Genomic DNA, 142,688 nt, shown 5'->3' with positions numbered 1-142,688 from the left:
CATCTACTGCAACTAACCCACCCATTGGGCAAAGCCGGGTGGAGCCGATCACACGTACCAAGGATGAAAAATAAACTCCATCTCCACAGGAAGCAAATCCCAGTGGGGAGAGCACATCTCTGAGCTGCCCAGCCACCTCTCCTGGTCCAGGGTCCTTTCCCATCACCACCCTCTCCATCCCTTGGTGACTGAGCCAACACTGAGCTAAAAGATATTAAACCTCCCAACAGCCGTTGCAGCTGTATTGTCCAGGGCAGTGGCATCCCTGGTGTCTTCTGTATTCCTCAGATCAGCCTTCTCCTCTTTAATATGATATATTTTGAAGGCCAGATAATAAGGCCATTAATTCTTTGGCTCATGCTGTGAACTATTTAATGGAACATGACACAAAAACAGTGTTTCTTTCCTGGGAGTAATTATTGCTTGACTTTAAGTCTTTACCTACGGCAATAGCTGTGAGGAGAATAGTCCCATTAAAGGCAGGTGGAGACTCTAAATCCTTGGAAATGAGGACTGTTTCTTAACCTGAAAGACATCATAAATGACCATAACCAGGCAAGTTAATTTATACCTAATTTCAGAACATTTAATGGCTCTTGTTTTCATCGCTGAACCAGGCACTTGGAGACACTAATAGTGGGATGTTTTCCCACACTGCACTTCTTCCAGCACCTGGAGCCAACACCAACATGGGGCTGAACAAGCAGGAGACAAATTCATTCCTCCTTACAGGGATGTTTCGGAGAGCTGCTCAGTTTCTCTTTCCAAGAATCAGTCTTTTCTAACAGCAGAGACAACACATTTCAAGATTAAATACTTTCCCAAGGTCCAAGTAACTGCCCCTTTCCTCAGCCATGGTGGTGGGATGCATCCTGCCCTCAAGCCAGTGCTCAAGAATATGCTTATATTTCAAGCACATGTGAAAGCACCATCCAGACAAGATGCAAGTAGCCAAGGCCTGATTCAGAGCCTGCTGCAATCCCTGGAGAGGCTCACGCTGCTGTTTGGCACCATGTGGACCTGGCTCCCAACTTGGTCCAGCCACGTCCAGCAGCTCTGACCGACATCAGCTGGGCTCTGGGGACACTGCATGGCCAGAGGGAGGCTGGAGAGCTCCACGTCACAATCTGCAAGGCCAGTGAATGACACTCAGTAAGAGGGATTTCAGAAAAAAAAAAAAGAAAAAAAAAAAAAGCTTGAATAGAGAGGAATGTATGGGGGGAGAATAGAAAAGGGGGGAAAAGAAGGATGGAGGAGGTGTGAGGGCAGAAGGCAGACACAGACCCTGACCTTGAGGCTGCTTCAGACAAGTACTTCACCTCTGCTTTCCCTCCTCACCATCACAGACCCTGACATTGCCTGCTGGAAAATGCTCATCAAACACTATGAAATTCTATGGGTTTGCTGTGTAGGGCTATGAGAGCTTCTCCCCCTGGTTTATTGTTGTAGGGCTGCTCTGATTGCTAGGCTACGGAGTGTTGCTCTTGGCGCAGAGGGATGTTGGCTGTGTCAGAGCCCACATGTGCAGTGGTAGGTGACTCATGAGATCTGGAGCAAGCATTTCAGGCTGCCCTTCACATTTCCCAAGAAGAACATTCCCTTCTGCTGAGGCATGGTCCCGGCCACCAACCCTAATGGCTCCCCAGCAGCCCACACTGGCAGCCCAGGAAGGAGGGACGCGATGGACCCTGCAGCCCCAGGGCAACCCTGCTCCTCACCCAAACCCTGTCCCCTGGCTGCAAGCTCTCATCACAGCCCCGTGTCCAAGGGATGCTCAAAAAGTGGCTGATTTCCCTTTTCAGATCAAGTCACCAGGGGATCTCTTACTAATTAATATTTCTCTCTAGACAGACCCCATGAATCAGTAGCTCCCTGCACAGCCCAGACACCATACTGCCATTTTTGTTGATTTCTTGCATGTTGCTTCCTCCAGCTCTTGGCACCTGCAGGGGCATGATCTGAGCTCCTGCTTTGAACTAGCAAATGCCAAAAGTGATGGAGACTCTACGGATGAAGAAGCCACCCCTGACAAGCCACATCTCCCAGCGCCCTGGGAGCCCTGGAGGTGACAGCTCTCCCCACAGCCCGGGCCAGCAGGGCTGGGCTGCAGCTTTGGGAAGTGTGTAGGAGTTCAGGAGTTCAGCCACGGCTGACGTGAAACGTCTCCAGTCTGCAAAACTGGCCTGGAGAAATCTGTGTCCCAGCCATTGGCTTCTCTTTAAAGTCAAAATCCCAGGAGTGGATAAGAAATTCGGAGCTGACCAGCCCCTCTCCAGACAGGGAGCTCAGCTCACAGCCAGCCTCCCACCCCTTCACTTTCGCCGTATTTTACTCCAGAAATCAAAGAGCTACAGAGCTCACCAGCAGCTTTGCATATTTACTGGCGAACACACACCTAAAGCCCAGACCTCTGTTTCTCTCTTCCTCACCTTATTCCCTGAATTTCCCCTGCTCCCCAGCCTGCAGCTCCCAGTGGCCTTCGGAGACACCGAGCGGCTACGCGCGACGTTACAGGCGAACAAAAGCCTGACAACCTCAATTGTCCTGCTAGAGAATGGCCTTGCCTCTTGTCCCTGTCCTTAAAAAGTCCTGGCATGTCTCTAATAAATCCCTCATGTGCCTGCTGGATCCCTGGATAGTAAGAAATCTGGGATTCCGGCTTGCACAGATAAAAGAAGAAAGGAAAAACTGCTCCTCAAAAGTGAGGCTTTAATAGCAACCCTTTCTGGGACAGAAGCTTCATTTTGGTCCTGGTTTGGGTGGCTCTGTGCCAAAGGTGCCATGCTCTAGAAGTAGGTGCTACAGAGCAAATGGGGTTCCTGAGGACAGCTGGGTGGCTCTGGCAGGGGCTCTATTTTGGGGTGCATTGTCCTCTGCTCTGGGGATGTGGGGTCCCGCTCCAATCCCACCCCCAAGGTGTGGATATTTCCAATTGATGTTGGGCAGCTTAGAAGTGATGGGGGTTGCACTGGTGAGCAGAGGCAGCATCTGCATGAAGGGGCAGAGGGATCCCAGGGCAGGACTAAAATAATCTCTGTTTCTAGTTTTCAGCCTGTATTTCTGCAAACAGTGTTCAGGCCATCACCTTCCCTGCACAGCTGCCAACCCTCCTCTCAAACCTCCTTGCCAACTTCTGCCAAATTTGGCAGGGGTCCAGAGGCCCGAGGGGAAGAGTTTTGAAGAAGTTTCATGTGAACGTGCAGCTGGATAAAGCTGGAAGGATCCTGCACCCGCCCCATCTCAGCCGGAGAGCCAGCCAGCAGGGCCAGCACAACCCTATGAGCCATCAGTGATCCCACACCACCCTGCTGTGGGTCGGGCTGGCAGCCAGGTGCTCAGCCATGGCCTCAACCTGCCACCTCGTGTTTTTCTCCCAGCTCCAGCTGCCAGAGCCTGCAGCAGGCACGAAAGCACAGCCCCTGGTTCCATTTAGCTTTGAGGCAGGAGGAGACACAGCAACTCCTCCAACAGGACCCGGAGGGGAAGGAGGGTGCTGCACAGCTCCCAGCACCACAGGCTGATGCAACACCCTGGGCTAGACCCTATAAATCATCAGTGTTAGTGCCAGCAGGCAGTGGTCCCCTCCTGGCTGCCACTGAGGATGCTCTGTGCCTTTCCCAGGCAGCTGCCAGGGATGGGATCTGCTTCCAGCTCCTCCCAGTCTCTCTCACACCAGGACTGGGTCCTTGCTATGTGCCTCTGACAGCTGCAGTGGGACCCACATCCACCATGCCCCTCCTTGCTGGGCTAATCACAGAATCGCCAAGGCTGAAAAAGTCCTTTGAGGTCATCAAGTGCAGCCTATGACCCAACACCACCACATCAGCCAGATCATTTACCCTCGACGTTTAACCACAGACCTACAATAGTAGACCCTTGCCCTAGACCCTTAACCCTAGACCATTTCACCCAGGCACTTACACCTAGACCCTTTAAACCTTGACCCTTAAGGCTAGAGTCCTAACCCTGGACAGAATCGTCCCAGAAGATCATCTAGTCCAACCATAACCTAAATTCCCCTACCATAACCTAAGGTACCCAATCAGTGCTTAAATCATGCTGCTTAGTGGGTCTGGGCACCAGAGGTTAGAAAACCAGAGCTTGCTGCTGCTCTCATTTGAGAGCTGATCCAATGTTTCTACCACATACACAGCAGGAAAACTCCTAGGAAAGCCTCTGGCACACTTCTCCTGCTGCCAGGGAAAAAGTCCGGGTTCCCAAGCCACTCTGACAGCTTAGGAACTGCGTGTATCAGATGCTTGCCCTTTTCTTTACACTTTGTTCCCAGAAATCTCAGGCACAAATTGCTTATGGTTACAGAATTGTCCAGATAGGATTGTCACATAGCACTGCTGGGCAAGTGCCACACTCCAAGGAAACAGAGCATCCAGCCCAGCCTCTGGCTCAAAACTGTTTATAAACACCAGCAATTTAAAAAATGGAAAGATTAAATTAATCCAAACAAAAAGGCCCACTCTGTCCTCTGCAGATCGAGCTGGGATGATGTCACGTAAACAGGGCAGGGGTGGCCACAGTTGTTGTCAGGAGACAGACAGAGCTGACAAAGAAAATAATCAGGTTATTTCTCCCTTTGAGGATTTTTGGGGTTTGACCCCAAAGCAGATGCAGGAGGACATCCTGGGATGCACCCATCATGTTCTCTCAACAGAGCTCCTGCTGGCATATCCTCTGGGGCCTGGAGAAAGGTGACCTGAGGCACCTGGGGGAGTGGTGCTGCAGCCCATGGAATGGGGTGGGCAGAGCCAGGATGGTGGCACTCCCAGCCCTCCTGTTGGGTCTCAGGGGAAAGCTGTGGCCACCTTCACCCTGTCCCCAGAGGCAGAGTAATGTGCTGGGCTTAAATAGCCTGGGTTAAGGGAATGAAAAAACAAAGCAGCTCTGGGAGAAGGACCTTTCCTCCCTCTGCTTCCATTTGTTAACTTCCAAAACGTAGAGAAGTTTGACATCAGGTGGTAAATTATCCCTGAGCCCCTTAGAATAACAGATTCCTGGTGCCTATAAGCCACAGTGGTTTATTTGTTTTGTAAACCAGGGCCTCTCCTGCTGCTCCAGAGCACACTCCCTCCCCAAGCTGAAACCCAAGCCCTCTACACCAAACAGAAGCACCATTCATTCCCCTGTCCTGGCAGCTCAACCCCCTTGGAGAATCCCCCTCCTGGTCCCCCCGCAGCCCTTGCACACTCAGGGATGGTTTTGGAGGTCATGGATGATGCTGCACAGATCATTTTGGATGTGATGCTTTGCCCCTGCCCTCCATCCTAGAATGAAGGCAGGCTCCACAAATGCTCCACAAAGCAAGCTGGACCCAGGACACATCTCTCTGGCCAATAACTGTGATACAGAGAGGACAGCTCAGCTGAAAAACCATGGGCATGGACAAGGACGTGTATTATTAGCGTGTCCCTTGGGATAACAAGGAGAAGACCTCAGGGAAAGGGGAGGCTGAACACCTAGAGCACCCAGGCAGAGGGAATCCAGCCTGACCAGCTGTTCTCCTGTGTTTTTAAGATGAAGAAAGGGTGCTTCAAGCCAAGTCCACAAGGCCAAGGGTTTTGAATGCCCCACTTCAAGCATGACAGCGAGCCCTGCCTTGCTCCTCCACAGAAAAGGCAGCTGGACAAAGCACCCCTGTCACCACACTCTCCCTGGAGAAACAGATGGCAGGTCATAAAGGAGGAATAACAGCTTGGCAGGAGGTGGAAATCAAAACCAAATGGAAAGCAGCCTCTTGAGAAGTGTTCTCCTCCTGAATGTTGATAGGAAAATGTACAGGCAGGCCCTGATGTGGGCTGTGGGACATGACACAGATCAAGGCAGGACAACCCCGTCATGAAGGCCATGCCCAGGCCAGCAGCCTGGTGAGTGCTGCCACTGTCTCCCCTCTCTTCCTTTGCCTGAGCTCAGGACCTGATGTAGCCAGCTCAAAGAGCATCTATATCTTATGAAGATCACAAGCTTATTTGCCTATCATCTCCAGTTCACTCTTCAGTTTTCCACTGCCTCCATAAAACTGTCCTCCAGGAGCCAGAAGGTTTGATGTATTCCTTTGCCTGGCTCTTCCCACCCATTGCATCATGACCCATGGGCTGTGTCCCAATGTGGTGAAGCCTTCCTGGGTGATGGACTGAGAGCCTGGCTGGCTCAGGATGGAAGGCTGAGCCACACACAATCCCAAATCTCTTCCAGATGACAGTGGAGCAGCCTGAAGCAGCGTGCAGCTCTGCAGGGCTGCTAGAACAACACCTCGTAATGTCTCTTCGGTGGCCTGAAAAGTTTGAATTTGGGGATTATTTGTATTCAGGGACCAAATGCTTTCTGATCATGGGGTCTGCTGGAGACCTCTCTACCAATTTGGTGGTTAATCCTGCTGGTCAGGAAGGGGCAATGAAGCTTCCCAAAGGGTTAGACAGACTCGATTGTATTACACAGATTACAGGAATGACAAGGAGGCCCAGTCATGGACAAGGCTGCAAATTCAGAAGATGTCAAGCTGAAGAGAAAATACCAGTGAAAGCAGTGCCTGTGCCCATGGGGCTCTCCAGGTTTTCCTGATGCTCTGCCAGCCTAGGGCAGGGATTTCTTTCCCCACCTGCCAGCCCATGGAAATGAGCTCAGAGCTGACAACTTGCCAGGACCTAAGCTGCAGCTAAGCAGAACTCAGCTTGGCAATGTCAGCAGAGACAGCAGCTGAAACAGTCCCAGAGTCTGAATTAGCACCGTCTGGGAGACTCCAAAGACACAGCCCCTAAGCCCAGACCTTATCCCTTGGACTCCTGTGTCCTGGTAAGGCTGCCCAGAGCACTCACTCACCCATGACATCCTTATTCCTGCACTAAACAATGTCCACATTTCCCCACTTCTTCACATGCACGTATTTGAGGGCCAGAACTGTGCTGGATGGTGGAGATACCATCCTTGAAGGAATTTGAAAGCCACGTAGATGTGGTGCTGAGGGACATGGTTCAGTAGTGGACTTGGCAGGGCTGGGTTAACTGTTTGATTAGATGATCTGAAAAGTCTTTTTCCAACCAAAACAATTCTATGATACTATGACTCTTGTCTCTTTGCCCCACTGCAGACTTCCTGATGACCTTCTATCAAGTCTCCTGACTTTCCTGTGCCTTTGGTCCCCTGCAGCAAAATATGCTCCCTAGGGAGCACAGGAACCACCATTCCTGCAGAGATTTCCTCTCCCACCATTTCCAAGGAGCGGGTCCTATTTCCAGACTTCTCCCAAAGGCACCCTCTTCCCTGCAAACCCAAACCACCCCAGAAATGGCATTTCCTCCCAGCTTTGCAGCTCCACTTACAGCCATGATGCACCATCCTGATCTCCAGGGCCACGAGCCACAGCTGAATTTGCAATCTGAGCAGGAGCAAGTGGAGAAAAAAGGGGGAGTCTGTAGCCTGTGCAGCTGAGTGAAACCTGCACCTTTCAGCAAAACCACACAAAAATGCAATGATTGCACTGAACACAAAGCCATGCAAAAGCTCATTCCATTCCTATAGTTCATCAGCCAAGCAGCAGAAACATTTCTAATGCTTGTTTCTTCCTTAGAGGTTTTGGTCTATGCAGCATTTTCATACAGTCAAACCCCCCACAAAAAAAAGGGACTGGCTTAAATTAAATGGCTCAACTCACTCTGTCAAACTCAACTGCAAGAAACCATGTGAATCCAGAAAAATCTGCTACCCACACTAAGCAAATACAAATAACCCACAGAGCAGTTGAGAGCAGCTGTCTAGGAAAAAATTGTGCTAATTGTTGCTTTGCTAGAGAATTCAGGTCTCAGCTGTGCAGCTACCAAAGCACAGGAGCTGAGCAAGCTCCCAGAAACATGGGGATCAGCTCTGGTTTGGTTTTCAGGAAGGAAGAGAGGCAGCAAGGCTGGGGGCAAAGCTGGGTGAAGATCCGAACCCTAGATCTGCCAATGCCAAAGTACAAGGAGGCAGAATGAGCCCCTCAAGATACAGGCACAGACAAGAGATATGACCATCACCACCAGACCCAGATGCCACTTTTTGGTGTGATTTGACCCAGTTTATTCCAAGGAGACTTGGAACTACCTGTTCGTGGGCAGATATTGGACAGCTTCAAACACTTTCTCCTGCATTACTCCAGATGCAGACCAGAGACAGCCTCCTCTGCTTTAGTGTAGAGGAGTGCTCAGAGCAGGGGTTGGTGCTTCAGGTCATCTTTAAACAGGATTAAAGGGTAATTAGACATTCTCTCTGCTTCAGAAAAGTATCGACCACAGGGGGCTGGAAGTGCTGCAGCACAGACTGGACTGAGCTCCAGCTGCTCCTGATGAGATCAGATGCAGAGACCAGCAACCCCCCACATCAGCAGGGAGGCTCTGCACAAAGCTGACTGTTCAAAACCCATCTTCAGTTCTTAACACCCAGAAATCTCTGCCCAATTTGCTTCATTATCCTTCATCATGTTTCCTGAAGCAGGAGCTTCAGCGCAGCCCTGGGGTGAAACCCATGCAAAGGAGGAGGTGGAATTGCCCTGGCTTCTTCCATTCTCCAGCTGAGCCAAGAGCTGAAAGCTGGGAAACCTAGGGAGCTACAATCTCTCCACCAGCATTTTCATGTTTAAGTGGAGTCACAGACTCTGTTGGGGTTCACTGGAGCTCAGGAGAGGGAGATACTATGACCTAATGCAAACAGCACGGAGAAGACTGAACTTCATTAAGGCCCTAACGACAAACGTTGGACTGGGCTTTAATCTGCCAAAAAAAATCTCCTTCATAACATCCCCGCAGAGGTATAAAATGCTGAGCAAACCTGGGACAAAAAAGAAGAGAGGGCTTTTCATTTCCTAGACTGATTGATGCTCCACAAACACTATCACATGCTGTCGCTGACAATTTCATGCTGAGTTACTTACGCTGCCTTCCTGACAGAACGATACCTACAGATGGGAAGGAGATTTGTGTGCCTTGAAAAGAAGGGAGGGAGTATTTCTGTTTGACAGCTTGTTTTCTTTGGTCAGTGCATCGAAGGATTTTAGTTCATTATTTCATGTCTAGGCTCAGTTCCCAGCCATCAAAGGGACAGCTGAAGTCATGGGGTTAGATAGAAGCTGAAATACTTCTCCTGATTTTGCCTGAGCAAGTGAGCAAGATGCGCCTGGGGACCTGGAAATGAACTAATGGCTGTAATCTGAGTCCTGAAGTCCTTGAATGAACATTTTAATTGGGTTAAAAAAGGAAATTCAGTGCTTTAAAGCACTTCTCAAGCCAAATGCTCTGGCTACAAGACACCTATGGGTGCTCTGCTGGGACTGCAGCCCTGAGAGACTGTCTGGGGAGGAGATGCTGGGTGGAGGAGGAGGAGAAGGGGAAGGAACAAGCAGCAGTGGGGCTCTGGCTGACAGGGCCCAGCAGTTCCAGCTCCCAGCCCTGCCAGGGCTCCTCCAAATCCTCAGGGAGTTGAACCAGGCATGTTGTGTGGTGCCCTCACCTTCACCCTACCTGCCTAATACCCATTCATGATTTAGGATTAGTCTTGGCTTTAAACAGTGAGGCCAGAGCTGTAACGTGAGCTGATGTAGCAGAGGGTAATAGCCTGTGTAAAGAACAGCAGTAAAGGGATAAGATTTTCTTCATACGGTGATTACAGAAGCAAAGGTGGGTGCTGGGAGAGGGTTTAGGGAGGTTGGGTATCTCCAGTCAACACCCAACTAAAGGCAACTGGTGTGACTCAGGTCCCTCAACACTCTTCAGGACCGTCTGTATGACGTAACAGACCTTTGGACAGGAGAATCCCTTGCAAAGAGGGGCTGGAGGAGGCCCCAGGAGCTGTAAAAGCACTCGAATTCCGATTTGCACTCCTGCCTTCCCCAAAAGATGTGTCAAAAGCCAGTGAAGCCCTTCAGGGTGCTGAGAGCATCGTGGGCAGGGTGGGTACATGTCATGGAAAGGCCCAACCTGCCCCTCTGCAAACGTGTCAGGAAGTGCTACTTGCTGTCACTGCCAAAAAACCTTGTATCAGGTTCAAGATGTCATCCAGTGGACAGTGCTAACAGCTTGAAAAGGTCAGGCTAGTAAAAACACAGACACAGGATGGCTGGGGTGTAAAGGGGCTGCAAGGACCACATGTATAAATGGGGCAATCACTAAGCACAGCCACCATGGAAGCACGAAGCAGCGACTTGTTGTGCTGCAAGAAGGTTTAATCTTGGCCAGTCCCAGCTGCTGTGCTCATCCTGGCCCTCTCTAGATGTTATCACTCCTGGAGCAGGAGGGACCCAAGGACACCACTCACATCCCTCCCTCCGAGAGGCTTTTGTCTGTGCCTTTGCTTAAATCCAACTACAACTGTTAACGCCTCTATATTTGCAGTCCTGATGTATCTGCTTTCCAGGAACATTTGTGTTTTGTTGTTTCCAGGGTGCACGGAAATCAGCTTTTGGCTTTGATAACCCATAAAAAAAAATATCCCTTTCCCACAGCACAAACCTCACCAAAGCTGCTGGAGTGAGAAGAACATTTGGCTTCAGAGAGCTCTTGATGCAAGGCTGGCTGTCATCTGCAACCAGGGCTCATCTGCAGGGCTCAGGGAAAGCAGCTCCAGCCAGGCTGGCCAGCCTTGGACTGTCCTGCTTTGCCATGAGCTGCATGTGCCAGGGGAGAGCTGGGCTCTGCAGAAGTTCATGCTCCATTTCAAGTGGTTGCACTGGAGAAGGATACAGGCACTTGGAAAAAGCCTTGCAGAACTCACTGGGTAAATGATGAAATATAGACCAAATTGTTCAGCCTGAGTCAGGACAGACAAAAAAAGAAGGGAAAATTGGGCTTTGGCATCCCTGGAAAAGCCAATTCTTTCCCTGCCTCCTCTTTACTTGTCTATCTTGAGAAAATGGCAAGAACTTTGAGGTCAAAGATGCTGGAAAGTCAGTGTCCATCCCAAAGGGACTTTAACCTTCCCTTATTGTAATAGCAGAAAACTAAGCCAAGAACATTCATCACTGCAATCACCAGTCTAATTAAGATTTAGCTAGGTGTGAGACAGAGATGCAAAGACGTGACACACGCTGGGATCCAGAGCTGATGATTAAGAAAAATAGGAGGAAAATATGAGAAACCCAAATTGCTTCTTATTCACAGCCAAGGAGAGACTTGCAGATTTTTCTAATACCTCCACTGCCACTGCCTGCCCCAGCACTGGGGGCTCTGGGCAACTGCTTTTGGCACAGGATTTCCCCTCCCTGTTTGCACACACGATTTCTTCCCGTGGGAACCGAGGAGGCTTGTGGGGGGACATGCTTTCATTATTCCCAATCCTATTTTATGACAGTTTAACCCCTGTCTGCTGAAAGCCCAGCTCTCCTGCAGCCTCCTGCTCTTCTCAAATAGAAAGTTCATCTGACAGCAACATCTTCATCCTTTCAAGTAGCTCTGTCCCAGTGCCAGGCTCCACTCAGAGCCACCACATCCAAGCCTCACAAAACCATGGCCCAGGAGCCAGTGTCAAATGGGCAAGGTGAGCTGGAAGTTGCCTGAAAACAGGAATCCTGTTACTAAGCTGGGATCAACTCCTGCTTATGCCATTCAGTAGCTGAGCTCCCAAAAAGTACATAGTCCCTTGTCAGTGCAAAGAAAAAGAGCCCAGGCTGGGATGTGTCGTGGCTGGGATGTGTCTTGGCTGGGAGCAATCCCATCCCAGCTCTGTCTGTGGGGATTTCAGGGCTCATGGCAGAAGGAGACTTGCATGACAGAAGAACAGTTTGTTTGGATAGATACAGGAGGCTTTTCCCCCTTTCCCAAGGGATCAGCAAGGACGACCACAGCTAGGAAAGCAATAAAGAAAAGGCCCATCTGGACGGCGCCCTTCTCTGATTCATAACGTTAAATAAAATGCCAGAATCTGATCTCTCCCTCTTCTAAGCAGCCAGTAAACCCTTCATATTTTCCCACTTACATCATCCAACACGGTTTGAATCTACAGTGACTGGTAAAGCCTCAAAGGCATAATTGCAGTTGTCTTAGGAAAGTGAAATCATATGGTGTTCCCAAGATCCCCTCCCCCTTGCTTTTTGCCTTTTCTTTTTTTTTTTCTTTTTTATCATCTTTTAATGTTTCTCCCTCGGCTTCCAGATGTTTCCTGAGAAAAAAAAGAAAAAGAGCAAGAAGCAAAGCAAGGCAGAGAGGAGGGTGCTGTAGAGGAAAAGGCCACGTGGCAGCTGAAGCTCCCCAGCCAAGGAGGGTGGAAGGTGCAGCCTGGCAGCTCCCCAGCTGCTGGGACACAGTGACCTTGCTGCTCGTTGGACTGACACTGGACCACGATCTCCCATCCCAGTCCCACTGGGAACTGGCTCAGCCTCTCCATCACCCCAAAACCAACTGGGAAGCTTGAAAAGGTCCTGAACTGAGCAAGGGGAGCTGAGCATCAACATATGCCCCAGTCAGCCTCCACATTCAGGAGAGCATTCCTCCCACATTCCCAAAGCCCTGCACAACTTCTTGCAGCCTCACAACTCAGACCAGGCTCCTCCCCTGCCTGTCACCCCCTGCCAACTGGATGACTCCCAACAGACCCTCTTCTAGCCCCTTCCTGAGCTCTGAGCACGTCCAGGACTTTCATAAACCACCGTTTCCCTGGGTTGTCAATACCTTTGAGGAGATAAGCCCACCAGCCACCCCTAGACCCCTGGCTTAGGGGGCGAGTTTCCACCTAAGAAGCCTCACAATGAGGCACTTATACCAGTTTTTTAACTGTGCTTTTAAACAAGTGCTGCAGGCATCCCAGCCCCTCACATACGATGGAGGGTAAGCTTTTCTGGCTCTGTTGGAGCTTCAAATGGGCTGGGAGAAGCAAAGCCCTGCACGCTGACAGAGGAAGCTCCTCTATCCCTGCAAACATCCTCACTGCAAGCAGAAATGCTCACCCCACAATTCAGGCCCCCACAGCCTGGGCATGGTTAAAATTAGGGCTGTAATTTACTGAGCTGGCTTGGAGGAGGGTAATGCAAGCTCCAAAGGAGGTACCTGAAACCCTGTCTTGCTCCCCTTCCTTGGGGAAAGGGAATAAGGAGCCACACCCTGCTATAAATGCCTCCTTCTCCCTACACAACCTCTGCTCTGCTGGAACCCAGAGGATCAGGGATAAACACCCCACGATGACACTGCTTGACCAGTGGGTCCAGCAAAGTTGTTACGGAACGAGCCAGGTACCAGACACTTCACCAAACATGAACCAAGTACTTCCTAGGGATTAGAGAGCCTGCCAAACAAGTAGCATGAGGGAGTGGGAAGGGAGGCAGCTAGCCAGGGATTGTTGAGAGTCTGGGTCAAACTCATCTCTCAATCAACTTAAAGACCTCAAAAATTAAGTCATATTTAATGTCTTCAGAGCACCAAACTCCTAATATTGAGGGCCTCCTGCTGGGAGTGGAAATACAGCTCAACCAAACTCATTCCAGATATTCTGCCCTTGCTAGAGAGGAGGAAGGAACCATAGCTGCAGCCCCCTGGGTCTATTACTGAGTTGTTTTGCAAACAACAGTGAGAGCAATGCATCCCATCTCCCTGCTCAGAAGAGGCAGTAGGCTGAAGGGTTGCTAGTTGTGAAAGACTGTTGGTTTGTGCCTCCCCAGGGCAAGCACAAGGAGATTTAAATGCAACCTGCCTGGGAACACAGCTCTTTTGCACACAGCTGAGGCCTGGGGAAGCTTGTGCTTCATCCCACAGGTGTGTGATGTTCTGGGGCCTTCTCTGCCCTCAGCACACTTCATCATTCCCAGCAGAACAGAAATCTAGCTCCACCCAAGGCAAGAATGAGACCAGGCTGGGGGAGCCAGAGTAAGAAAAGTAAATTTGACCTCTGAAAGATCGTGTTCAGTTTCTAGACAGTCCGTACATTTGCTTCTAGGCCTGCACCCACCAGACCTCACAAGCACAGACCCCTGCCCAGCCCCACACCAGGCATCCCTGCCCACATCCAACAGAGCCACCGTGTCCTTCCCTGGAGGACTCAGCACGTAGGGGCTGACCCTGCAAACTGCCACGACCGCCCCCCAAGCGGCGAACAAGGAGAGAAAAAAGGGCCAAAGCGGGAAGAGAGAGAACGCGCCTGTTCCTCGGGTCTGGGAGCAGCAGAGTCCCGGAGGCAGCGCTGGGGAAGCGCGGGGCCCTGCCCGGCCCTCCCGCCCCAGCCTGACGCGGCTGCCCCCGGCCTCCTGCGCAGGGCGCGCTCTCACGCGTGGCCGCGTCCCCTCGCTGCTGGTCCCTCGTAGCGGAGACCGGAGAGAGCCGGGAAGGGAGAAAAAAGGCAGCGAGCCCGGGGGAGCCCCGGGCGGAGGCTGCGGAGGCAGCGGGCGAGGAAGCGCGGGCAGATAACGAGGAAGCGGCGGCTCCTTCCGGCGCGTTGCCAGGGCGACGCGCGGCGCAGCCAATGGGAGGGCGCGGCGGCGCTGGCCGCGCGGTGCTGGGGCGCCACCTGGCGGGCACCGCGGGAGCGGCAGCTGCGGGGGCTGCGCGGGGGGACGGAGCCGGGGCCCGATCCGGGGGGGGGGCCCGATCCGGGGGGGGGGGGCCCGATCCTCGGCACGACCCGCACCCCGGGCACGGAGCCGAGAGCCCGGGGCTCACCCAGGGCCACACGCTGAGGTTTCCCCACGCAATCCTGGACCCCACCGGTTTGCACGGTGCAGTTTCCTCGGGTTTCACCGTGCGGCGCCGGAGCAGCGCGGGAGAGCTGCGGCAGCTCTTCTGTCGCCTCTCATTTGATAAACCTCAGATACCGACTATAAAAGCTTCGCTCCCTCGCATAAATTTGCCTTCACGTTAGCAAGCCACAGGCTTCCTCTGGTCCCCCTAAAACCGCTTTGCAAGGGGTGCAGGTTCTAACCTGTGCACACCAGGAAACCAAGCTGGTCAAGAGACTTCCCAAGAAACCTCTCCGTGGCCCTGACTTCTTGTTCTGGTTCCTAACACTGGTTTCCATACTCTTATCCACTTCAGATCATGCAAATCATGTAAACGCAACAGGCCCAGGGAGGTTCCCTTCCCTTGTGACACCAAGCTGATGTGCTGGATTTTCCTTTCAGGTTGCATTATTCCCATGGGAAAAAAAAAGAAAAACACTGTTTATGCAGCACTGTCAGGAGTGGAAATTGTCCACACACACACACTCTGGGCATGATAGGTCCTAGAACCAAAGCTCTGTGGGAGAGGAGCTAAACTGTACAGGAGCCATCAGCAAAATGTTGGGCCTTTCAGCAGAGTTGAGAGCAGCAGGGAAGTTCAGAGCTGCTGTAGGGAAAAAAACAAAACAAAACACAACAAAACGCAGCTAAATTTTGAAATCTTACAGGTGGGAGATAACTGGATGTACATCTATGGGAAGGGGAATGGCCAAATTGAAGTTGTGAAGTCTCAGCCAGAAGCCTGCTACACATAATCTGCAACCAGTGTAGGCTGATTGTAAAGGTTTATAAAAGAAAGTGGAATATCCTGAACCGTGGAACTAATAAAGAGACAAGAGGCAGAAGCAGTGCTTAGGAGGGTGATCACACGTGGTGCTTCTGCACAGACTTACGTGGGCACACAGACTAAAATGGGGACTTGCATTTCTGGAAAGAAGATGTGGCCAGAAAGGAGGGTCCTCAAACTGATGAAGTATTTTTCAAGAGAAATAGGGAATCTGGAAAGAAAGGTATTTCCTCTAGGACTGGGTAGGATCCTGGAGCTCAGGGAGATGCTCTGGGAGCTTGTCAGCCCGGGTGAGCAGGATGATGGGAGCACCGGGGGGAGCAAGTGAGTCGGTGTGAGGGAACCGAGTCGGGAAAGGCTGAGGTCTGGCTGACACATAAACCCCAGCACCCTGAGCCTTTGCTCTGTCTTGCCCGTGACAAGGGCACATGGCGTTGCCATACCCCTCGTTTTCTCCTCGGTGCTCAGGATCAGACCTTGTGCTGTTTTCTACCCAGGCAGGGAGACTGACTTTTAAAGCACTTTTGTAAAACTCTATAAATAAATCACATTCTGCGCACTTGAGTCAACATTAGCCTAAAACCCACCTCCTTATAGCTCATGTCAGGCAAAGAAGACAGGCTTGATAACTGGAGGGAGTGATTTATAAAGGCACCATATGGGAGCTTGTCTAAGAATTATAATTGATTACTGAGAGGCAGAAATATTGCTGTGGTACAGAGCGGGGATACCTGGAAGGTTTTGCTCCTTCAAGGGGCCCCCGCACCACGGTGGCTCTGCTGCTCCTTCCAACCCCAACCCCGTGAGACCCCCCTCCACCCTTACCCAGCCAATTCCCTGAGGGGCTTCTCAGCCCTGTCACACGGGAGCAGTGGTGCAGAATCTGGAAGCGCGCCGGGAATTGGAGGCTAAAATTCATCCAAGGATAGCAGAGGTGGGCATGTGAAGTGCAGCCATCCATCCATCTCCCAAATCCTTTTATTTTCTTAGTGCTCCAGGAAGAACTTCTGGCCTGGGATCTGTCTAGACACTGCAGGCAGGTATCAGTCAGCAGTTCTTCTCATGGCAACAGCTCCAGGTGCCGACAGACGGTCCCTGGCAAGCAGGGAGGGGAGGAAAGTCCCGTAGCTTCCCTTTTCACCAGGGATTTGGGGCTCAGGGAAAGGAAACAAGACCCCACAGCACACTGAGCGCTTAGTACGTGCTGGGTTTGTTCCCTGCCATGCTGCAGCTCACGCAGCTTGACAGGGCCATCCTCTGTCTCAGCACGAAGCTGAGGGTCTCCCAGTGCTGTCTACGCATAAAAAGTGCTCCTCAAACCTGTGGCCTGAACTGTCTTGGTAGGCAAGAAGAGAGAAATAAAAGACTCTCTTCAGAGCACGTGACAAAAATTCATATTTCTAGCAGTAGGCAGCATCCAGTGCCCATTAGACAAGAGTTGTTGACTTAATTAGAAATGTATATTTGATACCTAGTCTGAACAGGGCCCTGCACGCTGCTAAGGTTTAATAATTGATTTGTAATTTATTTGCCCATTAATTCTTCCTCTTTCAGAGCGAAGCCAAGAGCTCATGCACACTCGTCCATCATCCTGGCCAGCCCTGCAGCCCCTGCTCCCACAGAGCTGTCGGGGGTGACAGACTGGAGCCTCGTGCAGGCTGTAATTAGTTACTTACTTCAGAAGCTTTTTATAGGAGACTGCATGCCTCTCGAGGAAGATTAACAAAGGGTTTATTTCCTGCGGGCTCGGGCCGCGTGTCAGCAAAACCCAGGCTCCTGAAATTATTGATTCTCTTTCCATAAGGTTTGCATTTTCAAGGTAAGTGATTTGGCTGTTACAGGCATCATTCATCACGGCACAGAAACAGGGCTGACCGGACCACTGGGAGCAGGCTCAGGTTTAAACAGAGGCTGCAACACTTTCTCTCACTGTCACCCTGTATTGCAACAGGAAAAAAAATAGGGTTTTCAGGCTGCCCACTCCCAACTAATTGGAGAGAAAAGGTAACTGGGACCCCCAGGTGACTGCAGGACCCCCGCTCCCCTCTGCTGTCACAAGATCAAGGGATTTACAGGCTCATTCCTAAATGCTCATTCCTTGTATTTGCCATATGTTTTCTGAACCTTCAGGGTTGTAACTGAGTCATAGTTTTCAAACCTTCTAGTGCAAAAGCAAATTAGAAGCCCCCATTGCTTTCCAGAGGAAAAGAGAATTTCCCAGATGACTGGAAACCAGTAGTGGACTAGAGGGCACAGACATCCAGGAGCAGCAGGACAACCAAGCAAAATGGAAAAGGGCCCAAACAACAGCAGCTGGCAAGCAAGGAAATATTTTGAATGGTCAATACAGACATTTTGCAGAGGTGAAGACTTTTTAATAAACATGCAGCTCATTCTCTTCTAGGAAGGAGAGCCCTCTCTTCATGCCCAGTGCTGCAGGGCAGAAGCAACTGTCTCCCCTCCCATCTCAGCAGTCCTCATCCTCTTTCCAGTGGCCTGAAAAACTCTGGCTGTGAGAAAGTGCTCTGAAGATAAATGCAGTAAGGAGAGGAAAAGTGGGTAGGAATGGGGTTAGGAGGGCACCTCCCCAAAGCCCCCCAGGAAGGCTTGGAGGCCCACAGACAATTCTGGCAGGAGCAAGGGCATAGAACAAGCCAATCTTTGTACGTGAAATCTTCCATAGAGCTGCTGCTATAAATAAGGGTGATGGATTGATTGCCATAAATCATAGCCCTGCTGACATCCCAGAGCTCTCGCCAGCAGCAGGGCGGCTCGTGTGGCTGGTTGTTCTCCCTTGGCAGAGGTAGGAGAGGGATTACTCATTTGTTGTGCTTCCTGAAACCACCTCCTCCCTCCCCAACAAGACAATGGCTTGAAGAGAAGGAAGGTCTTGAGAATCCTTGTGAAAAAGGCTGTGATAGATCATAATCATGGAGTTCCCCAGATTTGTAGGATCAAGCCCTCATACTCCAGGGGCAGGTGTTGCTGTCAGCAAGGTGACTGCTTATTTTGAGCAGAAGAAAAAGAGAATCCAAATCATCGTATTTTAGGTTAAAAGTCTCATTTCTGCTGTGTTTACTGGGGTGACATGGAGACTGTATGGTAACCCTGTCCTCTGGAGCAGATCAAAGGGGACATGTCTGCTCCCACCAGAGCTGGGTTTGCCCTTGGCCACAGAGTGACCTGGTCCAACAAACATTACAGAACCATGGCAGGTGGGAGCAGGATGAGCTGTGTGCTCTGCTCACAGGCAGCAGCGGCACCTGCCCGGAGGATGTCCCTTCTCAACAGCACCAAAACCCCACCCAGGGCCCACCATAGTGTGGTTTCATGGTTACAACCTGGGGCTGCCCCAAAGCACCTGGTTCCCTCATCTGTCTGTAGCTTCCCTGACTTCAACAGTGTTGTTCCTGATTTACATCCCTGTGAAGATATGAGTGTGACCCTGGACAGGGTCCCTCAGCAAAGCATCAGGAGCTGAAACTCAACAGCCCCCACGACACTCACAGCCAGCAGCAGCCCTGGGACTGCTCCCCTCCTCTGAGCCCTTTAAAGCCTTTCCTACAAACATACTTTTCTTAAAGTTCAAAACGTTCTGGGCATAAATCCTTCTCCTCCCTTCCATGCTGCTGGAAGCTTGCTACCAGCTGTATATTTTTAGATTTTAAAAATGTCACCCTCAACTGCTCTGAGCACATGTAAGTACTGGAAGAAACAAACCATATAGACTTCCTGTCAGTAACACCAGCCTCAGATGGACTCCATGCAGCCCTGGCAGAGTAAATTATAGCCTTCCCCCCCCCAGTGATGGCTGACTGCTTATTATTTGCTTTCATCTTTATTGCCTCTTAAGGTAAAATGGTTGGAGTGACAACAGCAAATAGCTAGGCACAAATTGTCTCTCCTGTCAGCCTCCCTCCTGCTTGTCAACAGGCTGAGATGCTTGGAGAGCCCCAGCACCCAGCAAGGATGCTGAAATGGGCTGCGTGCATCCTACCAAGACATCCAGGTGCCTTTCCTACATTCCACCCAGCTCTTGTCCTGGCACAGTCCCTGAAGGGACCAAGCAACTGGACACTTGGCCCTATTTCACCCTCTCACTGACATCTCTACAAGTTTCTATTGTGTGAGAGCATCCCGTATTAGACATCAGTGAATCCACAGCTAGCTGGATGGTGCAAATGGCTCTGCACGTGGGGAATGTTTCATCTGGCTCTTGAAGGAACCTCCTGTTAATGAGCCTCTTCCAAGGGGCAAGGCTGAGAGCTTGGGGCAGATAAGGTAGGAATTTCCAGCAGATGGCAGAGACTGTGGTATCCTAAAAAGAAAGAGGAAGATATATCAGCACCTGAAGACCAGATCCTTCTAGGCCCAGGCAGGGGTTAATCCATGGGGTCTGTGGGGACCCACCTCCACCCTCCAGATAGCAGGAAATTGTGCACAGTTCTTTGCCATAAGGAGGGAAATATTTTTGGAGCAGGAACAGGCCAGAGCAAGCTTTTCTCATCCAACCGGAGTCTGACGGGAGGATCCGGTTTCAGAGGATTAGGTAATGTCTTCGGATTGCCCAGGAACCCACGTCCTGATGTGTCTGCTCAGGCAGTGATCTGGGAGGGGAGGCAGATGTTGATGGCCATGGACACACAGGAGCAGCCCTGCTCAGCCTCCTCGCTGGCCTGCAGCACGTGGGCAGGGATGGAACAGGGATGGGGTGGGGATGGAACAGGGATAGGCCTGGCATGGGGCCTGGATGATGGGCTCTAGCTAGTGAGAGATGTGAGCAAGAGCCCCAGAGGGACAGTGCCATCCCTCTATCTGGTGGTCAGAGTCCCTTCAGTTGCCAGCCCAGGGGTGAGGAAGGGCTTTTGCCTTATGCAGATGCGAGCAGCGGATGGTGTAACCTCTCTCCCAGGCTCTACCAGGACATCAGAGACCACCTTCCCTGCCATAGAGACGAAGTCCTCCAGTTCCTCCAGCCCTTCCTGGTGGCACAGTGTCCTTAGGGTCCCACCTATGGTGGTGGCAATGCCATACCCCCGTCTCTTTCCCCCCACACCCCAGGACAAATGGAAAACAACCCTGAGTGGGCAGACAGGGCCAGGGAGCTCCAGGACTGAGATCCAGTCTGCAAAGTTCACAAGCAAAAAGGTGGTGGGAGGCTGGATAGGGCTGGGTGGGAGAACCTTCCCTGCTCTGCTTCTCATTGCCAACCAACCCCGAGCCAGGTGATTCCCATTCCCTGCTCCCCAGTCCCTCCCTGGCTCATTCCAGCTCAGACACAGCTGTTCCTGCCCTGGTGAAGGATGTGTCTGCACTTAGGGCTAGGTAAGGTGTTTTTGTTAGAAATTCAAAGCTCCAGACAAAATGAACACCAAGAGTGTGTCCTCAGGAGTCACAATGACCCAAACACAAGCTTTTTATAAGAAAATAAATTACATTATTGGCTATTTATTCATCGGGCTGTTCTACCTTGAACAGTATCCTAGCAAACACTCATGTCTTCATTTAATTTTCTTCAGCCTAATACTCACCATAAAAGAAATACAGCAGAAAGCCCATCTGATCACTTTAGCAAATTTCCATTTGACCCTCCCCCTGGGTTTTGGGTTGAGCGTTGAGTGAATGAGCTTTAAAAGCATCTTTTCATTTAGTCTTCCACAGCAGAAAATCACCGAGCCAAGAATCATACCTCACTCTGTCAGAAGAAAAACAAGATGTGGGCTTAGTGGAATTGAGTTGCGTTGGAGCACGGCATGGAAAATCTTGCCTATAAAGCCAAACAAGGTCTCACTGCCAGTGTTGTAAGGGAGAGAGATGCAAGATTTTTGTGGCGAGTGTTTCTCGCCTGTGCCTTGGGATCTCGGGCTCTTTGGAAATGAGAGATGCTCATTTTAGGCAACGCTTTAAGCACTTTGTTAACCCCTCGTCGTACTGCAAGGAAAAAGCAGGGGCTTGTGTTCTTTGAAGGAGCAAGGAGCTAAAATACTTCAGCTCCAGCGTTTCAGGCAGTGGGCTGGTGATCTCTGCAACTCGCCACAGCGAGACATTCCGGAGTCAGGGCAGAAAGTTCAGCCAGGGAAGAAATTTCAGAGTCAGGGCAAGGAGGAGAGAAGGGAATGGAGGTGACTTACAGCGCTGGATCTTCCAGGGACAGAAAGCTGCTCAGAGAGGTCCATGGACGGCAGCGGGGAGCGGGAGGGGCAGGCAGAGCTTCCCGGACCTCGCAGCCTTCCAGGGCGCTGCCAGAAACGAAAACACCAGGATTTTTCCAGGGGTTGTTCTGTCCCAGCCCCTGGGCAGCAAAAATAGGGATCCTGAGAGGGGGAGCGGGACCTGGGCAGGGGGAGAGGGAAGCGGGAGGGGAACGGGCGTCTCGGGAAGGGGGAGAGGGAGCAGGGAAGGGGGAGAGGGAGCAGGGAAGGGCAGCCCGGGCAGGGCTGGCTGCGGTCATAGAATCATAGAATCTTAGGGGTTGGAAGGGACCTCGAAAGATCATCTGGTCGGGAGGTGGCAGCAGCTCTTTGCTCTCTGCTCGGACGGGCCCCAGGGGCTGCCCCGGGCTCTGCCCCGCCCCGGCTGGGGGGATTAGCCCCTCTCCTGGGAGCTGCTGGTACCGCAGCCTTCCCTAAATTCCGCCTCTGTGCTTCGGTCTCCTGCTCTGCACGACGTCCGTGGTCACTCCCAGCGCACGAAACACCTCCGGGTCTCCAGCCCGAAGTCCCAACAGGGAAATGGCTGGAACGCGGCTCCCACGCCGCCCTGGGAAGCTGGGGATGAAGAGAGGAGAGCCGGGGCATCCCCACTGCTTGAAACCCCCAGTTACTATTCTTTTTCTTATACCAGGGACTGACCCTGAAACCCAGGTCCTCTGAGCTGGCTGTGCACCCATCTCCCGGAGCTCCCATTAGGCTCCATTTTCACCCACACATGGGTGAGGCAGTGGAGGAAACCCTGGGACAGGCGTTGGGAGTGGGTGTCTGCATGACTCCCTGATGCTTGGGCAGATCTGTGGAAATGTCCCTCGGAAAGCGTGATGCAGAAGGCCAAGGTGCCCTTTGTGGCCCCAGCATGGGGGGAAGGCTGCCCTGTGGGGGCACAGCAGGGTCCCGACCCTGGCCCTGGGGCCAGCTGGGGTGAAAAGGCCACTTGAGGGAGGTCAGGAGGAGAAAACTAACCTGCTTTTCTTTGGCAATTACGAAGTGACAAATCACCAGTGAAAGAGCTCATCTGTCTGTATTTATTTGTAGAGCCCCTCCTTGCTGCAAAACTAAAGTATGGAGGGGACTGGGATCACAGCCCTTCACTTAAGGATTTCAAAACAGTCTGCTGACACCCTACTCCATCTCTGTCAGCACCAGGGATGCACAGAAATTAAGTGGCCAGCCTGGTGCCACCAAGCAAGATGCATTTTCAAGAGCAAGCACTCCAAGCGTGCTCTGCACCCAATGCAGCATCTTCCTTCCTCGTGTACCTGGAGGACCAGGATGGTGTTTTGCAGAGTAACCTGAAGTCCCCTCCTGAGCCTAAAGTTTAAGTAAATCCGGTATTAGGAGGCTCCTGATAAACCAAAGAGCTCTGCTGCCCTTAGCATGTGCCATCCCTGAGCTCCATGTCTCCATGCTGTTCACAGGGCAAGGGCAAACCCGGCACACACCCAGCTCCAAGACACAACACAAGTCCCAAGCCATTACACGTGCGAGATGCTTAGCTGCATTACAACCATTTTCTGTTATCAAGGAATCAGGAAGGGAGTCAAAACAGGCACTTTGATCCTAGCAGTAGCTGGAGAAACAGCAACGAGTTGGCCAGGGTGCAAAACCTCCTCCTCCCTCCCTGGCAGCAGAGGAGGGGGAGCAGGGCCCTTCCCTAGAGCTGGGTTTGGAGGCCTGGGAAAGCCCCTCCTGCCTTCCAGGGGGGGTGGCAGGAAACAGCAGCAATCACCCACAGGAAAAAAATAACATTAAAAAAAAAAAAACACAAAAAAACCCAAAAAAGCAGTGGTCAGCTTGCCTTTGCTTTCTGTTATTAGCATTTTTTTAAATAGAGAAGCAAACCCAATTTTCAGAGCAGACTCACCAGCAGTCACCTGGCCAGCCCAGGGTGTGAAGGAGAGCATCCTGGTGAGTCCTGCCCCATGGATCCCGGCTCACTTCCCTCCTGGAGGGGGTGGGGGGAAAAACTCCTCGGGAAGGGAGGCAAATATTTACTCTCTAAACACAAACTGCTGCCTGGAGGTTAACGAGGCACATGAGCACCCGCTGAACAGGAGCCATCAGATGTGATTGAGGCCAGTCGGGTGCTTCCCGCTCCTGGGGGTCTCCCAAGGTGGGGCAGGGGGCTGGGAGGAGGCAGCAGCCCCACGCTGGGGAGCAGCAGCTTGCTACTGAGGTGAATAATCCCCTGTGCCCTTTCTCCTGCCCTCAGCCAGACACCTCCTGGGGCTTCCCAAATGAAAAAATATCGCGGCCAGGTTAGAACCACACGGATCGTCACTAACTGAATTGAAACTCTTATTTTCCTTCTTGATTTGACCGGCTCTGCAGCCGTTGGGGGAGGATTTATCTCCACTGTAAACCCAAGAGCAAGTTCAATCTTGTTTGTATCTGGCAACAGACCCAGGTGAAGCTCAGGCCAGTGCTAACGGCTCCTGCTGTGCTGGGGCAGCGACGCTCCCGCTCCGAGGCACTGCTGAGACTCCAGGAGGGATGGCAGCTGGAGAACAGCCCAGCCCACTGTCCCCATCCATCTGCTGGAGCTCATGATGGTCCTGTCACCAGGACATGGCCCTGGATCTGATGCTCGGTGGCCCCGTGCTCTCAGGATGTGGCCCTGGGTCTGATGCTCCCTCCGAGAGCTGGGAGGGCTTTGCCCGCTGCTGTGATGGCACTGGGACTGTCCCTGCCAGCAGCCCTGTGAAGTGCCCAGGGTGGCCTCGGTCACCCCACTGCCACCCACACATGGAAAAGCCAGGGAGACCTGTAGGCACCTGGCTGGCACATCCCTCGGGGGGTCTGGCCATGCTGGGCATCCTGGTGGCCACAACAGCCACTTGTCCTATGTTTGGTCCAAGGCAAGGAGGAGGGGATAGGCTGGAGTTGTTGGTGTCCCTAGCAGGGACCTGGAGATGTCAGGGGATCTGAAATGAACTCAAGGGGAAGGAAAACACATCTCCTTTGCTGAGTCTTGGGGACCCCCATGGTTTGGCTGTCGCTCCTCACTTACAACCAAAGCTGGATTTACTCTGACTGGGCCCCACAATGACACTCAGGGGTGATGGGGACCCCCTAGTAGGGCCAGCCCCCTTAAAGAGAGAACTCTGCTGAAGAACAAAAGAGAACTTGGACTGGGTTATATTTTAAAATGCTCATATATTTTTTTTCTTCTTTTTTTCTTTTTTTTCCTCTTTTTTTTTTCTTTTCTTTTTTCTTCCCCTCCCACAATCCTCATACAATTGTTCATCAAAATACTGGCGTTTCCAGCAGCAATTCTTTTTTGTCTCCTTTTCTTTTTTTTTTCTCCTTTTTGTTTTTGTTTTTTTTTTAAAGTGAATAATAATACAGGGTAGTGATTTCACAGTAAAACAGACCTGCGGGAACGCCGGATACACGTGACAAAAGAGACACCCCCCACCCCAACCAAACCCACCCCCTTCTCCTTCCCTCCTTCTCCAAATCCACCCCCCCTCCCCCAAACCCTTCCCGAAAAAAGATTTTGGAAGTGGGGGGGAGGGGGGGGGGAAAAAAAGTTCATTCCAAAAAATTATTTCAAAAGAGATTTCATATAAAGCCTTTAAAACACGGTCAAAAGTTTCTCCCTCTTCTCCAGATCCCTGTCCCAGTGGCTGAACATGTAGAGAGAGAGAGAGAGAGAGAAAGAGAGAAAAATAGAGAGAGTTTATAACAATCTCTGTAGAAGAAACAAAACAATCCAGAAAGAAAATATCCAAGAATACGTATGGGATAAAATTACATTTGTACAAAAATAGATTTTAACTTTATTGATGCTTTAGATATTTTTCCTTATCTTTTTTTTTTTTCTTTTTCTGTTTTTTTTTTTTATGTCATTCTAAATTTTAATGTCTTTATTTTATTTTAGCTATGCATCCCATAGCCAAGGCATCCATCACTAAGTATTGGGAATTGCTAAAGCTATTTTTTTTACTCCAAACCACCTGCTGCTCAAGAGAAAAAGAAACAAAACGACAACAGAACAAAAATAACCAAAACAAAAATGCATCTTAAAATAGATGCATTTTCTTTGTCTCGAGAAATAAAGATCCAGATTTGGCATCTGCCAATTCAGAAAGGGCTTCAGGTACAATGTACTTGCTTACATGAAGCAACAACGACGATGACAAAAAAACAAAAAAGCAAGGAAAAAAAATGGGGAAAAAAGAAGTAAAACAAAACCAAAAAACAAAACCCACAAAAAGTCTGTAATTGCTACGGTTATAATATATGTATATGTGAGTGAGGATATTTATACAGTGTATATATCTACAGTACATACATGTATACACACGCACATATGGATCAACTGAAACCGGATCATGCAGGCTCCGCACTGATGGGGACAGAACCAGCTCTTGAGCCACTGTCCCACCATCCTCAACCCTCGGAAGGAGCCAGAAGGGAACCCAGGTAGGAACCTGTGGGCAGGGGGACAAGCAGGGACGGGGGGGGGGACGCCAGGTCCAAAGTGCAGAGAAGCTGCCGGCGAGCTCAGAGGGTCAGTGTGGGCTCCTTACACTCATGGGTGCTGAGGGGATGAAGCTCCTTTGCCCCTAAATCTACCCCTTGTGTCCCTCCAAGTGGTGCTGGGCCCCTTGGATGCTGATGGATGCTCAGGGAGCTTCAGCCTCCTCCTGGGTGACCCGTGGGAATGCTGGATCCGAGCAGGTTTGGGGCAGGGCTTGGTTGAAACATCCACACGTGAGAAAAGGCAGGGAGGAACATCCAGGGTGGCAGGCGGGTGGCTGAAAAGCTGATGTTTGTGCTATCTTTAGAAAATTAAAGATTGTCCCACCAACAAAAAGGAATTAAAAAAAAATAATATATATATATATATATAATTCAGACATAGATCACCCTAATCAAACCAGATTTTTGCAAGAGTACTAAGATCTGGTTAAATGAATGTCCTACCTCTCTAGTGAATAATGTGCCTTTTTTTTCTCTTTTACCCCCATGTCACCTCTTCCAACAAGCATGTAGTATATTTATAATTATGATGAGGACAAAAAAAAAAAGAAAAAAAAAGCCCAAAGTGAAAAAGAATACAACTTAAAGACTCAAACTCATGCAGAAGCACATTGCTTTAAGGCTGCTGTGGCAGATGTTGCTGGATACAGAAAAGCTTTTCCTTTGGATGGGGAGGGCTGGGCTGGTGATGCTGGAGCAGGAGGCACTGGGGGGGCTGGATTCCGGGCTCTGGGGTTAGTCAGACACATTCCAGACCTGCTGGCAACCCGGAATGCCCATGTGGCTACCAGGGAAATCACAAGAGCTCTAATGAAAACAACACAGTCGTGGTGAGTTACACAATGTGGGGGCTCCCTCATTACCTGTGGAAAACAAGCCCAGGACAAGTCTCAGCATTTCCCAAAACCCTCCTAAGCCACAGGCATGAATCAAGGCCGTGCAGTGCTGCAGCAGGGAAACTGAGGCACGGAGGCACGTGTCCTGAGAGCCCCTGGCCCACAGAGCCTTCCCCTTTGCACCACAGCCGTTTGCTGAGGACACCCCCTTGACTGTGGCATTTTATGTTTATCAGGTCAAATGCTAACTGGGATGGGATGGCATGAGCTCCAATGGGATGAGATGTTATTAGATGGGATGGGATGTGACAGGACAGGAGCCTCACAAGCCACCACAGCTCAGCACCCAGCACCAAACAGCCCCCTCCAAGCCATCCATCAGGAATACAGTGGTTCCACCCAACAGAGAAGGACAGCGGGTTTATTCCAGTGCAATTTCCACCAACTCTTTCACAAAACACCCTCATCCTCTTTCCAACAAGTGAGCTCCAGGCTCCTCTCCACCAGCAAGAGCAGGGCTGGGGGCTGCTGGGGGCTGGTTTGGCTCCAGGCTAAGCTCTGTGCTGGCTGGCTGGGAGCTACCACCCCCCTGCAAGCCCCCCGTGGGGTTGTGCCAGCCCTGCACTGGCAAGGAACAGCCTGCTCATGTTAACTGGCACCCTTTACAGATTTCATTTCTCTTGCCTAGTTTTCTTGGCAAATTCTTGCAGGGTGAAGCTGTTTAATAATATTTTCGGCGGCACGCAGGCTGCTGGAGAAACACAGCCAGAACACTTTCCCTGCCTCTGTGGATTTGCCACTTCAGGCCAGCCTAAGGGAAAGTTATGACCTGAAATCCCGAGTATTTATTTAGCAATGAGCTGGCCTGGTTAACTGCAGGGGATGGAGCCGGGGACTCGAGCTGCCAGGCAGGATGACGACAGGCAGGTGACAACTGTGCCCCCTCAAAAAGAGGTGGGAGCTCCTGGGCATTGTTCCATCCTGCCCTGGGCACAAAGCAGCTGGTTGAAGAGCCAGCTACAGTCCACAGGGAGAAAGAAGAGCAAGAAATACTTTGGGGACCTAATGCTTTGTCTTTTGAAAGCACAGAAGACATGAAAGTGGTGGGGAAGCCCTTGGCTCGAGGCCAACTGCAGGCCCCTCATTCTTGGCTCCAAGCACCCATCCCACAGTGTGTTCAGGACAATCTGTCCTGCCAAGGGGGGAAAAACCCTCCCCAACATCCCTCACTGCTTGCTTTGCTTTTCTCTTTTCTCTCTTTTTTTTTTTTTTTTTTTTTTTTTTTGGTGAGGCTCTAGAGACACCTAATAAAGGTGAAGGGGAAACACTTCCTGGCTGACCTCTCCCCATGCACTCCCTGGGGAATCCCGTCTCGTGGGGTGTGGGCACATTCCTGGGACCGTGTCCCTAATCCCCAAAAATCCATCTCCCTGCTGACACACCAAGATTCAAGGAAAGGACCGTGCAGGGACAGGCCCCAGGATGCTGCTGGGACCTCCCAGCCCCCACATCCCTGCCCGACGGGGAAGATTAAGGGGAGAGGGAGCCCTGTTCTTGTTGCATCTCCAATTAACAGCCACAATTACAAGCCTGGCCAAGCACTCCCACTAATTGTTGCTTTGTAGTGTTTTGCACCACAGCTGCTGAATCAACACCAGCAGCCTCCTGGGTGAGCCGAAACCCTGGCACGAGGTGGGGGCTTGGGTGCTGCTGGCCCAGGGCAACACCTGCTGGTACCCAGGGCTGCTGCTACCCACAATGCAGGCATGGAGGGGGCATCTCACCAAGCCTGCCCCACCAGCTGGAAATGCTCCTCCAAAAGGTCAGGTCCAAAAACACCAAGAAGAAGCCACTCACCAACATGCCAGCCCTTGCTGCTCCAACACAACAGCCCTAGAAATAAAGTGTGGGGACTGGCAGGATGGGCTGGGCTGAGCCTGGAGAGTGGGGCCGTGCCAGGATGCTGGGCACAGGGCTGAGGGCAGGGGTCTGCCCACACCCCCCGAGCTGGGAAGGGTGATGTTGAGTCCCTGGCAGCCTTAAAGCAAGTGCTGCAGCTGGACCCGTGGCTGCGTGGGCAGCTCCGCACCCAGCGCAGAGGGTGCTGAGAAGAGCAGCGATGGCCTCCAGGATGCCAGAAGGGGATTTTCCAGGTGTTGCCGCCTGCAGGATCCTCTGCTCAGAGAAAAAGAGGGCACCCCGGCTCCCCGTGCCACCAGTTGCCTCGTTATTTGAGGGGGGAAGGGATAAAGCTCAATCCCAAATCCTCTGCTTTTAATGGAAAGAAGGCTCCGTGCAGTGCAGGTGACTCATCTGCGGGGCATGGGCTGGGCCACCTCTCCAGCCCGCCTCTCCCTCCATGAAGCAACTACCGAGACTACTAATAATAGATAGAAACCAAAAATAGAATTATTTTTTTTTTCTTTTTTTTTTTTTTTTTCCTCTTGTCTTTTTTAAAAACTCCATCCTCTGAAAATACCCAGCTGCAAATCCGGCGAGTTCAACCACTCCCGTCGGTCTGTCCAAACCCCAGCACCCCGAGGGCTGCGACTGTGTCCGTCCCTGTCCCCACTCCTGCCCCTGTGGCAATCACCACTGGCCGTGGCATGCGTGTGGGGTGACGCCCAGCCTGGCCGGTGGCTCACCCCAAAACTCACAGCGTGGCCAGGGGCCCGGGCAGGGATGTGAGCCGGGTGGGTGGGTGGGTGCCAAGCTCTCTCTCTCCGCTCCCACTTCTCTACACCTAGCGCAGGGAACCAGCGAGCAGGCCTCGAGACGCAGCAGTGACAGCGAACGGACAAGGGTGAAGGTGACGAGGAGGCGAGGACGGCGAGGGGGTCACCCCGGATCAGACGGTGCCTCCAGCGCTGGGGAGAAGAGAGAGGGACGGGCTGGGGCGGCGGCGGAGGAAAGCAGAGGAAGGGGCCCCGTGAGACCCCGGGCCGGGCGAGGGACTGACCCAGCAGCAGTTCCCTAAGTCATTTGATGTGGCGCTTCCAGCATTTCCATCAAGAAGGTGTCGATGGGCGTGTCGCCTATTAGCTTGAAGAAGAAGAGGTGCTCCAGGCATTTCAGGCCGATGGACCGGAGGGCTGGGAGACGGAGCAAGAGCTTTGCAAACCTGCGGGTAGGAGACACGATAACATGGTGAAGACATCCCACCAGCAGCCCCACTTCTGCCCCGACCCCCAGAGCTTCTGTGACCGCTCCTGCTCCAAAGGGCTGGGCGTCGGGCACAACCTCTTTGCCACCAAAGTCATGAGCTGTGTGGACAAATTAATTATTCCCACAGCCACTGTGGGTATTCACACAAATATCGGCTGATAGCTGAGCTGGAAGATTAAGATGAGAAATGAAAGGTCAACCCTGGACTGGGTTCATTCTGGCTTCATGCATCTGCATCACCCATGTGTGTGACCATACAGAAAACACCCCGAGATGCTCGTGGGGTCCCCATGCCACAGCCACAGGGGAGGCACCACAGGACCAGCCTTCTGGTAGGAAGCTGTACAGGCAGCTTCAGCAGCTCCACCTTTGGTCAGGGGAAACAGCAAGCAGCTGAGGAGGGGCTAGGGGAGATGCTGAGTGGGGTTAGCTGGCACTTTGCTCAGCAATGCTCCTTCTCTGCAGGCACCATCACTCGGGCTGCTGCTGGCTGCCCAGCCCTGGGGGATGCTGGCACAGCAGAAACCCAGCTGTGACGGCCAGGCTGGAGGCACCCAGGGGTGACGCCAATGAAAGGAGACAGGGCTTTGACACAAAAGCTGGAAGCAGCCGTGCAAACCAGCCGGGACACGGGATGCTCCCCGTCTCCCTGCCCGGTGTGGGGCTCTACAGAGCCCCAGCTGAACAAAAGCCCTTTCTCCCCAGCCTGCCTGGCGGAGGAGATGCTTGTCAGGCCATGCTGGCAAGAGCCGACAGGCAGGAAGGGTGTGCAGCCAGGCAGGGGAGAGCCAGGGGGGCTGGGGAGAGCCAGGGAGGCGCTGGGGAGAGTTGGCCAGGGCCAAGAAAATGAGCCTGAGGGCTGGCTGTGCTGGGGAAAGGCTGCTGGGTGTTGGGCTCTGAGAGCAGCAGGAGGGAGAAAGCTGCCAGCGCCTGTAAGGGTGCTTGGGAGCACCCCAAGGTGCCACCCAGGGGTGTCCCACCCCTGCCTCCCCATTTCCCAGCTGTGGGATGTCACCTCCCCACTCTCCAAATGGCAAAAAGGCCCTTTAGTGGCCAGGAGTGCAGTTATTTGTTTTTACTGCTGCACAATCTTGAGGGCTTGAACATAAGCAAAGGCCGGAACTAACCCAGGGAGAAAGGGACTTTCTAGAAAACACACACAGAGAGACACACATAAACACAGATATTATACATACATGCACACTTCTCTCTCTATCCCCTTTTTTAAATTTTTTTTTTGCTGAGCTGGCGAGAACGGTGGGAGCAGAGCCAGGAAAAACAAATCAGTCCTACCATCCCATTCAGGAAGTTTCACTTTAAACCAAACCAGATGATGGCTCCAGCCCTTGGATATGTTTAACTGTGAGATAACCAGCCTGCAGCACAACGTGCCAGGGCTGCAGCTGGGAGGGGAGAAAACAGCCCCAATTCCCCAGGGCTCCTGGATGTCACACAGGCACCGTGCCCTCCTCAGAGAGAAGGGGCTGGTGTGGCAGGAGAGCAGCTTGGTTTTTTCCTAGGAATGCCACTCTCGGTCTCGCTGCTGCAGAGATGTTGCCTTTTTGGTGTTTACATGGTGCTGACGAGCCCTGGATGGCTGGGAACTAGGCTGGAGTCACACACCAAAGGGCATCTGCAGTGGTGGGGAAGCCAAGTGCTGGGCACAGTGGGGAGCAGGGGAGGGTGCCTGGCATGGGCTCGACCAGGCATGTGCTCAACCACAGGAAGAACTTGTTTCCAGCCCCAGATGGTGATCACATTGTGCCACGAGACCAGGAGGACAGAGAGCTTCAGAGAGCTTCATTTAGCTCTTGTGCAACTCTGGACTTCGAGCCCATGAGTTAACCCTCCTGAACCACCTGGGCTTAATCCACCATTGCCCTGTGCTGTACCAGAGATCACAGAAATCATGGAATGATTCTGGTTGGAAAAGACCGTTTAACATCTTCTAGTCCAACCAGGTGGCCAGTAATGCCCCATCACCTCTCTCAGGACAGACCTAAACACTCAAAAACCTTTAAGGTCACCAAAGAAAGGTATGAGGATCACACAAGGAGGTCCCCAGACCAAGGTTCATTCAAAACAACTGAGAGATTAAACTCCAGAGCTCCTGGTGCAGCTACCGGACCTAAAACGCTCCCTTACACATCAGTGATCACTGAGGTAGAGCCCCAGATAACTCGTTTTGACCAGTGGCTCAGCAGTTTTGCTCAGTCATGCAGAGTGGCTCGGTGGTGGTTTGGCTGATGAAGACTGGGGCTGTCCCCATGCTAGCCCCCTGCCCAACCCCACCCCAGCCTGCAGCAGCCACGTGCAGCACAGCTCCCCTGCCAACACTGGAAGCCTGTGTGAAGCAAGGAGTCCATCCCACCAGGGGAATTGCCCAGGAGAGCTGCTGGGCAGGATTCCCAAGGTGGCTCTCCTTGTGCCAGGTACTGCTGGCTGCTTGTTGTGAGCCCCCAGGGGAGCAGAGCTCTTCTGAAACACCAGAACAGCCAAGTCCAGGGTCTGGGTCTGGATTTGCTTAGGAACTGTGATTAAGTAAGGCTTTTTGGAAGAGGAGTCAGCTTGAGAGTTGGCCTGGGGTCCCAACAAGCCACCCAGGAGAGGTAACCACCTCTGTGCACTGTGCTCTTTCATGCCTCACTTCCCTTGTTGTAAAACACACCCAACGGTACCTTCATCCTGACTTTCCCTACCACAAGCCAACCAGGAACATCCAAGAAGCCCCTTTACAATGTGTCTTTTTCCATCTGCCAGCACACTGGTACCCAAAGGGGGGGGAAAAATCAGTCCAGTATTACTTCTGAGGGTGTGCTCTGCCCACTCCATTCACTGGGGTAACAGCATCCTTTCTTTTTTGAACCATCCAGACACACAAGACTGGGAATGCAGGTGAGATGCAAATCCCAGTTGCCTGGGCTGCTTCTTCCCAATATTCACGTCTCAGCAGCAATATGCACCAGCAGCAGTTTCCAGTGCTTTGCTTGGTTTCTCAAATGACTGTCAGCAACTTAACTGGCAGTTGCCAGCTTCAGCCTGTAACTGGGAAAACGCGCCCACTCAGCTCCAGAGCAGTCCAGGAAAGCATTCCTAATTCCCCCTCCCATTCCCAGCTGGATTGGGGGAGGCGGGGAGGGGAGAAAAGAGCATCAATTGAGGCTTTCACTTCCCAGCAATGATGCTCATCTGCCACTGAAAATTAACTCCGTGTGCGTCCTATTTTCGCTGTGGTTTGGTCTCCGTGGCTGCCAAAAGGGAAATGATACCCCTGCCCCCATGTGCTCATCCCACTGCTGCGGCCGCAGGAGCTCAGGCTCCTCAGGTCTCAGCATTGCTCTTGCTGCCCAACCTTGTCCTGGCTGTGTTGCATTTGTAGCACGGGCTAAAGATACTTCACAGGGGGATTCTTCTCAGGATGTTCACAGCTGAAGCAGGTTGAAACGAGCGGGTTTCTCTGCAGAGAACTGTCCGTTCCCAGAGGGTGTCAGAACGGAGAGTCCTACATGGAAGGAACTCAGACCCTGCCCCAGGATGCAGCACCCTTTGCACCGGCTGCAGCACCCACTGCACTGACCCCAGCACCCTTTCCACTACCTGCAGCACCCTTTGCAGGGGCTTTTCAGGGCTGGAGGAGGTCAGGGCTCCCCTGGAACTCACCTCCCGGGCTGGTCGGGGTATTTGTGTTTGCAGTAAGCCTCTAGCGACGCGTACACCTTCTCCCGCAAGGCCTCCACTTCAGCTGGGTTGGAGAGCCCTTTTGAGTCTGAAAGGCAATGGAAGGACCATCAGCCAAAACCTCCAGGTTTTCCAGGCAGGCAAGGACTCTCCTGTGCAACCCCCTGGCTTCCTCTATCCCTCCCAGCCCCACCAGACCACGGGACAGCACGGATGTAGGGTCTGAACCCCAGAAATTTGGGCCAGCACCCAACACCTCCTGGGGAGCGCTGAAAGGTTTGCCCTGTGACTCCAACTCCATTTTCCCCCATGCCAACCACTGTGGCTCCTTCCAGTGGTCACAGACCCTCATTTTAAGGGTTTAAGTCCCCCTCAAGCCCTGGGCTTGTGGGATTTCTCCCTGCAGCATGGAGCACTGCAGCAGAGCTGAAGGAAAAGCCCCAGCTCCGGCAGGTCCCCCACGACCCAGCGAGGATCTGTTTTTAGTAGGGTGAAAGGGACAGTCAAGCAATCGATATCCCCAAGCACATGTGCCACGGGAACCTCTCCAGATTCCCCTTCTTTTACCATATATGGCTAATCCCAAATTACAGACAATAAATTACTGACTGAAGGACTGAGGGGGGGGGGGGAGGGGAAAAAAAAAAAGTCAAGCAGAAAAAAAAACCCCAAAGAACAGCAATAAACCCTGCTGAAACACCCTGGCCTGGGTTCAGTGGGAAAGGCCAGAGAAGGAGCTGTGCTTGGGCACAAACCAGGCTCTTGTGAGGGCAGGGAGGGGAAGGGGTGGCCAGGGATGTGGAGGTCTGTCCTTGGCTGCCATCTGGTTGTGCTCTGGACTGACTCACTCTAAAATACAGAACCCCCAAACAGAGCTGCACAGGTATCTGCAGCTGGTCAGCCTATCTCCTGCTTCACCAGGGCTTTGCTTTCCAAATGCCAGAGACAACCCCTGGCACTGAACCTTCATCTTCCCTTGGGTAGCTGGGGCCAAGGGGGAAAAGGAAGCAGCATGAAGCCTCCTGGAGTCTGTAAAACTAAGCAAGCTGCAGACAAAAGAGAAAGTTTTTGTGTATTTTATGAGCATGTTTCATGCTTTCACCCTCAGGCTCTGCAGAAGGCTCTTCCAGAAATGCTGGTAATAAAAAGCCCTTGGATGCCTGATATCAGGAAACAGAGGACAACAAGGTCCACACTTTAACTTTGCTCTAACCCCTACTTTTATCTTAAAGGATATCTAGGTTCATTTTTGCTCCTTTTTGGGGACAACTGCCTCCAGCACTTGAAATTCCTTTTTACAGAGTTGCTGTAAAACTGAAAATAGGAAGATTGTGTATGTTGGTCAAACCAAAGCCCCTCAAGCTTAGCAGAGATTTCAGCCCATCAGTAGAAGCCAGCTCCAAAAGCAACATTCCCAGTCTCCTTGGATGAGTCCTGGCCAAGTCTGGGCCTTGCATGGAGAATATTTGGGATCATGAAACAGTGCTGCCCTCCACAAAGGGGGAAAACACCTCTTGGAAAGAGAAGCCCGGAGAGAAACCTTGGGCATGGATCCAGATCTACCCCTGACCTGCAGAAGACATGCTTGTGAGGTGGCAGATGCACATGCAGCACTTAATCTGACTTTAATTCTCGCCTCTCTTCCTTCTTGCCCTGTCCTCGCGAGTCGGGTGCTCTTGGTTATTTGCAATGGAGCTTTATAGGTAAGAAAGGAGCCAAAAGGACAGAGCATCAACCAGGAGGGGACTGGAGAGAAGGTAAAGTCATGTACCGGGGTTGAAGAGGACAATGGCTCTTAGGCAGCCTAGCTCTGTCTTGTCCATCTGCATGTCTCGCATTTTTGACACGAGTTCTGTCAGTACTCTGCAAAGGACACAGAAATCACAGGTGTCAGCATTAAAAATAAATGAAAAACCCCCCAGGTGTCAGACCCAGAGTGAGGGTCCCCAGTGCATGGTTCACAAAGTCCTGGGATATGAGTTGCACCAGCTGAGGATATGCCCTCCTTTTCCTCCTGTATCAAAAATAGCTCATTAGGAACATCAATAGTTCCTGTGAGATACAACAGGGACCATAAAAACTGGCTTCATACATTCACTGAGAGGCTTTGGCACCTGAGAAAGCTGCCTAAAAATAAAAAATAATCATAAAAACCCCGACCCAACAGGTATCTAAAAGCAATTTCCTCTGCTGGTAATTTTTATTACTCCCTTTGCTCTGACTGCAGGTGCCGGTCTTGAAATATTTTCCACTGATTGCCCAGTTTTTCCTGTTAGATCCAGCAGTGAAGTCATGATCTTGCACTTGTGACCTCACAGGAAAGAAATGATGTCACTCAGGCCTGAAGAACAATTTCCTTGCCAAGAGAAGAAGCAAAAGGGGTTGGGTTCCAACAAAGTCATCTCAAGATGACTCTCAGGCAGAGAAATCAGCCCCTGTTGAAATGGCGTCTGGAGCCACACTGTGGGTCACACACCCTGCAAGTCTGGCTTTAAAACACTTTCCCAAAGCACAAGATTAAAGAGCCCTCGGGACACGCATGTGGAACCTGCTGGGGATTTCTGATGCTTTTTCATTATGAAAATAAAATCACGTCTTGGTCCAATTAAAGATGAAAAGGAATAAAGGAGTGGCCTCCTCGTAACATTAGAAGGCATCTGGACCCCATGAAAGAGGCTTTGATTTGCACTGGGCAGCCTTCTCCACGGCTATTTTGGGATGTTGGTTTCTGCAGGATTAAGAGGAGGGATTTAACATTGCTGCCTGCAGGAAGGACCACGATGTGTCCCTGCAGACTATGGGATGGACAGGCTTCAGTTGGGCTCCTCCAACCACAGAGCCAACACATCTCCATCGACCCCCTCAAGCAGGTTGCAACGTGGGGAATGGAGGCAGACTGGTGTGGAGACAGAGATGTCTACACAAGGTGGCCTGAGGGGTGTTCCCCTCCATCCATCCATCCATCCATCCATCCATCCATCCATCCATCCATCCACCCATCCCTGTGCCCACCTGTCGAAGATGGCCCCGACGCCAGCGCTGTGCGCGCTGTTCCGGTGCACGTGGAGCCCGGTGGCTAAGAGGATCCCATCTTTCACAGCTATGGAGCGGTGGGAGAAGGAGGCAATGAGGAGCTCGTTCCACCCTGGAAAACAACCAAGGCTACAGGTTAGAGCCACCAAGTCCTCAGTAGGTTCAGGAATCAGCAACATCACCTCCCTGGTGCTAAAAGGAGAGGAGGAACCCACTGAAGAACTGCCTCTGCTGGAGTAACATGGGTGGGTGTGGGGAGGGAGAGGAGAGCCAACCCTTTCTTGGATGTCAGGGAAGGAAAAAAAAACACTAAGGAACAAATGTACTAAAAATATAACACTAATAAGGGAAGCAGTTTCCTCTATAAACCTTGCAGGCACCACAGCAAACCACTGTCTGCTCCACTGTGAACTTACCAGTGGGTGTGGAGCCCTGTGCTCCAGTCTGACCTTACACTTCATGCTTCTGAGCAGTTAAAGACCTATTAACGCTTTAGATCAGCTAATTAAGCTCATTTTCAGGCCATAATGGGGCACAAAAGTTCATTCACCCGTTCTCCAACTGTGTGAATGGGGACCATGGAAACTCTTGCTTGCAGGTTTGTTGCTTTTGCCTTATAAAGGCTGGAAGGGGTGACCTCCCTTCTGCTCTACAGGGATGTCCCGTGTCCATCACTGCTCCAGTAACAGCTTTCCATAGCTGCCTGCAAACCAGCTTTTGTCTTACTAGTTACTGGACATGCTACTTCAGGAGACAGGAAAACAGCCTCTGAGCCTGGACACCACAGGAGCAGTGTGGGCTGCAAAGGGGGAAGGGACAGGAGATGAAATGTCCCTCCCTGCCTTCCAGCCCCCCTTCCTAATTTAACAAGTCTTCAAATTCTTAAATCCATCAGTGGATGAGTTCAAGAGTGTTGGAACACACCCCTAACAAGAAGAAATGCTATAAAGTTTGAAGGGTGGAAATTTTGGTGACTTTGAACCAGCAGAAGTGTTGTCAGTGAGACAAGATGGGTCTTCCACAACATGCATCAAGTGGCTGATTTACCTGGCCCGAAAATGTTCAGATGTTCAGAACACAGGGTCCAGAAATGTCAGGATATTTGACTTTACTTTTTTTGTCCCAGGCTGGAAAAGCAATACACCAATATCCTTCTCCTCTCTCAGCAACACGTCTCTTCTCACTGACTGGAATAAATACAAGGTCCACATGTGCTGTATTTACCTACTGTTGCAGAGATGGGTTGTTCCCTTAGAAATGTTGACAAGACATAAAGTTCACTCTTTCCTAAGTGGCCACAGGATGTTTCCACCCCACTCACAGAACATTTGGCTATTGAAAGGCGAGGCCTGGCTCTCACAGAGGGATTGCAACACTCTGAAACCCAAGGAGGATGGAGGAGAAGACACGGGACTGCACCAGCAGCCTGCAGGAACCGTTCCCTGTGGCTGAAGAAGACCTCCTGGAGCTAGATCCATGGAAAGGTGCTGTGGGTGCCTCCCACCAGCTGTCACATGCAGACCCACAGCAACTCCTCACACAGCCCCACTGTGCAGCTCCAACCAAGAGAAACCAGAGCTGGTTCACAACATCCCTCCATGGCACCAGCTTTTACAACTGCTCTGACTCTTGGCCATCACCCAACACCCCTCAGCCACAGCTCTGCACAGCCCCTGTGGTGCCAAATCCTGCCTCTGGCTTGCCAGGAAGATGGGAAAGCAGGGAGGCTGCGGGGTGCTGGCAACATCTGTGCTGGGCTTCTTCCAGCTAAGGAACAATGGATTCATCAGCATCCTTCAGCTGAATTATCCCTATTTAGAGCTAGGATTTCAGCTGAAATGGGGATCCTATTTCTAGCTGGTGGTTTCACCAGAGCATCCCCAAAGAGCTGACAAGACACCGAGGTAAGCAAGAAAAATTAGGCATAACCACAGGCAGCAAATCTGAGTTAGGGAGCAAAAAAAGTCTGCCCAAAGAGTTTTGAACTTCAGCCCAAGTTCTGAAGGCATGACAGGTTTCTTGGACTCCTACGACTCTTTTCTCATCAAACAAGGTGGCTGCAGCCTCCAGGGATGCTTTGGCTCCCCTGGGGTCAGAAAGGCACCTGGCATGACCATCATGTTAATCCATCTCACTACCAAATTTCTCCATCAGACCTATAAAATGAGCTGCAGCTGCAGATGTAAAGCTCAGCAGCCTCTGCCAGGCTGGCCTGGATGCAGAGAAAACATCAGGTTGTTGCCATCTCAGCCACAGCAAGCTTGGAAACAAGAAAATCCAGGGAAAACAGGCTTAAAAAGTTGGGTCCCCTCCTCTTCCAAAAAGCTCAGAGAGGGAAGATTTTTAAATGATTCAGGATTAGAGGAAAGCTACTTGCTGGCCCATCCAGCTCTGCCCCTCCAAAGATGCGTGCTCTACTTAATTCTGCCTCCGAGGATGCATGACTGAACCTGACTGATGCTCTTAGCTAAATTTTAATATTTAAATATTTCATGGGCAGCTGTTCTCAGCAGGCCGCTCTCCCCACTCAATAATAGATGGAGCCACTGGTTAGAAGACCTGGGGAAGGTTATCTGAGGCCTTGACAGAGAAGCTTGGAGCTGGGAGCCCATCGGAGCCACTCCAGGTACTCAGCCCATCTCGTGGCCATGGGGTTAGAGCCACCATGAAAACTGGGATGTGATGGGGTCTGCAGCCCTCTCTCCTGCCTGGAGTGGCTCCTCCAGGATGCTCAGAGTGGTCATAACAAACACCAGAACAAAGGAGAGAACATCACATCAGAAAACCTCCTGTTCAGCTTTCACTAGCCTTCTTCTAAAGTGAAAGAAAAACATTGAACTGTTGTTGTGTTGTGTTTTTTTCTTTCCATTCCACAAAACAAAAAGGCAGCTTTTTGTCTGAATTCCAGTTCTTCCCTGTGATATTTGCAGAAAGCCCTCAAAGATTTCTACAGAGATGCTCCCTCTGCTCAGCTGCTCTCACGCGAGGCTCTGGAGACCCTCTGTAAAAACACATTTTTTGTATTTTCCACAGAGGGAAAAAATTGCCTGAGCCAGCTTTGGCAACACTCACACCCATGAAAAAATCAGAGGAGCACCTTCACCAAAGGGCTAGCAGGAGCCACTCAAGGAGGGCATGGGACTTGGCCACGTCTGCAGCGAGAATAAAACCCCCAAATTCTCCCTTCCCAGCCTACTGCTGTAATTACAAGACGAAATGTGACTATAAAAATCTCCTTTCAGTAATGTAAGAAGACTGGAAAACCTACACCAGTAAATGGTGCAACTTCGAAACCTCTAAGGTCAAGGATTTCCAAGAAGCTGCAAGAGGGACCGGGTGTTCGTACGTAGGGCCAAGGTACCCAGTTACACTGGTTCACAGTCAATTAAAAATTCCTGAAAGTGTTAAGATCCAGGCACTTGGGCTGCAGTCAGTCTTATTAAGAGGAATGACAGCTAGTGGCTCTGTGGTGGGAAGGGGGAAACACCAACCCCATCATCTGCTTATTATGGAGCTCTCGTAGCATCTCCTGAAGCAACCTGAATAGACCTTGGACTGGAGGAGTTCTGGCAGTTCCAACATTTTGTGTTGAATCCTGTGCACTTGGTACTTAAAGCTCTTTCCTGCCCTATTTCACTTCAGAGTCCCTGGCTTACTTGGGCTTGGCTGCCAGACTGGTTCACTCCAGGAAGGTCATCAACTTGCCCTGGCCTGAGGCTGCACCTCTGCTCTGCACTGGACTCCTCCACCATTCCCTTTGGAATTCCCTTGACTACTTTGAGTAGCCAAGGTTGGTTTCCCTCATTGCCAAGCAGAGACCTGGGTGCCCCTGCCAGCTCTCAAGTTCTCCCTCATTTCCTCTCCAAGTCTCATCCTTCACACGGAGTTTGTAATTTGGTGGAAGCAGCTTCATGAGTCCCACCAACAACTTGCCTTCCTCTTTAAGGGAGCAAAACTCTCTGCTCCACCAAACCAAAGCCTTTTTATCTGATGACTGGAGCTATGCAAAGGACTTCTTGCCTAAAATGCACCGTTGTTGAGCTCTGCTCTTGACTTCTTGCCCTCCCAGCTCTTTGTGCATAACCTGCAAGCAGCAGGGGCTTGAATTCACTGGATGGAAGAAGACCCTTTTCACAGCTAACTGCTTTTCACCTCCCAAAGCCTCTGCTCCTGCAGACCTCCTGCTGGGCAAGGAAATTTAAAATAAGCCCAGAAAACTTTATTTTCATCTTGGTGGGTGGGAGAAAGAGGTTGATATCTTTTTCTCCCCTTTCTGGTTTTAATTATGATCAAACACTTTAGTTTGATGAAATTTCATGGGAGTCCCAAGCCCACTTGGTCTTTCAAGTGGCAGCTCAGGAGGAAAGCAGCATGTAGCTCCATTGGTTTAAACCACCCAGAGCACATCTCTGAAGGCCTTGCTCAGCTGAGATGAAGCTGAGCCAGTTTGCAGTTTGATTGGCAGCTGGAGCAACATTTTGGAACGTGTCCCTCGGGGCTTTTAAAATCCTATTCAGCAATTGAATGATCAGAGGCTATTACTTAGAATCAGTTAATGGCTTTCAAGCTGTCAGGACCTAAATCTAAGTGTAAGACTTGTCACTGGTGAGATGTAGCACTCCCACAGTCCCGTGCTGGAGCCCACACAGGGACAGTTCCCACTCACCTGCTCTGAGTAAGATGACTTGGTCGTCCAAGGGCAGCTCGGAGAAGTGGGGGATCCTCTTGGCCCACTCCACCAGGGTGAAAAGCTGTTTGTCTGCTGCCTGGCATATGTTTGTCACCGGGTCGTTGGGCTGCAAAGTAAAGGAGATTGAAGGGCTGGGAGAAGGCAGAGCAAGGACGAGAGGCTGGAGGAGCAGCTGAAGGGTCTTGCTGCCACTCTGCTGCAGGGAAGGATCCCAAAGCCAGCAGCACCCCAGAGGTGGATGTCACCAGTCAGTCACAGGGAAAGGAGCTGACTTGACTTCTCCACCACACGGTTTTAAATGGTTTTTAGCAAGGAGCCTGGAGTTTTAAGACCCAATATCCATCACCCTCACTGGTGAACCCAACCAGCTCCAGCCCAGGGGAGGGCAGGCTCCCACACCCACGCAGCACACACGTGCCCTGTGCCACCTCCCAGCTTGAGGAACCAGCACCAGAGGAGGCATTATAGAAAGAAGAGAAAAAACACTTTCCTTTGAAATATTATCCAGTAACAAAAAACATCTGCTCTCAGGGAGGACAGTCAGCCTAAACACACCAAATCCCTGTTTAAAGGAACTGCTAACAGCTCAAGTGGGCTTGTGATTAGGAACTGGAAGAGCCTGTCTAACCTCAGCAAAGACAGACCTTGCTAGTACAAGTGTGTATACAGGGTTTACCTCACTGGACAGGGATGTAGGAGCTCCTCCACACATCCCACTGTAACTCCTGCTGATATCTACTAGCTTTGATTGTACGATTATTTTTCTTCCATGTCCTTAAAAGAGCAGTTTCCAAACCAGAGAAGGAGTGTTTATTTCATCGCCCTGAATCGCTGGGGGGAGTGTGAACTCAGAGGCAGAGCAGACATAACCTCTCCCTCCAGCAAGTCTTGGTTTCAGCAGGACAAGGCCCCTCCTCACCATGAGCTGGCTGTCCCATGGCAAACCCCTCTCCCAGACTGAGCAGACAAGGACCACACTGCTGAGTGTCCCTCCTGCCCCTGCAGGGACCCCTGCCCGGTCCCCTCCGCTGTCCCCTGGCAGCAAACACAAACTCTGTGCCTCAGTGGCCAATATCTCCCATTCTCCAGGCTTAAAATAACCAGCATCTGGCAAGCTCAGGGGCACCCGCCTTCGAAGTATTTTCACCTGTTGCGTGCAGAGATGGATGGGAATGGGCTCGTGTTCAGCAGCACAGCTGAGGAGCCGGCAGCATCGGCACAGGGATGTTCCCTCCTTGCTCTGCCCGGCTCCAGCAGCTCCCTGAGGGTGCCAGGGCAGGGGAGCCTTGCTCTGAGGGAGCTGAAGCTCTGCCCTGGAGAAGGGGATGTGAGAAGGTACTGGGCCCTTTCCCGACAGAGGGAGATAAGACTGGATTTCCTCCAGCCAACAGGAAAACCCTGAAATGGGTGTGAGGAGGAGCTTTCAGAGGCATTGAGAGAAAGGGTGAGAAGGGACACCCTTGGCTATGCTATAGGAATATCATCAACTGCAAGTCATCTGAGTTTGGTCTGCAAGCTGGAGCAGCCAGGTGGGTAACTCACAGATCCTGGCTCCCACGGGACAGGATTGGATGGGATGGGACAAGATGGGATGGAGCCCTGCATATTGCGGAGCAGGACATGACCTACAGGAGACCTCACACTCCAGCAGAACACGATCCATGGAGAAACAAGTGCCTGCACAGCCCCATGAAAGGGGTATTTTAGGAAAGTTAGATGTTTTTATCAGGGTTTGCTTCTGGGCAAGGTCGTCGCTGTCTCTAGGCTCGCTCTGGTGCAGCAAGCCAGGCATTGGGTCTCCTGGCCCAGCCTGTACCACCGCTGCTCTGCAGGCAGCACAAGCTGTACCAGCCTTGGGTGCTTCAGAGGAAGCCTCATCGAGGAGCCCAGCCTTTAATTACACCTCAGGCAGCAGTTCCTGGAACCACCACGGTGCTTCCTAGCAGAACTTAAATCTTAGCTTGAGAGGCAGCTAAAAGTATCTTCCCTGCAGGCCAGAAGAGCCCTGCCTGGCACCAGCAGGGGATCTGCAGAGTGGTGCTGGAAACCCTCCCCGAGCCCCGTAAGCAAATCCCCTCCGGCAGTAAATAGCAAGGGCACAGTGCCGGAGTGTGACAGAGTGAAAGGACACACAGGCACCTGATCCTTCTGGAAAATCGGAGCTTAGAGACATCTTCCAGAAATTGGTGACTTGAAACCAGCCGCTCAAAGGCCAATTAAGAGCTAATGGGGATAACACCTCTCAGTTACAGGCTTTGCCTTTCGGTGGCCAGGAGCCCATCCCAGGTGGTGCTTACGCTGCAAGAGCCCAGTGCGGCTGCTGGGGACACGGGGCAGGGGCAAACCCACCCGAGAATCATCGAATGCGTTGGGTTGGAAGGGACCTTTAAAGGTCATCTAGTCCAACCCCCCTGCAATGAGCAGGACCCATCAAGCCTGACCTTAAATATCTCCAGGGATGGGACCTCCACCACCTCTCCGGGCAACCTGTTCTAGTGCTTCACCACCTTCATAGTAAAGAACTTCTTCCTAATGTCTAATCTACATCTACCCTGCTCTAGTTTAAAACCACTGCCTTTCCTCCTATCGCTACAAGCCCTTGTCAAAAGCATCTCCCCAGCTTTCCTGAAGCCCCTTCAGGTACCGGAAGGCCACTGTAAGGTCTCCCTGGAGCCTTCTCCTCTCCAGGCTGAACAATCCCAGCTCTCTCAGCCTATCTTCATAGGAGAGGTGCTCCAGCCCTCTCATCATTTTTGTGGCCCTCTCTGGAGACACTCCAACAGGTCCACATCCCTCTTGTGCTGAGAGCTCCAGAGCTGGACACAGTACTCCAGGTGAGGCCTCACCAGAGCAGAATCACCTCCCTTGACCTGCTGGCCGTGCTTCTTTTGATGCAGCCCAGGATGCGATTGGTCCTCTGGGCTGCAAGTGCTCATTGTTTGCTCATGTCCAACATTTTCTCCACCAGAACACCCCAAGTCCCTTTCTGCAGGGCTGCTCTCTATCACATCATCCCCCAGCCGGTGCTGATAACAACGGTTGCCCCTACTCAGGGGCAGGACCTTGCACTTGGCCTTGTTGAACCTCATGAGGTTCACATGGGCCCACTTCTCCAGCTTGTCCAGGTCCCTCTATATGATATCCCATCCCTCTGGCATCTCGACTGCATCAGTAAGCTTGGTATCATGTTGAGCATGAGGGAATAAATCCAAGATTGTGAGTCTACAGCAGGACCTGTGTTGCTGAGTTGTAGTAATGCAGCAGTATTGGCTTCCAGCCTGCAGTTCAGTAAAGCCATGAGGACTTGAAATTGTTCGAGGTAGCTCATGGCGTTTGCTCTTGCCTTTTCACTAGATCAATTGACAATTCCCTGAGGAATGTCTAAGCAGTGGTGCATTACAGAGGAGACTTCTTGTGAGAAAAACCGGGAACTTCATCTTAAGAGTCTGTTTTGTAAAATGCAATCATAGGATCTGCTCCTCATTTTCTAGTCCCAACAGTTACGGTGGATTGTTCAGAAACTCCCACTTCTTTCAGTGCAGCTTGTAGACCTTGGAAAGTATAACACATGAAGACCAAAGTTGGTATTATTTTGTGGTATAACGTTCTATGTCCAGTATTTAATAAGTCCTTTGAATTCCTTTCTATGTCTCGTTCTCTTCCTATGCCTGGTCCAAGTTCATTCTGATCAGGGGGTTTCTGAAATGACAATTGCAAGCCTTTGAATACATCCTCCTTCAGCAAGTCTCCATCAGTAACATCAACTAGATGGCTGTCTTGGCCGTCCATGGGATGATCAGTGGACATCTTGCAGACATCTTGCATGTTCCTGCGCCCGTCGTACTGCCTGAGGACAGGACCATGCTGAGGGTGTTCAGCCAGTGCCCAGCTCCCGAGGGGCAGGGATTACACAAGGGCATCCTGTGACACACAGTGTGGAGGGATCCTGCAGCCATGCTCATTTACAGCTTGTGGGAACCTCCTGAAGGGTTTATCCCCTTTGCTACGGTCAGCAGCCAGACAACTGTCACAATTAGCAGCTCTTTGCAGTGCTGAAGAGCTGTTATCAGGTGCAATTACTTCAAGTGAGTCTTTTAGTGATGGTCATCAAAAGAGTCTTGGCACTCTCCTACCATCCAAGGCAGAAGGAGAGCAGATTCACAGGCCCTCCTTCTTAGCTGCTTTCTGCCTGGCTCAGTGTCCTTCTCCATCCTGTCCATGCCACCCACAGGGATCACACCCCGTGTACTCCCCTTTCTGCATCGTGAGCTTCAAGCCATGAATGTACCCTGTCCTCTCTGGTGTCCATCAAGGTGACAGGAGGACAGAGGTCCCTTCCCTGGTGCTATGCTCAGCCTCAGGGGAGCACACTTCGTCAGCAACATGTTTAGATACCAGGGCAGCAGCCCTCCTGCCCTCCCCTTTTACCAGCTCTGAGCACTGTGCTGAAGCCCCAAGGTTGGGTCCTGTAGTGGCACCTTTAAAAGTAGAGGCACCTCCCTCAATCAGAGTTAGGATTTCTGCTCTCAGAGCAGCCAGGGGACCATGGCACAAGGTGACAGTCACAGACATGAGAGGATCTAGGAGAGGAGGGTGTTAACTCCCACAGCACCCTGCCATCTCCATCCCAAGACGTCGACACATCCTTGCAAGCGCTGGAGCTCTCCAGCTCACTAGCAGTGTTCAGTGCAAGGTGCAGAGATGCAAATAAAAGGACCCAACAGAGCAGGTTAATAGGAAACAGCTCCTGTTTTACCCTGTGTCTATTAAGGACTTAGTATGTCTGCCTTTCCATCAGACGGGCTCCCTGGGGAGGGCTGGGAGGAGGGCAGCTCCTCCGTCATCCGGTGGCCTAGTCACTGGAGCTGCTGATCTCATACATCTGCTAAACCTGCTACAAATGTCACCTCATTGACAGAAGCAGCTCGACAATAACAGGGCATTTCAACAAGCCTCCTGCTTCTATTTAGATGCAACACACATCCTTGTTCACAGTAATGCGTGTTGAATTATGCAGGAACCAGCTTTCAATTTGCTACAAGAGGCTGAGGAGACGCAGTGCCAGATGAAGCCATTTATTTCAGCTCGCTCTCTGGGGTTTGTTTTCAAGTCAGCACAACACTGGCTACAACTCCCCTGAAGTATCTGTAATCCTGATAGCTGACAGAGCCATTCCGAGCCCCACGCTAACCCAGGCTGAGCTGTCTCCTCCAAAAAAGCCCCTTTGCAGCTCCATGGGTGCTCTGGTCTGAGGGCAAGGCTGCCTGCAGGGTGCAAGTGGGCTCACAAACACAGGGAGAACCATGGCCCTGTGTCTGCTGCTGGAGAGCTGGAGTTGGGCATCAGTTCTGCTCACAGCAGGAAGCCTTCTGCATGGAAAAGCCTCACTTCACCAACCAGCCGTCAAGGGTCCTTGTAGGTAAAGACCAAGAAGAGCGTCCCACAGACAGTGATGACTTAAAGACTCTTACAAGGAGCAGCCTGACTCAGATCATCTGTCAAGCCCCGCCAGATGAGATGTTCCCTGCTCAATCCTTCTAGCCTCATATAAAGACAGAGATAAAGCTGTATTGTAGCAGAAAATAAATACTGCAGAGTCCTTCCGCTCCTCAGAAATAGTTCCATTTAATCATCTCAACCTCACAGACAACAAGCACACAGCACCAGGAAATGCAGCGGGACATTTCAGTGTATGAACCTGCTCCCCCAGGTTAGCCAGCCCCAGCTGTACCCCTGTCCCCCCTTGCAGGAATGCCAGGCAGCCAGGAGATGCTCCCCACTCCAGCTTCCCCCTTCCCCAGCAGCAAGCCCAGCAATACCTAGCGGGGTAGTGAGGTAATTTATACCCTCCACAGCCCTGGTGACCCCATGCAGTGGCAGTGCCACCTCCTGCTAACAGAGGATCCATGGGATGGTCTGAGCCTGCCAGACAGGATCTCCGTAAGGTAAAAGAGAACTTAAACATGTGCAGCTGACCCTGGCCCCAAAAGCGCACACACACAACAGGGCACAGCAATTTATTTTACTCCTCTCTTTGCACTTCAGCCACACAGCTCTGTTTACTGGCTTGACTGGACTCTCAGCTCTTCAGAGCATGGAGAGTCTTCCTGCCTTTTAGCACTAAGGGCTGTTCCCTAAAACAAAATCTTCCCTGTGAGCCCTTCTAATCACACTTTCCAGTATCTGTTCCTTGCCTATGGCATTGGCTTGTGACAACAGCCAAGCACCAGTGCTGGTGGCTGCACAGGGGCACAGGGGTTTGCTTTCCTGCTTTCCTCAAGTTTTTGTCTAAGCTCACACACAGTATCTACAGCAGAGCTAAGCAGCTGCATTTCTGAGCTCTAATTATTTCTTTTCCCATCAGCCAACCCCTCTCTGACCCAGGCTCGCTGCTGTACTCCTGCCAGGTCACTCCCAAGGCTCCACAAGCCACCCCATCTGCCCCTGGGATGGGGTCAAGGTGCCTTACCGAGCTCGGCGTCAAGCCCATATTTGCTTCAATGTAGGTCTCTGTCTTTGGCTCCACTGCCAGTTCAGCTTCCAGGATCTTTTCCACGGGCATGTCCTCATTGGCACTACTTGTTGACTCCACCTCGTTCTCGTTGCGGTCTTTCCCCCGCTGCCTCTCCTCCTGGACGGCTGGAAGTGACAGAGAAGGGACAGGGTCAGCTCAGGGCTCCTGGCCACAGGGTCATGGGCTGAGGTGGGACCACAGAGCTACAGGTGTTACTCAGTCCTTGTGACCTTTCCACCAGCATGGTCAGTGGGTCCTGGGCACACACAGTCCAAAGGGGTGTGAGGTTTGGGAAACCACCGAGCGGTCCTGGCCTGGGAGAGCTGCTCTGTGTGTGCTCCCCTGGGAGCACGGCCAGGGATGCTCCTGCTCAGACCTTGCCTCCGCTGGGAAACTCCCCCTTCTGCAGAGGGAGAAGCCCTGGAAGCAAAACGGTTAAAGACACATGATGAACAGCAAAGGAAGCAACACCCTGGAGTCACCACAGGAGAGGGAAAAGGATAGGTGAGCTGACAGCCTAAGGGAACCCTAAAGAAAAATTAGTCAGTTTAAAGCACAAGTCCAGAGTTCAACCATCTTCTGAGCCTGCTAGTTCTGCATTTCCATGGAGGTCATGTCATGCTTCCTGTTCCCTGGTCCAGCAGTGATGCTAAAGGCTGTCACAAGGCTCCGTGGCAGGAGGGTGCTCCCGTGGGACTGGCGCTGGGAGCAGGAGCTCTATGCAAACCACCATCCCCTCCTTGTCTCTGGGCAACTTCTAAACAGACAGGAGAGACCTGTGTGGTAGGATTAACCTTGCCTGAAGCATGTCACACACTGACGAGTTAGTGTCTGAACACTGCATAGATAAAACAAGCTTATTAGATGCTAATAACATTATTATTAATGATCTCCCTTTGAAACCAGCACACAGGCTTTCCCTAAACCTGGAAAGCAGCTTTATGCAGACAGTTACACTGGTAACTATCTCTTTCTCAATCACCCTGTTACATACCCTAAGCCACACTTCTCCACACACCCTCATGTCCCACAGCACATTTTAGCCCAGGCTGGCTGAGAGCAGCTCCAGCAAGAGGAGTTTTCATCTCTGGCCATGAGAGACAATTCCCCAGACTTAGCCAGCTCTTTCTCGAGGACTGAAGGAGGCATTCAGTCACGTAAAAGGCCTGCTGGTTACCTCTCTGCTGAATCTGAAGCTGGTTATGTGAGGTTAAGAGAAAGCAGCAGGGGCACAGGTTTTGTTCCAGGGAAATGAGAGCTGCGTGAAACACAGCAAGGCTCCCCAGGCCAGCGGTGGGACCAGCTCCACGCCAAGTGCAAAAATAAAACCCAGAACACAAAACTTATTTCTTAACAAACAGGAAATTAAGACACATACTAAAAGAGTCCTACATGGACATTGATCCCATTAATCCAGCTCCACACCAGCAGGCAAAGGCCTGGGGCTGATTTCCACTGCTCGCCCTCCCCTCCCGGGGCAGCGCTGCCGTTCGCTGCACGTCAACAGTGCTCGGGCTCCTTCCACGTGAAAGCTGTTATGCAAAAAGCAAGAAGTTATTTTTTGCAAACTGCTCTTAAGTTTATGGGCTGCAGAGGCTCCCGAGGCCCACACAGCGTTTTCTGCTTGGTTGGCCAGAGCCAGGTAGGCTGCTGCTGTCAGAGCTCGGATTCGTGTCGTGGTTTTTGTCCATCTGGCTCTTGTCTGGCACGGATTCTTCTCTTCACTTTTTCAGGCCAACACAAAATCCTGCCTAAATTTCTTCCCCCACCCCTACTCCTGCTTTCTCAATCATCAAAAGGCTAGAAATTTTTGCTTAATGCCAACCATTCTTCAACAGCACAGATGCACCAAAACTCCTTTGGGCACATTAGAAGAGATAAAACACCTACTAAATAACAGAAAAGCCTCAGAGAAAGGCAAATCCCCAACAAATGGGATTTTATAAAATGACTTTAAATGCCAAAGATCTGATGCACAGTCACAGCAGGTCTCAAGGAGAACAGTGCAATGCAGAGTTTCTCACTCTGAGATCAACCACAGAAGGACATGAGCTCCACCAGCAAGGGCTGTTAATCTGGAGAACATCTTGCTCAGCCACCAGTGACTTAGCTGGATGCCAGGATTCATGGGAAAGTGTTACAGAGGTCTGAGGAGACAGTGGCTACTTAAAGCCTCAGACCTGCAAATCTCAGCCTTATCAAAACCAAGAGTCACAATCTTAGGGGTGAAGACTCAGATACAGGGTTCCAGAAGGGTGAATTTACATGTCCCCATGACAGCGTTTGCGAGTGATTAATCTGAACGCAGGTGATACCAACAATAGATGGAAGAGACAGATGAAATGAGATGACACATAGAAGTAGTTATTCCTACTGATCTGTGCTTTGTGCTGCTACACCAGGAGGAGGGTGCTGCTGCTCACTGGGGAGCTGGTCAGCAGAAAGCTGCCTCAGCCCAGCCTGCTCAGCCCCAGGACACCATAAAGACCTAGGACCTTAATTCTGCAGTCCACTCCTCACCCCCTTTGGGGATTAGTCAAGAAACCCACAGTGGAGGTAAAAAAAATTAAATTTCTCATATGGATTTGTTTTGGGAGTTGGGTTCCTTTGTGGCTTTTTAAATCTTTTTTTTTTAAAAAAAAAAAAAAGGGAAATACAAAGGTGGTAGCTGCATGGCAGCTTGTCTGGTAATATTGAAATGGGAATACCTTGTTCTTCTTGGCTTCCCAGAAGTCTTGTGGGCCGGGATGGATGGTGCTCCATCCCTGTAACACAGTAAAATTTAGAAACAAAGTTCATTATATCATTTGGTTCTTGTTGCTTCTGTTGGATTTTTGTTTTCCTTTAATGTAAGTTGCAAGCTCAAAGGGTAAACGTAAAAAAAACTAAGGGGTTCTGCAACTGGCTCCTCCAACCCAAATTCTCCCTTGTGGCACAATGAATATATATTTAAAAAATAAAAATTCTCAGCTTTGGAGAGGCCACAAGATACCTCACACATGATGCTTCAGAGGATTAGCAAGGACACAGTGTGGCAGTTCAGGGGAACAGACTCTGCTGTGGGTTCCCTTCTCTAGCTCATCATCCATGTCACCCTCCAACTGTGCCCTACTGCTTAGCTGGGTGGCTCAGGAGACAACCAGCTTCCCAACTGGACCTTGGGAAGAGGATTAAATGACAGAGTGCCTGTGATAACAAGGCAACGTGACCTACGAGGACCTTTCCAAACCTCAGTTGAGCTGTGTTGCTCTTACTGCAATAAGATGGTGATAATGAAATGAAGGAGAAGACATCCCCGCTGCTGTGGGCAGAGCTGCTGCTCACCAGGAGGGAAGGGCTGGTAGAGGCTCTGCTAGACCAACATGACCCTCCTGTCTTCCATCACACTCAATTAGAGAGTCAGCAGAAAGGCTCATTTGAACAAACTATGGGGATGGATGGATGGATGGATGGATGATGGATGGATGTGGGGAAGCCATGGAGGTAGAAGCCCATGTCCTTGTCCTTCCACCTCACCGCTCAGAAGATCCACTCTGAGGACCGTGCTATTCCAAACTATGCTGATTTTACTGGCCACGAGGGTGACACAGCATTTGATCAGTGGTGTGGGTCTCTTCATCTATCATGCAGGAGGCAAGCCAGGCAGATTGCTTGCTGCAACCCAGAACAGCCTCTCCTGCAAGGCAAAGCAGTCCCAGGCTGTCCTCACACCAGCCCCTTCTGCCGCGCTGTGTTTCCAGAGATGAGTTTCTCCACTCTCTCCTCTGTGGTGATGGCTGTGCCAATGTTTTCATTTTTCTTCAAGGAGACTCGTACAGTTGAGAGGTTTTCTAGTTTGATTTCCTTAACAGAAGGGAAGCATTTAAAGCTTGCAATCCACTTGAGGAGAAAAAAAAGATGTTGTAGCCAAAGAGCTGTGAGAGGCAGCCCCACCTCCTCCAGCTATGTCTCAGCCGAGCCAAGGACAGAAGCCTGTGTTTTCCATGGCACCTGGTGAAGACTCTCTCGTGTCATTCTGCTTGATTTGGCCTGTACGTGCCTAAGGCCACTTGCTGTCATTTTTCATCTCGCACTTCTCCAGCCCATCTGCACATCCCCAGGCCACGGTACAGCAAGATATGGAGCCCCATGTGTCAAGACCACTTCTAGGTGACCTCTCTCTCTTTAAGAATCAAAACGTCTCATCCTGTGGATTTCAGATGAGCCTCAGTTGCCTGGGTGTGAGGGCTGACGTGCAAAAAATGCCAAGATCCACCCTCTGCTGGTGTGCACATCAGCACCGGACACCTTGCCCTTGCTCGTGGTGCAGCATCTGATGGCTACATAAGCAGGCTTGAGCCCATTGCAAAGTGAGCAACCAACCTCACTCAGGTGCCCAAACCAACCAGGGTGGGTAGCTGCAGTTGAGTGGTGAGCTTTGTCACCAAGTCCCTGCTCTTTGAGATGTATGAACGCCCCAGAATCCCAATCCTCTGACAATAGTTCTTTCCTTTTTAAGCCTTGGGCTTGTGGAGAGAAACCTGATGCTGGGATCTGCAGCCTAATTAGATTAAAGGAAAAAAAACAACAACAAAAAAGACAGCCATCAAGTGCACGCTCTGTTTTAAAAGCCTGGTCAGAGATCCAACCTAGGCGCTTGCAACTGGGCCCCCCACTTGGCACAGCCATGCACCACGGGCACTGCCACACTCCGTGGGCACCAGTGTTTGTGCCCAAGGAATGTTAACAAGGGCAGGAAGAGGCACAAGGGGGACAGGATTTTCCACCGAGGCAGAGACTGAGAGCCCCGTGGGCAGGAGCATTGCAGGCTTGTTTGTTTGCTGGGAGAGAGCTGGAGGCTACAGCAGCTCCTAACTACCACTTACCCACTTAGCACACATGAGCGTTTGTTTCTGAGATGAAAATCCATCCTTCCAGCAACAATAGCATGGGTGACTGGCTGCGGTTTGTTTCTCTTCAGGGGGGAGGAGATGGAAGAATAACTCACTCCCACCAAAAATGGACTGAATGGGGTTTTTCTCTGAGGGACAGATCCAGGTCTGGAGCCCTTGGGCATGGGGAGCCCAGCACTGTGGGGGCAGGCACTGATGCTCAGCCCAGGTCTCGGGCAGTGGGAAAGCTGTGGATGAACAGAAGGTGCATTTTTGGCCTTGGCTCTCCTGTTCGTCTTAGCACTCTCTGATCCTCTCCCAGCTTCACCCTCTTTGCTCCTTGCCATTCCTCGGCAGATGCAGGGATCCACAAGGCACACAAGGACTATGATCCTTTCCAGACCACTACAACCTGGAAGCATTTTGAGGATGTGCCCCTGCATCACCAGGGCACACCACCCTCCTTCTGGAGAGCCCAGGGGCTCTGGTGGCCTTCAAGATCCAAACCTGCTCAGTCTCCTCTGAACCTACAAGTGGGTGGCTGCTTCATTTATGAAGTGCTGGGTGGAGGGTTATTGGGGATTTCTGTTTCACCAGCAGTGGAATTTATTAGGCTCTGCTGCCTTTTATGATGCTACATCTTAGCTGTGTATCATCAGCATCTTGAAGTGCTTAATGCCCGAGGTACCTGTTTATACCAAAAATGCCACAAGAGCTGAGGAAACTAATTCAGATGGTGTTTCTTCTGCTTTGCTTTCAAGTGCCTCCTTTTCTTTTCCTTTTTTCCAAAGATGCAGCTTTCTACTACTGCAAACAACCTCAGAGATACAAGAAAGAAATGGTGGCGTGTTCCCTAAGGTGTCAAATGAACACTGCACTTTTTTTAAGACAGGCAAAATACAGCCATGAGGATAGAAAAAACCCTGTAACTTCAGTGAAATGGGTGTGAAAAAGTCAATCCACATGGGGAACAGCTCGGGAAAACAACAGCAAAACTGGCTAGCTCACCTCACCCTCAAAAGCTGGACGTTGCAAAGTATAAGCAGACAAGCAACGTTGCTAAAGCAATGAGAGAGAATTATAAACCAAACCCTTTTTCTCAACCTAAAAGTATCCTTAAAAACAAAGAACAAGCCCAGCATCATTTAACCAGCTGGATTAAGGAGCAGCACTTTAAAAGGATATAAGAAACAAGCTCATTAAGCCGAAAGACATTTTCCATTCCAAAATTATTACTAAAAATACCCGTGCTCTTGAACTCTGCCCCTTCACTGGGGTATGGCCACTTGCCTGCTTTTATATTCACTTGGACAGCAGGTTGGAGACCTGAATTCCTGCTCTTTCTCCCCAGACTCCTCTTGCTCCTGTTGGTCCTGAGAGATGCTCCAGGAGCAGGGGCGGCCCCAGGGGGTGCAGGGGGGCTGCACAGCCATGGTGGGGGATCAGGCACAGCTCCATGATTGCTGTGGTAGTGCAGGAGCTGAGCTCCAAGTCACCCCGGGATAAAACAGGGGGAAACTTTGATCCCTCTGGACTAAGTGATTTATCTGAGCAGCTCCACAGGGACATGTGGAGGTCTCAGAGCTGCAGACGATGCTGCAAGCAAAACCCTCCCAGGTCCAATCCCTCAGCTTGACGGCAGTGCAAGCAAGAGGGGTAAAACCAGCCCTCAAACACAAGGGAAGTGGAAGAGTTATCTCAGGCTGTGAAGTTGAATGAGGCCTTGGAGTCAGGGATCAGGCATGCAACTGGACAGAAGATGTCCAGATCCTCAGAGCACGGCTCTGGATCATGTCATGGAGCCTGATGGAGCCAAGCTGCAGCCACACTGTACCCAGGCCACTGCTGTTAGGGCATCTGCACCTGGATTTACGAACGATCTTGGGGGCCAGTTATGCAGCCTGAGACACAGCTGCTGGGGGAGGACGGCCTTCTGGGCTCCAGATGGGCTCCCAGCTTTCCAGGCAGAGATGCATCAACACCCATCTCACCCGTTCAGCATCAAACGCTCCGCAGCGCCGGGGCTGCCGGCTCCAGCTCCACGAGTGGCAGCCCCCAGTAACAAACTGGGCAGCCCAGCATGTCCAGCAGAGACAACCTGGCTCGGGTGAGGAGCCACTGGTGTCCGGGGGCAGCGCTGGGGGAAGGAGAGAGGCCGGAGATGGAGCGGGGCCGGGCTGTGCTGGTTCCCAACGTCTGCTCCCTGTGAGCCGTCCAAGGGAGCCGCGGGAGCCTGGGAAAGGGCTCCTCGCTGGTATTTCCTGCTCGCTGTGCGATCCGGCAGCGCTGCCAGCAGTGGTGGGGCCGGGACCTCGTCACACAAGATAGAGACGTGCTGCAACACCAGGCCCTGGAGTTTGGAGTCTCCAATGACCCCCTTCACCTCCAAAGTTAACCCCAGCAAACGGCAGCGCAGGCAAGACGCCTTTACCCCAAGCCCCTCATGTTTACTCCCACCTCCTCACAAGACCTTTGACTCTCTTAACTCCAAGGCAGCTTCCACTTTTTCCCCTTTAAAATACACGGCTGCTGATCCACAGGCACCTTAGACCCTAATGAGTACCAGATCAAACAGAGGGAGTTATGCTTCTGGATGCAAACAGCCACCCCCACAATAAAATCCCTGCATTAGTCAAGATCCCTGATGGTAATCTTAATTTTGTTGACTATCCGGTATTTAGTGGGAGACAGTACAAAAAGCAAAGCCTCACACAGCTGGCAGTAAATCATAGGGGGAAAAAATGCTCCCAGTTGCTTATTTATTATAGCTGCAATATCTCAGAGTCCGTGAGGCTCATTCACCTTGGACACAGAGTCAGGATCTATCTTAGATGTTTTTAACAGGAAGCAGCAAGAAGGGATGCACACACCAGAAGGAATCTTCTGCTTCTGCAAGCTCTCCCCCATTTAAGGCAAGATCCCAGATACCTGATTGCAAAAGCAAAGCCTCACAGCCCTGAAGCAAGTCCTTGTGCTTCCAGCAGCAGCCCACAGCCACCCCTGCCTCCCTCCTCCATGGGCCAGGCTCCTCCCCAGAACACATGGTCAAGGTCCATCACTCCAGGTTTACTCTTGGCATGTTCACCTGGAGACTCTTCAAGTGTTAGGATCAAAGCCTTCCACAGCTCCATCAGCTGCCCAAGAGGCACTGTTGATTTTACTCCTTTCAGCCAACTTCTTAGCAACATAAGAGACCCTTTCCTTGTACCCTTCCAGCTCAGGTTTTTGGGCACAAATGTGACCCTCACCTCTTGTCTTCCCAGCATCCCTCTGCAAGCCACAGCCACCACAAAGGATGTCTTTAAAAGCTATTCTCCTACCAGAGCTACAGTACTGAATTTTGAGGGATTCACTCTACTTCTGTGACATACAAATACCTTTGGGCTACAGGAGAGATACTTCCCCAGTAGGAATCTGCTATGTCTTTATGTAGCTATAAACTATGTCTCCAGAGTGAGGTATTTTTTAGGGAAACAAGGCCCATTACACTGGCTCTGTTACTTAAAAGATGCAACAGTTTACACTAGAGGATAAAAAGCCAGCTATGTTCTAAGTGGGTATTTAGGCAAAAGGAAACAGCAATGCAGGACTTAGCCCAAAACTGTTCCTCAAAACAGAAGTGGTGTGGAGGCAGCAGGACTGGCTTAAGAACAAGGCTCTGGTTGGCAAAGGAGATGGGCAGCAGCAGTGAGCTGGGATGGATGCAATGGGAAGGAGAACTTTTTCTGACAGATCAGGTGAGTATCACATGAGAAACTCAAGAGCTGCTCAAAACCAAAGCTTAGTGAGATCCAACTTCTCACTTTCAGGTCTAGGACAATGCCAGGATATCTTCAAACCTGCCGAGTTAGGCTTATAACAAGAGAGAGCTTTAGATGGGCATCAGGGGAGTTATTCCAGCTTTCCCTACATGGGGGTCATACCCCAAACATCTACTGACAGCCAAGGCACCAGCTCTCTGCCTCTCTTTGAAGCTCTCCTCATGCAGTGCCAGCATCAGAAGATCAGCCAGCACTGCCTGAGTGCACTTCTAGAGTTACCACGATCCCATCTGTCACACTTTTAAATAATTGGCTGATCGTTATGAATTCATTTGGTATTCATTGTGATAATGTTAATCAAGATGAATTAATAGAGTCCTCATACTGTACGTGCTCCCTGGGGAATTCTGCCACCATTTAGAAGTTAATTAATGGACCTGTAATTTTAGTGGAGCTGCCCTTGCAATCACCGTTAGCGGTAGGTACGAAGCAGGTACCTGGTCATGGGATGTCAGTGCAGGCTCCAGAGTTAGAGAATTTCTGCTGCTATTGCCTTTTGGCTGAGATGTTCTTGGGGGTCTGAGTCTCCAGTTGCCCATGCAAGGCTCTGGAGGCAATGTCAGGGTCATGATATGCTCCACATCTACCTACACCTGTGTTTCTCCCGAGAAGCACGTGCTGCTGCTAAACACACAGGAGGCTTCTTTCTAGTCACTTGAGTCTGCTGGGGCTGGAGATGAGACTCTCCTCCCTCCATTTCCTCCTCCTGCCCCACATCTCCCATGGGATCCAGCACACTCTGTGGGTCTGCCCACCTGCCAGGCAGCAAGGGCAATGCCAGCCCCTGGAACACACAGCCCCACGCAGGCACTGCACCACTCCTCTTCAGAGGCATTTCCTGAAAGTCTTTATCTCCCCCGTTCAGACTAAAGCTTTCCTCCTTCCCACCAAGCTGGAAATGATGCAAACCGGACAAGAAAGACAGAAGGCAAGGAAAGGTCAGTGCACGAGGAGCTAGGAGACCCTGCAACTGCTCCATGGCCATGGCTCCAAGGTACAGTTTTTAGAAATTAGCCCATGTCCCCTGCACAGCTCCAGTTCTCCAGGATGCAACATTCCATGTTGCATGCAGAAAGAAAGGTCAGACCAACTGGCAGCACTTGTCACCCAAAACACACTCAATCCCAACAGCTCTCACACCTCTGTTTTATGGAACTCTGGAAGGAGTTATCCCAACATTTGGCTGCCAGTGCTGAACAGGGAGTGCAAGCTCGAGGGCAGCAAACCACCTCACGAGCACCGTCTGTTTTCACTGCCCCCCTGCTCCCTGGTGCTGTGCCTGGTGCCTCTGGGCACTGGCTCATTTCCTGATGTGCACCCATCCATCACCCAGGTACCACGCTGGGACTTTGCCCTGTTTTGGAGGCCTTGGCTGTGGCACAAAAGCAAAACTTAAACAAGACACCCAACATTTTTGGCACCCCAGCACAGGCAGCCCTTGGTGAGGCTTATGCTGGCTCTGGTGCTCGCGGTGCTGCCACGTTGCCAACAGGCAGGAGCCTGCTGGAGCCTCCTAATGAAGAAAAGGTGCCTGCAGCACCCGTGGGTGCTCGGGCTGGGCTATCTCTGCCTCACCTTCTCGCTTCATCCCCATGGCAAGACACTTCTGGTAGCGGCAGTACTGGCAGCGGTTGCGCTGGCGCTTGTCGATCAAGCAGTCCTTGTTGTCCCGGCAGGTGTAGGTGAGGTCCTTCCGCACCGTGCGCTTGAAGAAGCCTTTGCAGCCCTCACAGCTGTAAACCCCGTAATGTTTACCTGCAGGGGGGGATGTGACTCGGGTTAAAAGGACTGACGACTGTCCTGGGTGTCCCCAGTTCCCCCACTCTTTGCTCTCCCTCCCCACAAAGACCGTCAGGTCTTCTCAGGGTCTCTCCTGGCTATGTCTGGGGGCGGCAGGTTTCTCGGAGCAAGAGCTGAAGAGCAGTGGCTTTGCCTTGACTGTCTTCCAGGATGCCCTCCATGGGCTACAACCTGCCTTATACCCAGGAAAGGCCCAGGGTGATCCCCTGTGACCCATCAGGACTCTATGCCAGAGACGTGGGACTCAATCTGCTCTGTACCACATGGCCAACCTCCTCTTCCAGGCCTGGAGCCCGATCAGCACAGGAGGTATCCCTATGGACTCCACCAACTAGGCAGTCACAGAGTAAAAAGCTTTTAAAACACCATGAGAATAAAGGGAATTAGCACATCTTTACCCTCCACAAGTGGGGGGACTCTGTGTGAAGCACATCTTTATATCTGGCGCTATGTGACAAGACCCCCGCGGCTCAAAGGATGGGTAGAGAGACAGACACTCATTATTGCCTTGCCTTCTGTGTGGCTGCACTGCCAGTATCAAGGCTGGGGATATAACCCCACCACTCAGCAGAGACCTCGGGTCTCCTGGCTTGGGTCACAGCCTGCCCCAGGCCAGGTGGGCTGGAGATGGATGGTCAAGAAGGAATTTTTCATCGCCTGATGGACAGTCCCAGGCTGTGTTCGCTGTGCTGCGGGAGCTGGGGAGCCACACAAACCCAGGCCACACTCTCCCAGGGGACCCACATGCCACTGTGAGCCCATTCCCAGGGCAGGCACCAGCCTTACCTGAAGATCTGTCCCCACAGATGGCACATATGTGCTTGGTGAAGGAGGCCATCGTTCCTGAGGGATGTGCTGGCACTTTGAGGACTCCATTGAGCCCCAGGGGTGGCTTAATGTCTTCTGAGCTGCTGCTGACGGGGTTCATGGGCGAGTTGAGCTGTCAAGACAGAAGCACAGCACTCACTGGGGAGCCAAGGTGATGCAGGGCTGAGCCAGCTGCGTACCATGGCTCATGTCACTCAGACACGGGGCAGGAGGGCCAGGCAGGGGACAAGCTTCTAATGGGACAACTGCCACTTAAATCACCCACCTAGAGGAGGATTTAAGAACGTGAGCCCGGACACCAAAGGCTCATGTGCTGCCCCAGCCTAAAAGCAGGGGGGGCTCTGGGCTGGCAGCAGGATGCCACCAGGTCTCACTGCTGGCATCAGGGCAGAGGGAGCAGGGACACAACCGATCCCCCTTGCAATACCAGGAGCCACACAGGGCTCACACCACCACCCCATGAAGGATACTCCTGCATGATTGAAGGGGAAGGGGAGTTCCTCCTGCACCCCCAGACCCAGGCCCACAGAACAGCCCCTTGGCCAGGTGCTCACAAGCCACCCTGGCTTCACGTCGCCTCGGGATGTGGAGCAGGGAAGATGATTCACAGCGATGGCTCGTGGGAGAGCCGAGCTGGGAGCGAGTGCCTGCACGGATGATGAAGGCCAGGACACTCATGCTTTAGCTCTGCAATTTATAGATATTCTTTTAGCATTATCTCTCCAAAGGAAAGCTTCATGGCAAATAAATAGAACCCAGATGCTGAGGCCTGGCTTTCAGAGCTGGCTTGGGTGGGACACTCCTCCGCAACTTCCAGCACCCTCTCCACATGCTTCTCCTTGCTTCCCCAGCCAGCTCAGTCCCTAAAAGTCAGTGGAGAAAGAGGAGAATTGGGTGAAATTTGGGTGCTGGCATGGCCCTGTGGCACTGGTATTGAGTGAAAGATTCGTGGGCTGGTGACCACATCACCCTGTGCAGCAGGGCAGGGCTGTTATCCCCCATGCGCAGACAGAAACTAAGGCATCAAGATGTAAGAACAACCCATCTCGATAAGGGAGAAAGAGGCTCACAGCAACCCTGCCCAGCCCAGGGCAGGTTGGAGGATGGGGGTGGACAGAGGAGCCAGGCTGGGACAGCTCAGGATGCAGCACTGGCCAGGAACACAGCGGCTGCCCTCCTGGGGACCAGCCTGCCAGGACTGTTGCACAACCTCTGTCCCTGCCAACTTCTAAATCCAGGTTAGATACACAGGATTTGTGCTTCGGTTTCTTGTGTTTCTCTTCCCTAATAGAGACACTCAGCAATTGCACTCGTCACAAATTAATTCAAGGAAGTCCCAGGGCTTGTGATCTGTCAATTAGAGAAGCACAGCCATTCTTCTGGCTTTAAACTCTCCAGGCTGGTGGGGAATACTTGGCAGGCAGATGACTGATAACCACAGAACAGAGCAAGGTAAACCCACCCTGGAGAAATGTGATGGATCTGTCTCCCTCTCCCGCCCTGCCTGTGCCAGCTGATGAATGAAAGGCAGCCAAGACCTGGTGCCGCCAAGGGAGATGCTCCTGGGATTTAGCTGCTGCTCAGTTCTGCTGTAACAGGGCCAAGGGGAGGGACAAGCAAGTCCCCAGGCAGCAGCATCTCTCTTTGGGACCTGCAGGTCCCCAAAGCAGAGCTTCTCTGTGACACCCTGCGAGCAGAGGCTGCTGGCACTGCAGCCACAAATCCCTCCACAGCTTCAGGGTCACAGGCAATTCCTCCCAGTGCACTTTTTGGGAAATGGAGCCATTTGCCAGGTGCAGGAGGTGGCTACAGCTCGTGCTGTGTGGTGCCATCAGCCACTGCCCCATGGGAGCAAGGGCAGAAGCCATCAGCTGCCTGCTGAAAATGCCTTTTGCCACCACCTTCCCCAGCACTCTGTGGGGTCCCCCAACAGCATCTGGGAGTGATGATGGGCAGACCAAGATGAGGTCATTCTTGCACCAGCCCAGACGGGTGGGGGGTCCCACTGCTCTCCACTGTCCTGTGCATCAGCAGGACACCCCAGGGAGCTGAGTCAGCCCTGGGCTGGGCTGGGGGAAGTCATTGGTTCCTCTCACAGCTCCAGCCCGAAACCTCAGCACAGGCACCACGTGCAGCCTGGGGTTCCCACACCGCCCCGGCGCCCCGCGCCTTCCCCTCCTGAAACCGGCAGCACGTGCAGGCAGGGAGGAGGCAGGCAGGGAGGAGGAAGGCAGGGAGGAGGAAGGCAGGGAGGAGGAAGGCAGGGAGGAGGAAGGCAGGGAGGAGGAAGGCAGGGAGGCAGCAGCCCCCCTGCCTTGACAGCACAACCCCAGCTCAGCAAGTGAGCGGAGAACTGTTGCTCCGTTTCCCCAGTGACACTGGGACTCCTCGGCTCCTCTCCCTTCCCTGTTCAGTTCATTGCACCAGGGACCAAATCCTGTCCCTTCTGGCAAGCAGAGCTTTATTTCTCCTCCCATCCAAAGCAAAAACAACAACCCTTCTCCAGTCCCCCAGACACCCTTACAAAGAGCACTGTGCAAAGGCAGAAAGCAGCTCTGGAAAAGCCTAATCCTGCGTCTGATCTCTCCCCGCTCGGCCCCAGGCGCCCCAGTCTGTTGGCAGTGATGCCCTGGGTGGCTGCTGGCACTGCACAACCCTGCCAGCCATGTGGAAACTCCCTCCCGTTCAGCTCTTACAGAAAATCCTGCTTATTTTCCTTTTTTTTTACCCCAGAATCTTTAGGTAAGAGGGCTTAAATATGTGTTAAACCCCAGTAAGCAGCAGAGCTGCTGGGTCCAGCCTCCTGGTCTGGCTGAGACCTTGCCCAACATCCCTGCTTTCAGCCAGCTCCTGCTCCCCACATCTCACACCCTGCCCAGCTCAGCACCAGCATCCCCTCCTCAAGGGGTCTGAGACCCTGTGACAGGACACCCTGCCTTGTGCTCTGATTTTGGAGCTATGTTTGGAAGAAGCAGTGTGAGGTCCCAGAAAGTGCCCAGTGCCGGAGGGAGGGCACTGGGAGAGCTCTGAACATCCTACAGCACTGGTGCCAAAGGGTTGCTGGCTCTTTGCCTCTGCTGGACCCAACTGGAGAGGGAAAGTGCTCCAGCTTTCAAGAGCCTGCTGGCTCCTTCCCACAGCAGTGCCAGCAGGAGCTGGGGCAGAGGGGACCCACCCCACAGGACCCGCTGCACCTTGCCCGCCCTGTGCCCTTCTGCTCTGCTGGCTTTCCAGAGGCGACGAGGCATGGCCTGATGGCAAGTGGCATCTGCCATCTGATTCAAACCACCTTCCATCAGTGCCATCCCCACCCGGCAACAGGGGCCACACGCCTCATTACCCCCAGTGCTTTGCCGAGCAGTGCAGTGGAGCAGGGGGCTGTGCTGGCCTTCAAGCACCCACCCGGCACCCTCCTCCTTCCCTCTTCCCCTCCTCCTTCTCCCTCTCCTCCATGGGTCCTTCTCCTCCTCCTTCTTCTCCTCCACGGTCCAGGTAGGCACCTCCATCCACTGCAGGGAAGGGGACCTAAAGCACCCAGACAGGGAACAGATGGCAGGAGCCATTAGGCTAAAGACCTCCTAACTGTCACCTCTAGGAAAACCACTTCAGACGAGTCCCTGAGCAAAGGACTGAGATGGCTGGAGCCACGGCGCTGCCTCCTTGCTCCCCAGCACCACCTGACCACACTCTCAATTCCCCTTTCTGCCCGTGGCTCTGCTTTATTTCATTTCCCCTGGCTCGCCAGTCCCCAGAGCAAATCATGCCTTGCAAATGAAGCTGGGGGTGCACGGCCCCTTCCCTCTTTCCTCCCCGGCTTGTGGCTCACCCCTGCGTTGCTTCACATCCCCCTTCCCACTCCTTCCCGACCATGTTGGTGCTCTCACTGCTAATTTTGCTCTGGCTGCCTGTTCCCAGGCACCGTTTCAGTTCCCCTTCCCTCAGCCATGGGATGGGAGAAGACATGTTCACCCTACTCTATTTCCAGGGAGTAGGACCTGGCCAGACAAGCTGCACTGGGCCATGAGGTGCAGGTCCCCACACATCTATGAGGGTCACGAGCCACATCCCTCATGGGAGAAGCCCATCAAAAGGCAAGTGAAGCTGCTGCAACTCAAGCCAGCAGGAGGATGTCCCTGGAGACAGGACTCAGCACAACCCCCTTCCAACCTCGGGTAGAAAGACCTGTTATCTCTGGAAATAAATCAAGCCAATATTTAAAAATAAAGGTGCTGGCAGGTGCTCGACTCCCAGAGAGGGCCTGGAATAAATAAACCTGCAGCGAGTGGCAGGTGGTGGCCAATTCCTTAATCTGCCCTTTTACTAAACATACACCGTGCGAGCAGCCAGCAACAGGTGGCAGGGGCTGCTCAGCGCCTCCATCTTGCTATTTTTAAAAAGAGCTTATCTCGCTGGGTTGGGGGGTATAATCTTCAGGCAGCCAACAGCAGTCCTTCCCCTGCCAGGAGAAAGCAGCCCCGTGGGCGAGGGGCAGGGGACACCTTGGCACACACCATGGGGACTGAAGGGGATGTGCTGGTACCCAGGGAGGGGACAGGACCACTCAGGAGAGAAGCACGGGGTGCAGACAAGACCTCGGGTGGCTCCAGCTCCTGCCAGAGCTGTGCCAGCCCCCAGGTGACCCCAGGGTAGTCCCTGCTCCCTGAAACTTTCACCCTCAGCCTGGGGATGCACAGGGAGGAGACAAGCGATGGGAGATGGTGTGATTTGGTTGTGCTGGTCCCCCATAGCTCACTCAGGACAGCCCCAAAGGTGGCTGCAGACACCCAGCTCTGGCCAGAGGAGCAGGATGCCTCCTGCTTAGCTTCCCACTCGAGCTTCTGCTTTTTTTTGCCAGCCTTTGGCAGCCGCCTGCAATGGGGTTTATCTCCCTGTGCTTGCGGGGCCAGTGCAGCTGCCTGTGAGCCTGGTCTGGACCAGAAAACCATGGAGGTGGCTTCTCCCCAGCTAAAGAGGCAGCAGTGATGTCCCCATCACCTCCCCCTTACCTGAGGGCTGCTGGTGCCGAATCCCAGGCTGGGGGTGGAGGGGACGGACATTGAGTGCGGGCCCATGGGGGAGCTGATGACAGAGAAGGGAGGTCCCATGCCGTTGATGGGCGAGCTCAGGGTGCTGATGGGTGAGTGGAGCTGGCCCGGGGAGCCCAGTGAGGAGCCGATGCCTGGCCCGATGGATGGATGGAGGGATGGGGTGGCCATGGGCCCCCGGCTCGTGGGAGAGTTCAGGGACGTGGAATTGACTTGGTTGGAGAAATCTGTAAGAGAAGAAAGAGAAATGAGGCTGAGTCTTTGGTCTAGGACAGGCTCTGACACATTGCCTCAGCAAGCCCTGAGCAACAGCCCCTGCTCCTTGCCCTGCCAAGGGGCTGCTTTTCAAACAGCCCTCCAAATTCCCAATGCATCCTCCATCTTTCAAAACCACCTTCTGCTGGAGCAGCTACGCAGGCGTTAAGACAGGCATGGAGAGCTTTTCCACCTGAGGGCCAGCTGGCACTGCCCTCACCTGCTGTACCCCAGCTCTAACCTCTGCCACAGAGGCAGCATCGCTGGTCCTGCTGGTCCAGGGTGGAACCCCCCCCCCATGGGAAGGGACAGACACCCTCCATGCTGCTGGGTAATGCAGATTTATGGTGGCATGGCAAGGCCAGGCCCTGCCTGGGGAGCTTGGAGCAGGGTGGTTTGATGGTGGGAGTGTGTTTGTGCATTGCACGCGTGGTTTGTGTGTCCATCCAGAGCACCAGTGTGCGATGGGGAAGTCAACAGGAGGAACACAGGCTGCCTGCTGCCAGGGCGCTGGGGGCAGCTTCTGCAGGCAGCAGGGATAGGGAATGCCTGCCTGCACCCCCTGTCCCGGGAGAGGAGGGGGAGGGAGGTGGGGGCGGGAAGGCAGGGGTTAAAAATAGATTCTCCCAAGAGGAGACCTGGAGCCATTCCTGGCACATTTCCTCCCCATCCTGTCACTCAGCTTGCAAAACAATCCTGCTCGAGGAAGGGGTTGGCTGGGGGCCCCCGGGGGGGCAGCGAGGAGCTGCTGGATGGTGTCAGGGGCTCCCCAGCACCCACAGCGCTGTCAGGGTTCCAGTGCTGCTCCCAGAGTCCAACCACTGCACCCCCTGTGGGGACCCCCAAGGGTTTCCCCACACAGAGGCACTGCCAGCCGTGCTGTCGTGACACCCAGAGCCCCCCACGGCGCGTGTCCCCCTGCAGAGCCCAGCTGTCCCCAGCACTCCCATGTGCCTTCCCCTGCCGCAGGCGTAACAGGATTACACACGTCACGGGAAAGGCTCACTCCCTGCATGGATAATTCCTTAAACTCCCAGACAAGAGCGAGAAACGGGATCCCTGGGGCAGGGGGCAAAGAAGGGGTATGGGCTTGGATGTAAAAACAGGGATTAGGCTCCAGGGCTGGGATATCGCCAGCTCCTTCTGCCAGGCCCTCTGCTCCCCTCCGAGACAGGTAGAGGGGACATGTCCCCAGACCCTGTGCTCCAGCCAGGTGACACTATCAGGGCTGAAAAGAGTCTGAGTGCAGGCCCTGGCAGGCATCTCTGTGGCAGGAACAAGCATCCCTGTCCCTGGGGACATCAGCTCTCACAGGATGTTGATATAAAACAACCGGCGGCCAGTGACATGTGGGCGGCACAACAGGAACCCCGGGAAATTCCTCGAGGCTTCGGGGTCTGCTCCTGGAGTTTAGCAGGACTGTGCTTCCCCGCTCTCTGCTTTTTGCCGACTTTGGCTGGGAGGAGAAGCAGGGCTACGGGGACCCGAGATGTGCCCCTGTCACCATCCATGGTCTGGGGGAAAAGGCAGGAGCTCGTTCTGCAGCAGCGTGTGTCCGGGCATGGGGTCCCAAGGACCCCCAGAGACACCCGCTAGGAAACGAGATGGGTGGACACCATCCAAGGATGCTCTGGATCCCCTGGCCAGGGGAAACAGGCACTTGACCTGCTGGCAAAGGGAAGGCAATGGAGCACAGTCCTTCTTTTTATAAGATCCTGAACAGTTAAGGCAGGAGAGGTCATAGGCAGGTTACTGGCGACCGGCCCATGCCTACTCCAGCATGCCAGAAAGCAAAGCACGTGCAGGGCCAACACCTCTCCCAAAACACCCATCCCTGGGGTACCACAGGAGCTCCCCATTCCCGGGTGTCCTGCACCCCCAAGCTGGCTCCCCTCACCCATCCTGTTTACACACTTCACCCTCCCAGGAGACACGATCCCCGGCACCCAGTGAGGAACTGGGCGTGTGTGGTAGGGCTGGTCTGGAGAAAATAATTCAGGCAACAACAGCAAAAAGGAGACAAGATGAGGACTAACCTCGCATTGAAGAGGCCTGTCGGGGAGAAGCATGTGCAGACAACGGACACATTGGGTGTGTTTTCACCCCAAAACCTTGGCCAAACACTCTGAAATCTGAACCAGATCTGAACTCCTTCAGAATGTCATGCCTCCAAGCCCAGTTCAAAGCAACCCCTTGGACACAGAGAAGTTTCCACTCCTCATCCAAATGCTTCCTCCTCATCAGCCCAAAACAACCGACCAACAAATTTTAAAAAGCGTTTTGGGGTTGCTTTTTTCTTAGCAAAATCAAGAATCCACCTTGGGTAACTCTCTGCAGATGCTGCCAACACAGCTGGAGGGGGAACACTCCCAGTGAGAAGATGCATTTGGGGAAAATAATGACTTGAGGTGAAGAGACGGGGATATGGAGCTGGACATGGGAAGCCCACACTCCTCACTCATCACAAGCATCCCAAAGGACCTTGGATGTTGAAGGAGGACTAGAAAAAAATAAATTTAATAAGGAAAAAAAGCCTAGATTGAGGAAACATCCTTAACAAAAACAAATACACCCCCAAACTGCTGGACACTGCTTGGACTGCAGGAAACGGGAGATATTTTCCCAAATGCCTTCTCAGTTCAAGCAGTGTGAGACTGTTCATTTTTCTTGCGTAATTTTGCCATTTCAAGCCATTGCGTGTGACTATCTCTTGACCAAAATAAACTCTGTGCCTGTTTCTAAATTAAAAAAATAATAATCAAAAAAATAATAATAAAAAAAGTCGTTCTCAAAGCATTTCCCCTCTTGCCGCACCCAAAAATTGCAGCTATTTTCTCTGTGTGTCCTTTGTTTAAACACAACAGCCTCTATATATCTTCGAAGATGCCCCATGGCAGTCGGGAGGTTGGAAACGAGAGCTCTTCAGCAGCTGAAGAATTTGCAATGAAGCTCTTTTTCTTCCTCCAAACTACGAACCCGCGAGCCACAACATTTGGATGGGAATTTTTCCCCAAGAATAAGCCATTTAGGGCAGGGCCACACCATCCACCTCAAGCCACGGAGCTCTGTGCCTGTCCAGAGCCCTGTGCGTGCCTTCAGCTCTCCTCGGCGGCAGAGGAACAGGCTGCAGCTGAAACCACCGTGATCTGGCCTCAAGATAAGGAGCCCAAGTCTTGTTTTTCTGGCACGGTGCTCATTTCTGCCCTTGCCTCCAGCAGATACCTGTCTTGGCAAGATCTCTGTTGGATGCTGTCATCCCTGCTCCACTGGTGGGGAAACTGAGGCACGACAGCAGCTCCACTACCAGACACGGATGGCACAAGTGACCTTCACCAACGTAATGCAGGAAATCAGAGCCAAAGCTGGGAATAGATCCCAGGTATTGCAAGATCCAGGCTAGCATCTCAACTGCTAAATCAACCTTCCCCATATTTTTTTCTCCCTCCTGGCTCTGTGACAGCACTTTTTCACTATTACTCATTTTCATTAAAGGAAGAAAACATTTTTCATAAAACACATTTCCCTCTTCTCACCTGGCTGCATCAGACACTCAGACAAGTACCAAATGTCCCTGGGCAGCTTCACTGCTATTTCCTATCCCCATGGCATTCTTGGGGCCAACTGCAGAAACCTCCAGTTTGGATCAGCAACACCCATGTCAGGCTGTGGCCTGGACAGGCAGGTTATCCCCCCTGGGAGCTGTGGTTGGTGAAAGCATCAAACCACCCCCCAGCCCTCGCAATACCTTCCTGCCACATTTTATCACCCAGTGCACGGGCCTCTCCTCGTAACAGCTTTTGCTGATAATGCAATACCAAAGAGGGCTTTGATTTTAACATCTCGAGACCACAAAACGTCCCAGAGCAGAACCAATTACAACAGCACAGAGGTACTTTTTTTTTTCCTTTTCCCCCGGGATAGCTCATTTGTACCAGAATAAACTGTACCAGCATAAGCTTTCGCCAGAATAATCTTCATTTATGCTTAAGAGGCTTTGCCAGTAAAACTACAGTGACCTAGCTCTGCTGGAAAACCTTTTCTCTCCTATCCAGGGAGTTTACTCAGCAGCTCGGTGGCTCGGCAGTCGGCTTCTGAGAGAGGGGAAGTTTAAAAAAAATAGATCTCAGGGCACAAACAGACTCCTGGAGCCACAATTCTCTGCAGCTGAGGAGGGTTCCAGCCCCAGGGTACAACCAAACAGTCCATCCGAGTGGGACCAGAGAGGTCTGTAGGCACCCCAGAGCTCCAGGGAGCTAGCACAGTGCAAGCACCCCAGGGTACAAGCACCCCAGGGTACAATGCACCCACATCACCAGCACCCCACACACCCAGCCCCGACGCCAGCCAAGATCTGGAAAGCTGCCCACACCCCTCCCCACTTCCGCTTTTCTTTCTTCTCTCTCTCTCTTTTTCTTTTTTTTCTCAGCACCTCTTCCTCCTTAATCAGAAAGCAGATCAATTCTGGGTATGAAACAGCAGGAAATCCTAAATTCAGGTTGCCACTCCCTTCCTTAAGTCAGCCCTCCACGTTAGGGCTGTGGGGCCACGTTTGGAGGGGCTGGGGACCAGCAGCTGAGATCAGGCTTTTGGAAATCTCCTCCTGCTCTGCTATCAAGGGCCACTTTGGTGTTGACCAGATTGAGGCCTCTGACACCCAAATGCACGTGAATCTGCCCAGAAATGCAGGGCACTGAGAGCACTGTTCCTTCTTTCAGTGCCTCTGCATGTGCTGAGTTTTCCAAAATAAACTTGGTAGTGAGAATCACTGTCCATTTGCTGATATTGCTCAAAAGTAGCACAGCAATCTCTTCAGGTGGTTTCCATCCAAGGAATCTCAAAAGATGGAGGTTTCCACCTCTTCACCTTCCCCAGCACAACAATCCAAGCCACCAGTGACAAAGAGCCTGCACTCTCCTACAAAGGGGGATGCTGAGAGCAACAGGCAGGCAGCAAACCCAGGCAGGACATGAGGGTTTGAGCACAGTTTTTATGTGAAAATTGCCATGGGAATATGGTGACCACAAGAGGTCACGTCCTCACTTTTGTCCCCAACCAAAAACTTGAGTGTGTTGACAGCAGATGAACTGCAATTGTCCCTGTCTTACAATCTTGAGTCAGTTTGCTCTCAATTTACACCAGCACAGCTGAGAACTAAAGCAAGGATAGAGCGAGAACCACTTTTTCCCCTTCCAACACCAACTGCTGCCAGGGACCTGACAGTGGGAAAACTCCAGGACAACACTTGCATGGTGCAGCGTGGCTGTTATCCCAGAAAATCAACCACAGATTCAAGGAACAAGCATCATCTTGTGGCTCAAGCACATTAAACTGTATTTATAGGACTCTGCCCAGCGAGGAGAGGCAACCCATCCCCTGAAACCACTCAGGCAGCAGGCACGTGGCAGAGGCATCCCCTGGGAATGGGCACTCTAAGGCATCAGAAGATGCATCAGAAGATACATCCCTTCTGAGTATCACTGTCACAGCTATAGATAGGCAAAAGGGTGTAGGAGCACTGGACCACAGTGCAATCCAAGCATGTTGGTCCTGAGTAGTTGTGATTTCACCCAAAAGTAAACTTAAATTGTTTTTTTCTTTTTCATTTCTGGACTTGGGTACAAAGACAAACCCAAGAACATCCCTCTCAGACCCCTCCAAAGTCTGCGCAGGGGACAGCACAAAGAAATGGGGGTTTTTTGAGGGTGTTTAAAATTCACCACATGCTGCTTCTCTTTAGGAACCAGCTCTGAGGTTTGGGAGAGTTTCTTCAGCCACACTCAGCACTTTCCCCTGAGAACTGCTGGGTGCCACCGCGGCGGTTCGAGCCACTTGGGGACAGTGAGAAACTCAGTTTCAGCTGCCCTCTGCTCCAGGTGGGTTCCTCCTACTGCTAGGTTTCACTTTGACCAAACTAAAACCTCAAAGCCACACAGCTTCTCACCCCCAGCTCCCCAGTCCTGCCTGAGCCAGCCAAAACCTGACAGCAGGACCGCTCAGCACAGCTTCCAAACCCAGTGCCCATCAGAGACACGTTTTGGGGTCCCCTTCCAGGGGGTTTCCTTGGCTGGAGGAAACTCTGCAGCATCCCTCTTCATGCTGCCAGCCCAGCCCCTTGCAGGCAACTGACAGGCATTAGCTGCTGGCTCCTAACAAGATTTCACCCAACAGGGTTGATGGGCCGTGGCATGAGATTACAGTGCCCACAAGCAGCTTTTCCACTGCACTCTGCACGCCAACCCCTCCTTCCCCCAGCCCAAGTCCCCACTGCTGCTATTCAGGCAAACTTCTGCTCATCCCAGAAGGTGAAGGGGAAGGAGAAGTGCAAAAGCATCCCACCACCAGGCTGTGGGCCCAGGCAGATCCTGGCTCTGCAAAGTGGTACCCATTCCAAGACCTCATAGCTGTGCTTCTCAGAGTAGACAGCATCCCTACCCCATGGGGCAGAGCTGGGACATCTCTGTCCCTGCAGCTCCAACACCTGTTCTGCCTCTCTATCCTATTTTCTCCTCTGGATGCAACTTTGCAGGTACCATTAGACCTTCCCAGTGCAAAGAGGAAGGATGACTGTGGCTGCCATCATGGACTTAGGCTGGCAAGTGCTGGGTGGCATCTGGGGGTCTCTCCCCTGGTTTGGCCATTTCTGAGGTAACTCATGTGGGTGGCCATGGGCTCACCAATGTTCCCATTTTCTGGCTTAAAGCACCACGGGGTCCTGTTTGGAAGACCCCTTCCACTAATCCACTCCACGCCTGCTAGAGCCTGGATGCACAGAGGTCTGGTGACGCCCTCACTGCAGGACACACCCCAAAAACCAGGATGCTACTAGTACAGTGGGGGGGAGCAGCCCCACCATGCAGGATAGGCACAGACCCCACCCCAGGGCTAACCAAGCATGCTCAGCTCCAGCATGGGGGCTCATTTTCTCTTTTTTTGCCGTAAGCCCCCATCCCACCTCAGGGGCCCTGTAAAAGCACAGCCCACTCCCACAGCCACTGGCAGAGCCGGAAGCCTGTGGGGACTATTCCCGACTCCAAGGGGGAAGGACTCAAAAACAGGAATTTTCCAGAAGCCACCGTGTCACCAGAGGAAACGCTTGAAACGCCTCTTCCTCCGGCCGCCGTCCCGGCAGAGCTCCAGCCCTCCCAGCTTCCTGCCCCAAGCAGACCCCACCAACAACCATCTTCCCCACCCATGGTGGAACCCCCACCCACGGGTGGTTTTTTTCACTTTGCATCTCCCAAGCACAAAGGGCAGCCTCCGAGATCCCCTGGGTGGAGAAGGCAAAAAGCAGGAAGGGTGAACGTGACACATGGAAAGCGTGAGGGGCTCCTCGGAGAGAAGGGGAAGGGGAAGGCAAAGGTGAGCCCAGGGGAAGGGAACAGGCAGCACAGCTCAGCTCCCCCCCGAGCCTGGCAGCAGTGGGTGGAGGGGGAAGGGTGCACCCAGAAAAAACAAGGATTCTGCTGATAAAGCAAATGTGACTCAATCACACGCTTGTGCAAAGATGTCACAACAGTCCTGAGAAATTACAGGCTCCTATTTCACCCCTCAAGGGCCGGCGCTGTCCTTGCTCATACAATGCGCTCTGTTCTGCTGTCAGCAGCTCAGCCAGTGCCCCTAATTTACTCGCTGGGAACCCGAGCAGGGCCAGGCAATAATAGGTGCAGCGTGGAGCTGCTGCCAGGGCTGCCGGGCTGGCAGCCGGGCCCGGCCGACGGCTGCCGAAGGGCTCGACATGGTGGCTCTTTGGAGCTCCTGCCTCTGCAGTCAGGAGCAGCTCAAAGCAGGGCTCACTCTCCCCTCCAAGTGCTTTCAGGGGCACAGGCCAGAAGGAAAGGGACAGATGCCCCCAGTCTAGCTCTCTGCCCCAAACACCGTGGCATTAGGAGCCTCCAGGAAAACCCCGCTTGGGGTTGTACCTCTCCCATCGTCTGGGGTAGCCCCGTGTAACCCCAGAAGGGAGGTTTGAGGACCCAGACCTCAAAGCACAAGGGCAGAGCCCCCATCACTGCCATTGCCTGCTGCCACTAACCATTCCCAAGCACTGCCAGGAATAAACCAACCATGCCAAGAGAGGATTTGTACCTCCTGGCATCTTTCCAGCCCCCAAGGAAGATCAATGAAGCCAAAACAGCAGCAGAAGAAGCTAACAGAGAGGAAGATGCTCTGCAAAGACAGTGCAGAGGCTGTACCCAGGGTCTCTTCCACCCTCCCTGATGGGCACCAACAACGCACGCACACAGCAGCAGCACCCAGAGGCTTCCCCACGTCTACCCATCCCACCCCAGGAACCAGGGAGCTCTGCTTGGAGCTCCTCATCCTCCCTGGCAAAGGCTGACCTTCACAGCCTGCCTGACTTCATCCCATTCTCTGAAAGGAGCGCAGGGAGAGCAAACACACAGTGATCCCGCAGGTTGCTGAAGCTCATTATGGCCTTTTAATTACATTCAATTGCAGTTTTATGGGCTTATGGGCAAATTGGAAGAGATCTAACTGCCCTTGAGGGGGTGCTACGCTCTGAGCTATGAAAAACCAAGCAGGATCCAGTGAGACACAAGGGGAGCTTGAAAACGTTAGGCTTGCTCTAGCAGATAGAGGAGAAGTTTTGTTTCGTGTCAAAGCTCCCCCAGGACCTCGCAGTAATGAGCTGCACACGTGGCACGTGCTGGAGAACCTGGATCATCCCACCTGCTGCCCCCAATCCCATCCCTGTGCCAGGCTCCAGGCTGGGAGGATGGATGTGGAGAGGAGATGGGTCTCAGACCTGGAGCTGAGCAGGCTCCTCTCCCTCCTCCTGGGGGAAGCTGCTGCCTCAAGCCTTAAAATGCTCCTCTCCAAAGCAGGCAAGGAAAGAAGCTGCCCAAAGGGTGCAATGAAGTGGGGCTGAGAGCTCCTGGCTCCAAAATGGGGCTGCCAGCCCAGGCTGTGAGAGGGGGAGCTCTGCTTCTTGCACCACATGCCTGTGCTTGGGTCACAGCCTGTCACAAGGCCACCAGGCCATTCCAGAATAAACGTCCCCACTGCTTCCCACAGCATGAACTCTTCCAACCGGCCCAGCTCTCCAGATTCTCTCTCCAGGAGACCTGGGATGAGCCAAATCCTAAAAACCACAAGCAGGAGCAGCCTATGGCTCTCCCTGCCCCCAGCTTTGAGCACTGTGGGCTAAAACACAGGTTCCCGCCTCACTGATGGGTCCTAGCAGCCCTGGAAGTGCTTCAGCAACCCTGGTTTTGCTAATTACCAGCCCACATCACCTAAAGGTCCTACACTACTTGTGCAGCACCTATCTGAGGTGACAAGCTCCATCCTCTGAATCTGAGACAGCCGCAGGAGGCCAGAGGGGGAGGATCAGGCTGTGGATTGCAGATCCTCCTGTCCCTGGCTTCCAGGAACAGCAGCCTACAAACCACCGGCCAGACGGATTGTATCCCAGTGCTGTGCACACACACTAATCCAGATTGGAGATAATCACAGTCATTCACTTGGCATAATGGGCTTTAATTGATCCATCATGGCTGGTGCTGGTGCTCGCCGCCAGCGTGCAGCTGGCATCCCCACGCCCTGAAGCTGCTTGCCACCAACCACACCATCACCAGCAAAAGGCAACACTGCTAGTTGGTTTTTCAGAAAACCAGTTATGGTAGATCTCCTTAGGGGATGCTGGACTACAGCAGCTGACTGCAAGGCCACACGGGTCTTCCTATCTCCCAGGTGAGACCCAGCAGGCCTGGCTTGGGCATAAGGTGTCATCTGGTCATGAGCACCCAGGTGGGATGAGTCATCCCTCCAGGGGGTTTTGCTGCGCACAGGAACATAATTTCCCAAACAGCCATCCCTTCCCATCTTAGCTTCTTCTCCACATCTCCACCAATGACTGAAGTGCTCCAGAGCAAGCCAGTTGCCTCGGGGACAAACCACCCACTTTGTGCACCACAGCTGGAGGTCCAGGAGAAGGAGCCTGAGAACTGAGTGCCTACGTGCTGCAGGAAGGCGCCTGACAAGATAGGGAAGGCAGCTGCCAAAGCCAGGTCACCTTTGATAACAGCAAGTGCTTTCTGGAAAGCAGACAGTAACACACCGTTCTTCAGGAGAAAGAAGCTTCCTCCAGTCTTACATGACTCCCCTGGATTCAGGATCGCAGGCTGGGCAGGAGGGAAGGTTTAAACCCCTTCAACACCAGCTGTGTGGTCGGAGGGATGGACAGGCAGGGTCAGTGGGTTGCTCCATCTTCCCAGGGCAGAGAAAAGGCTTGGGATAAGCCATTCCCCCTGGGCAGGCTGCAGCAAAGGACATTCCTCCTGCAAGCTGCCTTTGGGTTTGAGTTTCTGGTTCAAGTCCAAAGCTAATTAGGCTGCACCAAGTCCAATCAGATAGCCTCAGCTAATTGAGCTCGGCATGGCCGGGTCAATGTCCAGCGGGTCTTCACGTTCCAGGCGTTTTGTCAGCCTGCAGACAACTGCCAGGGCCTGGGAAGGACCCTTTAAAAAATACTCTCTTTATGTCCCAAAGCCAGAGCCCTTCCCTGCTGGAGCTGTGTAGGGCCCCTGGTTAACCGCTTGAACACTGCCAGCATCGTCTCCAGGCCTGAGGAACCCCAAGGGATGAAGATGCCCCAACAGCAATGCTGGGGCAGGGCCAAAAGTGAGCAAGTGGAGGATGAAATGGGGCAACTGGCCACCACGCTCTGGTATGCACCTCTCATGGTGTCATCCTTGGAAGAGGCGCTTGGTGAGCCACACCACACGCCATCCCTTCCGTGGGCAGGGAGCTGGACAGAGAGTGGAGAGGAGGAGAAGGGCTTTGAGGAGGGCCCTTCCTCAGGTGGTTATCAGCCCTGCTGCAGGGCCCTGCCACCTCCCAATTTCTACAGCAGATGACAGCAAGGAAAACAACAATGTCCAGCCTCGTAAAACCCCCGTCCTCCCTTTTTTCCCCTAACCCTGCCTTTGCTTTCAGGCCTGAGCATCACCCACCAGGGCAGGAAGATGGCAGCCCCACCTCTGATGACAGCAAGAATGCCAAGAGTGATTCCCCCATCCACCCCCTCCTCCCTCAGCTGCTGGGGAAAGGCTGTTCCTCTTCAGCTGACAAATAGATGAGACGTTTCATTAATAAGCTTCAGCTTCTCCTAACACTTCTGATTACAATCTCTCTGTTTGGATCCATGCTCATATTACACGTTCAGCTCAATTATATATTCCCTTCTCTTTAAATCCCCACTTATCTCCTTTACCATGTAAATCACAGAACTCTGTTGGGGGGTTTTCCCCTGCCTGCCTGCTTAACTTTCCCTGCTCCAACAGCAATTAGAAAACAAACAGTGATTTAAACCACAGAGTGTCTGGGTAGTCTCTGAGCTCATCTTCCAGCAAATCCATCCATGGGGGCTGACATTGGTCCTGCTGAGCCCCCCGCCAGCACTCACCTCCAGTCCCATCGTGTTTGAAAAACACGTTTATTTACTTCAGGCTCAGCCTGGGACAAATTTTTATTCAGGACACCAGTCAGAGCTGAGTATCCCTATGCTGGACTGAGAAATGCCAGCCAGAGCAGCAGCACCAGGACAGCCCAGCCTGGCTCCCCTCCCCTCTCCCCCACATCCCTCTGGCAATTAAGGCAATTTCTTGCATGGAAACCTAATTATATTAGGGGAGTATTTAGTAATTTTTAACTGTTCTGCTGGTGCCTCAGCTCCCTCCACCCCCCTCCTGCATACCAGGAGAGCTGGGCAGAAGTTGCAGTGCTGGATTCCCCTCCTCTTCTGTTGCTGCTTTTAAGAGGAGCAAGAGGGTGTGACAGGGGATACACCCTGGGACTTGGGTGGTAGCCCTGGGTGAGCCAGGGAACCTTGGACTGCCCTCTGACCCTGCAGCAGTTTATCTGCGAGGTTTGTATGGGATGTGCCTTGTGAGAGTGGACACCCAGCCCTGGGATGTGGTGGCCTCTTGATGCCACCATGAGAAAGATGCTCTGTGACCCTCTGCTAGAGCATTTGGCAACCCAGCGCACTGGGTGGGTTGCTCTGGCTCTGGCTGGCATTTCTCAGTCCAGCATAGGGATACTCACACTGGGTGGGTGGTCAGCCTCTGGCATGATGTTCACCTCAACTGCAAACTCAACACTGCAGTACTTACAAGGTTTTAGTGTGCCCTGCACTCCTCCCATGTATCTCCATCCTCCTCTGGTCACTGCACAACAGCCCAGGTGGGGGACAGCATTGGAGAGGCACTGGAATGCAGAGACTAGGAGCTCCTACCAGCACTTAAGGCCCCTTGGAAAAAATACCATCACCAGGAGCACCTTGGTGCTGTTTGTACCGGGACTACGTGCAGCAGAGCAGGAGCCCACCATGGACAGCATTGCTTTGCTCCATGGATTGCGTTGCATGGAGAGCTCTGATTGACGGGAAGTCTTGCAGGAGCCCCCATGCTGGCTCCTCTCCACAGCCACACCCAGCCCCAGCTTACCCAGGGGCTGGCAGGCACACAAGGTCCCCCCAGCCCAGCCCTGACCCCCCGATTCCCATGCCTGGGGCTGGCCCGGCCACCGGCTGCGCCTTTAAGAGGCGAGGAGGGGAGCGGGATGGCCGGTGTTTTCCAAGGAACCATTAATTTGCCAGCGTCACATGCTTCGCAGCTGCAGCCTGGCAGTGATTTATACGCCTCTGAAGTTCATCAGAGGGAAAAGTACTTTCCAGGCGCAGCGTATCCCCCTTCCCCTCTCTCTTCCTCACCAGAGCGAGCTGCCCGCATCCAGAGCCCGGCCGAAAACCCGAGGCCTCATCCATCACCCCTGCGTGTCACCCCCTGCCCTCGCCACCCAGCCCAGGCACTCCCCCTCTCCCCGGCATCTGCAAGCAAAAGAAAACTTCCTCTGGCTTCCTCGCCTCCATGACCCACCGACAAGAAAACCATTAATTAATAAGGGGCAGCTCTGATCCGGCTCCTCGGCTGGCTGGGGGGCTGCCCAGCCCCCTCCTCCCCACCCCTAGGTCCTGTAGCCAAAATAAACGGCAGGCAGAAGGCGGGCGTCCCCTCCTCCTGCCGCCATCCCCTCGCACACTGTCCTCCAGGGAGGTTCAAAAGTTCAAGATTTTCACATTTCCCTAACGTTATTTCAGGAAATTGCTGGAGAAAGGAAAGACGGCGCTGCCGAAAAAGCAACCCGCGTGTGGATGTAATAATACCCAACATCCAGGGGCAGGACTCGCTGTGCGCCAGGCGTGGCTCAGAAGCAGCCCCATCCCCACCCCTCACGGCACCCGCCCATCATGTTTTTGGCTCGGGAGCTTTCCTGCACGCTGCTGACTTTCACAGAGTTATTTCTCAAGCCATGCCCAGAGCAGAGTCTGGGTTCACCCAGCACCGCTCCAAAGGGAAGGGGTACCAGCAGCGGGAGATGCTGCCATGAGGACCATGCGCTGGCCCCAGGAGCCACAACGCTCAGAGCACCAGCACTGACCAAATGACAGCAACTGGTTTGGTGGTGATGCTGCCTGGAAGGCTCAGAGCATCACCAATGGCACTACCCAGTGCAGAGCCTGGCAACACAGGTGTCAAGAGTCCCAGCTCCTGGGGCTCCAAGGAATAAAATCCCCAGATGTATGCAGGGCTCCTTGCAAACACCATCACCAGCTCTGACGTGATTTTGGGTTCCCTTCTTCCTTCCTCTCGAAAGCCCTTGAATTCTGTGTTTGCACAAACCTCAAAAGTTGCTCAAAAGCAACTGAGTGGCACCTGGGTTTTCATCAAACACAGGTTAAGCTATAGCCTTTGCTCAAGGTTCATGGGAAAGGTTCATAAAACTACTGAAACTCTTGGCTAACCTGAATTTGGGGTTACAATGAAATATGAAACTGAATGACTTTCATGTGGTTTGGGGTTTTTGTTGCAAAACATTTTGTGTAGCAGCTCCAGGCAAGAGCACGACAATCAAGTACACGACAGGGTGTCTATAGGAGCGAGGAATTCAGATACACCCCAGCAGCCTTGGGCTGGCAAATGATTAACCCTTCTTTGAAGCCATCTCATCAGTGTGGGGGCTGGATCCGTGCCACCACATGCCTGGGGACGTGGGGCAGAGTCCTGGGTGCTGGCAAGGGCCCAAGGCACAGAGATGGGCTCACACCATGTGGCTCCCATAGTGATGGAGCTGCCGAGACGTGCTGGGGGCTGGCAGCTCCCTGCGGGAGCAGAGGGATCGCACCCATCGCGCTCCCGAGCCCCAGCGTGTCCAGCCAGGGCTCCACACGCCTCTCACTGTGAAGGACACACTCATTCTGGTTGGAAAAGACCTTTAAGATCAATGAGTCCAACCATAACCCAACTCTACCAACCATTAACCAAACTCTACCAAGTCCAGTGCTTAAAACAGATCCCCAAACACCACATCTGTATGTCTCTTAAACACCTCCAGGGATGGAGAGCCAACCACCTCCCTGGGCAGCCTGTTGCTGTGCTTAATTACCTCTTCAGTGAAGAATTTTTTTCTAACATCTAATCAAAACCTCCCCTGGCACAACTTCAGCCCATTTCCTCTTGTTCTGTCACTTGTTACTTGGAAGAAAAGACCAACTAACTCCAACCTCACTCCAACCTCCTTTCAGGTAGTTGCAGAGAGCAGTAACATCTCCTCTCAGCATCCTTTTCTCCAGACTAAATAACACCACTTTCATCAGAACCTTGGCAGAAAACCTTCACACCCAAGCACTGCTTCACTTCTTCCAAGGAGGCAGTGGGAGGGTTACTTTGCTGTGGGTGTTTTGAAGTTTGTGGAGTTCTTGGGGCATCTGGAGCTGGAGTTTCTGCTTTGGGCCCACTTGGGATTGTGCTCTGGCATCACCATCCTCCAGCGTTGTATAGAGAGGTAAGACTCTACCTACACTGTAAGGTCAACTGAGGGGGAAGGAGGAAGGACAAGCCTGTCTGCACCGACACCATCATTTCCAGTTGGAAAGTGGTGATGAAGTGATGAAGACAACCCCTTGAAAATGAGGAGCATAAGTATCCCAGATTATCGATTTCCTCAAAGGAATGTGATTCTCTCTGATGAGCTCTTCCCAGGTATCCATCATCCTCAGCCCCATTAACCCTTTGCACTCGCTCTCTGAAAGCTCACTCTCCTCAGGGTCTGGAGGGTTACTTGCCATGACAGAAAGGAGCTGATGTATCTAAGGAGGATTGTCAAGACAAGAGCAGCACTTGAATTCTCTGTACATGCAAAGGTGACAAATTAGCCAAGGAAACACTAATGGTGGTGAAGGGTCCTCCCGCACTTCCATGACCTGCTGCAGGTAGGAAAAACCACATCAGATCAATATCTGCACTTTCACACCCACCCTTCAGGCTCTTCACAGTGTCTGTGGCCAGGAGGGAGCTGGGATAGTGCAGGGACAGGGAAAGGCTGCTGATGGAGCTCCAGGCACCAGGCGTTGCCTCCAAGAGAAACCACATCCCAAAGGAGAAAGCGAGATACCCAGCCCAGGCACCCAGCGGTCAACCAGAAGCCAGGACTTTTGGGAGGCCAATTAAGGAAGTTTACATTAATTACAGAAATGTGCTAATACCCTGGGAAAGCTACTAACCCTGAAATGTTGTGCAAACACGGTGCTGCTCTTCTTAAACCCTTGCCCCCTTCTGCACAGCAGCACCCAGCTCTCCCAGCATAGCTCAGCCCTGCTCCACCGCAGCCTTCACCATCCTGCCTGCATCACAACTTTGCCAGGTCTCAGCCCCATCACTCTCACCTCCTGCTATTTACATCCCTGAGACACTTTCCTCCCCTCCCTGATACATTTTAAAGCACTGGTGAAAATCCCCAAGACATCCCCAGGAGGTTTATGGTTGCACAGAATCCAGGTGACCCTGGAGCCAGGAAGCAGCACTGGGATGTTGGGTCACTTTCTGAACATGGCTCAGGCTAGGAAAGGATTAAACTCATCCATATCTAAACAATAAATAATAATAATAATGTCATTTTTGCCATGCAGTTCTTTCAACATGGGCTGATTAATGTGTTTGTAACGAGCGATGGTAAAGATTTTCAAGTCATCCAATTAGAAGGCTGTTTCCTTTCCAGACATGCCCCAGTCCCTTTGGAAAAGGAAACGTGGCCTCCAAAGCTACCTCGTGGTAGCTGTGGAAACACTACCCTGTGTCCTGAAGATTAATCAGACACTCAACATCCCCAGGGCAACAACTGCAATCCCCAACCTCCGATATCCCAGTGCCGCCTCCTCGATGCCTCGTGCTGAATCAGCACCCAGCAGCACCGTGCAAGCTCTGCCCCAAAAGTCACCAAAATCCAGGGAAGGTGACAGCATGCAGAGCCATCCTGGCTACCCACGGCAGTGCCAGTGCCAGGGGAGAGTCAAACACAACAGTGAGCCACCTTGCCCATGCCCACACCAGGGATGCACGTGGGGCAGCTCATCCCACTCGCCATGGTGCATCAATCCATGTTGATGTACTTTTCCGTTCGTGTCTGGCGTTCCCAGAAAACACTAACTTCATTATTGATTTGTGCTCATTTGTCATTTTTATAACCTGGCAAGCACTTCTACTGAAGGCCGTGACTAATTCCACTTCCCCAGGCTGGAAGGGGCGAGAGACTTTAACTCTTTCAGGACAGGCTCTGCCAACTCGCTCCTCGCGTGCAGACAAACTCCCCAGGGTTGGGCAGGGGAGCAGGCAGGACTGAGCTGAGGAGCAGGCAGCAGCTCAGTGTGGATCAGTCAGAGCTACGCTGGGTTTTGCAGCACTCTTCTGTCCCTTTCTCAAGCCAAAGCAGCTGGAGCAGAAAGACAGATGATCCAGGAGCTGAGACAGGGCTGAGTGACACTCACTGCTGGCACGGGAGAGCTCGAGAATAAAATGGGCTTTCCACCCATTAGTCTCATTCCAAAACAAGCCATCTCTCACTGTCTAGGGTGTGAGCTGCACCCCTCACAGCCTGCCCAGGGTGCAGATCTAAGAGAAGGGGTGGGCTTTCCCTCCAGCCTCCAACACACACCCATGTGGGTGGCAAACAGAGCCAGGCATGTGCCCATCCACCACGCTGGGGATCACAGGGACGCCCCTGGTTGAACTGTCCCTTCTGGCTCACAAACCCCTAGCCAGCATGCTCTGACTTTCTTCAGGGCCAGAAAAGCCCTGGAGAAACCAATGCTAAGGAGAGGAAACACCCAATGGCTGGTTCTACAAGCAAGCCTCACATCCCTGACCACATGGAGGGCCAACCAAACCACGCCAGCCATCGCTGCCTGCGCAGCCCCAGCCATACTTGATGGAGAAGTCAGCCTCAACTGGGCACCTCCTGCTCACACAGCACGGGGTACCCTCCAAGCCTTGAGATGCTTATGCCTCCCAAGTGCTTCTCATCAAAGGAAAAACCAGCAGCAGGACTTAGTCCTGGCCTTGGCACACTCCATTCCTTGGGGTCCAGCAAACAGAGGGAGCAAGAATAACTCCTAAGTGACTCTCACAAATATCTACACACAAATTAAAGTCCAAATATTTTAAGCAGGTTGGAATAAAGCTTGTCCTCAGGAACAGGGAGAACATGCAGCTATGTGAAGGGATACTTACCCTCCCCAACTGAGCAACCAGCACCCACCATGTACCAGGGAAAACCACCCAAGTGCTGGGAAGGTGCATGGGACCAGGTCTCTTTCCCTCCTTCCAGCCACTTCCAGAAAAGAGCCAGGATCAAACTCCCAGAGGGGAAGATCCACTGAGTTAAATGCAGCAGATGCTGTTTCTGAGGGGTGGGATATGGGGAGTACCAAACATGACATCTGCAATTATGGAAAGCCAGATAAAGAAAATCAAATCTCATGCTTCAGGGCATGGGCTGATGAGTACAAGGGTCAGGAAGGAATTTCTCTCCCCTTACAGAGCACTGCACAATTGGGTCAGTGCATTACCGGGTGGCACAAGTCCTGGATTGTTTTGCCCCTTCCTTTTTGAAGCCCTGCAGCCTCACCCTTGTCACAGAAGCTGCATTTGAGGGAGCAAGAGCTTAACCTGGTGTGGTAGAGCCAATGTTTCTCCTATCACCCACCCTGCTAAGGATCAGCATCCCTCTCCCTAGGAGGAAGACTGCATGAGGACCTTGCTCAAAGCCTGTCTTGTTGCCTTGCTGCTCTGCCCCCTGCAGTGCTGCCTGCCCCCTCTTCTGCCTTCATTACTTCTACAACAATCATCTAAATTAGAATAAAAACCCCCGAGTAAAGACCTTTCCTTCCCCTGTGTTTGCCAAGTGCTGTGCACACCTCTGGCACTATTCAAATAATGAGCAGGAGTAATAAAACCTGCAGTGTTGGCTTCGGAAATAACTGCACTGAAAAAGGGGCAGAACAGAGAGAAGTGAGAAAAAAAGTGCCGACGGTTTTTGTTGAGAGGTTGGGAAGAGTTTGCGGTAACAGTGGTTGCTCTCACTTTATGCCACGTCCAGCATCCTTTCTCTTCTCTAAGCAACTTCTCTCTGCTAAAACTTGCTTAGCTGGGAAGATCTAACCACAGGGAAGAGGCTTGAGTTTCAAATTAAAACAAAGAGAGCAAACAAATGCAAAGATGGTCCGTAACGTGTCTATCTGCACTCGACCCTTGCTAAGCCAGGCTTTGCCAAACCACACACTTCATGATCTGGGCAAACAGTTAATTGGTCTTTTCCTGCTGCCAAGCAGCTGTTCGGCAGTGATTCTAACGTCACCAAAGGTGGCATTTTTATAAGTGCTCTGGATTGGTCTTATTCTATGCCTGCTGCAGCCAGCAGCTTTCCACCAACTTTGCAGACCCTATCAAATGGGCTCGATGGGGTTTTTTTAATCAAACAAGACCTATGATTCATGCAATCTGAAATATTAGGTTAATTAACACCGACCCCTGTCTGACAAGAGAAATGCATCCAACTCTGCACACTGCAACCATCTACCTAGTACTGAATTTAAGTGCTCTAGCTCCATAGGTGCCATGGTCAGGAACCCATGGGAGAGTTCAGCACCCACGTTGGGAGCCTGAACCCCCAGCCAGGATGACCTGCACGACCTCTCACCATCAAGCTCATTTTGGAGTTTAGTGCAAGACAAGTTGACCCAGAAAGGTGTCAATCAGCCAGAGGTATCCAGAGGGTGAGTGTCCAGCTCCAAAACCCACCATTGCCCCACAAACCTCCCAGCCCTGCACAGCACCAGCACATCCACGGTCACGTTTGCAGGGCACCCAGGATTCAGCCCCCGGCTGCCAAGGAAAGGCGGAATCAAAGGTATGAAAATGTATTGAAAGGGAACTGACATGCCCAGACTTGGACCCTACGAACCAGAAGCTGAGCCAAGAAAAGGAAGCAGGAGCAGAAGGCTGGGATGGGGCAACAGGAGTTTCAGCATTGCCAACACGTTGCAGACAGGAGGGAGAATAATCTTTGGGGGAATGTTTGGAGGAGCCTGTGGTGGCTTGCTTGGGGGGAAAAAAAAAAAAGATAAAAAGAAAGAAACAGTAACAAAAGAAAGAAGAAAAAAGCAGCTCTGGAAGCAGCTGGGTGCTGTGGTCGGGCACTGCAAGGGCTGCACGTGGCAGCACCTCACAGCAGCACCAAGAGTGGCTCCTCCTCGTGCTGTGCCCACAGGGCTGGACAGGGGGGCCAGGGCTTGAAAAATAAACCCAACAGCAACAGTGGATCAGGCCAGGGGCAGCTGTTTGGCACAGGGAAGAGCAGTTTCCCCTGCAAGTGATGGTGCCATGAAGCCTCACCTGCCCGTGTCCACCTCCCTGTCCCTTGACTCAGCAAAGCTGCAGCCATGCCCAAACCAACCGAAACTCAACACTTGCACCAAGCCAGGCAGCTGTGGCAACCACACAGAGGAACCTCACTGAGATGCTCTCACACCCCTCTTGCACAGTCAATGTCACTGTGGAGAGGACACAGCCCCTTCCTTTCCAGAGCATCCAGGACACTTCCTGGGATGACAGAGCAGCTTGGAGCAAGCAGGGAACAACAACAACCACACTAGGAACAAAGCAGTGGTTATACCATGGTCACTAGGAGATCTGGGAGGGGGGGGGTCTTTTTTAAGTAGAAGAGCTTGGGGGGTTGTTTTTTCTCTATTTTTTTCTTTGTGGGTTTGCTTTTTTCCTTGTTAAACAAAAATGTCAATGAAACCAAGACTGTTTCCCAGAAAAAGTCCTTAAGAGATGAATTCACTTCATGTTTGGGGCAAAGGGGGAAAATAACAATGGAAATTCTCAAAAGATCCCAGGCCAACAGTGTGTGTTTTTTTTTAAAGGCAAGTTTTGTATTGAAACAAATTCTTATTTCTGCTCCTTTGCAGTGACATGAAACTCTCTGCAAAGGCTAAAATCAAACCAAAATATTCCAAGAGGTCCTTTCTGGGCCTCTGGTCTGTCTGGGAGCTTGATACTCCTTACTCAGAGACATCTCAAAGCCCCAGGGTCTCCCCAGAGAAGTCTTTCTCCCACCCAGCACTAGTCTTTTTTATCCCTTCTTGCACTGAGAAGAATCCAGGTAAGAGTAAGGATGACAACTGGTGGATCATCACCCAAACCCTATCGGTACGGAAGAGGTGACACATGCCCATGTCCTACCTCAGGGGCAGGACCTGGCTTTAGAACTCCAAGTCCAAGCGAGAATCTTAACGCAAAACATGCTCTGACACAGTACAATCTTGGGGGACATCAGAAGGTGACACTAAATTATGGAGCTCCAGAAGACTGGAGAAATCCCCCAAAAGAGAAGGAAGAACCACAGCCTGAGTCATAAACCGGGGCTGCACCATTGCAAGGAGATGTCCAGGGACAGCCGGGGAGGGTTTGGCTCTGTAGCTCCAACCGACATGACAGAAACCGTGTCCTCCTTCAGTCCCCACCACTTCTCCTCCATCCCCCCGGGCTCCTGCTATAGCCCTCAGATCTGCCATTTGCCACAAGCACGACTCAATCTGCTTCATATTACCCTAACAATGCTGGGCCCCGAGCGGACGCGTAAAGTGTCTCAAATTTATTGTCATGTTAAGCCGTTCCTAAAACTGCACAGACACTGCTGGAATATCTCCTTCTTCTTTAAGACCCTCCAATGACTCCACAAGCCAGCGAGAGGGCTGTGAGGACAGCCAGGAGAAGGAGATGACTGGAGCCAGCTGCCTTTGCATGGGGCTCAGCTTGCTGTGCTGGGGCATGGGAAGGGAGCAGAGGGGCTCCCCGAGGTGACACCAAGACAGGGTCAACGTCCCCTGGGACACATGGCAATGGATGGGGTTGAGCAGCTGCTGAACCCACGCTCCATCTCCTGCTTTGGGGAGGGACACAGCTCAGGGTAGAAGCACTTCTGCTGGGGACAAGGGCACCATGAAGGGCTGAAAGCCTGAAAATACCAGCCCCTTGCTGCTCCTTGCATGGAGGTGGTTTTTCCCAGGGCAGGACCTGGGACAACATGGGATGCTCTAGGCCAGCTGTGCTGGTAGGGCTGCATCCCTGCCACCAGCAGTGGCTCCAGCAGGCAGGAGCTGAGCCTCTGCCTGGAGTCAGCATCATGTTGTCACACAAATTGCACCTGTGAAACTGTTACAAGAATTAATTGATCATATAAGTACAGTAATTGGAACTTGCAAAGCATAGATAATTACCTTTTATTAGTTCCTGTAGATAATCCATTATGCACTGATTAGGCCTAAGTAAGGATCTCACAGTCCTGGGTTTGATTAATGGCAGATTATGGACATTAAACTCAAACAGGAATAGAAAACTTACTATTTTCTTTTTAGCCTTAGGAGTACATCACCCTACAACTTATGGTCAGAAGTTTTTGAGGTGCCTGATTTGTTCTGAGGGAAAGTGAAGCATGTCTGAAATTCCCACCTGACCTGACGCTGGTCCCTCTCCCACAGCAAGTATCAGCTCCCAGTGCTTCCCAGAAGCTCGAGAGCCCCCAGCTCAAACCTCAGCAAGGCACTCACCCATTAACAACCACGTGTCACACCAGACATGACCACCTCCCAAACCTGTTTTTAGCTCAGAACCACTCATTGTTGCCCCTTTCAACTCAAAGCAGCAAAACCTCTCCCAAGCACCTCACCCCCTACCTCGAATGCTCTTATTTCCAGACCGTACCTTTATTTTCCACGATTTTCTGCCCAAGATAGAACATCAGTAAGTATTTTGCACCTGCAGTTCTCGACTGCTGGTCCTGCCAACCCCTCTGCCAGGCTCAGAGGGACTGTCCCCCCATTGGAGCCACCATGTCCCCCACAAGAGCGATTCTCAGGGGGACTTGCCCATAGCACTGGGTTCTGCTCTGACTCACACCCCATCTGCAGAGCAAGGACCACGGGAGCAGGATGGGGGCAACTGGACAAAATCTGCCTGCAGGCTACAGAAGGCTTTATTTAAGAGGAATAAATAAAAAATAAGGCTGTGATTATCTCAGCCACTCTCCAGCTGCCACCCAGAGACAGCATGGGAAGGAGGGGGGGGGGGGAAGCATTTTTCAAGTGAATAAACAAAACCAAGCGGATGTGACATGCTGAGGCACAGGGATAGATTCTTCCTTTCTTCCTGGCCAGATAACCCCGTTATCAGCACAGCGGAGGGGATTAGGAAGGAGAGGAGGAAGGGAGGAAAACAGCAAATGTGGGCAAGGGGCGGAGGGGATAAATACCTAGTGGAGAAGCTGGTTGGAGAGAGAACAGAAGCGAGGAGGCTGCGTTCAGTGCCAGCCTATTCCTCCCGCACGCTCCTGACTGCCGGGGCTGGGGATGAATGAGATTTACTGCCCATTAAAATAAAGCCCTTTCTGTAGTTTATAAACAACGTTGCTACTCAGTGGGAGGTTGGACATTTTAGTTCATTACCCAGCAAATAATCTCTGTCACTTTTTATTTTTATTTACATGTAGGGTTGCTTTTTTCCCACCGTTTCCTCCACCTCCTCCTCCTCCTGCCACTCCCACGGCTCCTGGCAGCAAGTTTGTGAGCTGGTGCTGACCAGCAGGGAAAGTGTATGTGCACTGAGCCAAAATGCTGCTCTGGAGCCTGAGTTTGCTCCTTCTGTGGCCATTGGCCAAGCCACTAAAATAATCCTATCTATCCAAAATGGTCCTTGTAGTAAAAAGATATTTACTTCTGCTTAAAAACCAGGTGTGGGTGAACGAGGTGTTGGAGCAGCTGCTGGGGCACAAAGGGGGGCTCAGCAGCCATCCCAGGAACCAAGGGCAGAAGTGCCCTGGGGGAAAGCCACAGACACCAGCAGTGACCACCAGGTCCCAGTGTGAGCTGGGACACCACAGGGACAGGGCTGCCAGCAGTGGCAGAGACCCTGGTGCCAGGCAGCCTGGAGCGTGGCACAGGGCCCAGAAGAAATGCAAACTGGACCACCTGCCCAAGGCTCCTGGTTTAGAGACCTTTCCCTTGGCATTAAAATAACATTCTGCACGTCAGCCTAGAAATGCCACCTGTGCCTGGGAGTCCTTGCTTGTGCAGGGAGATGCAGGACAACACCTTCTCGCAGGGGTGGAGGCAGCATGCAAGGAATTGCAGGAGGGTGCACAAGGTGACCCTGCCCCAGCGAAATCCTCATGGCACCTCCAGCTACAGGCAGCTGCGGGTGCTGGCCCCTTCCTGGCAGCTGGCAGAGGCAGTGGGAGATGCTGGCAGAGGCAGCAGGAGATGTTGGCAGCCAGCAAGCCCCAACCCCTGGCTCCACACCAACACATTGCCAGCAAACTCCTGAGGGAAATCTGCGGGATGATGCTGACATTGCCTGCTCTTCAAGGCTATAGATGCTCGAGGCCCCTCTACCCCAAAACACACCTCGGTGCAGAGATGGCACCACGGTAGAGCCAGCTGAGGGGCTGTGGTCACCTCTCCACTTCCAGCACCTGGCAAAGCTGGGAGGGAAACAGGACATCTGAGAGGGTCAATGCCTGATTCAATCTGCAGCAGCCTGTCAAGATGCTGTGATGGTCCTTTGCAAGAGGATGGGAACTCCCTTCTCAGCCTGGGTCCTGGACACCCTCCTGAACAGTGCTCCCACTGCAGTGCTAAGTGGCTCCTGCATCCTTCCCTGCTCCCTCCAGCAGAGCACTCAGCTAAACCCACCATGACCCAGCCCAGGCCCTGCTGTGATTCCCTGGTGGGCAGCAGAAATCCCTCCTCGAATTATCTAGATCCTAAAGCACTTGAGCAGACAGTGAATGTGCAAGCCATTATATCATTCACTCACTATCAAAAGCTCACACAGTGGCACTTAATTACAGCCCCGGAAGCACAGGCTTCCTTAATAAATCAAAGAAATATAGTCAGGGATGATACACTGAACAGAGGGGGTGGGGGGAATAAAGAGCTTACAGTTTCCCACTGCGTGTCCCCTTTAGATAACAGATGCTCTCTTCTTAACCTCTCACTTCATCAGATCAGCTCCAGCTGTGTTTGGATCAAGTGCACAGCCTGGCCCACGTCCAGCCAGCCTGCTTCCCTGCTCCGGTGCCAGCTCCATCCCTCTGGCTCCAGGGCTGCCTGTGCTGGGGTGGCAGGGAGGCGGGAAGCTCCCGCCAAGTCAGGCTTCTTTCATTAAGCACATTTTACTCTATTCCTGCTTCTGGCAACCTAACTCCTTCCCAAGAGCACCTCTGGGACTCTCTGAACACCAGTCCCACCAGCACCCTGCAACTGTCCTTGGCCAGGTTCCTGGGGAAGGCACAAGGAAGAGCAATGCATGGGTGATGTTCTCCCTTGCAGCCCCCACCAGCAGCCCATGATGTGACAGCCAGGAGACAACACTGTTAGCAAACAGCTTCCAAAGGCCATGCTGATAGCTCTGCATTGTCTTGGCCATAAATCCCAGGAGAAGTCCCCAGGGATGCCCTCTGCTCCCTGCCTCAGTGCACATCACCCACCTCCCTGTTAACTTGTAGGTGTCACCTCCTCCTTCCCGCTGGTGCTCAGCCAGCCGCAGGAGCTCCGCGATGGATGGGGCTGCAACAGCATGAGAAGGAGATCCCTCATGGCAGAGCCCCACCAGGCTCTGCTGGGGCTGCATGCCAGCAGCACCCCCCTGTTCTGGGGTCCCCCTTGCCCGGAGCTGCTGCACCCACACCCACCACCCCAGCCCCTGGCAATCGGTGCCGGAAGGCTGGCAAAGCCCAGGTCCTCTTACCTGCCTGCAAACGTGCCTCGCAGCCCAAAGACCTTAGCAGAGATAAAGCCTTTGAGAAATCCCACTGCTCCTAATCCCCCAATAGCAGAAAAATAATGAGGCATTATCCCATCAGGCCTTAACCCAGTAATTACCCAGGGATGGCTTAATAAGGAAGGGACACCCACCTGCCAAACAGAGCCTAAGCCTGCCTTCGGTCCGGTTACACAACATGAGGCTGGGCACGGTAGAATGTGCATCCTTCAGCCCTCTCAGACCCACCCAGGCAGGGAAAGGGGAGCAGGAGCAATTCTGTCCCCAAATCAGGGAGTCTGAAGGAGCCAAGATGCCCACAGGACCCAACTCCTTCCCCAAAGCTGGAGCCATCACTGTGCCAAACATCTGTCCCGGATCCAGCCAAAAGGCAAGCCCTGCCACCAGGAAAAGCTGTCTGCCCCAAAACTCCCTGAAACAGCCTCAAAATCTCAGCCGGTGCAGGGGAAGTGCCTGCTGGCAGTTGCACCACACCATCCTCCCCTCAGCAGCTCAGCTGATGCCATGCCACCTCCTGCCCACATCCTTCCTGCCAGCCCTTCCTGGGCACAACCCAGTGCTCCAGCCATGATGCCCAGACAGCTGGGAGAGGGAACAGTGGAGAGGAAGGCTCAGAGATGGGTTTAAACCCCATTCCAACAGCTCGACCTGCAGGTGCCAGAGGATGTTTCTACACCATCCTTAAAGACAGTCATCTCCTCGCCAGGACAGCCCAAATCACGAGCAGTCTCAGCAAATCTTAGCCAGGGCTCTGAGTTGGACCACGTGCCCTGCTCAGTTAACGGAGCTGGAGCGTGAAAAGTGAGCTGGTCGGAGCAGAGTGCTTGGGTTACAGCTGGGAGCAGGGGACAGAGCGGGCTCTGACAGCTCCTGGCTGCTCCCTGGGCAGCGATATCTCCAGATCTTTTACAAATAAATATCATTGCTCATTATCTCAGCATTAAAGTTACATGCTGGGCGAGATGGGTACTGAGCTTTCTCTCGCTAATCTAAAACGGATGCCAGCATTTCTATTATTAATCTCCCAGGTTGAGGGCTCCTTCCCCCTTTGCTGCTGCTGGCTCTGCCACTACCACCCCCTGTCCCCACAGGAGGAGAGGGGACAGTGGAGCAGCACGACAGCTCCTCTGTGCTTGCTCACTTGAGGCCTGGTGGCTTCACTCCCTGCTTGAGTTATGGTGCACCTTCGGGGGGTAAAGCCTCTGACACTTGGGCTGGGCACCTCCTCAAGTTTTGTTTCACTGAACCCATTTCCACGAGCAGCTACAATGAAGATGAGCAAGTGGAGGTGGGGACAGAAGCAGTTCCTCCGTCCACTGCAGCACAGGGGGCAAGGGTCCACAGAGCCAGGAGCACCCATGAGGGCTTTAATCAAGCCTTCAGCTCAAAAAAGCCAGTGCCTGCAGATCAGCTACCCACTAAGTGAGGGCTACCAGCCCCCAGGAAGGTTTCTGCAAAAAAGAATTCCCACACAAGCAAAACCAAAACCAAAAACTCTCAGTGCTGGTGTTCACCCCAAGCTAGAGCTGGCTCCAGAGCAGCACGCTGGCCCCAGTGTTCCCATGTACCACAGATTGGCAGCTGGAAGTACATGCTGAGGGGGTTTGACACCCACCCCCTGCCACATCCCAGGCGTGGAGCTGAGGATGTGGCTCCTGCTGCCCACGCGCATCAGCATCTCCAGCAGCCGCTTCCTCAGAAGCCAGAAGATACTGAGTCACCAGCACTGAGCTGCCCAGCTCCTCCTCCTGCTCTCTGCAGCTGGAGGTACCATGGACACATTTGCAATTCAGGCTCTGACAGCAGCAGGAGCAGCAGCAGCAGCAGCTTGGGGACAGGGACAGATGTTGCAGCCAACAGCCCCTAGCCCACCCCAGGGTGAACACAGTGGATCCTGTAGCCCAGCAGCCACCCCCAACTGTGCCTCCTCTCTCCTGGGCTTTAATCACAGAGACGGGTCTCACGGTTAGATGTCAGCTTGCTCCGAGGAAGGAGAGGTGGAAGAGCCAAGCAGCAGGGCTAACCCAGGGTGAGCCAAAACCACTGGGGAGCTGGGAGGGTTTAGTAGACCCCCAGGAAATCAGCTCGTCCCCACTGCCTACAGCACACAGCAGCCCCAGTGCCCAGACAAGTCCCACTGGATGTCGCTCATATAAAGTCCTAGAAGTCCCCAAAGTGTCCATATAGAAAGTTTCCCTCCCCATATCACACACAGAGGGACCAGGGAAGAAACCAAAGCAGCTTCTCACATTTTCCCATGAGCCAGCTTCATAAGGGGACGCATGGTGTTAGTACCTGGGGCACCTGCCCTGCCCCTGCTTCAAGCACCACAAAATTGTCCCCCAGAGCCTGGAGACACGGCAAGGTGACAGCTCCCATCTCCCACCCCATCCCCAGCTGGCACCCCTCCCTTTGCTTCTCCTTTTTAAGAGAACAATTAAACCACCCTTTTTTCTCATCCATACCAGACCCCAACCATGGGGTTACTGCATCCTTCCCAGCTCCTAACACCTTACCCGTGAGAGCAGGGTGACCCCAGCAGATAATCGCAGTCCCCACAGGACAAGGATGCCTCTTGCCAGGCACTCACCCACCAAGGGGACACGTTTGCCTGTGTCCTCTGATGTCACACAGCCCGTGTCAGGAAATGAACGTGGATTTCGACATCCCTCGCTTCATCAGCTGCTCATTTCAACATCCCCATGGTAAAGCCTCACAAAAAGCACACCCCGTCACTCCCTCCGCAATCCTTCCTCTGCTAACTCGGCTTTCTCCAGAAAAGTATCTGTCACCTCCAAATAAATATTTATTAACCAAACTGCAGGTGTCTGGGGCTTCCCATCTCCTCTGTGTTCAGCTGCACTGACACCAGAGCTCTGCTGTGTGCCCAGATGTCAGCTGGCAACAGCTCTGGAAGTGCTTCTGCCACTTCCTTTGAGCCTGGCATCCAAATAACTTCTCAGATCTTCCCACTAACCTCAGTATGAACACCCTGGTTGAGAAACATCTCAGAGCAAGCAGATGCAGAGGGTGATGGAGGAAAAAGGGGAGATTTCCTTGGGATTTTTCTCTCTGTGAAGTGTTGGACAGACAGCAGGGAATGCTAAGTCCAAAGCCAAGGGTCAGTCCTGCAGGACAGACCCTCCCCAGCCCAGCTACCACAGGTGTGGAATAAAGACTTTCTGGGCAACATTGTCTCCTTTCTGCTGAATCCAGAGATTCCTGGAGTCCTCCTGGACAAAGCTCCTTGAAGGGAAAGATTCCCAGAACTGGAGCATCAGGGGCTTCAAGAAATGTCTACCACCAACCAGCACACTGGACTTCTTGGCTTTTGAAATGCAATCCCAGCTCCGAGAGTTCAGAGCCGCACAGGAGATGAGTGGAAGACCCAGGGAACACAAACTCATGCAAAGCTGGTGGGTCCATCTCTAAGGGAAGCTCCTCTAGGAGAACAGGAGAAAGAGCCTTGCCGGGGCAGACCCACAGGTTGTCACAGCTGGTTGGTACTTCCTGCTAACAAGCCCAGGCTGGCAGTGGCCAGGGTGGTTCAGAGCCAGCCAGGCATGCGCAGGCTCTGCATGATGGGAAAGCAACCCAGACAGGGTGATGCTGCCACTGGATGAAGCCCCAGAGACCCACAGAGAGCAGCACGGAGCTGGACTGCTCCTGCAACGAGGGCTCTTTGCTCCCTGAGAACCACATTCACCCAATGCCAAAGCAAGGGAAAACTAAGCTACAAAGAGCCAAAGGGAGAGGTGAGGGAGGCAGGGTGCACACCACAGATGGCTCCAGCCCAAGGAAAATGCCCTGGAACGCATATAAAAGCTGCAGGATTTAATTATCAACTTGCTTTATGGAGCAGGGATGTGGTGGAAACCTGTCCCTCTCCCCTGGCTCTCTCCCTTTCACCAGGCTGGATGCTGCCTCCCAGTGCCACCAGCTGGGGTTTGGGGCTGCAAAGGGAGCCAGAGGTTCCCCAACCCTGAGGATTCCTCCAGCTGGACTCTGCCTTACCAGGACAGGAGAAAAAAAGTTAAATTTTATTTTCATCGAGTCTTTGGGCAGAGCCCAAGTTCACTGGTTAAACTAGTGGGGCTCTATTTGCCCTTTCAGGCTGTTATTTGCCCATTAAGTTGCCAAATAGGTTCCAGGACCATTCATCCAGCAGCAGGGCTGGGACCCCAGGATGCCCTTGCTGCTTCTGACCCAGGTTTCCTGCCCAATTTCTTGGGGCCAGGCACCCCTCTTTGTGTGGTGGAACAGGACCAAGTTCATCAGCTGCCCTCCCCATCCCATCTCAGCCTCCTTGGCAACACAGAAAAAAAGAGAGAAGAAAAGAGTCCAAAGCAGCCCAGCTGCAGCACAGAGCGGTTTATCGAACCACAGAATGTCTTGGGTTGGAAGGCACCTCTAAGGGTCATCTAGTCCAACTCCCCTACAATAAGCAGGGACATCCCCAACTAGAACAGTTTGCTCAGAGCCTCATCAAGCCTGACCTTGAATGTCTCCAGGGATGGGGTCCCCACCACATTTCTAGGCAACCCATTCTAGGGATCCACCACCCGCTTCTTAAAGAACTTTTTTCCTAACATCCAACCTAAATCTATCCTTCTCTAGCTTGAAACCATTACCCATAACCATTTCAACCGTGGGAATGGAAACCTTCCCAACTCACATTCCCAAGCCCCAGTTGGCTAATGGGAACCACAAGGAAAGGAAAAGCAAAAACTGGAGATTTAGCACTTCACTGCAACAGGGGAGATGCTCTTGGCAAGGTCAGTGTGCAGAAAGGACACGGGGATTCCTGTCCCCTCTGGGGACAGTGCAAGACCACCTCACCTCCCTTTTAGGCACAAAGCAAAGGGATTTAGGCATCCTGAATGCTCTCGAGGACACTGCCGGGCTCCTCTCCAGCACAACCTCCCACCCAGGGTGATGATAAATCCCAAGATTGGGAAAGGCTCAGACACCGCTGCAGACAGGGGGAGCGTTTTAACAGCCTCTCCCCCTCTATCCCTTGTCACTGCTGTCACCGCGTCCCCTCCCTCCCACCCCTTTCGAATTAGCAGCATCGACCTCCTCCCCCTGCAGAGCTGACATTAATCCAGCAATGTTTGTTTAACAACAGCTCCCATTGATCTGTAGCCTGATCCCCCAAGTCAATACAGGCTTTCGCCAGGGTCTGCAGTGCAGGATCTGGCTCTGGACTGGCCCGTCGAGCTCAAACGGCTGCACGGGCTGATAGGATCAGATGCTGTCAGTGCTGCTCTGGGACCCATTAGCTTTAATTAGCTGATGATACTGTAGAGGCCACATAAAACAATGAAGGGGATTGATCCCTCGTGTAACACTATTGACAGTGGAGCTGCATCTGGGATCAGTTTGGTGCCGGATGCATCTGTAAGGTCTATAAAACCAAGGCCTGTTTTCTTTTTCTTTTCTTTTTTTCCTTAATTTTAAAATCCCATCATGGTAGGCTTGCCAGTTTAAAAGAGAGAGAAAAAGAAAAAAAGCCAAAAGTCAACTGCAGGGAATCCTCTCTGATTCCTGCTGGTGAAAAGTTAGGACACATTTAACCACTTTCACCATCCCTCTCTGCTAAAGACCCTTGTGTGTTGCACACGCTGATCATTAAGCCACACAAGGCTGCTTCCAGGTCACTGTCATTACCCATTTTAAAAACAAAACATCAGCTTTCTCCATGTCCCCTGCTCCAAAGGGCACATCAGTCCCCAAATCACCTGCTTTCTGCAAAGCTCTTTCCCTCTGTGCAGTGTCACCTCTGGCAAGGCATCGGGATACCACAAGGAACATGCTGATCCAAAGAGAAAACCCAAAATTACCAGGATGCTGCCAGGAGCTCTTTTCACTTCCATCTCCCCTGCTGCAATCATCCAGCTGAGCATCTCCATGTGCCCCCCATGGATTTCCCCTGCTTCTGACAGCCAAATGCCTTTACACCCCAGGTAACCCCTTACATATGAAGAAATCCCAGTCAGACAAATCCACAGCTCTCACAAGCAAGCACAGCCACAGCTCTGGGTGCAGGGACCACCTCTCCTAACACCCTCCAGAAGCACCAGGGATCACACAGGTTTCAGCCCCTGCAGCTCCCTCCTTTAACCCCCAGCACTGAGCAGACATAGCACCACACCCCACCGTGTTGCAGCGCAGGGATGCAGGTTTTCCAGCCCAGAAACAGGGCCAGGAACCAAAAAACTCCCCTGAGCCCATAGGGAGCCCCCGTAAAGCACGAAAAGAGGAGCATTTACATCACACTTCCACCTGCTGCCACCCAGCAGGCAGCAGAGCCCAGGACCACAGTGGAGCATCCCTGCCTGTGGAGATCAAGCCATGGGGGTCCCAGGAGCTACCCCTGCTCACCATTCCCACGGCAGCTACAAAAGCTCCCCTAAACATCCCCGAAAAGGGAAGGCAGGTAATACTCAGCCCCACAGCCCTCTGAGGAAGGCAGTTTGAAAGCCTGAGTGGCAGTGGGCAGGTAGGCAGGGCAGCAGGCAGGGCAGGGGGAGCAAGCCCATGCCAGCCGCCCAGCTCTGACGGCTGACACCCTGGCCTAACACTTTCCAGATGTGGCTGCAGGAAGACAGAAGCAGAGCTGTTCCCTGCTGAGGAAGCTGGAAACGGTCGGAGATAATGTGGAATTCCTGAACAGGAGCCAGGGCCAGCCAGGGCGCAGGGACAGCCAGGGAAAGGCAGCGCGCCGGGGCCAATACAAAACTCCTCTCTCTCTTGTGTGTGTGTGTGTTTTATTTCAGGAACTCTGCATGTAAAAACCCCTTAATTTATACGCTGTGTGGGTTGACGGCTGTGCCCAACAAATGGAACATTTTCTCCATCCCCTTGTGTGTGTGATAAACAGCCGCTGCAGAGAGGCAGGGAACAGAGCCTTTTTCTTCCCTGTGATAAATATGCTCCCAGCAGCTCCGAGTTTCTTGGCTTGGAGATTATTATTTTTTCCTCCTTGTCAAAGGGGGAGGCCTCGGCCCCCTTGCTGGGTACTCTGAGCAGCAGCGGGCAGGCGAGCGGGGCGATGGGCAGGGCAGGCACTGCTGCTGGTCCCTGCCTGCGCTGCCTGTCTCGCCTTCCCACCTCTCCCTCCCTGAGCAGCAATGAATCTGATGAGTAATGGGGGAGGCGAGGCCAAAAGCAGCAAGGAGAGGTGGGCACAGGCATAGATAGGCACCCATCTGCTCCCATTCCTGGTAAGGGTGCTTTATAGGAGGGACCCTGGTGCTCCAGTGCTATAGGAAGCATATTGCTTAGGGTGCTACAGGGGACACCCCCTTGCATGCCTCTCTCTCAGCCCCTGAGCTTCTCAGCGAGGACCTGCAGGTACCACTGTAACCCAGGTTTTGGAAAGGGTGCTGACCCAACAAGGGAGCAAGGAAGCAATGGGGGGGGTCACCACAGAAACCCCTGCGCACTGTTACCCAGAGAGGAGACCGGGAGAAGGTGGGTGGGGAGCAAAGAGTGATGGGGTGCACAGCTGCAGCAAAATCCCAAACTCCAGCGAGACACCCCATATTCAATGGGTAACCTGAGACAATGCACCCAGCCCTTTGGGCAAGCCCACCCACCTGACTGCCCCAGCCCCAGCACAACAACCACCCCAAACTTCACCACACGGCTGGGACCAGCACCAGGCAGATCACCAGCAGCAGCCCCAGGCGCTGCCAGCAAGTGACTTTATGGTCCCCCACTACCCTGCCAACCAGCGAGCTGGGGTGCAGACCCCAGCACCATAAAAATCTATAATTTTGCATCTACTATCCAACAGATATAAATATCTATACAACACCCATGCACACACATTGCCTAACACAACATACATTCATCTTTGGTAGAATCTGGGGTGTCCTGTACAAGGCAGGTAATACTCCCCAGCACACCAAGCTGTCCTGGCCATAGCAAACTTGGGAAGCAACCAGGCAGGAGCTTGAAGCACCAGCACAGAGGCTGCTCCCAGCACGGATCAGCAGCACAGAGCTGCTTCCTCAGCTGCCCATGTGTTTATACAGCCCGTGCTGATGGAGCCCAAGTAAACTGGCCATAATGAACTTGCAGCGGGTTAAAACAGATGTTTGCTTGTGAGAGAAAAAAAAGGACCTGAAGCCCAAGCCAAGGTTTCAGCTGGCAGAACAAAACTCAGCCCATCTTCCTCCTGTGCTCCAGAAGGGTGATGGTGACAGTGCCAGGGCGGTGGCACGCACGGCCATGCTGAGCTGCTCCCTTGGGGCCACTTGCACCCATGTTGTGCCCAAACTCTGGCCAGTTCCCGGGTGAAGCAAACTTCAGAGGGCTGAAGCCCAGGACGAGAAAACAGGCCTTTTATCCAAAATCAGGGTTTTTTTCCTCACTTCTAGCCAAGGCAGATTATCTCGGAAGAACAGCATTTCCTGTAGTGTTTCGATACTTTTCTTCTCAGATGGCTCCATCTGAGAACAGCTTCCCAGGCTGTCGATGGGCTTTGGAGCAGACCCAGGAAGAAGAACAATCATGGGGCACTGGGAATGTTTCTTGGAGCACCACTCAGGGTCTGGTTTGGCTGGTCCACAGGGCAGAAACAGGGATGAGCAGGCATGGACAAAGTGGGCAGGGACAGAGACCACAGTGGCAAAGGGCTGATGAGTTCAACCAGGAACCCTGAAAATGCCTCCACGTTGGCAGCCCATGGAAACTGGGCTACCTCAAATGTGCTGATGGCGTTTCCCATTTGTAATCCAGCTGCAGGGGAGTTCAGGCAACCATTGGTCCAGCAGCTTGGTATTAAATGCTTCCATGAAAAAGGGGTGTCACTTCAGGCACTGTGTGGGAAGGCACCAACGTGCCACAAGCTTCGGGTGTAGCACTGGGGAGCCCTCGGCATTGCTGTCTTGCCACCCATTTCTTTATGGCATTGCTATATTCCTCAGGCATCTGTGGAACAGGATGGCTCAAGGGACCATGAAGAGGCTGGCACACACTTCAGCTCAAGGGATGCTTCAGGGTCTTTCCAGATGAGCAGCTGGTTGTGCCCCAGTCCAATCTCCCTCTGGTGACACCTGGGTGATGGCTGAGGGGTCTCCTTCATGTTGACATCTGCAACCTGCCCCGCACACAGATCCAGCGCCCTGCTCCCCATCACCACGAGGTACAGCAGCACTCACTGCCAAGATCTCACCAGCTGCTCTGGGGATGTCCAACCCCAACGTATTTCCCACACTAGTTACATCTACATTTCCTTAAGGGGCAAGCCACAGAGAATGGCTGTACCTCAGGAGGCTCTGGCAGGCAACTGCTCCCCCTCACTGCCCCCTCTCCTTCTCCCCCCAAGGGTGATTTTCTCCCCATTTGTTTGGGGAAGTGGGTGGCAGGACGAGGGGGTGGCTAATGAGCAGCACCACCCGCAGAGGTTACCATTAATGATTTTCCCAGCAGATCACACCACTCCCCTTTTAACCTCTGCTAGCGAGACAAAGTCCTTGAATTATACAGCCGAGCGCACACCCCCCAGCTCTGCCCACAAACCCCCCTCACTGGCTGAGCCCCCCACACCCCGGCAGCCTCTGGGAACACCAGCCCAGCCTCACACCCCAGCCGCTGCCACCGCTGGCATCCCGAGATGTGGAAAGGCAGCAAAGCTGATGCTGATGGGCATGAAGGTCAGTGGAGAGGGAAGGTCATCTCCAGCGGGGGAGCCGGCCGCCCCGCGGGCAGCAGCGGCTGCCACGCGCCCGCTCCACTGGGACATCCCTTCCCAAAGTCTGTCCTGGGGGATGGCTTGAGCAGAGCTCTCTCTCCACGCACAAATAAACCTTGTAAATGCATCGCTGGGGGAACATGAGGGAAAAGCAAATCCACGTCTGTATTTACCCGCGCGTCTCCTCTGCTCTCCCGGCTGCAGCCCGTGCAGAGCCCACGATGCTCCTGCAGGCCTCGCCAGCCCCAGCCCTGCCCGCCTGGCTGCGTGCGTGCACACACGCGTGCAAAAAAGCTGCCCATAATCTCCTTTACATCTGCTGTTCCTGGCTCGTCCTCACATGAGAGCCCAGCATCGACTGAACACAAGAGGAGTAATGCAAATTCCCTGCCTTGCTGTCCACCCGTGTCCTGCAGGAGGTCAGGGTGTACACATGGGCACGACTCCTTCCCAGCCTGGCTCTGCAACTCAAGGCTCACAGGGTTTGCAGAGAAGAAGAGTCCATGGCCAAGCAGGACCTGGCTGGATGGGGGAGAAGAAACCCACCCAACTGCGGAAATATCATAGTGGCAGAGTGGCAGGACACTAGGAGGGATGGGAAGGAGCTTGCATCCCAAGCAGGCTGGGCACCTTGATGTTCTGCCCTTCTACTTCCCCGTCTTTAAATGGGGGGTTCACCCTCTTCCCTGGGAGCAAAACACAGGCCCTGAGGAGAAACACATACCCACCACGTGTCCCATCCCTCCTCTGACACCTCCTCCCAGCTGGCACAGGAGTGACGGGGGCTCCAGCCGAGCTGCTGTCGCTTGTGATTTGTGGTGTTAATACTTCAGGGGAGGGGAGGGAAGGGGTGACAATGGCCAGGGAGAGCCAGCTCTTGGAAGTCAGCTAGCAGGGTTATAGCTGAAGGCAAAGCAATAACACTGATGGATCTGAGGACCTGGAGTGGCAAAGGCTGGAGGAGGAAGAAAGGAGAGAAGGAAGCAGACAAGGGAAGGATGACAAACAGCATAAATACATTCTGCCCTCACATGACGTTGCCAAGAGCTTGTTACAGCTGTTTCATTAATTAGCCCTATCCTGCACCATCATGCATCCCAAGAAGTGGACTAGGGGTAGCAGGAGGGCCAGGCAGCAACGAGATGAGGTGAGAGGCCCCACTGCTCCCCGAGGGGCTGCACTGCTCCACTGCCAGAGAGTGCCCACAGCCACCAAAGCTGCACCCATCAATCCCACACCCCCACTGGCATCTTTCCCTGAGTCCCTTCTTGCTGCCGAGGGAAGCCACAGTTCAGCCAGCACCACTGTCCCCAGCCCCAATCATATCACGACAGCCCCGATAACACCCCAATAGCCCCAGCCCCCTTCAAGACAGCAGCGGACAGACCTAACAGCCAGGCCCCTTTCTAAAACCTGCAACACTTGAGAGGCTTAACTACAAGAATATATCGATTATCCACACCCAGAGCCACTGAGCAGCCCCTGTGCTCTCAAGCAGCTTAAAGGATGGGAATTATCGGCGGGGGCACCCGAGACCCCTCTGCCTGCAGCTGGTGCCTCTCCTTCTGAGGGATGACAAAGATCCATATAAAACCCCCTAACTGCCACCTTGCTCTCATCCCCGGCACTTTTCACACCTTCCATCAGCAGCAAGGCATGTGCAGCTGGCACCAGACCACAGCCAGGCCTGCCACGGTGCAGAGACAGCAACATTTTTCTGGGAAAAGGGCAATTTAATTATCCCGTCTTCTGTTTCATGACAACACCAAAAACGTGCTGCTTAGACACAGAAAGCGCCGTGCAGGCAAACGTCACACATGGCATCAGCAGCCCTGCTTGGTGCTGCCTGGAAGTGGGTCCTTGCTTCCCAACTTCCTGACGGTGGCAAGGAAGGGCTGGGAAAGGCGAGCACATGGAAACAGCAGGGTTAAAGCAAAGCCCCAGACCTCCAGGTTTTTCAATAGCCCAAAGAAGCAGGAAAAAATGTTTTTGTTGTCCAGCTGCAATACTTCTTCCCAGCTCAAAGCAAGCGCCGACTCTCATCTGGGGGCTGTTTGGCCAGCACGGGGATATTTTTACAAGAAAAATGGTATTTTGAAGAGGAAGGTTGATCAGAAAACCAAGTAGTATTAAAAATACTGCATTCCTCTTTGGGGAGATCAAACTATTCCCTGGATTCAGCCAGACTTCGCAAACTGAGTCTGACCTTCCAAAGCACCTCTCACCAGAAAATTTGCTATTAAAATATATTAAAAAAATAAAATATATTAAAGTCCACCCCTTGACTCAGCTCTAGCTACAGACAAGGAGTGAAGGCAGAAGCATGGTGTCTGCTCTGCTGCTGCTTGCAGTTGGAACCATGCAGTGAGGCAGCTCTGGCCCTGCTCCTTCCCCCCAGGGACACAGGGAATGGGGACAGAAGATGCTGCTGGGAGCTGATCCCATGCCATGGGGTGGCAGGAAGGTGCCCAGGATACTGGTCCTTGCCCAGCTGAAGCCCTGCAGGGGCTGTTCTGGGCTCAGTGCACGGGCAGCATGTGTGCCGCAGTGTTTGTTGTGACAGCAGCCCCATTAGCACCAAGGAGCCAAGCCACCTTCCCACAGACATGGTGCAGACACCCTAATTAATACGTTAATGAAACACATTGGCGGAGACAGAGCAGGTGTGAGAGGATGGAGGGGGAGCAGGAATGTTAGTGCAGGACGATGGACAGCCCAGCTCAGAGGCAGGGTAGGAGGATGGAGAGCAGCAGGAGAGCCCGGCTGCGGTGGGACACGGCTCCTCCTTGTTCCTCCAGCCCAGCAAGGCCCTTCCCAGAGTCCCAACTGCCACTGTCACTTGCAAGTCCTGCTTCCCTGCCACCGAGCTGTGCACTGCAGAGCCCTTGCGAGGCAGGAGAGCCCCAGGAGCTTCCTCCAGGGCCCCCTTAGGAAACAAGTTTTGCTCTCACGGGTCCCTCTGATTTAATTTTCCCTCCTTCCCCACCCCTAGCAGCAGCACGTTCTGAGGCTCCCAGCCCTGCAGCCCCCCTCCGCAGGTCAGGAGAGATAACAGACCACGGAGCCGCTGCAGAAGAGCCCGATGCGACAGAGAAGGCCCTGTAGCCACTGTCTGATACCCAGCTGGGTGACAAAAGGCATTTACCTCCTCAGAAAAATCTGTTCCCCCGTGCCTGGGGAGCAGCCAGGGCTCTGCTTTTTGCAGCACCAGCCAGCCTTGACGCAGCTCAGCTCCCCCTCAGCTGCTCCCCCTTTCCTCCTGCTTCACCTTTTCCTGCAGGCAGGAAGCCTCACGAAGCCCCGGCCAGGCTCTGCTGTCCCCCCAGCTCACCCCCAGCCACCACTGCCCGGCACAGAACAGGTTAACCCAGCCCCGTGCTGCCCTGTCTGGAGCTCAGCCAGGCACACTCACAGGGGCTGCCAGGCTGGTCGGCCCCCAGCCCCCCCAGTGCTGGGATGGTTTGTGCACAAGTTTACATTAACCAGCTCTGAAGGCTGCTCGGAACAGGAGCCGCGGGGAAGCCCCGGCCGGGCACACCTGCCCCGCGCCGCGGTGGTGGCAGCAGGAGGCCGGGGGGGACCAGCCCTGTGAGGCCACGGTTGAGGTGACCGTCACCTGAACCCCTGCGCTGGCTCAGGGTCAAACTGACCAGCACCTGAGCAGGGCTGATGGTGGCCAGAGGGGATGGCGATGCAGTCGGCCACATTCTCCACCTGCTCCCTGTGCTGAACCCAGGGCGGCGCCATCCCTAAGCCATCTCCAGCCCCTCAACAGCCCCATCACCATCAGGGCTACCCCACTCACAGGCCCCCCCAGACGACACCACCCCACTCCTCCACCTCCCCTCCCTCAGCAATTCGCACATCGGTTTGAAATCATCCCACAGTCCAGGGCTGGCACCAACCACTCCTCCACATCCCACCCAAGCTGCTGCATCCCATGGGACCTCGTGCCAGGGAGGTTCAAAGTGGAGTGTGGAAACCAAATGTCCTGTCACTCAGGGTGATGTAAGGTGATGCCAAGTCAACCCCTGGGCTTGAGGCACACATTGCCTCAACTTCTCATCTGTCTGCAAAAACAACCACAGCCACACACATCCCTAAGAGGTGTCTGAATTGGAGATGAGCAACAACAGTCCAGACTTCAAGGATGTTGGCACTGCATGTCAACTGGGATGTTTTTCTTAATCGGGTCCATTGTCAACACTCAAAAATGTGCCTCTGACACCCTGGGGATGCTTATTCCTGATGCTGTCTCAGGAGCAGCAAAAATGCAGATGATTCAGCTCCAAAATTACCAACAGTGGGATGTAAGCCTCCAAGCAGATCTCTGGCTATGCCTGGGCAAAAGCTCAAAGCCGCCTTTGCTTCTCTCTCCTTCTCTTGAAATCAGAGAATATACTCCCTTTTTTTTTTCTTTGCTATGACTACATACACCTCCCTCCCAGCCCTGCAAGAAGGGAGTGGAGCAGGAGCTCCTGGGACAGCTGCCCTGCTCTTCAGGGCCGTGGCCACTGCCCACACTGGCCAGTAGCCTGATGTGCCAGCAGTGCCGGGCACACACGACCCTGTTGGCCTTTCCCATCTGCTGGGAGGATTTGCACCGACACACGCTGGGGCTTGGAGGCCGACGCGCTGCTGCCAGTGTTATTTTTCTCTCTGTTTTCCTAGACATTAACACTTCCTCCCTTCACCCACAAGATGGTTTCCAGGCTTCGATTTTCTTCCCTACAGCAACAAGAACCCAGCCAGGAAACCTCATCCCACTTGCCCAACTCTCTTGCTGGCAAGGGAGGTGGGGGGAGCCCCAACCCCTCCAGGATGGTCACTTCAGCTCAGCACAAAACTCTTTCAAAGCAAAACTTTTAGCATTATCACAACGCAAACTTTGCCAGATGTGTGGTTCATCGAGGTCCAAGGTGGTCCCCAGAAGCATCACTGGTGAGCAGGGGGACACTGGGAGAAGGAAAGGACAAGCAACAACCACCTGCACCCCAATCCAGCCAGGGCTGAACCCGCTCGGCTGTCAGGCTGGAGCTCGGGAGAGATGCTGCTCTCCAGCCTGCAGCCACCCTGCTCCAGCTCCAGGGATGCTGCCCACACTTCTCCTAATACACCAAATTGCTTCATCAGGGAAAGTACAGAGCAAAGAGTGGATGATGAAGAGGAAAGGGGGAGGAAGGATAAGAGAGCAAACAAATCATATCAACTCAAATCAAAACAGGCCACGGAAATGATTGCACTTAAGCTTTTCACGCCTGGCTAATTTTTTTATTATTCAAAGAAATTCCTGTTTTTGTTTTGGCTCCTCTGAAGGAAGAACCAGAGAGCAGAGAGCTCCTCCAGCAATCACAGATAATAACTGCCACGGAAAAAAGGTTTCCTGCTCAAACAATGGGAGACAATTAGCACCAGCTGCGGTGCGGGAGCATCTTTTCATCTGCCCTGCCTTGTCAGAACAGAAAGCAGCGCACGGAGAGGAGGCTGCAATGAGGTACTTATTTTGGGTCAGGAAATCACGCACCCTGGCACCGCATCGCGCGCTTTGCTGCCGCAGCAGAACGGCAGCGTTGCAGGACCTCCAGGGAAAACTGGGACAGGGGATCCTCCAAGGATGCCAGGAGAGTCCAAGCAGCCAGGATGTGCTACACGAGGCAGGGTGCAATCCTTGAGGCAGCTGCTGGGCTCACAACCACATTCACATCCCTCGTTTCAGCTACATCACTGCTGGGGACTGCTCGGCGGGGAGAGACGAGGAGTAAACTGTGATCAGGTTCCTGCAAGACTTGTCTTTGCTTTTCCACTGTGCTCCCACGCCAAGTCACACAGAGCCTCCCATCAGCACCTTTTCCCCCTAGGATGGCTCTCTGATGCCAACAGAGCGCTGAAATCCCTCAACTCCCACCACACAGCATCTGAGATGCTTCTCTGGCCACTCAGCTCAGTGCTGAGACTGCCCAAGGAAGAGGAGCCTTCCTCCCGTGCTAGCCGCTGCTCCTTTAACTCCACCATCAGAGGCACCAGGAGAAAACACCCGCGCTGAAAATCCAACTGTGCGTCATTCAGCTCTCATTTTGATTGTTAAAAATTCATTAATGAGAGCAGATTGGTATTATATCGCTGCCTTAATTAAAGAGGGCTACGGAACAGCATTTTAAATAGCAATGTCATTTTCTAATTGACACAGCTACATTATAAAGAAAAATACTTAAACAGAACTTGAAACCGAGCTGGTTTCTTCTGATGGCAGGGCTCATTTTGGCTTAAATTTTTAATCTGCTCATGAAATATTTACGGACAAGGAAAGGGATAATGTTTCTCCAGGTGTACAGTTCCCCTCCTCCAGCCCAGTCCCCCACAAGGTTGCTGCAGGAGAAAGGCTCCACCACCCAGGGAAGCTGCTTCTCCATCCTCCTTCATGCAGGATCCTGTGGCTTCAACCAACCCTCCTCAAGCCCCAGGAGCTGCACCAAGCCCCAGGAGACCCCAAGCCTCACTCAAGCCACTGCTCCACCTGCATCCTTTTGACTAAACTCCACTGGATATGAGCAGAAAATGTGCTTTTTTTGGTGCCTTTCTTAGGTCAAGTGTTTCTTCCCTACCAAGGGCAGAGGGATGACTGGATATGTCTATGCCCATGGCAGGTGCCAGCACCGGCTGGCTGGGAACGTGTGGGCTCAGCAGGGAGGCACAGGGATGGGCATAACTCAGGGACCAGCCAAAAGCGTCCCGTGTCAGGCCACGTTCAGACACTGCATCTCCCCCCTCTCATACGCAGCTGCTCAACACTTCTCTCCCACTACTCAAGGTGTTTCATACACAAACCTCCTTCAGCCTACGGCTGAGTCCACACATGTGAGAGCACAGATTCCTGTTTTCCATTTAGGAAAAAAATCTGGTCACTACTTCAAGTATCAGGACAACAAATCAGGGAAGAAAACGGCTTCGTGTGCCTGAATGCAACACCCTCTGGAAGGCAGCATGTCCCCTCTCCCTGGCCCCGCACTGCTCAGCACCCCCCAGCATGCAGCAGCCCAGGGAACTGGTCCCTGCTCATGCCAGCAAGAGATTTTTTCCACAGGCATTAGTGGAAATTAGTGGCATTAGTCCACGCCTGTGTTTCACCAGCCAGACAGAGTGAACTCATAGAAAACTCGTCCGTACGCCAAGTCCATTGAAACCGGTAGCACCGTGCTTTGGCCCTGGCGCTCAGTACGAGCACGAGGGCAGGGTGAGCCAGAGGACAGGTTGCTCAGAGGCTTGAACTCTGAATCTGCCTCTCGCTAGCTTTCCAGATGACCTATCAGATCTTAGAGACAGCCCACCGCCCTGCCTCAGTTTCCCCTCTTGTCAAACGTTGCTGCTTGTCTCCTTTTTGCAGGCGCTTCTTTAGGGCATCCCTGGCCAGGGGTCAATGTGAGGTGGGAGGCTGGGGGTGAGACAGCCCCAGCCACATGTGCTGGCCGTGTCCCCCTCACACTCTGCCTTTTCACAACAACAGCTTCCAAAAGCAAAACGTCATCAGGCTGCGGCGTGGCTCAGCGTTGCTGTGTTTGTTTTTTTTAAGGGATAAAGATTTGGAATACCAACAAAAGAGGGGAAACATCAACCTCTCCACTCCTCCCTTGCTCTCTGAGGGAGTGATGCTCACCTCTGTACCTCATGGAACCTGACAGGAAGGTGAAGAGGAAGAACTAGCACCACACAGGACATGCCCAGGGAGGTGACAAAGAGTACCCAGGGCACACACACCCCACTGCAAGAGGGTTCAGTCCAACCAATTCCCCCTCCAAGCATCCCTCTGCCACCCTCTGCCCTGCATCCCCAGCTCCCATTGCCTCCCCTTCTGTCACGAGAGGGTGACGCTTGTCCAGCTGGCTGGCAGAGGATCTGGACGGGCTGTTTAATCAGGGAGAGCGATTCGGCTGTAATTTCTTCTGATAAAGTATTACAGATGCTACATTTCTAGCCATCTGGCAGCAGGCTGTGTTTCCTGCCTCTGCTTCTCGCGCTCTCAGGAGAAGAGAGGGATCAACAATTAAAGGCAGGATGGTGGGGAGAGCTGTGTGGGGATGGGAAGGGGAGCAGGGCAGGAATTCCCATCTCCCATCCCTCCCGCAGGCTGGCAGCCCACAGGCACTGCTCGGCAAAGGATGGGACCAGAAGAACATGTGAATATCCCCAGGAAAAGCAGAAAAAGTGGTGCTGGAGCCGTTAGAAGCTAGGATGTCCCCTAGCAGGGCAGGGACAAAGCTCCCAGACCATCCTCATGGGCTGGAAACCCATCCCAGTGGGGTGAAAGCCCTTTGTTCCCAGCTGCCCCATACATCAGCCCCTGCACAGGCACCCAGCCACGGCCACAGCCCCTGAATCCCCTTCACAGCACAGGGGAAAGAATCGACATCCATGCTAACCAGTCTAGGGAGGGCCCAAAACCAAACACAGCGGAGTCCATCCAGCCTAATGAGTAATTTACCCCAAGACAAGCAATCCAGAGGTGCAGGGAGAGGCTCTGCAAACAAAATGCAGCTCGCCTGGATTTACCAGAGCCTGAGCAGAACCATCACAGGGTTCAGCACATTAAAAATAACTGAAGGGAAGGGCTCACACTTCATTACTCTCGACAGAACTGGGTCTTGGTCACGCCAAGTATCTGCTGGGGAGCAATCACAGCACTGCAGGCCACAGCCCTGCCTCGCACTGCTCAGGTGTGAAGCTGAAGCAAAATGGGGCCAGGGATGAAAAGGGGGGGGCTTCATTTTCCCTTTCTCCCTGACCTGCCATTGTAAAACGTCCTGATCCCTTACACTCAGTTTCCTTTGCATCTCTGCTCCTGCTCTCAGGACCACATCCCTGTTTTGGGGAGATGGGGATGCAGGCACCCCTGGGAGGGCTGGGCAGCACAGACTGAGGCAGCAGCAATGCTCTCAGCAGCCACCCCGGGCTGCAAAAACTGCGGAGATGCCTCAGCAGAGGGTACCACCAATGCCAGTGCATAGGATAACCAGCCCCAACTGAAGTTTTTGTTTGAACCACAGAGAGTTAAAGGCTGGCTGAGGCCCTGAAGCATGAGGATTATGCATATGTAGCTAATGTAATACAATTATACATTAATATATAACTAACAGTCATGGTAATACAACATTACAGTAGGTAGATTATCCCATCTCCTGTAATTTATTATTGTTATTTGTAATCCATTAGTGTCCAGAGCTGAACCCAGGTCAGAGTGCAGTGTCCTGGCACGCTTTCACTCACCCTGGCTGCAGTGGGTGGATGGAAGACCCTCCACCATGGGGCCAAATCCTGCCCAAACTCCTGCAGCAGCCAGCCCTGGACTAAAACCTGCCTGCCCTGGGTAGAGACCTCTCCCATGGGGACCCACTTTCAGGGCTTAGGGTCCCAATGGGAGACAGCCACCACCACTGCATAAAGCCAAGAGGCATTGCCTGCCCAACACCCTGCCCCAAAATGCTGGGGTCAGACAGGCTGAGGGGCTCAGCAGGTATCTGGCAGGGGTAATCTGGCAGCCCCAGGGCCAAGCCACCACCTCGCCATCACCACAGAGCCATTCCAGTTGCCTTTGAGGAGAAGGAACAAAGCCCAACTGGTTTCACGCAGCCACCAATTAATCTTGATCGACACCACCCTCCATAGTGAGTCATCCACCCGAAGTCAATTTACATTTTTATTAAATCACACAGGAAAATTAGAAGCATTATTACTTCCCTCCGAGTCAATACGTGTTCTGTGTTCCCCCACTATTCACCGTGTGGGAAAACATCCTGGCATCTCCGGTTTAACCGTTTCTTCCTAGCACTCCCCACCCCAAAGCATCCCTTTGTGTAGCCTGGAAACAAATCAGGGCAGCCTTTGCAGGAGAGAAACCAGATACCTCGAAAGTGCCAACAGCCAGAGATGCCACTACCCAGGGAGTGAGACCACAAAGGCAAACAGTGGCAGCCCTCAGCATGGTCCATCCCTGGACATGCCAAACATGGAAGGATCCCCCCCCACCAGCTCCATCCTGCTCCTCTTCTCCACGGGCACAAATCCTCCCACTTGTGCAACCACCACAGTCCCTGCATGAAGCTGGATCTGCCTCAGAAAGTTCATTGGGAAGGAAAGGCAGATCCGTATGCACGGCAGCAGCCGGGCGATCAATACACATTTATATCCATCCTTAAACCCATCCCATTCTGCCATGTCCGCTGCGAGCAAGATTATATCATCCTCGCTGCTACAACACAAGCATCTAAATTCAACATCAATTTATTTATGGTCTCCACATGATACAAGGAGATCTGTGAGAGAGGAGGAAATGTATCTTCAGAGAAAGATAAAAACGCGTGTGTGCACAAGCGAGACCAGAGAGCTTCCCGGGGAGCAGCTGCCTCTGTGCACGGATCTGGGTTTGTGGAGCACACCTCCGTGCTTGTGTGGCTATTTAGTGGGGTAAAACAAGAGGAAGGTTCTCCTATCACTGCCAGAATTAACATTTGCTTGATGGGAAAGCCCAAAAGCTCCTGCTGCGATCACCTCTCCATTCTGCTGGGACTGGGATGGAGAATCCTTGCTCTGAAGAGCACTTAACTGGACTGGGTCAGAAAATTATTTCTCAAGGATGAATGCTCCTATGACAGAAGTATTTCCCAAGGATAAATGCTGACTGTTTGCAAAGTCACATCAACTCAGACCATATTTTCTGTGGATGAAGCAAGAGGAAGGAGGGGAACTTCCATTCTGCGATGAAATTTCGAAAGTGCTGCATTTTTGTCCTAAACCAGGACAAAAGCACAGTTTGAAACCTCTGCTCTTCCTGCCAACAGGGAAGACTCCAAGCTTCAACCACATTCCCTGCAAATCAATTAGCTGAGAGTGCTAGAAAAAGTCCAAAAACCCAGCAATTTGCCTCCCTGCCACCTCCCCGGCAGAGGGATGCTGACAGCACGGGGATGCTGATGGCACAGAGATGGCCACAGGATGCTCACGGCAGGGGACACTGGCAGAACAGGGATGCTTATGGCACAGGGATGCTGGCAGGACAGGGATGGTCCCGGCACAGGGAGCCTTTGAAAAACACGCTGCTGTTGAGCCCCAGCTTTGCAAACACCCAGCACAGCCCTTTCCACCTCGCCAGGCTCCCCTCTCCGTCTCAGATCCGCTGGCTCAGCACAGCAGCGCCTGCCCCCACCCCTACATCCATAAGGGAAGGTAGGAGCAGGGACAGGAGAGGGAATCCCCTCCCAAGGAGGTGCCGAGCCCTGCCCCAACGCGTCCCCGCGAGCCACGCTCCTCCTCAGGGGGCAGCCGAATGCAACTTCGGATTTCCCAGGCTGCCTGAAAAGGGCCTTTCACGAATTCCTCTGATGCCTGCAGCGCTTCTGAAGTCCTGTTTTTCCACTCCAGCAGCACCCCCCCCCCCCCCCAGCCTCCTTGTTTTCCTTCCCCGGCTGCTGACCCAGATTTCATAATGAATGAATCCATGCAGTGCTCTTCAGACTTTAATTATTTTTTCACTTTTTCTCATCATACATTATGCATCAATAAAAAAAAAAAAAAAGCACACAAAAAAAGACAACAAAACACAAAACAACAAAAAAACAACCACAGCACAGCACAATTAATTTAAGCTTGAATGGTTAACTCCTGCCTATCACTAACAGCAAAAAGTGTCTGGAAATTGCAGCTTTTATTTTAGACCCTGCACTAATGTCAGGGATGAAAGGAAATCGTTTTTAAGAGGCTGCAGTAGGTTGGCTAAGACAGCAGAAGACAACTAATGAATTTCTTCTTAAAAGGTTCTTTTTTAGGCTATTTACAGGGAGAACCTGCCACACACCTGCCCCTTCTTGCCCAGCTCTCACCCACAGGCGAGCTCTTTGAGGGGTTTGGGCAGGATGGCAATGGGATCCAGAGGATCCAGAGGATCCTGAGCTTCCCCTGCGTGCTGCAGGCAGGACCACAGCTGCCAGGGATGCTCCCATCCTGCAGAGCTGGACCGGAGCAGATTTAACACCTCAGCATCGTGATAGCTGATTTTTGGCACGAGTACAGTGATCTCCTCTCAGCAAAGAGGTCCCAGCGGATGAGGCATTTAACCACAAACCTAATTACTGTCCTCCTCCCTGCTCCTCCAGCCTGCTGCTAGCGGAAGGCCGGATTTCCCTGCGTCTCCTCTCTGTTCCAGGCTGTTTCTACCGGCCGAGAGCGCAGCCAGCGCGATGCTGCCTCAAGTGCAGCGATGGAGCAGCTGCAGAGGGACCCAGAAGCCCACGCTGGCTGAAATCACAGCAATGGTTGGATTGTTGGATCAGCATAAAAACAAGGGGGTATCACAAAACAGGCCCTGCTGGGAGAGAGTACACAGCAGCTTGTTTTCAAACCCCACATCCATCTCTCCCCTCTGCTTCCCAGCCACCGCCTCCTGCTCTTGGAAAAGAACCTATGGGCTGGTGCATCCATCCTGCAAAGGGTTCAGCACCCTCTGCAAAGCTCAGCACCTCGCCAAGCCCACCCCAACCTGAAGAGCAGCCACAGTACAAGCAGGACCTAAGGAAGCTCCCATGGGATCCCATGCAGAGTGTGGGTGACAGTGAGTGGGGGAGCACCCCCCAGCTCTGCCCAGCAGAATGAAGGAGCAGTAACAAACTTCTCACTTCCCCAGGACCACAGGGACATCCATGGAAACCCCCCAGCTCACAACTAGTGGGAAGACATTCTTTTTCCCCAAAGGATGATATTTTAATCCCTCCAGCCCCTAGGACATGGAAGTCCCTGAGCCAACCCCCCTGGCTGCAACCAGCTGCACCCACACTTCTCCAGCCCCTGGCTGAAGACCAGCTCTGGACCAATTCTGACCTTTCCAGCTGAAACCCCAGCCCTACCGTGGGCAAAGGCAGCACTGTCCTGATTTAGGGATGGTCAGGATCTGAGTATCTATCTGCCAAGCTTTTCCTGCAGCCCTGCCCACCCAAGTCCCTTTAAAAAAAAAAAAAAAAAAAAAAAAAAAAAAACAAAACCGCAAAGCACAAGTAAACACAAAAAGCCCTAATTTGATCATACTCCTCTGAACTCAAAGCACCTTTGACCTAAATTTCCACCACAAGCTGGAATTCACCCTATGCAGGCAGAGGATTACAGGAGAAAACAGCCATGCATGCATGAAGAGAGGAGGGCTCCCGCTCCCACCCTGGGCAGCAAGGAAGGACAGACACCCCCAGCACATCCTACCCAGGCTTAAGAATACTTGTTTGTCTTAATTTTATGTAAAGTGGAGCCAATTCCATATTCTCATCTGATATTAAAGTAGCCTACACCTCTCTTCTATCCCATGTGAGAAACCTGCAAGCGGAGCTACGGGAAGCATATGGGAAAACATCACTGAGCACAAACATCCACCTACTGCAGGAGCTGCTGGAAATTAGAGAGCTATCCAGAAGGGAGGGGAGATCACAGAAGAGGTTTTAAACAGAAGAAAACAGCCTCACATATGTATTTTTTTCTTCCTCCAAAAACACCCAGAGATTAAAGCTCTGCCTCAACACATGCCTTGCACTTCTGCTACTTCTGGCAGTTTAAAAGGCAGCTCACAGCATTCGCTGGGTTTGTTATTAAGGTAACAGCCAAAATTATTCCTGCTCTGTCCTCAAGAGCAGGTCTCCATCCACTCAGAGCCAGCCAGGCTCCTGCAGGTGAGGAGAGGCTCTGGCAGCAGTGGGAGGATCTGGTGGGTGCTTGGGGGGACTGAGCTGACCATACACTGTGGCTCCTAGTGACCACACACACCAGCTCGGCCACAGCATCCTCCAAGTTTGTCAACACCTTTGCAAGAGGTTTCCTGGGGAGAGGGAGATTACAAAGTGCTGACAAGCTCACAGGATGTTTTGGAGATGCCCAGCAAGCTGTCAGCCTCTGCTGAGCTTCCTCCTGGGGCTGCAGGGGGAGCAGGGATCCCATGGCACAGCAGCGGGAGCAAGTGGCCTGCCCACCTGGGATGAGACCATCAGGTCACACTGGGCTGAGTCACCTGAATCCACCACTTCTCATCCAGCCTTCTGGCAAGAGGAACAAACAATCCTGAGGGAAAGCTGTTTTTGGAGGCTGCTGAATTGTTCTTGGCACTGCTCAGAGAGCTTCAATTCGCTAGAAAATCCCAAGCATTTTAATATAGCCAGAATATTTGAGCAGGATGACTAGCCCCGCCACAAAATGGGATCCAGCCTCCGCGGAGCCGGCCCATCACAGGGACACTTCTCTGCTGCCTTTTTAATGCCGGGGGCAGGAAGGACGTCAAGACAGAGCCTAGGTCACCTCCTGTGCACACTGCCACAGGGGTCTGCAGACACAAGACCCACCTGGTCTGGCCAGGAACTGTCCCCAGCATGCTGGACCAGCTCAGAGCCATCGGAGTGGGTTGCTGTGACCAGTCACTCACTCAGCATGGCCATGGGTCTCCGGCACAAACCCAGCGTGGCCAAGTGCCACCAGATGCCACTGGAGCAGGGGGTTAATCCCTGCCTCAACCCCTCACCACCCTCCAATGTGCCCTGTCCCAGCAGCAGCTGCTGCCAGCCTGGAGCAGCCCCAGCCACCTCCCGTGTTGACTTTGGCCAGCAGCAGCCCTGTCTCTTCCTTGGGGCCACCTCACAAGTGGTCAGTCGACGCCAGCAAACTGTTTTTCCTTGGCCCAGGGGAAAAACGCCGAATTATTTTTTTTATTACTTGTTTTTATAATTTATTTCCTTTCTTATATTTTAAGATCAGAGGCCTAAAATCAGCTCTGCTCGCACAATGGGTCTCTGAGGTTTAATCCCCCCCAAAACAGCCAACAAAATAAGGTGCCATTCGCAACATTTCTACAAACTTCACAGGCCACCAAAAGAAGTAAATAAACAAAGAGTAAGCACATGAGAGCCAAACCTTTCTGTCCAGAGGGATTTAAAAATAGCTATACCTGCACAAACCCTGCTGTGCACCCAGAGAGGAGGCCCCAGCCCTCTGTGAAACCTCCACTGCAGACACTGCTCAGATGCTGCTGCTTCTGGGGACCACACTAGAAAGCCAAGAGACACATGATTGCCTCCATGGGTGGTGGTTACTGAGAGCATCATGGCCACAACTGCCTCCCCCTCTAACACGCACAGGGATGGAGCAGGCAGAGGGACGCTCAGACTCCAAAATCCACAAGGTGCAGTTTGCTCCCCCAGAAAAGCAGAGAGGAGCTTATGCTGGGATCTGAGCCCACCATGCCCAAAATCCCAGATCACTGTTCATCACATCAACAGAATTAGCCCCTGGGTGCCCAGCTGTGGGTGCCCAGCTCTCCCACACCTCTGTGCCTCCATCTGTAAAGCGGGGTAATTGTACAGACCTTGCTCGCAACAAAACCCTCAGTTAATATCTGTAAAGTGCCCTGGAGTTAATTAATTGCCATTAACTCACTTGCTAGATTTTGACCTCCTAAGCCCAGCTCCAGGCCATGCTGCACTGCTCTGTGTGTGCAGAGACCTATCACAGCTCACTGCACAGGTGTCCGAGCAGTGCTGCCCGAGCTCTGCAGGATGTTCCTGCACCAAGCCATGCCACCAGCACAGGGAATGGTTTCAAACTGAAAGAGGGGAGATTCACATGAGATCTTAGGAAGAAATTATTTCCTGTGAGGGTGGTGAGACACTGGCCCAGGTTGTCCAGAGAAGCAGGGGATGCATCATCCATGGAAGTGTTCAAGGTTGGACAGGGCTCTGAGCAACCTGGTCTAGTGGGAGGTGTCCCTGTACATAATAGGGGGTTGCAACTAGATGAGCTTTATGGTCCCTTCCAACTCAAACCACTCTACGATTCTATTTCACCTCAACCAGATCCTTGCCGCGAAAAATCCACCAGACCCACGAGCAGCAGCATCTCCTCGCTTCACAAAACCAGCTTTCCAGGAACAAATCTGCACATCCCACGGAGAAAATACCCACAGCAGTGGGGTGGGCAGAGCCCAACACTGGCCACCCCAGGCCAGCTCCCCGGGCAGCCCCGCTGCGGGCCGGCAGCAGCCCGGCACACGAGACCGCGGTCTCGGGAGCAGCCAACAACAACAAACTCGTGTGTGAGCGACAAAGGGAAAAACTCTGCGAGGAAACAATATTCAGCTCGACTCTTCCCTGAGTGAGTATTGTAAATAACGTGGCGCACGGGTTTGTTTTATTTGTTTTAATTATGAAAACATAGCCCGGATTGTCCTGCTGGCTTGGGCAAGCTCTGTCCCTGAGCAGGGGAAGCAAACGAGCAGCCCCGCAGAGCTGCACCGTGTCTGGCAACCCTACAATAAACAAAGGACCTGCTGCACCTTGCTGGCCTCATCCCTGCCCTGTGGAGCTGGTGAGCTCAGCACCAGCCTCAGCACCACCTTATTGCTCTGCCAGGCTGAAGTGCAGGAGCATCTTGGGCTCTGCAGGCTGCAGCGGGAGCCCCGTACGGAGCCAGGGGTCAGTTAGTCAGCCCAGCTAGCCCCAGTGGCACATGGAGACCAGTGGTGCCAGTGCCCTGCAACAACCCTGCAGCCGGGAGGGAAACAAGCACCTGGCGACAGAAACATCACACACTTGAGCGGCTGTTTCCAAGGCAATCGTGTATCTGGGTCTATCAGTCCTGCACGTCAGGGGCTACCAGCATTTCCGAGATATTTATCCCCTTCCTTTTCCTTTCTCTACCTACCTTAAAACCAGATTTTCTCTCCAATGTCTCCATCACTGCTGCTTTTGCCCTGACATACCAATGCTATTGCTCCATGCTCCTGCAATGGTTGTTGGGCGACGGGGCCAAGTAGGAGGGAACCTCTGGAACTACATTTTTTTAGCATCATAACAAGCCTTTCCTTCTCTCGCTTCCTCCAGCCAGGATGGGATGGGATGGAGGATCTTTCCCCTCACCTCCCAGCACATCCACCTTAGAACACGCTGGGCCAGGAGAAAAACGAGCAGCCCGAAGCTGAGACAAGCTTCAGACACAACCAAGTTAAAAATACATGTTTTTCAGACAAAAGTTCAGTCCCCAAATGGTAAGAGAATCCAGGAAAAATGCAGCAGGCCCAGCTGGTGGCCAGCTTCCAGCATCAGCACCTCCCTTCGGAGGAATCCAGCGAGGAGTCTCGACTAATCCACCCAGGACACACCAGCATTTCTTCCTCATATTATTGGGTTGGGTGGTTGTTGGGGTTTTTTTCTTTTTTTCTTTTTTTCCGTCTGCTCAGCAGATTTAACATTCACTGGGAAGGCACTGGCAGCCATGGGGACCGACCCAGGGTGCTGTGCCAGGGGGTGGCTGGAGGGACCCCACTGCTCACTGCCTGCTCCTGGCACCAGCCCAGGGGGTTGCAGGTAGGAGAGGCTGGAAAAGAAGGGACTGGTCCGAGAGCCTAGAGCCAGCACATGTGTGCTCTGTGCTCATGCAAAACAAACACACGTTACACCCCCCTCACCCCCCCACCTCAGTTTCCCTTCCCCTTAGGGGGCAACACAAACACATTAAGGGAACAAGGCCCTGAAGGTGGCACAGAGACAGTGCTGCAGGCACCCCAGCAGAACAGATCCCCAGCTGCCTCTTCCAGCCCCAGTGAGGACCCAGGTCTCAATCCAAGGCCACCCCACCTCATCATGGTGCTGCCTCCCCATCCTGATCCTGCCCTCACTTACCTATAGTTCCCAAAGCAGGCACCCCAGACCCCCCTCTGTACCCCTGCCTCTCCCCAGCTCTGCGCCCACGGTCCATTCACCTCCCCGACAAGCCCCACGTGCTCCCCAGGAGCTTTTTGCCTGGGGCAGACCCACCATCCCCGCTGGGCACCATTGCCACAGCTCCCCGCAGCCAGGTCCTTCATGCTGGCTGGAGCAGCAGGATGGGGACAGGACACGAGTGGCCTTGCCACATACACCAGCTTGTACTGTCAGGAGGGATGGCAGCAAGGGGCCCAGCACCAGCCCCTCAGCAGCCCCTCACCAGGGAGGAGCTGTTACTTTGGGGTCAGCCAGCAGGCACTGCTTTCCCTCCCAGTGAGATGCCCGCTGAGGAATTTGCACCTCATTCCTTGACACCTGCTTTAATTATAGGTATCAAGCCGGCTTCTCTGTTTCACAAGAGCCTTGAGCTAATTTCCCACTCCCCTTTCTCTGCAAGGGGTTAGTGACTCACTCCCTACACAAGCAGAGGGCGGTGGGCTCTGCCAGAGCCCTTGCATCAACTCCCATCACCAACACTATCAGCTGTAACATCCCAGGATGATCTTCCAAAACCTCAGCCCCAGTTTCCCACTGTTCCCAAGACGAGCAAATGTGACACCATGACATGACAGGCACTGTTCAATGCCTCCAAGGCTCCCAGCACACAGAAGGACACCCTGTGCTAGCCCGCTGGCCAGCGCTGCACATTTCTCCAACAGCAAAATAGTGACAGTCTCTCCAGAATCCTTACCCAAAGGCAGAGGGAGCACATCCCAAGGCTGCTGGGGAAGCCCAGCACACACCCCTGGGATGCAGACCACAGCACTGCAAATACATCCTGATGTTAGCTCTGTTCCCACCCCCAGCTGCCAAAGCAGCAGCAGGGCTGTGGCAAGAGCTCCATCGTGCCACCACTCCATCACCTGCATCTTCCCAAAGGGTTTTCCTTTGCAGGGTGGTGGTTTGGGGTTTTGTTGTTGTTTCTTTTTAAACATAAACTCATTAATCCCAGTATAATGAGGACTTTCCTGGCTGCGGATTATCATTACTCAGTTCAAGGAGACACAGATAATTGTTCATGAACAGATGAATCTCTACAGTCAACAGAAGGATCCTCAGCCCCACTGATGGGAGAGGCAGTGGGTCCCCAGGAGCAGGGCAGTCACCCCTTGCAGAGGGCTCCTATCCCAACGCCCACCTCTCCATCCCCAGACAAGCCACTCTCCCAGCTGGACAAGCTGTTCCACTGCAATGCTGACATTTGCCTTTCCCCACCACCCCCCACATGGTTTCCTGCTAAATCCCCCTGGAGCAGCCCTGCTGCCTGTCTCTGATCCACACAGCTCGGGCACAGTCTGGGAACCCCTTGGAGGTTCAAGGAAGGGACCCCCTGGCTCACAGCACCCACACTGTACTGCTGTTTTCCTCATGTTTTAATCAAGTCACAAGACAGGGCGGATGCTGCTCAAAATAAATCATCAACCACAACAGCAATAAAGACAACCAGGCAGCCTCAGCTCGGACTTTGTAAGCACGGGACCAGCAGTCCCACCATTGATGGGGTGACAGAGCAGATCTTGTGGACATTGCATGACACAGGTGACATTGGGTGAAATGGTTGTACTGGGAGAGGAAAGACGGCTGCAGATGCAGCCAACCAGGCCAGCTGCACACCCCTGCACCACCAAGAAAAAGCACTCAGGGGTTGCTATAGTCCTTTAGATAACTGCCCCAGGGATGAGCATCCCCCTTGCTTGAGGCTGCATCTCTATTTCCAGCCTTCTCCAGCCCCGGAGCCAAGGGTAAAAGGGGAAAGAAAATCTGTGCATGTATCTCCCCTGCAGGGTGCCAGCACAGCTTTTCTGCAAAGACTGAGCAACGTGGAGATGGCAACAGAACCAGCAGCAGCTCGCCAGCCCCCTGCAGTCCCACGCTGCTGCCCACACCCTGCATCTCAGCACAGAGATACCCCAGCCCTGCAGGGATCACCTGGATCCTGTGCAATAAAAAGCCTCTCTGGTCTTGTACAGAGGATCTGGCCCTTCCTCTGCATCACTCAGTGTCAGGAAGGATCTGGCTGGGCAGGAGCACCGGGTCACTGCATCCACACCAGGGTCCCCCCAGCCCCCACACGACTCATGGCAGAGGGATGTTCTCCCTTTCTTCTCCAGGAGGATTAGACACACTTCTTTTCTCTCATTGCTTTTCAAAAGCAAGGCTTTTTTATCACTGCTGATCCCTGGGGGAAATCTTTCACTCTCTCTTTCTCATGCTTTTATAGCTCGGACAGGGGGAAAGGAAGCTTTCCTTCATCTCAATCTCTCTGCTGAAGGGCACGGTGAGGGACAGAGCAGCTCTCCCAGTCCCTGCCTGTACCCCAACATCACGCCGGCCGTGTCGGGGCTCCCACCACCTCCCGGCGCCACCGGCTGCATCGCCCGGCGCCGAGTCCCGGAGAACGCCCGGGCAAAACCCTGGCTGAAGTGATTTCGAAAGCCAAGTCGCTCTTGCGAAATCCAGCCTGTAAAAATCCCCAGCAGAACAAAAGCAGCAAATCCAGCTCGAGGCAGCTACAGGTGCTCTGCCCTTGCCTACCTGCTCCCCGTTCTCTGGAGGCTGCAATTACATTTTCCAGTGTTTCTTAAATAGATTTTTTAATTTTTTTTTTTTTTTTCCCTGACTGCTGTGGAACAGATCAAGCCAAAGAGAGGAAACCAAAGCTTGGAGCTGGCACAGCTTTAGACACACAGAGCTACCTGAATGGACCACTCGCGTGCAGAGAGCGAGGAACACGCCGAGGTGTGCACAGGATCGTGGCACCATCAGCTCTACAGAGAAACAAGTAAAGCCAGTGATCCCTGAAGTGTTGTCAAAAGCTCTAAGTACCCAAAAGTACTTAATGATTTCACCCAAAAGTGAAATCACGTTGTTTTTTCACCCTCTGAGCTCTCTCCATTACCAAAACCAGGGCCGGGGTTTGTCGCAGCAACAGACTGGGTGGTTGTTTCTTTAATTGCCAACCCTGCTGCAACATTTTCTCTTTATTTTTAGGCATCCCTTTAAAACTATAGAGGAAATCATCCAAAAGAAGTTTGTTCAAACTGCCTGTCAGTTTGAGGAAGTGAAATTAAACCAGAAAAAAAAAAACCCTGAATCCTAATAAATCACACATCCACACACACAAAATTGGAGAAATCTGGGCATGTCTCCAAAGCCAAGTAAATGGATGATAAACAAAACAAACCTAGCTCTGCCTGGTAATAAAGGCCTCCACAGTGGGAATTTCTCACCCAGGAATCACTTCCACTGAGGACACAGCCCCCAGGGACTGTCAGTGAAGCCATCCATCCCATGGCATGCATCCTGCCTTGCCCCTGCTTGCATGAATTTCCCCCTTCCAAAGCCCTGTCCCTGTGGGGGAGCACTCCCTGTCCCCACTGTCCCCGCTGCAGATGGATCGATCTCCCTGTGACGCAGAGAGGGCGGCTGTTTGGTTTTGCTGGAGTCACGGGAAAGCCCAGCTCTTCCTTGGTGCAGGCACAGCTCAGTCCCTGGGCCAGCAGCAGGGACCCACTTGAGCTCCACGGACCCACCCAGAGCAAACAAGATTCAAGGAAAAAAGAAGAATAAAAATACGTGGAACAAAAGCAAAGGGCAAGAGGAATAAAGATGAAGATGCTGGAATAAACCCCTCTGGGCAGCCTGGTGCCTGAAGCAGGAGGCAACGGCAGCATATGGGACAGCAAAAAAAAAAAAAGGAGCAGGCAAGTCTCCTTTCAACCTTCAGATGCAGCTTCCCATTGATATGGATGCTGCAGAGCAATGCCCACCCTTTCCCCACTGCTCAGGGTTCATCTTTTCAGGCCACACAGCAGGCAGGAGAGCAAAGGAAGGAGGGCAGGGACACGCACTGAGATGTGTCCCAGGGAGGACAGCCCAGTGACCCTGCTGCAGGCTCTACATGCCCAGAGCTGGATTTGAGGGGACCATACTGCATGGCTGGGAGCCAAGGGTGGAGAGGTGAACATGTGCAGTGACAACCCCAGTACCAGGCAGTCCCATCATGTCCCTGGCATGGTCACAAGCAAGCCCCCACTGCAGGGACCTGACCTCAATTCCCCCCAGTTCTCTCTTCACTTTCCAGAAGAGATCTGCCACGAAACAGTTAAAGGTTTCTAAGCTGGGCTCTCCTAAGGACTCCAGTTAAAAGTCCACCGGGCATTTTCCCATCGTGGACTTTAGCCCCTGCGATAAGGCAGGCGGAGGTGCCTTCTCTCCACCACCTGCCCCACCACAGCAGGACAGGGTGCCACTGAGGTGGGAAGCCCCTGCAAAGCACATGGGGTTCCATGCGGGACAGAAAACTACAAAAACAGGCCTGGAGTTTTATTTCAGTTTTCAGCAGTGTGAGGTTATACGGAGCATCTGCAGAGCGGGATGCACTCGTGTGCTACATGGGTCCACATGGGAGCTGACCCACCTCTTGCCATAACCATTTGGCTGCCCCCAGGGAACCTGTTTCACCCATCTCCAGCCCACACCAGGCACCCATGCACAAATACCTCCGAGGGATTTTGCACAGAGGCAGAGCCTGAGATTTCTCTGGTCCCGTGGGAGATGCAAAGGCAGAAGCTGTGCTGCCCTCCCTGCTGGGAACAGACACCTTGCCCTCCTCTCCAAGGTTGTCTGCAAATCCTCTTTCACCAGGACCATACATACAATTTTTTAAAAGCTGGGTGATGTAATCAACTTGTATTTATAATGCTGAAAACATCCCAAAGCTCCTTCTCTTCCAGCTCCCAAGCACACTGTGTACTCTTAATAAAATAATTGCAATGATGAATAGCTCCTTGTAACATTCTGCATCTGTGGCTACTGACAGGGCCCAAGAGCTGGGATGGAAAGTCCTTCTCCTAAATGCTCCTTCAAGGTACACTCAGGATTTCACCTTTTCACAGCAAAAGATACATTGAAAATTTAGAAACTGTGTCAGTCCTGCCCCAAGCCATCCCACTGCAGGGAGACACAAGCTCCCTCTCCCCAGCCACATCATCGCCTTAAATAATGAAGTCAGCAAATCACAGCAGGTCAATCTCAGTCCTTAGTTAAGCTGATGTGATCTTGAACCTGTTCGATGAAATCAATGCTGAGCTGCTGATCCTGTGGGGTCTGCAGCAGCCCCAGCAAAGGCTCCCCTGCCCTGGGGTCACTCATGACCCCCAGCCCCAGCACGAGGCCGGGCAGTGCTGGGAGGTTCATTTCCTCTGCTTTAGGAATGAGGCTGCAAGTCCTCATGCACCCTTCATTTCCATGCTGGCAATTACAGGGGCAGGCCAATTAATTGAGGGTTTTTTGTAGAGTCACTTCTACCTTATTAATTTGTAAAGGTGCACTTAGCTGGGGAGGACATTGTCTTCACCTTCCCTTCCCATGCAAAGTAAGCTTTTATTCTCAGCCAGGGCCAGGCTCTTTGGGTCTCTGCTCCTGAAGAGCTGCCATCAAGCCACCACCACCAGGACCACCCAAGGAAGAGCACTGCCCTGTCACCAAGCTGGGAACCAAGGGACACCCAGATCAGGTGACATGCACAAGGCCACCTGGGGAACGGGTGGCAGAGAGACCCGGGATCAGCCCCATCACAGCTCGGGGAGTTCCAGGACCCAGCCCTGAGCAGGGAGAACTGGCAGGACCGGCTGCTCCTGCCCCGCGGGCACCTCCCCACACCCGGCATGCACCAACGGCCCCTTCCCATCCAGCGTGGGTGGTGGAGACCCCAACCCACACCTCAACTCAGTGCAGGCACTCTTCCATCCCACCATGCACTCTCTTGCTTTGGGGTCTCCACATTTTGGGCAGGGCTAGGAGCCTCCCTCTGCCCTGGAGGATCAGGCAGGATGAGTTTCATCCTCCATGCCATTGCTGCCCAGGACATATCCTGGGGCTTGCCTGCTCCTGCATCCTCCAAAAGATCTTTCAGGCTTCCCCAAACCCAGCTCCTGCTCCCGGGATGCAGCTGAGCTCCAGCAGGCAGCAGCCCTGGGATGGGCTGCACCTCACAGCTGCCAGGTCAGTGTCTAGGGGAAAATGCCATGGCTCCAAGAAAGAGACCTGTGAGGATTCCTCCACCAGCCCTGCATCCCCTGTGCTGCCACGGCGTTTTGGGAAGGTGCAGGGCGAGGCGAAGCCTCCCCAGTTGCGTAGGTTGGGACTTCAGATGGGCACGGCGCTGTTATCTGCCACCCATGGCTTGCTGCAAGAAATCCCTGCCCTGCAACATTTCCTGCACACACCTAGAGGCTGTGAAACCTTGCTGGAGAAGCCAGACGTGGCTTTCCATGCCCGCCCAGCCTCGGCTCCCATGGCAGAACACTTGGCCACCCGCAGGGAGCGGTGCCAATCACCCCTCGGCGACAGCAGCGTGGGCGGAAAAACAAGAGATGAGAAGACCAGCCACTCAAGCCAAACAAAGCCCACGGTGACCGATGGCCTCTGATTTCCACAGCCTAAACCTGTCCCACAGGTGAGGCATGAAGAGGGAACAACTTGCCATAAGGGAACTGCTGGCTTTTCCACCCAGGAGGAGATGAAAGCCTGAGGCAGAGATGCACTGAGCTCCAAGGCAAAGACCCAGAGCTGCAAGGCACAGCAGCACTGCTACTAAAATACAACTCCAAACACAGGCAAAAATCCCAAAGAACTAAATCTTTGTCTCCCAAGCCTACAGGCAGCAGAGAAACTGGCTGGCAGGGTATAACTGAGGGTGCTGCCTTGCAAGTCCCTGCACAGCACCGGTCCCAAAGCAGATCAGCAGAGCCCCCCCAGCGCATCTGGAATTCCTGCTCCCAGCCCCAGCTCTGAACCCCCACTTAGATAAAGTCTCCAACATTTGCAAACAATAGGTACCAGCTGGCCTGGGGCCAGGCTATCTCCGGCAGGGATCAAGGCTAAGCCTTCCTAAGTGCTTAAATGGGGGCCTGCAGGTAATTGTCCCAGGAGTCTTAACTCTTCCCAGAGTCACCTCTGATGTCCGGTCCCTGATGTGAAGCACAGGGCAGGCAGCAAGGCTCGCCTGCACAAACCCAGCCCAGCAGCAGCCAGCACAGGGACAGGGATTTAGGGCTGCTCAATAGCAGCACAGCTCTCAGGTCATTGCATCCTGCCCTGCTTGAGCTCTGTTCCTGCTCCCCACCATGGGGTCCAATGGCTGCAGTTCTCCCTGAAGCTGCCCAGGCATCCTATAAATACCACCACAGAGGCCTGGGGAGTGCAGACTGTAAAGCATAAAGTATTAACACTGTGGCTGGCACGGCTTGATCACAATGTGCCCATCAAGCAGAACACAGTTTGCTTAGGGGTGCAGAAAGTTTCAGCTTCAGCAGGTTTACCCTGACAGGAAGGGAGCCTGGGTGGCCCGTGTAGGTACAGGAAACCCCTTTCTATCACGCACATCACTCCGCTTCCTCTGGATTTCTTTAACCTTTCACTCTCAGCCTGATTTATGCCTTCACACTGATTTTTGCATGCGTGCACTTCCCTGCTCTCCACTCTGGTGCCGTGGCTCCACACCAGCAAAAACGCTGGCAGGGCCTCAGCATCCATCTGCCCTGAGCCAGAGCAAAATCGGCAGGGAAGCCTCCTCCTCTGCCTCTCTCCAGAGGAGCCAGGTTTTTGCAGGCAGCAAGGAGGGGAACGTGCCCATGTCCCACGCAGCTGGGCTCAGTGCTGTGCGGTGCCCTGGGGCTGGGCAGCCAACATGCAGCTCCCAGCCACCCGTGGGATCCACGCTGGGCTGCGTGCGATGGGGAGGCAGCATGGAAAGCACTGGAGCAGCTAATCTGGGACCCCAGGGACACATCCCAGCAAAAAAAAAAAAAAAAAAGCAGAGATGGAGGTTTTGCTTCACAGGCACTGGGCCGTGAGCCCCAGGCTCTGGCACAGCAAGCCCAGCAGTGCAAAGGATGGACTTAAATTTTCCTTGCAGGGAGGGAAAGATCCACAACCAGCTCAGTCCTGGGCCCTCCAAACAGGAGCAGCACTAGGGAAGGGAGAGCAGCACAGAGAAGCACCAGAGCTGGTTTCTGGGGAGGAATCACTACTAAGGTCAATACTCTAGGGTTGCAGTTTAGGACATTTTTAACCTGTGCAGCCACATAAATAGGGAAGGTGGAAGTAGGTGGCCCTGGTGCCACCAGGCATTACCAGGAAAGAGGGATGCAGGGACACAGCCCATGCACAGACTTGGGTTTTCCATCCCCATTCATGTGTTTTATGTCTTAAAGCTCCACACAACAGCCTGCATAGTCCCATCCTTACAGCCGCCACCATCCAGAGAGGGAAAAAAAATAAAACCTTCAAGTGAGAGCAGGCCTAGAAAGTGTTATTTTGTCCAATTTGCATGGGACATGGCAGGTCAACCCCTGAGAGCCACCTGCTCGCAGGGGTCCCCCAGCCCAGCACAGCCACCACAGTCAAGGAGAAATGAAGTTGCAAAGGTTATCGATTCCGTGTTTGACTGAGCATAAAAATCCTGCTCTGAAAACAACAAAAAGAAGGAAAAAGGGGACAGGGAGAGTGGGAGGGGAGGTGAGGGGCAGCGAGGCATGGCACGACGGCCCCAGAAACATGGGAGAGGGAGGACAGGGGCTCTCCCCACACTACCACACATCTCTATTTCAGAAGAGTTTCCTGGGCAAATAAATGTGAAGTCTGTTATAAAAGTTTATCTGCATGTGTGAGGAAGAGCGAGCGTGTCTGACGACGGTATAGAGACGTCATTATTTTCATGCATCTGCCTTACCCAATTTTATTTAGTTGCTTTCTGCACCATTTCATGCTCATTCTGCTGCTGAGCTAGACAATTGCTTTATAACTCTAGGGTGCAATTTCACTGTCTGTGAGCCACACGCACGCACACGGGCTCTGTGCTGGGATGGAGCAGGGAGCTGCACCTCCCTCCCTCACCGCCCCAGCATTTGGGAGTTTGCATTGAAATGGGTTTTCTTAATAAATTTAAAAAAAAAAAAAAAAAGATGGAGAAAATTAAATTAAAATGCTAAGCCACCATCTCTAATGTACTGTAATTCAAGGAGCACATAGGGGGAGAGCAGACCCAGAAAGCAACGGCTCCCCATTAAGGATGAGGACGATGAACTGGAGGGCAATTTGCTCTCTCACGCTAAGCGAACGCGGAGAGCCGGAGCCCGCCAGGCTGGAGGGCAGAAGCGCCGTGAATCACACTGGATTTTTATGATCAATTGAAAGTCACACTCGAACAAGTGCACGTCAAAAGGGAGGGCTGCCCATGCAGGTGCAGAGCTCTGAGACAGAGCTAAAGTTGCCAGGTCCCTGGCCAGGGTTCAGGTGTCCTCGTAGGGACCCCTGGACCCCTCACTGAGCCTCCCCCCTCGGGCTGCAGCAGCCCCACAGCCCTACAGGTCAGGGCAGCTGGAGGGTGCAAGGGGGTCTCCAGAAGCAGCCCCAGTGCTGATGTGAAGCAACACGGGGTCGTGCATCTTCTCACCCCAGCACGGACCAGTGTCTCCAGCACAGCCCGCTGTCGATACGCCGTTATCTGCCGCTGCCGGGCCCTGCTGGCTGGTGGCAGAGGCCACAGCTCCCCCAAACCAGGCCACAGCTTCCCAGGGCTGATAAAGTCACTCATCTTACACAAACTGGGCAGCAAAAAGCAAGAGGCTGAGGCAGACGAGGAGCCCAGCATGGTCTGGCAAGGATGTTGGGTGGGGAAAGGAAGTTTCTCTTTTTCTTTTTCCCCCCCTTTTGCAAAACCCCCCCACCCACACACGAGCCCCTGGGGAGAAGCTGCTGCTCCCCGGGATGCAGGGCAGGGAAGAAACAGAACTGGCACTGCTGTCACCATCCCCTGCCCCTCACAGGGACAGCCAAAACAGCCACCCCAGCTCCATGGAATATCCCCAGGTCTGCTCCTGGCCCCACTCCTCTCTACACCCCCTCGTGCCTTTGCCATTGCTCACCACTTCACCAAGCCTCCTCCATCGCATCCCGTGCCAACCCCATCTCCCCGCTTCGTCACCTCAGCCTCTCCAGGTGGATCTCAGGTGGAAACACAACCCCTCTCCCGTGCTTCTCCTTCCACTCTTGCTACACTCCTGCCATTGCCTCATTTCAACTCCATTACGGGCATGTAGGAGACGCGTTGCCCACAAGAAAATTGTCTTGCAGCAGCCCACAGAGTTCACAGCAAAAAGATGGAAAAAAAAAAACCAACAAAACACAGAACCAAAAAAACAACCAAACAACAACAAAAAAATGTCCAGCAGTTACTCATTGGCCAAAAATGGAAAAACAATAATCAAATGTTTCTGCCTTCATGCCCAGCATCATTCAGCCAGCTGAAACTAGATGGGGCATCCCTCCCTCAGCAGCTCCTGGAGCCCCAGCACAAGGGATTTGCTCCAGAGGCTGAGGGGGCTGTAAACCTCAGGGGGGCCTCCAGGCCTGACCTCAGCTCCCCCATCCCCTTATTTTTTCTTTTCTTCTTCTTTTTTTTTTTTTAAGTCTATAAAAGCTGAAGAAAGCCAAAACTCCACAAAAGAGACCATCAAAAGTAACAACCAGATGAGAATGCCATTACCATTTTATTGGTCACAGATACCAGTATTGCACCTTTTATCTCTTCGCTCCCCAGTGATCCCACATCCGACGCAATCCAGGGAGAGGGTGACAGCTCAGACAAGACCCCCAACCCAAACACACCACCAACCTCCAGCCAGGGCCCCCCCCAAATCAAGAAACACAATCAAGAAACAATAATTTCCCAGGGTTTGAAAGGAGCCATGCCCATGGCAAGAGACACCATCTTCCACTAGAGCAGAGAGAGGATGGAAAACACGTTCCTGACGCTTAATAAAACAAATATTCAAGGTGTTTCTTCCTTGTCCTCTGGTTTGGGAGCACCTGGCCTGCACACAAACCCCATCTGAAACTTTCTTCTTTGCTCCCAGGCCAAAAAGCATCTTAGAGGTATTTTTGGCTACCAGGAGCTGGGACCCTCAGAAGTCCACAGGAGCCCTGGGGAGCTCAGATCCCAGACGGATCTGCTCCTCAGGGCTGGAAGCCGAGGTTTCACAACCACCTTACGCCCTCGCTCCGGGCCCCGTTCCCAGCTACACTCAGACGCACCCACGTGCCTCAGTTTCCCACCCCGTATCTCTCTCATCTGGGCAGACTAGGAGTTTTCCATCCCCTCTTGATGTGCAGAGGCAGGAGCTGGCACAACCAGAGCTGCTATCAGAATTACAGCCCCAAGGTGCAACCTTGAAACTTTTACTGTCGATCACAATAAAAGAAAAAAAAGAAAAAGAAAAAAAAAAATCACACCACCAAACCAACAACCATTTATGTTATGAGTGGTCTGTTTGAACAGGATTATCTTTTAACTCCATGTTAAACAAATTTCAAAGGAGGGGAGCTGTGTTTGGGCTTAATTTGAACCCTTTCTTCCCTTTCTTGCAAGGGAATTGTTCCCTGTTTATCTCAGAAAACACCCTCCATTTTTAAATGCTCTGTCTTCTCTAAATAAAAACTCAGGTTGTTTCCCTGACTCTTCTTTGCTTTGGTTTTTCTAAGCAAAACGTTGTCAGAAAAGGCAAGTTCTCACAGCCAGTTTCCATCTCAACAATAGAGCATTTTCCCAGGCTAAATTGCTTCTGTCTGAAAATCTTCTAGCAGTTTGAGCTGGCTGGCATGTGTGGGGATCCTTCTGTAGGGTTTTTTAAATCCTTATTTGCAATATTATTTCGTCTGCTCTGCGCTGCCTTGATGTTCAAGCAGCCTTTGGAGAGACACAACCACTCCTCCCTCCTCCGCTGTCCTCCCTCCAGGCACACGCTTTCCCTTTGAGGAGGAGGAGAGGGGAGAAAGAAAATAAAAGACACGCAAAGAGGAAAATGTCAGAAAGCTGCTTTGTGTGTGTGTGTCAAACGTTCAAAGTTATTCCAGAGTCTAGTCTTTAAATGTAATAAAATACAGCAACTCCTGACAAAATCAATTAAAATAAAACCACCCAGGCTGCCTCCCCTGGTGCTTTGTAGCTACACTGACTTTGAGAGCCCACCTGGGCCTTTTAGGAAGCTATTAAGGAAGTGCTGGGTTGGATCCTGAACCAGAAGCTGGATCTGCTGAGCATCCCTTGGCACCACCAGCCAGAGGGAGGAGAGACCCAGCTCCTTCGCCCGCAGCAGGAGGTGATGATGGGGAGACGTGCTGGGGATCAGAGCCAGAGAACAGGATTAATTAGAGCCCAATTAGGTTACTGAGCTGCCTGCAATATTCCGCACTTCACCGGCAGTGATTTGAGGTGTCCCTGGCTTTGGTTACCACCAGCTCTGCAGAGAGGAACCCACCAGGGCATCCTCGCTCCATTCCCATGGTCCTCAGTTCAGCCCCTTGCCCAAGGCCACCACCTCACCCCGTCCCACTGCCCCCCACAATGTGGTCACAGGATATTTACAGCAAGAATGATTTGGTGATTCCAGGCTGCCAAGAGCCTCAGGGGAACCATCCTGGTCACACACAATCCCCCCCAAAAAGGTGCAGGAATTCTCACAGGAACAAGCACCCTGTGCAAGAAGCAGGATCAAGGCAGGACCAAAGCACCCCCCAAAGGCTCAAGCCCCTGCCCCACAGCACCCACAGCTCTGCTCTTTGTTTTTCTTAACCACCCTGCAAAAAAAATAAATTACAAACTCAAAAATTCAGCCAGGTGGCAGAGCTCTGGCACATGGGAATCCACCCCTGCTCCCTGAAAACAATACTAAACCAAAAAGGGTTTTAACCCATTTCTTAATAAACATTTATTTTCACCTTCAAGATGTGGGTGGGACGAAGCCAGGGTGTATTTTCCAGTGAAATGTTTTGATTCCCCCCCTTGATTTTTACTTTTTTTTTTTCCAACAGGAGCAAAATGCCAATAATAATATTTGCCATGAATAACTAAAATTCTGTGGCTTTCTCCCCCGCTCTCTTTTAAATAAATAAAATGCCCTAAATACAAGAAACACAAATGCTCCCTCCAACACAGCAGGACAACGTGGAGTAAACTCAGGGATCCACAGAGGATTTATTGAGCTGTCACAGCCCAGATTCTGGAAAAGGCAAAAATTCCTTCCTGGCTTGTTTTGCATGTGTCAACGGGAAGAGGTCGAGCCCTACACCAGGCTTCAGCAAGAGAGACCAGGACATGACTGTAGTTTATCTCCTGCTCCTACAAAGCCCCTCTCTGGCATGGAGCAACCAGGATCTTCCAGATGAGGGGCAGAGGACTCCTCCTCCCTCACAGGGATGCTCCGACAAACCATGACACTTTCTGCATCTTTCAACGTTTGTCCTCCCTACGGGTTTTCACATCAGCTGTAAATTTCTGAAGCTAAAAGAAGCAGAGTTGAGGACCGTGCTGAGGTCTCAATCCAAACACGGGCTCCCACCAATCTGCCTGGGGTTTCTGCACTGCATCCAGGCTCACCCTGCCCACGTGCCCGCTGGCGAGGCCACGGGATGCGGGATGAAGCTGCCTCATGGATGCTCAGCCTCCCACGCTCTCTTCCACCCAATGCAGCCCCCACACTCCAGGTTGCACCAACCCCCCCTCCCCCGGACATGGGGGGTTGTTTTGCTGCTTGCCTTGGAGATGTTCCCACTCCAGCCGGGCTCTGCACGGCCAGTTCTCACCCCACATCCTGAGCAGCTGCAGCCGTCCCTGGCACGGCCGGGAAAACGGACACACGAAGGTTGCAACCTGGTGAACTGACCTCCAGGAGGGAAGCACCAGACACAGACAGCATTAACTGTTTGTTCCCCCCATGAAGCTGAGCCTCCAAGGAGGACTCCCCAAGCTCACCATCCTCCTTTTGCTCCCCAGGACCACCTTAGGGAAAGAGGCAATGAAGAAAACGAAGCAGTGAAATGATTGTGATGGTCAGAGCTTTGGGAATAAGAAACTACCTGAAGGACCAAGTTCCTCAGTTTGCATGTCAATCCCTAACCTGGACTCGTTGCAAAGCCTGGCCTCAACACGTACACTCCAACAGGCTGGAGACTTGGATCCCTCCAGCCTCACAAGCATTTGGGTGATGGTTTTTCCTTGATTTTCCTGGACACTCAGCACAGCACGGCCCCCCCAGAGGAACAACAGCAAGACATCCCTGATCATTAAAAACCTAGTGAGGGGAGATCTGCAGCCCCCAACAGCTTGTAAGGCAGCATCTGAATGTGTTTATGAGCCTCAGCCAGGGCTGCAGTAGGACCTGCACCCATAGCCTCTGCCATCAGGTTGTCCTGGGAGCAGGACAGATGGACCTGCAGAACAAGGGTGTCCAGCCCAGGAACGTGCTGTCCTCACAGGAGCCTCTGCCTGGCATCTGCCAGCAGCTCCTGAGACCAGCAGGAAAATGAGATACTACTATTAAAAGTGCCCAGCGCTGGCCACACTTCCACATGACATCAGCAGGGTTATCTGAGTCTAACCACAGGCAGGACTTGGCCAGGAACTTCCACTGGGTTATCCTTTTTCAGCCAAACTGAGCCAAGATTTCAATGGGGCCACACAGTAATGGAGCCTGGCTTTGGTCCCCAGTTGCTCCTGTTCTCCAGCTCAGGCCCATACTGGTGTACAGGGAAACAAGCTCCACAAGCCTGGCTATTTTTTTTCCCTTCAGCAGCTTGCAAAAATGCCAGCTCCCAACCATGGTGTGGGACAGGGTTGGCAAGACACCCTGGCACTCTGCAAAGTCGCTTTTTGGACCATCCCACCTGTACAAAGCACTGAGGCCCCTGGGAAGGTCTCTGCTTGCACTCCTTGAGGTTCCCCCCACTCTTTACCAACTGCTCACGTGTTCTCAGGCTCAACCTGAAACTGTGCTCAGATCTCCCCCTCCAAAACCTGCAGAACCCACCGCCCTTCCAACCAAAGATGTTTTTTTCCAGCAATGAAAGACCAGTGGATAAAGTTTAGGAGTCACTTCTGCAGCAGCACAAGACTCAGCAGGCACAAACCCAGACCAGGCAGCCTCAACAGCTCCTGCAGGCAGCTGTATTTTCTCCTAAGCCAGCAATGCAAAGTTATAAACCCCCTACCACCACTATCACCGTCCTCGGGTGCCTGCCTTATTTTTCCTGTGGATGCTCCCAGTGTGCAGCAGAGCAGGTTGCAGAGACCCACCCCCTCCCTGCCACACAAACACACACATTCATAAATGAGCAGATAAATTAGTTGTTTTTCATTTGCACCAATGTGAAAATCTGTACCCAAGCCAGCAGCAAGGTGACACATGCTCCCCCTCTCCTCCCCCATCAAAGTCAACATGACTAATAACACAACGTAATATTTAGCATCTACAGCCTAACAGGAGAGCTCAGGTCTGAAAGAAAACACAAGTACATACGTAGGGGCCTGATCCTGCCCCCATCCACAGAGCTTTGGACTGTCCTCCACAACAGCATCAAAGGCAATGGAAATCTCACAACACCCACCCCTGATTAAACCACTTTAGTGTGGCAAGAGACAGGCACCTTCTGCTTTGGTGGGTGTGCTTGCCATGATCCCCAACACCTGTATTTGATCCAGTCAAGAGGAGCCAGTTTGACTTTGGAAGCAGAACCCACTCCTGGCAGGTGAGGTGCGTTTTACCCTGAGCAGCAACTCCAGGTGAGTCAACCCAGCAGCCTTTCCCACCCCCTGCTACACCAACAAGGGACACTGCAAAACCCTGATTAGGGGGGGAAAATAGATGCCAGCTGAGGACCTGCCAGCCTGGGGGGACCAGGTTATCCCTGCCACAGCCCCCAGGACCACAGCAGTCCTTGGAAACCCTCCCCAGGACAAGGCTGGCTGAGGAGGACCTTCTGCTGGTGTTTATATTTATCCTGCTCTTAGAAAGGAACAACTCAAACTGCAATTCTGGAACAAAAACAAACAAACAAAGAAAAAGAAACACAACACAGCACCACGGGGGAGGTCGAGCAGAGATTTAAAGCCCAGGAAAAGTAGGGGGGGGGAGATGTTCCTACTGGCCCTGGGCTTGCTCAGCCGGAGTTTAGGGACCCACGGGCCGCAGTGCTGAGCGGGGGCAGAAAGGGCAGGATTTGTCCCTCTTCCCCCTCGCCGGGACTTGGCGCCGAGCTACTTCACTAAAACTTTTCTTCTCCCCCCCCTCCCCTCACAACCCTGAGCTCTGCAATATCACTTCTCCCGAAAGCGAGAGGCAGGGAGGCATTCGCCCTTACAAGCCAGAACTTGACTTAGTCACCGACACGACGGCAAACTCCAGCTGGAAATAGGGTTGAAAATGTAACTAAAAAGAAGAAGGTGGGGGGGGGGGCGGGGGGGGGAAGGGAAATAAAAAAAACAGCAAAAAAACCAAAGCAACAAAACGAGGAAGGTATCGAGCGTGCCGGCTTCTGGGAGCTGCCAGCGAGGGATGATGCGGACACAGCGCGGGGGTCCCCGCGGGCAGGGAGGGAGAAAAGGGAGGAATGCAAAAATAATAATCACATAAAGATTAATAATAAAGCGAGAGAGAAAAGCAAAGGGGGAGGGGGCGGGGGGTTGGGGGGAGGAGGGAAGCAAAGCCTGCGAGCTGCCAAGCCTTCCTGCAGAAGGAGCTGCGGGCGGGGAGGGGGCTCCCCCGGCCGAGCCCCGCTGCCCCGTTTGAAAATACCGCTTGTGCCGCTGCCCTCCCGGCCGGGAGACCCGCCGGGAAATAGAAAACCACGGGGAAAAAAAAAAACAAAACAAAACAAAACAACAAAAACACCCAACAAAACAAAACCAAAACGCAACACCCCACCAAAAAAAAAAAAAAAAAATACAAAAGACGAAAAAACAACCAAGCAAACAACCCCCAACTACTAAAACCCAAAGAGCCAAACAACAAAACAACCTAAAAATACGAAGCGCGCTGAGGCGGCCGGAGCGGGGGGGACAGGGACGGACCCTCCCCGGTGCTGACACCAACTCTCCCCGCCGGGTCCCCGTCCCCCCCCCCAGCCCCCGGTGCGCGGGGAGGGGGCAGCTCGAGCGCTTCCTTTTTATTTTATGTATGATTATTTTTTTGTATTTATTTAACCGACCCCCCCCCGCCCGCCCCGCCGCAGGAACGCAGAAATCTTCTTCGGAACAAAACTCACCCAGTGGCAGGAAGTGTTTGGTGTCCATAGCTGGTGCTTAACTCATGCCAAGGGGCTTGGTGAAGATCGGCGGCGAAAAAACACACACACAGGGCGCGCAGAGGGGAGGAGAGAGAAATCAAAGCGAAGGGGGGAGAGGGAGGGAAGGGGGGGGGGGAATAAAAGGCGGGGGGGGGGGGGGAAAAGCCCAAGAGGCGGAGGAGAAGGAGGAGGCGGGGAGGGCTGCAGCCCCGCACCGGCGGCCCCGCGCAGCGCCGGGCGCGCAGACGAGGCCGCGGAGTTGTTGCAAACTCCCAACAATGTAAGTCGGGCCGCGGGGCTCCGCTGGGCGCGATCGGCTCCGCGCCGGGGCCCGCGCAGGGGGGAGCGAGCGCCGCGACCGCCCCGCAGCGACCGCCCGCCCCGCGCAGCGCCGCCCCGCGCCCGCCCCGCGCCCCGGAGCACGGCTGGTGGGGATGGGAGGGGGGGACTTTGGGGGGGGGGGAGAGGGGGGGGCAGGGAGGGAAAGGGGGGTGGAAAAAGAGAAAGGTAAAAGGGAAAAAGAAAAAAGGAAAATGAAAAGAAAAAGGGGGGGAGAAGGAAAAGGGGGAGGGGGAAAGGGGGAAGGGGGGAAAAAAGGAAAAGGGGGAAAAAAAGGAAAGGGAATGAAAAAAGGGGAAGAAAAAGAAAAGGGTAAAAAAAAATAGGAAAGGGAAAAATTTAAAAGGGGAGGAAGAAAAACAAGGGAAAAAAGAAAAAATAAAAGGGGGGAAAGAAAAGGGGAAAAAAGGAAAGGGAAATTAAAAGACGTGGGGAAGGAAAGGGAAAAAGGGGGAAAGGAGAAGAAAAGGAAAGAGGGGAAAAAGGAAAACAAATTTTAAAAAAAAGAAAGAAAAAATTAAAAGAAAAAAGGAAATAAAAAAATGGGGTGGAAGAAACAAAGAAAAAAAAAAAAAGGAAAAAAGAAAAAAAATTAAAAGGGGGGAATAGGAAACAGGGACACCTCCCACCAGCCCAGGCTGCTCCAAGCCCCATCCAGCCTTCAACACTTCCAGGGATGAGGCATCCACAGCTTCTCTGGACAACCTGGGCCACTGTTTCACTACCCTCACAGGAAATAATTTCTTCCTAAGATCTCATGTGAATCTCCCCTCTCATTTTGAAACTGTTCCCCCCTCATCCCATCATTCCCTGCATTTGTAAACAGCCCTTCCCCAGCTTTCCTGGAGCCCCTTCAGGCACTGGAAAGTGCTCTAAGGTCTTCCTGGAGCCTTCTCTTCTCCAGGCTGAACACCCCAACTCTCCCAGCCTATCTCCAGAGCAGAGCTACCTCAGCCCAAGGATCATCTTCATGGTGTTCTCTGGACTCTCTTCAACAGCTCAGTGACCTCCTTGTGTTGAGGACCCCAGAACTGGACCCAGCACTGCAGGGGTTCTCACCAGAGAAGAGCAGAGGGGCAATACCTCAGCTGACCCCAGCCTCAGAGCAGCCAGTGAGACCTTCAGCCCTGTCCCCAGAGTGTGTCACACAGCAGATGCTGTTCAGAGCACCATTTATTTCATTTCCCATGAATGAGGCAGAAGTCACTCTGTGTGCAGCTGCAGTTCTCCTACCAATTCTCCCCTCCTCAGCTCTGCAAGTACTGACCCACCAGCACCACTGGCTGCATCCCAGGGCCCTGGCCCCCACCCTTCCCAGGATGCCTCCAGGTTTAATAAATGATACTCAGCCTTCTAAGGATGTGTTAGTGACTTGATGGACCAAAGCCACTCTACTGTGCATGGAGCATATTAGACATCAGATCGACCCTCACTGTTGATGGCCACACCTCACACAGCAATCAGGCTCAGCCCACAGCTGCTCACGAGCAGTGGGGAGCAACAGGGTCACCCAGGAAGCCTGGGGTCACAGCAGGATCAAGTGCTGGGGGTTTCTGCTGGCACAGGCAGGTCCCAACACAGAGCCCAGCTCTTCTGCAGGAATCAGGGAGTAGCTGGAAGAGCCCAGGGAACCATCAAGCACCCTGGTTTACAGCAGGAACACAGGGGAGAAGCTGCCACCACCCGTGGGTGCTCTGCTGCTGCCAACCATCCTCTGGCTGCATGGCAGGTCCAGCCGAGGAGCACTTCCGAGCCTCTTCTCTGCCTTGATTTATTCTTTAATTGGCAAAGCATCTCATGTCATAAATATTAGCAATCTAGCACCTCCTCCTATAAAAGAAGAAGCCTCTTATCTACCCTTCATTGCCACATCCCTGCCTATCACCCACATTCACTTATCAGTCTGTCTCAGACCTGTCACTGCAGTAACTAAAGCCACACAGGAGAGGCCCTGGAAAGGTCCTAATCCCTGATTTCTGTTACAACTCTTACTTGCTTTTCCGTGCGTGTCTGGCAGGGATAGACCCTGCCTTTCCTTCTGGGCAGACCCACGTGTGGGTGGTTAGATGAGGGGTACATAGGTGACAATCCCTTCAGATCCTGGTGTGGATCAGCTCCGGACCACTGCACAGCAAGGGGTGCTCTGCAATTCACCAGCTTTGATTATAAGGAGAAGAAAACCACCAAGAGGACCCATCTTGAGTCAGGCAAGAGGCTGCAAACTGACACACGGAGCTGCAGAAGTTAAAACAAAACATCTTGGATCCTTTTTATCCTCTGCTCCTGTAATTTCAGCATGTCCAAACAGATTTTGGTGTGTGTTTATAACTGGTAACTTCATTTGCTCCCAGGCTGGGACCTTAAATGCCAAGTTTCATCTCCAAGTCAGTTTTTATGGCTGAGTTACGTTAACTCCTGGGAGAAAAGGAAAAAAAAAAAGAAATACATAAGGATATAGAAAGAAGTTGGGGGTTGTTAGAAACAGCTGGTCCAAAGCCTCTAAGAGGGGGTTGGGAAGGCAAAAATCATAGATCTTGTCTTTACCTGCGTGCAAAACCCAAGAGCAAAAATGTAGAAATCCCTCTCCTGATACACAAATTAAAGCTCATTGTTGTGTCTGATAAGGGAAAACACATCTGGGGACAATGCTCCTGCATGTTTGCTGGGACAGTCCTGGGCTCTCACCTGCCTGTGCCACGCAGATGCTGGTGGAGTCACCGGTGCCAGAACAACCCAAGATGAGTTTGGGCATTTATGGCTTTGAGCAGATAACCAGTGTGAATGGCTCACCCCACCACTGAGCACAGGTGGGGATCTGGCCCCAAACCTCAGGATCCCAAAGCACACTCAGTTTGATGGCTGCAGCAGATATCAGGATAATTAGACCCATGGCTGAAAATTCACCTCTGTAGACTCTAACACATGAAATTACCATAACTAGGACATTTCACGCTCCTCTCCCATCAAGCTGTTTAGAGCAAATTAAATTTCTCCCAAACCAGCCTGTAACAGTTCACGTTAGATGTGGATCTTTAGATTGTTAATTGCAGTGACAATAACAGGTCTGATCCTGCAGCCCTTATTTGGGTAAAACCTCCCACAGAAGCCAAAGGAATTTTGCCCCAGAGAAGGCAGCTGGATGCAGTCCCACATTTCCAGTCTCTTGAAGATGCCAGAAGGTAGCAAGGATATTTCTATGATGTTACAAACCTTCTCTTTCCCTTTCTGCCCCCCTACCTGCCTCCCCTCAATTCTTTAATGCACCATAAATTCAATAAGCTCTACCAGGTTACCTAATGCTGTGCTCAACTTCAGCTATGCACTTCCTAGCTCAGGACTTAAATCATCACGGGGGGCAGTGGAAGGACATTAAGATAATTTTTGCAGGTCATTGGCTTGTACATCTGCTTGATGCAGGGATGCTGAAGGTCCTGCACTGCCTGGGAGAGCTGCTTCCTCAAACTCTTGAGTGGATCTTGTACTCTCTACCCTTGGGTCATGGAAATACCCTTTAGCCTAAGGAAGGCTTATGTGACAGGATGATTTTGAGGTCTGCTTCTCCTCATCTGAAGAGTTTTCAGTCCCATTGCTCAATTCTGGGTAAGTTTGACAGAGAGGTGCTGTGTTCATTCATGGATCAGTGAGGCAGGCAAAGGCTTCTCCCTCTATCCCCACACTCCCACTCTGTTGCCTCCAGGTGTGCTCAAGACATTTGGAGCAAAGGGATGTAGGTGTGTGGGCATCAGGTAGACACCAAGTTACTTTAGAGAGGGCTGAGGCTGCTTTCAGAACTGGGCAGCTGAGCCCAGTGAGGCAATTTGGAAATAACAGCTTTTTTTTTTTCTAAGGGATTCCAGCTTATCTTGTCCATAACCCAGAATTATCTGATGGGACAAAAGCAGAACCTGCTGGGCTTCTCCTACTGTTTCATGCCCTCATGCACAGTTAGAAGAACAAACCAGATTTCCCTCCTTGGCTGCATTTTATTGCAGATTAAAGAAAAAACAAAGTCTGAGTGAGAAAGAACAGGGGTTCATGGGCCATGTCTGAGCCCCATCTCCCCCAGCACAGGGAGGAACAAGGCTGCAAGGGGTGGCCAGAGATACCTTGATGTAGGGGCAAGGGTGGTTGTCCATCTGGTTGCATGTGTGAGCTGGAAACCAAATGCAGACAGAGAAAGGCACCTTCCACTCACACACACATTGTGAGACTTTTCCAGGCTTGTCTTCTGCTCCAGCAACCTACTCCTCCCCAAAGCCACTGCAGGTTTCAGGACCTTGAACTGTTTGGATGCCATAGGACCAGGATCTGTATTCCTTGTCTCCCTCAAGAAACTTCGGGGCTGCTGAAATATCCACACACAGTGGAACTTTCTGCCTGGGGAATCAGGACCTTAGGACCTACCTCTTGTTCTCAGGGGCGAGAAGAGCTCCCATGTTCTTTACTTCCCAGGATCAGCCAGGCTCTCTTGCACCTAAGAGACACAGCAGGACTTTGAAGAACAGGTCACACAGGGACCCTGGAGTCTGAAAGTGAAGGTCATCCCCAAGCCATGCCCAGGGAGCAGTCTCTTGTTGGGACCTCTCAGTATCTGTCACAGACAGAAGAACCATCCCTGCAAACCCAAACTGCTACAGAGGGTGGGTTCCCACTCCTCAGAGACACACCATACACACAAACCAGCAAAAGCTCTAAAGGACAAGACATTTCTCTAAGTGCTGGAGATTCAAACTGCTTTAGTTGTATTGGTCTGTCTTTTTTTTTCCCCAGCAGCATTTAGCAGGCTGAGTATGTTTGTTTATGAAGTGAAATGCACATGATTTATTTGATCTGCTGGAGCTGGAGAGCCACATTCCCACGCCAAGGATATGCAGAGACATTGCATTCTCCCCTCTTTTGGAGACTGCTCAGATAAAATAATGCATTACAGAGTCAGAAGTCCTGTGTTGTACTTTCAGCAGCTTCAGAACTGACATTAAATGCTTAGAGACATCCTGACTTCCAAGCCATAAAGTTGAATTTGTTCTTTGCATATGGAGCAAGTCTTAATAAAGTGTTCAAGTAGTTAGAACAGGTTTGGAGAAGAGGTCTCAGGGCACCTAAGCTCTTGTCTGGATCTAGCTTGAATAATCCCAGGGGAGGTTTCTTCCTCTCTTGTACTTTGCTGGTGGATTGGGTTTAACATGTCTCACCTGGTTTGCAGGGCAGTGGTTTAATTAACTGCTTTGCAAAAAGGCTCTGCAAAAGGCAGAACTAGACTTTCCATTTATAACACCTGGAGATCTCTTTATTTCAGCTCATCACCCAGGCCAAGGCTCGACTGCCAAGGGAGACAGCAAAGAAAGCATTAACAGGTGGAAGATGAAATGCAGCACATGAACTACAAGATTTACAGCTCTTTGAGGAAAGCACATGGAGCATCACCCATCCAGCACCTGGGACACCAGCCAACTTCTCACGTGGTGTGAACCAGCAGCACAGTGACCAAGCCCATGCTTGGGCAGCAGCTGAAGCTCATTCCACACTGCTGGAATGGAGTTGTGCCTCAAGTGTTGCAAATTATTAGAGAAGCCACCCCATTTGCACCAGCACTAGAGGATGTGGCCCAGGCCCTTCACAGAGCCTGCTCTGGTCACCTTCTCCTAGCCCCTGCATACAAAACACTTTGCAAATGAAGTGTGAAGATAATATGCTTTATCATAGGCATTTATTACTGATGATTGTTGTATAAATCTCCCTCCATTCACATACATATACATAAGGTGTACATAAATATGCAGGATCCAGCAGCACCCAGAGCCTTTTTGATGATGTCAATGTAGCCCCCATAAAGATAGTGGGAAATGATTCATAATATTTATATGACAGACATGATATGAACTGTAATAGCCTGTTGGGATGGAGAATATCCATAGGTCTCTGTCAGCCACAAATGTGATTTAAATATTATATATGTGGCAACTGTAGCATTAGTAATATGATAGCTGTTATTGATAGTGGTCATAAAAAGCAGTAGTTTTGCACTGAAGAATGTGAAAAATAATCTAGTGGTTTCCCTAATGGTCTTCCCAGCAACACACTGAAAGGAAGTGTACTTTCAATGCCTCCTTTTTTCAATGCCTCCTCCCCCACCCCAAATTACTATCAAGTTCTATCAGATTACTGCCAGGGGCATATTTTAGTCTGCTGATGTCAGGTTGTGGCATCTCGTCCCCTCAGGTCTGTCTAGGAGGCTGGGGAGGGTGATGGGTCCCCACAGAGTCCCCAGGCTGTCAGCAAAGCTGCTCAGAGGTTTCCTGGGTGAGGAGGGTCTTATGCTCTCAGTTCTCTCTCTGTCTGTACAGAACAGGAGGACAAGGAGCAGCAGGAGATGAGTATTCTTGACCCTCCATGTGCACCAGCAAGAGCCTACCTGGACTAGAGCACAGCAAAGCTGGGAGAGCTGTGGGTGACACCCCTGACCCCAAGTTATTTGCAATTTGGCCACCACACACCTCAAAAATTCTGGTGCCTTTGCACTGCACCCAAAGACTCCTTAGGACCGGGCACAGTGGCTGGTGAGAACTTGTCCACAAAACTAGACCAAACATGCTTCCATTGCTACTAAAGAAGCAAAGGTCCCCTCCCCTCCTGGCTGCCCCCTGCCTTTATCTCTTCCTGTCTCTGTCCCAACATTTTCCCCAGAGCAAACGCAAAGGGAAAACCACTCCAACCCATGATCAATCAGCAGCTGCCACAGCCATTAATTACAAGAGCCCCTGTTTTTCCTCCATTTGCAGAACTAAGTGAGGATGCGACTTGCCTGGGTGGTGACTCCAGCTCAGCAGGATCCCTCAGATGCAGCACTCCAGGTCTCATGGGGTCCTAGGAAAGGGTTTTAGGAGCCCAGCTCACACCCAGGACTGATACCTGGTGCCAACCCAACATCACTGCCCTGCAGCCAGGGGAGCTGCTTTTAAGGGCAGCCTTCTAACAGGGCTCAGGTGTTGCATGAGCTCAGCAGTTAATTCAGGACCCTGTGCCTGCTTGTGTCAGGAGCAAGGGAGCAGCTTCAGACACAGGGCTAAGATGCTTGTTACACCCTTCCACATCACAGAGAATAAATCAAGGAAATGAGATATGCTGCAAACAAAGCAGACTGCAGGGCAAAACATTGATCAGGTCCCTGGTGTGTAGCCTTAAAACACATATTAATTAGAGTTACGTTAGTGGGTCCTCGCAGAGAAACCCACTTGTTCTCTCATCTCTGGCTCTGCTAAAATCCCTCCTTGCTCTGCACACTAACCAGAGGGAAAGGCTGTGCTGCAGGTTGCCTTGTCACACCACTGCCTTAAATGATTCCATTCCCCACCTTTACTTTTTAATATTTTAAAGCAAACAGGATGCAGACATTTCAATTGAATCCAAAGCACCAGGCTCTCGGTGGGCAGAACTGGGCCTGAGGAAGAAAGAAACAGTTTATGCCCAAATGGGTGAAAGAAACCTGAGCAAGGAGGGGGTACAGGCTGAATTTCCCCCAAAAAACAGAGAGAAACAGGTTTGCAACCCACCCCCTCCATCCATCCCAGAGCCACCTGTCCTGGCCACCTCTCCTGGCTCATCTCCTCCTCTGCAGTTGTAAATTTGACAATACAGGACATTTTATGAAAGACACCAAAAGTTTATTTGAAAGTTAAGGGTGTAGGTGTAATTTAATGACAGTTTTCTGCATCATTTGCATTGCTAGGGAGGTGACCTTCCTCTTCCTCACCCCAGCTTGAGCCAGGCATTGCTCCAGAGAAAACCATGGGCTTATTTCTGCTGTCATTCACACAAATATAAATCAGGAGTTTACTCAGTTGAAGTAAGTGGAACTGCACCA

General features: G+C 52.5%; 1 protein-coding gene across 1 annotated transcript; it reads right to left on the bottom strand.

Moving 5' to 3' along the window:
• Positions 1–24,809: 24,809 nt before the first annotated feature.
• Positions 24,810–134,770, bottom strand: RXRA (retinoid X receptor alpha). The gene is made up of 10 exons (XM_051636814.1): positions 134,468–134,770; positions 64,404–64,669; positions 59,356–59,509; positions 58,345–58,524; positions 48,033–48,202; positions 41,540–41,669; positions 36,853–36,985; positions 35,612–35,703; positions 33,823–33,928; positions 24,810–30,118 (listed from the first exon to the last, which is right to left on the bottom strand). Exons 1-10 carry the CDS (start codon positions 134,493–134,495, stop codon positions 29,971–29,973), a joined length of 1,407 nt encoding a protein of 468 aa, XP_051492774.1. The 5' UTR covers positions 134,496–134,770; the 3' UTR covers positions 24,810–29,970.
• Positions 134,771–142,688: the final 7,918 nt, after the last annotated feature.

Source organism: Apus apus, chromosome 19, assembly GCF_020740795.1.
Source record: "Apus apus isolate bApuApu2 chromosome 19, bApuApu2.pri.cur, whole genome shotgun sequence".
NCBI classification, from domain to species: domain Eukaryota; kingdom Metazoa; phylum Chordata; class Aves; order Apodiformes; family Apodidae; genus Apus; species Apus apus.
This window is presented reverse-complemented; position numbering and strand designations above follow the sequence as displayed.

What these genes read in the sequence shown, in the direction of transcription:
- RXRA (XM_051636814.1), bottom strand. Translation starts at nt 134,495, where the DNA reads ATGGACACCAAACACTTCCTGCCACTGG. An exon ending in CAAACACTTCCTGCCACTGG is followed by an intron (nt 64,670 to 134,467) that starts GTGAGTTTTGTT and finishes CTTCTCTTACAG; the next exon opens with ATTTCTCCAACCAAGTCAAT. An exon ending in TCGGCACCAGCAGCCCTCAG is followed by an intron (nt 59,510 to 64,403) that starts GTAAGGGGGAGG and finishes CTGTCTTGACAG; the next exon opens with CTCAACTCGCCCATGAACCC.